The sequence below is a fragment of the Nelumbo lutea genome, chromosome 2 (genome assembly GCF_056320005.1).
Source record: "Nelumbo lutea isolate HS-2025 chromosome 2, American lotus-T2T, whole genome shotgun sequence".
Lineage (NCBI taxonomy): Eukaryota > Viridiplantae > Streptophyta > Magnoliopsida > Proteales > Nelumbonaceae > Nelumbo > Nelumbo lutea.
This window is the reverse complement of record NC_142685.1, coordinates 55,158,788-55,295,497: the sequence shown is the minus strand read 5'-3', so window position 1 is coordinate 55,295,497 and position 136,710 is coordinate 55,158,788. Positions and strand designations below refer to the sequence as shown.

At 38.6% G+C, this 136,710-nt stretch overlaps 3 protein-coding genes across 5 annotated transcripts; 2 read left to right on the top strand and 1 right to left on the bottom strand.

Annotated features, from left to right (window-relative positions):
* The first annotated feature begins 29,364 nt into the window (after nt 1–29,364).
* LOC148870824 (vacuolar cation/proton exchanger 3-like) lies at nt 29,365–34,124 on the top strand. Of its 2 annotated transcripts, XR_016107078.1 has the most exons (13): nt 29,412–29,828; nt 30,387–30,454; nt 30,562–30,590; nt 30,707–30,903; nt 31,038–31,250; nt 32,186–32,317; nt 32,423–32,539; nt 32,652–32,705; nt 32,796–32,912; nt 33,326–33,416; nt 33,521–33,573; nt 33,662–33,724; nt 33,823–34,124. XR_016107078.1 is itself a non-coding variant. In XM_088968960.1 (12 exons), the coding sequence occupies exons 1-11, from the start codon at nt 29,547–29,549 to the stop codon at nt 33,568–33,570; spliced, it is 1,350 nt and encodes a 449-aa protein (XP_088825086.1). In that variant the 5' UTR covers nt 29,365–29,546; the 3' UTR covers nt 33,571–33,573; nt 33,662–34,124. The 2 variants fall into 2 exon arrangements, 1 of the variants encoding a protein (XP_088825086.1); XM_088968960.1 differs by having other exon boundaries at nt 29,365–29,828; nt 33,662–34,124.
* Nucleotides 34,125–59,974: 25,850 nt separating this feature from the next.
* Nucleotides 59,975–103,461, top strand: MOS7 (nuclear pore complex protein-like protein). Of its 2 annotated transcripts, XM_088971308.1 has the most exons (11): nt 59,977–60,477; nt 61,508–61,532; nt 61,692–61,785; nt 62,278–62,429; nt 67,476–67,598; nt 78,195–78,339; nt 88,584–88,645; nt 88,766–88,982; nt 100,391–101,314; nt 102,556–102,805; nt 102,906–103,461. In XM_088971308.1, the coding sequence occupies exons 4-11, from the start codon at nt 62,380–62,382 to the stop codon at nt 103,178–103,180; spliced, it is 2,046 nt and encodes a 681-aa protein (XP_088827434.1). In that variant the 5' UTR covers nt 59,977–60,477; nt 61,508–61,532; nt 61,692–61,785; nt 62,278–62,379; the 3' UTR covers nt 103,181–103,461. The 2 variants fall into 2 exon arrangements, with proteins under 2 accessions (XP_088827433.1, XP_088827434.1); XM_088971307.1 differs by lacking the exons at nt 61,508–61,532; nt 61,692–61,785 and having other exon boundaries at nt 59,975–60,477.
* Nucleotides 103,462–104,831: 1,370 nt separating this feature from the next.
* Nucleotides 104,832–120,648, bottom strand: LOC148870822 (ABC transporter G family member 31-like). Its single transcript, XM_088971306.1, has 24 exons — nt 120,220–120,648; nt 119,754–119,874; nt 119,586–119,674; nt 116,731–116,815; nt 115,398–115,560; nt 115,055–115,131; nt 114,828–114,972; nt 114,114–114,415; nt 113,709–113,990; nt 112,682–112,998; nt 112,447–112,607; nt 112,261–112,364; nt 111,962–112,118; nt 111,807–111,872; nt 111,524–111,651; nt 111,109–111,441; nt 110,734–111,024; nt 110,567–110,650; nt 108,711–108,844; nt 108,340–108,567; nt 107,208–107,379; nt 107,027–107,114; nt 105,595–105,761; nt 104,832–105,455 (listed from the first exon to the last, which is right to left on the bottom strand). Exons 1-24 carry the CDS (start codon nt 120,540–120,542, stop codon nt 105,189–105,191), a joined length of 4,284 nt encoding a protein of 1,427 aa, XP_088827432.1. The 5' UTR covers nt 120,543–120,648; the 3' UTR covers nt 104,832–105,188.
* Nucleotides 120,649–136,710: the final 16,062 nt, after the last annotated feature.

The following is a 136,710-nucleotide window of genomic DNA, read 5'->3' as shown; positions in this document are numbered from 1 at the left end:
CTTGACCTAGAGCACCGTTTTTTATAGAAAAACGGTTCCAAACAAACGCCTATTTCCTGAAGCACCATTTTTTTTCCGATCTGGTGCTGATGTGGCATCGTTTTCTAGAGCACCGGTAGTGATGCCAAACAGACGCTATGTATATGTTTGGTACCAATTTTTCATATCTGTTTTCAACATTGGTACCCATTATAGGAAGTTCATGTCACTACCACATCATGTCCTCATTGGCAGCAACAAACTACAATATGAGAAAACGTCAAATTCGGCGTTGCTCCAAACCACGCCTTCTCGATTTCCAAGGCGTGGCTTGGAGAACTGTTTTGTTTTTTTTTTGGAAAAATGATTCCAAACATATTGGCGTTTCCTAGAGCACCGTTTTTTCTGACATGGCGCTGATGTGTCACCATTTTTTGGAGCAACGACATTGATGCCAAACATACGCTATAAAAACTAGCAAAGGGGCCCTTTGCAAGGGTAAAACATGATGGTAAGTGGCCAAGTTAAATTATTATATAGGAAAAAATGCAAAAGGTAAAATTTTTAATTAAAAGTTTATTAGAAAAAACCTATTTAAAATAAATAATAAATAGTTAAATAATAATTGTATGCCATTGGGCGATAGAGTGGAAGAGGGAGAGATGACTTTTGTCATTGTATTTTTGTTTTATATAGTGGGATAATTATAAATAGTTAAATAATAATTAATTTAATAAGTAAATAAATTTATAAAATAAATGAGATAAATAGAGAATCAAGTAAGAGAGTAAATATATATAAATATATACACGATTCTATGTCTTACTTTGCTAGCAATAATAAAACTTTATGTATTATCAACACAATATTGGTAAAGACTATCTCAAATTATTTAATTAATTAATTTAGCATTGTTAATTAGTTGGGCTGAACTACTAGGCTATCGAGCCCATGAACAGGCTTAGCCTAGTTCGTAGTCTGGCTTGGCCTAAGACTTGGCCTGCAGACCAGCCTAGTCATGGCCCGACACGGGCCCATGCAAGCTCAGGCTGTATATTATATACAATAATTATATAATATATTAATATATATAATTTTATTATATTATTTCATATCTAAACAATTGTATACATCAAAATTCATATAAAATAAAATTTTAAGATCTTTTTAATTTTTTGTCTATTTATTTTAATTTATGTTAAAATTTGCATTGTTTTTTTTTCAAAAATTAAAAAAAAAACATGGCTTAGCCCAGTTCGTAGCCCAGCCTAGTCTAAGACTTGGCCCGCGGCATGGCATGAGACTACACGAGCTCAGACCGTATATTATATACAATAATTATATGGTATATAATTTTATTTTTAATTTTATTATATTATTTCATTTTATTATTGCATATATAGACAATTGTACACATCAAAATTCATATAAAATAAAATTTTAAGATATTTTTTTATTTTTCTATCTATTTTTTAATTTATGTAATCTTTTTCATTATATTTTTCAAAATTTTTAAAAAACATGGATTAACCCGATTCGTGGCCCAGCTTGGCCTAAGACGGCCTACGGACCAACACGACACAGGCTTACGCGAGCTCAAGCTGAGGGCTATGTTGGGTCAATCCCCTAAAGTATCCTAGGGGAGGGAAGTATGGTTCAACACAGCCCGATTGTAAATAAAATGAGAGATAAGACAAATTTTTAACAAATATTAGAAAGGTAGAGATTTAGTGGCACCATTGTAAATAATTAGAAGTGGCAGCATTATAAATAATTACATGTTTAGTATTAAAAATGAAAGATGAAAAGGAGAAAGGACAAGTTATGATTGTTTTTTTGTTTTATTCAATGGCATCATTATAATTAATTAAATTTGTAATGGTAATGGTTAAAAGCATGAAAATGAAAAGATTATAAGATTTCATTCAGGTTATATAAAAAAAGATTCCATTTGGCAAATGCACAGTATAACTTTTTGCTTTTAGGTTATATATAAAATAACAATTTAAAATTTTATTGTTAATAATATAATCTTAATAAAAATGATTTTATTGATAAAATAAGTATTATTAATCAAAATTGTCTTATATGAAATTTATAAAACTTACCATTTTTTATACAAAATATAAAAATTACAACCTTTACATATTATTAATTAAATAATTGGTTCAAAATAATAAGAAACAATCTGATCCAATTATTAATTGGGACAAAAACACAAAATGAAAACCAATATAATCGGTTTGGTGATTAAGTTGTATTAAATAGACCTGACCCATTGATAGCTCTAAAGGTCAGTTTCCTATAGTGAAAGATTATCTTTCAAAATAAAATTATAAAAAGTGGAAGCATTTTAAGATGCAAGACCAACCTTGAAAAGTTGGAACACTTTGGGAAGTTTAGGTTTGAAGTTATTTTTTAGTTTGGGTAAATTTTTTAAACTATTCTTACGCTTATTGTTTATATATTATCTTAAAAGTACTCTTACTGTATTTCAGCGACAAACTATGTATGCTTCTCTTCTTCGATCCGTTTGATTCTTCTTACACTTTATTAATTTCTCTTTCCCGCTCTCTCATATTTTATTGGGGTGTTTCACTTTTTCTTTCGGTTTTTGACGTTGGTCGGACGTTATTGCTGTTCTTTTGTTTTTTACTAAATCATGGCTGCTTGTGTGTTGACTGGAACTCTGAATGTGATACCTTTTTTCCCCAAGGCGCATGTCTGGGCCAGGCTTGTAGATTCTTATATTGGTTTTATCATGAGTTTGGTTATCAAGTGCTTGATTTGATTCAATTTCTAGGTTTTCCATGTGTAAAAGGACCGATTTAATCATTTGATGTTCAGTTGTATTTTCTCCGTTTTCTTTTGTATAGTGTTGTGTGAATCCGCTGATTCAGTATGCTTCTTTGTGTGGGATTTAACTTTTAGGGTTTAATTTGGATTGGGTAGACAGTAGCGGGACTTTGCACATAGTAGCCGTGACTTGGCCGAAAGTCGTGAGAGGTCTGTCAACACAGATGAAGATGGGCATACACGGGCAAGGGACAGAGATGGGAGGGATGTGAGGTACTCCAAAAGGTCCCGAAGTCCTGAGAAGAATAGCAGGCGCCACCAGGAATCAAATGATTCTGGTTCAGAAAGTGAAAGAAGAATCAACTTGAAGGGAAAGGAAAGAGAAAAGGAGGATTACAGGGATGAAAGATCAAAAGCAAGAGAAAGTAGCTGGAGTGATAGGAACAGGGATTGGGAAGGTTCAAGGGATATTTGGAAGAAAATGGTATTTTAAACGGTCAGGGTATTTTAGAAATTTTAAAATAATTACCATTTATGTGATGTTACATGTGACAGAAAATTAATGGCAATGAAGGTACTTTAAGACAATAGTTAAATAGTACAAGTGGAGTTAGTCAAATAACTAAACAGTAGGAATAGTTTAAAAATTTATCTTTTATTTTTTAATAAAATATAAATTAATAAAAATTAGAATAAAAGAGCCAATGTTGAATGATAGTTGGGACGAATTGTGGAAAAAATAATTCTAAAGGATTAAAATATTGATACTCATTGATGCTTATATTGGGTGTCAGTGTGTATTGAAAAGGCCAATACTCTTTTTTTTTTTTTTTTTTTTTTTTTTTTATAATAAGGAAAGGGTCCCAAAAGAGGTTTGAAACCTTTTAAAGTTTTTAAAATATTTGTATATTAGTGTATTCAAGCATATCTAAATACATCAATATCATGTAATACCCCCAATATTTTAATCAACAGACCAATGACTAACTAGCATATACAAAGTAATTTGTTTGGAGTGGAGATGAGATCCTTTGATTGAATTTTGACACTAGTTTTCTAATAGTGGGAGAAAGGTTTTAATGTCAAAGATATTGGAGTTCATAGCAAGACTTTATGTAAGTTGAGCTATCTCAACCAAAGTTTACAGAACTACCATTTGATATTATAATGAAGACTTCGTGCTTATAGAAGATTCTCCCATCAATTACTCTTCTTAGGAGTATAGAGAATGCCCATCTACAAGTTTTGATTTTAGGCTGTGTTTGGTTTGAAGGAAAAAGTAAGGAAAGGAAGGAAAAGGTAGAGAAACCTTTATAAATCTTGTATAGATTTCCTGCCTTTCCCTACCTTTTCCTTCAAATCAAACATAGCCTTAGTGGATGGAAGTTCAAATAACAATTATTTTATGTGGCTATATTTTAACTAATAATGGCATTTCTGATATATGCAGCGCATTGGAGTTGAAGGCAACAAGTATGATGACAAAGATCTTTGAGCCCTAATCGGCGAAAAGACTACTAAATAAACATCGCTAGAGTTGAGGAAGAGGGGGTATCCAATTCGTTCATTACTTTGATTAAATAAAAAGTGCTTTTGCTTTTATAATTTTATTTTAAAAAGTAATATTTTAACAAAAAGAGAGAGGGAAATGACTGTTGATCATGTCAATTGGTTCCGGATGCTGAGCAATCCGACCGGTCCTATCTATTAACGACCTTGCCTCTGACTGGAGCAACAGGGGCCTGAAACGGAGAAGAAGGTGAAGAATCTCCGGGGAGGAACCCAGTGAGATTGCTCTGAAGCCCAAGTTAGTATTTCTTCAAAGGCAAGGTAAAACCAGATGGCGCAAAGTTCACATACCTTGTTCTTGGGGGGTAGGGAGCCTTTTATAACCACTTCGCGCACTCACTCCTAAGCTTCTGTCAGGTCAGGTATGATTATCTCTGCGCTCCTACTAGTTCGGGTGTCATTACCTCTGCTGGGGCAGAACCGCCACTACTCTCTTTGTCAGAGCCGTCTCTGCAATTGGAGATGGCGGTGGCAGGTGGCCGTTGTAGTGCGGCTGTCAAGCGTCAGATCCCAAGTCAGTCAGGTGTGCCGCCCCTGGATACGGACTTCCTCGGTGTCAGGCATGGTACGGTTGTTCAGTTCGGCGTCCTGGAGGCGAAGTGCTGGAGTGGTGAGCGAGTGGTCTGTGTCCCGAACTGCCATGGGGCAGGCCAGTTCGGTTTGTTGCCCTTTGTGTTTGTAAGGCTCGGGGCCTAAGGGAGAGCTCAGGCTCTTTGCGGGGAGTTCGGGCTCCTTGTAGGGAGTTCGGACTGTTGGTTCCTCCTTTCGGAGATCGCGCCTTGGGCGTACTATTGTGCCAAGTTGTTGCCTTTGCCATGTGTTGAGTGATTACGAGGTCGGGCCAAATCTTCCTTCATCAATTGCCTCCCACCCCTCGCACTAAGGGACTTGCCCCGGGCGCGGGGAGTTCGCAAGGTGGCAGGTGGATTTGTCTCGTACTTCGAACTGGTTGACTGGTAGCACGAAGTGCGGGTTCGTCAGGATTTTTCCGGGTTTCTCGAGCGCTAAAAAGACGGGAAACGCGCCAATCTGTCTAATAACGCTGATAGACGTGACAACGTGCGCTTATTTCAACATTAAAAAAGCACGCCGTTGGGGGACGCGACAGTCAGTCTCTTCAAATTTGAAAAAATGCGCCGCTGCCGCCTTTAATGCGAGGAGACGTGCGCTGGCGTTCTTTCAGTTTCAAAAAGACGTGCGGCCAATCACGTCTCGATCTCAGGAGACGTGCGACCAATCACGTCTTGGTCTCTGAGACGGGCGGTCAGCGCAATTGCGGGCCATTGGATTGTCTTTGATCTGAGCCGTTGATTCTCGGTTACTGTGGGTATAAATAGTGGGGGACCTCAGTCGCTATCATTATCCTGCGTTTTGCTTCTTGAGCTCGCATCCCAGTTTTAGCTCGCGTCCAAGCCTTTAGTTCGCGTTCACGTTCACATTCCCGTAGTCTGTTTGCTTTCTTTTCTGGGTGATTACTTTCCTGTAATCCTTATTCTCCTTCCAATGTCTAGCTCAGATAGCTCAGACAATTCAAGGGGGTTGGATGCAGGTTTTACGAACCGAGCTGCATCCCCCAACAGTCCTAGTGAACCTGAAGTAGAACTCGAGGAAGAGTTCGAACCCGTAGGTCGAATCGCCTCAGGTAGTTTGGCATCCTCCTCTCGTCGAGGTCGGACGTTGGACAAGTTTGGGCCTTCAACCATGACGCTTGAGGGGCTTCATTCCATTATCACCCAGTTCAACTTGCTTAGGGAGTACACCTACTTCATACCTTCGGGCATTTTCCCTTGGGAACACGGTCCTGATGAGATCGTGATATTCCGAGAGCAGCTCGTTACTGGGTTGCGCCTTCATTTCCACCCCCTCATTGTTGAGGTAATGAACCACTTCGGTGTTACAATCGACCAACTTCACCCGAACTCTATTCGTAACCTGGTGGGGACAATCTCCTTATTTTGCGAACAAGTCTTGCCTTTAGACTTGGAGATCTTCTCCTCCATTTTAATGCTTAAGAAGCAAGTGGGTCCCTTTCCCGGGCGTAGGCGAGCATACTACCTGTCTCCTCGCCCGGGTTTTAAGCTTCTACACGAACTTCCCAACAAGGTCCTGGCGTGGAAACATGACTACTTTGGGGTGCGAAGTGCATTGGGGTGGCCGTTCCAAACCAGGTGAGGGATGGCTGCCCCTGACGCTGGTGTTACGCTTGATAAGGAGACGGCGAAGGGCCTCCAGCAATTGGCACGACTTGGGCTAAAATGCCATCATTATCTAACGGAGGCCAAGCTTATTGCGGCCGGTCTGAGTTCGGGTAGGTTCCTTACTTAGAGGTTTTTTGTTTTGCTCCGTTCTTTCGTTTTTTTTTTCCTGATGCCGAGCTCTTTTTGTAGGTGTGATGGACTCAGAGAGGACTCGTGGTAGGCACCTGTTTCACAGCATGAAGAGGAGGAAGCGAGTCAACAAACGAACTCGTGCTGAGCTGCCTCAAGAAGAGGAGCCCGAGGTACTAGACTACTCGTCAGTGGATCCGTCTAGGGAGCCCGAGATGGCCCCTCTAGTACATGAAGCGGCAGGGGCCCCTTATGCCAAGGCTACTTACACGGGGGCTCCCGCCTACTCTGAGCCTGCTTATACGCGAGCTGGGCCCTCAGGCTCGGGAGCCCAAGGCGAATTTAGGAGCGTGTTGTCTCCGAACCACGCTCTTCAGAAGAATAGAGAGGCCATCTATCCTGAGGAGGTCACGGCATGGACCGAGCTTCCTTTGAACCAAGTAGGTTGTCGTGTTGCCACTCATGCCATGGTGGTAAGTCGGATTTCTTGTCAGGCTCTTTGCTTTTATCTTTCTTGCTGTCGTTCTTTTGATCATTTGTTCTTTCCTTTTGGTAGGTGAATTCTTCTATTCATGCCTTGGCGGCCCAAGTGGAAAGGAGCTCGAGGCAGGTGCGAGCTGCCGAAGAGGCTTTCCATGCTGCCAAGGCGGCTTCTCGAGCTGCTGAGGCGGCTTCTCGAGTTGCTAAGGTGGTTGCTCGTGCTGCACAGGCTAGGCAGGCGAGGTCTCAGAGAGATGCTGAGGCCATGGGAGTTGTAGTGAAGCACATAGCGGACCTGAGGCTGGATTTGCAACATTAGGTTGAACACCTTCAGGAGGATATTAGGGAGAGGACACATATATATTGTCAAGGCATTGAGGATGCCAAGAAGAAAGTCGTCGATGAATACATCGCCTCGTCGCACTTTGATGACCTGATGGTGGACTCGTATAGAAGGGGCTTTAAACTAAGCCGGTGGATGATCCGGAATACGTACCCTGAGCTCGATATTAGTGCCATATCCACTTCGCGCATTACTCAGGAGATGGCCAATGCCGCTGATGGTGAACCGGATTTCGAGGGTGCGGCAGGACCTTCGGGTATCGTTGAAGTGCCTTCTGATGATGAAGAAGTAGCTCCGGGCATGTGATTTTTTTTTGAAATGTACACAAAGTATTTTGCAATGGAATGATTTTCTTTTGATTAAGTGTTGGTTGCTCTTTCCTCCGAACTGACCATATGCCAATGCCCCTATTAGCTCGTTGTTGGCACCGTGCCTGAGCTTTTAGTTTGCATCTTTTGCTTTTGCTTGTCCATGCCGAGGTCCTTGTTAGTTCGGCGTCCTAGCCCTTTAGCTCTGGTAGTGACTTAATCCACTTCGCTTGGTGATCTATAGGTAGTATCGTCTCAAGTTAGCGACGTTCCAAGCTCGGGGTACTTGTTTGCCCTCTAAAGTTTCGATCTCGTATGCCCCCCTGAGCGTTCTCTTTATTAGGTAGGGCCCTTCCCAATTCGGTCCAAGTTTGCCCACGCCGGGCTCGGGTGCCATGATCTTACAGAGAACCAGGTCACCGACGTGGAAGTTCCGCTTTTTTACTCTGGTGTTGTAGTACCGAGCTACCTTTTGATGGTAAGCTGCGGTTCGGATGTATGCGAGGTCTCTTACCTCGTCCAGTAGGTCGAGGTTGGTACGCAACTCATCTCCGTTTGTTTGATCGTCGTATGCTTCTAGTCGTAGTGTAGGTATTTCGATATTCGCTTGGATTACCACTTCAGTGCCGTAGGTGAGGTTAAAGGGGGTTTCTCCTATGGCAGTTTTTTCCATGGTTCAGTGAGCCAATAGAACCCTTGGTAGCTCGTCCGCCCAGAACCCTTTAGCTCGGTCTAGTCACGTTTTCAGTCCGCGGAGGATAACTCTGTTCACTTCTGTTTGACCGTTTTCCTGCGGGTGCGCGACCGATGTGAAGTTCTACCGAATCCCCATATCTTGGCACCATTCCTGAAACTTGATATCCTTGAATTTCTTGCCATTGTCAGAGATCAGTACCCGAGGTAACCCGAAGCGACATATTATGTTCTTCCAAAAGAAGTTCTATACGTTTCGGGTTGTAACTGTTGCCTGAGGTTCAGCTTCTATCCACTTTGTGAAATAATCTACCGCTACCACTAGGAACTTCCTCCCACCTGTTGCTGGCAGGAATGGCCCCGGGAGGTCGATGCCCAATTGCGCAAAGGGCCATGGACTGGTGAGGTACTTGAGGTTGGCGGCAGGCTGATGGTGGATATTGGCATGCTTCCGACATTTGTCACATTTTCTAACGAGCTCGATGGCCTCTGCCTTCATCGTTGGCCAGTAGTACCCTTGTCGAAGTTCCTTTTGGGCGAGGGCTCTGCCCCCCAAGTGTCCGCTGCACAGACCTTCATGAGTGTCGCAGAGTACGAGCTCGACTTCGGCAGGTCGCAAGCAAGTAGGGGAGCGTGTAGGACCGCTGGTATAGTCATTCGTCTATTATGACATATTTGGTTGCCTGGCGCTACACCCTCCTAGCTGCATTGCAGTTCGCAGGAAGGGTTCCATCTAGCAAGAAGCTCGCGAGTTGAGGTAGGGGAGCGTGTAGGACCGCTGGTATAGTCATTCGTCTATTATGACATATTTGGTTGCCTGGCGCTACACCCTCCTAGCTGCATTGCAGTTCGCAGGAAGGGTTCCATCTAGCAAGAAGCTCGCGAGTTGAAGCCCACCAGAGGAGTGTTCGCGGGCTTCAACTAACTTCTCTGCAACTGAAGCTGGTCAAATGCCGACTTGAAGAGGATGTCTGCCCTGCTACCTGAATCCACAAGTACGCGCCTGACTTCGAAGTCACTGATCCTTAGTTTTATGACAAGCGCATCATCGTGGGGATAGTGGACACCTCGTTCATTGTCTTCCATGAATAAGATTGGTTCTTCTGTCTTTGGCCTCTTTGGAGGGTTCTGTTCTTCTTGGGCCACTACGTGAACTAACTTTCAGGCCGTTGCCAAAGTACAACCTGCCACCCTCGAACCCCCCACTATCACGTGGATGGTCCCCCGAACTGGCTTCTCTTCCGGAGGCTGCCTTTGCGACGATTCAGCTGGCCTGCTGTTGGATTTGGGGGCATCTCTTCCGTGCTCCCCTTGCCAACTTGTCTTATTATTATTATTATCATGCTGTACAAAATTTCTCAAGTTCCCGCGATGGATGAGTCCCTCTATCTCGTTCCGGAGATTATTACACTGTTCGGTACTATGACCGTGATCTCTATGGAAACTACAGTACAAGTTTTTATTTCTCTCGTTTGGGTTTCCTTTCAGGCGAGGTGGCCATTTGACGTATGGGGCGTCTTTGATCGTCATCAAGATCTCAGTTTGCCTTGTGTTTAAGGGTGTGTAGTCCATCCGAGTTGCTATGGGAGCTCGGAACGGTTGGCTCGACTTCACCTCCTGGGCCGGGTTTTTTCTGTCAACTGGGTTGGAGGGCTCGCCTTCCCTCTTTCTTTTCTCGATCCCGCTTTTGGTCCTTTGGTTGATCTCTTCCTCCGTTCGCATGAACTTATCCGCGAGCTTGAGGAATTCGGCCACGGTCGTGGGCTGGTTAGCTACCATGTGCCATTTGAACTCCTTGTGCGTTACTTCTCTCTTGGCCGCCGTGAGCTGTACCGCGGGGTCCAATCGCGGTATCTGCAAACACACGTCATTGAACCACTTGATGTAGCCTCGGATGGGCTCTCCTTCCCTTTGAACCACTCCGAAGATGCTTTCCTCGGTTCTAGGGCATTGCTTGCTGGTAACAAAGTGTGCGGTGAAGACCTGCACGAACTGAATCCAACTTCTTATTGACCCGGGGGCCAGGTTCCTGTACCAGGTGCGGGCCACCCTTGAAAGTGGTGGTGAAGGCCACGCACATGCACGACTCATTGGCCCTTGTCAGGTGCATTTGGGATTGGAAGGCATCGACGTGGTCGCTAGAGTCGAAGGACCCATCATACTTGTCTAAAGGGGGGAGTTTGAAGTCTCTGGGCATGGGGATTGCAAGGAGTTCGGATGAGAGGGGGGAAGGAACTGAGAGAATAGGGGCGGCTTTTACATTGTCCGAGCTTGTCTCTTCTTTACCTCTGAGCTCGGGCAGGACATGGGTGGCAGTTCGGCGACTTCGCCGACGCCTTCGTTGCTGAGTGGGCCTAGTACTGGCGCTGCTGGCCTCTGTGTTGCAGAGCTCGATGGGCCCGGACTGTTGGTAGTCTGCTGCTAGGGCGCTGAATCGATTCTCTATCAGCGGGAGCTCAGACTTGGAGTGCCGAGATACTGACTTGGCGGACGAGGTTCTTGATCCACCGGCGAGCTGCGAGGCAGGTGTGATTTTTCTTTCCCCTCGGCCCGGGGATGAGGCTTGGCTCTTGTGGGGGTTTTGAAGTTGGGAGGCTTCTCCTCGGTGATGGCGTCCACCCTGAGGGGAGGGCTTAACCGGCTTTGGAGCAGGGTGCTGGGGTGGAAGCAGTGGTTGGTTCAGGGGCAGTTGGGGGAACTGCTGCTGATAGTGATGTTGGGAGATGTGGTGCAGTACTTGGTGCTGTTGGAGCTTATGCTGCTGGAATTGTTGCATTTGGGCTTGCATTGCCAGCATGCATTGCATCAGGTCGTCAAACTGGTTCTGACTGGTCGCCAGGGGGACAACAATTGGTTCAGTAAATGTTGTCTTGACAGGGAGAGGAAAGGGGACATTCATGGCGGGGAGGTTTATGGGCGCCACTGTTCGTGGCGCGTTCAGGCTGGGGATCCCATCCACCGGAAGGGGGATAGTGAACTGTCCGATGCACACCACGAGGACTTGAAGTTGCTCCCCGGTGGTGTTCATCTCCGTGCCAAGTTTGGCATTGCTGGAATAAGCCATGAGTGTTGGGTTTTTTTTTTTTGGAAAAGAGAGGTTGAGAGTTTGAGAGGGAGGCTTTTAGAAGCTTTCCCATAGACGACGCCAATTGATGGTGCGCAATCCGGCCGGTCCTAGCTGTCAACGACCTTGCCTCTGACTGGAGCAACATGGGCCTGAAACAGAGAAGAAGGTGAAGAATCTCCGGGGAGGAACCCATTGAGATTGCTCTGAAGCCCAAGTTAGTATTTCTTCAAAGGCAAGATAAAGCCAGATGGCGCAAAGTTTACATACCTTGTTCTTGGGGGGTAGGGAGCCTTTTATAACCACTTCGCGCACTCACTTCTAAGCTTCTGTCAGGTCGGGTATGATTATCTCTGCGCTCCTGCCAGTTCGGGTGTCATTACATCTACTGGGGCAGAACCGCCACTGCTCTTTTTGTCGGAGCCGTCTCTGCAACTGGAGATGGCGGTGGCAGGTGGCCGTTGCAGTGCGGCTGTCAAGCGTCAGATCCCAAGTCAGTAAGGTGCGCCGCCCCTGGATACGGACTTCCTCGGTGTCAGGCATGGTACGGTTGTTCAGTTCAGCATCCTGGAGGCGAAGTGCTGGAGTGGTGAGTGAGGTGGTCTTGAGTTCGGATAGAGGTATGTCCCGAACTGCCATGGGCAAGCCAATTCGGGTTGTTGCCCTTTGTGTTTGTAAGGCTCGAGGCCTAAGGGAGAGCTCAGGCTCTTTGTAGGGAGTTCGGGCTCCTTGTAGGGAGTTCAGACTGCTGGTTCCTCCTTTCGGAGCTTGCACCTTAGGCATGTTGTTGTGCCGAGCTGTTGCCTTTGCCACGTGTTGAGTGATTGCGAGGTCAGGCCAAATCTTCCTTCATCAGTTCCCTTTCTCTTGCTTTTTGATGTGTCATGAATTTAAGAGAAAATCACTTGGGGTCCAAACACATTGGATCCGGAGATTAAAGTGAGGAGTTTGGTACCATTGTGTCTAGAGTTCAAATAAGTGAGGAGTTTAAGCAAGAGAAAATTGCCTTTTGACCTTAGAATACAACTCTACAACAAAAGATTTTGATCAGTGTTTGGAGTCTAGCCACAAATAATCAATTTTTTTTTCTCTAAAAATTATGGTTGGGTTTGATACCTTTGTTACTTCTACTTGAAACAATCTAGGTTGATCAATACAAAATGGTGAGAGATGTATGAGATCTGCTGGGTTTAGATTGTGGGACTCAAAAGAAAAGAGAAAGAGAGAGATGGTTGAATCAAATCAAGGTAGCCTTTATTTATAGATGTACACTATAACAACTCAAGAATCTGCTTGTAATCCAAATGTAATAAATAGTTCAAGAATTCAAGAATCTGCTTGTTTTGTTCTTGGTTTCACACAGTTCTTTCCTCCTTAAAACAGCCTCGTCCTCGAGGGTGGGGTGAGGAAATTGTTGTTTAAGTAAAGAGTAGGCCTCCCATGCCGCATCCTCTGAAGTCAGTCCTTGCCATTCAACTGAATCTTCCCCAACCAACTACTTGTTCTATTTTATCCAGCAATACCCTTGTATATGTTTTAGCTATAGTAATGGTTGGCCATTCTCATCAAACTTGGGTAGGATTGGGGAAATGAGAGCTGAAGGTCCCACATGCTTTTGAAATTTTTATACATGAAAAATATGATGGAATTGGCAATGTTAGGGTGGGTTCACTTGATATGCAATTGTTTGAGTGAAAGTGAATAGCATGTAGTAGTATATTGGGGAGAGTTTCTGCTAAGCTTTTCGAGCCAATGTAGCTTGCCGGTAGTGAAAGAGCTTTAGATAGACCAAATCGCCTATCTTGTATTCAACTTGATTGTGGTGTTTATCATACTAGGCTTTCATCTGCTGTTAGGCCTATTTCAAATTTATTTTGAACTCCTTAAGAATGTGGAATTGTACCATAGTTTGGCCCATAACAACCATTGGACCCACTGGCATGGATTATCCATGTAAAGGTGGTAACTTGTAGAGTGAAGCCTTGAAACTTGAAATATTCACGCCAGAAATTACTTAAGAGGGTAAGATCACAATCCCAGAGAATGGATTTAGATGTGCCATGTAAGCGTGTGATTTCTCTTATGAACGAAGCTGCTAATGTTGTGCACTATATGGGTGAGACAGTGGCACGAAACGAGCACACTTAGATAGGCGATCAACCACCGTTAAGATAATATAGTATCCCTTTGATTTGGGTAGAACCACAATGAAACCAAGAGAGATTTCTTCCCACACTAATTTTGGCGTTGACATGTTGGCGCTTGAGCATGTCCAATAGCGGGTACTGTGGTTGTGAGACTTAGAGAGAGGAGAAATCATGTATGCAAGATAAGGCATCTGCCACTTTATTGGAAGTACCTGACTTATACTCGATTTCGATTACATAATCAATCCCCATGAGTTTGTAAGTTTTGAGCACTGTTTTCAAAATCGGATCGAGTCGGACAGTTGGATCGGAAAAGCGGAATCTGACCAGTTTCATTTTCCTCCAAAACCGCTTTTTCCTTTAAAATCGTTGATTTTGGTTAGCAAATCGTTGAATCGGCCGGTTAATTGTTTGAACCGTTCGAACGATTTTGACCATTTTTCAAATTTTTATTTTTTTTGTCAAAACGAATCAGCCATTCAGATCAAATAGTCAAATCGTTCAAATTGATAACCAGACCCCTGACCGATTCAATCACTGGTTCATTTTTAAAAATCATGGTTTTGAGAGGTGAGCATCTATATATGGACTTGTTCAAGCAATGTTTTAGACTTTGTTGGTCCGTACGTATAATGAACTTATGGCCCATTTCTGGACGACAAGACAAGAGCAATTGTCATTAATTTCCTTTCATATATGAATTTGCATAAGAATTGCCCATTGAGGGCCTTGCTGAAATACGCTATTGGTTGGCCTGCTTGCATAAGAACAACACCTACGTTTTATTAAAATTTGGTAAGGCAAGTGTCGGTGGGCTGGAGAGAGATTGATTTAATTGATCAAATCCAGATTAAGTCATGTCAATTTAGCGTCTGTTTGGCATTGATGTCGTTTCTCTAGAAAACAGTGAAACATTAGTGCCACGTTGGGAAAAACAGTGTTCTAAGAAACACTTGTTTGCTTGGAATCATTTTTTCATAAAAAACGGTACTCTAAGCCACACCTTGGAAATCGAAAAAGTATGGTTTGGAGCAATGCCTAATTTGGTGTTTTCTCAAATTGCAGCTTTTTACTGCTTACAAGGACATGATGTGGCAGTGATGTTGACTTCCTATAATGAGTATCAGTGCTGAAAACAGACATGAAGCACTGATACCAAACATAAAGTGTTGTTGTTGCTCTAGGAAATGTCCACCTGACAATGTTTCTAAACAGAAAAAATATACAATTTTCTCATAAAACAGTACTTCCAGCCCACACATCAGCAGTTGTATATGCAGCAACGATGCCAAACATATACCTAAATAAAAGAATCCCTTACACAAGAGTTGGGCTAATCGCCTATAATATCCAATAAGCAAACCCACAAATGCTCTTAGGCTTTTAATAGATGCATGTTGAGGCCAAGACTTGATGACAACCGCTTTTTCTAGGTCGGATGAGACCATGCCATTTTTCCAAAATCACATTTTGATTGTTTAACAAATAACCGGTAATGTCATAATGTATCGAATGTGATTCTAAGATGGTCTAGGCTCCATTTGGGCTATAGACAAGAATATCATCAAAAGACACAAGTATGGGCGAAATATACTTGTTCATGAGTGACTAAAAATTTGATGGCATATTTGTTAATCCAAATGTCATCACTAAGAGCTCGTAGTGCAACTGAGTGGACCCTTACTTGATAATAGTTGGGTCTTAAATCTAATTTAGATAAGATAGTGGTTGACCTGAGTTCATCCAAGATCTCTTCAGTAAGTGGAATTAGAAACCTATCCTTCACGGTGATCTTGTTTAAGGCTATGTAATTAATGTGCAAAATGCCAAGTTCTGTTTTTTTATTAGAAGAATTGGTTAGGAATAGGGACTGGAATTAGGTTGTATATGTTGCTTTACCAGTAACAAACCTTGAGGTTCCTTGAATACTTACTCAAAAGTTGAAGAGCCATATGAAGCCTCTTGTTGTGGCTTATCAACATTGGGCTATTTATACTTGGGCTAGTTTTGGGTTGCTAACGGTCTAACACCTTGGAGATGGCATCTTACCCATTTATAGAGAAGTCCATTGTCATGTGGCTTCAATCACATACCACTAGGCCTAGTTGGGTGAGGCAATGGACTCCCAGTACAATAGAAACTCCTAAGAATCACAGAGGGTGCAGATTGGTTTGAAAGAAGTACCCTTGTATCTTCATGATTACATCCTTGCATAATCTCAAACACGGAATGATATGGTTGTTGGCTATCCAAACATTGAAGGTCTGAGTCTAGTACACAATTAGGCCTTGCTGGCCGCTGCTTGGATAAAGTTTCAGAGATGAAGTTCAAGGTGTTGTCGTTGTCTATCAACACACTAAACCTATTCATGGGCCGGAAAGCCCGATAGGTCAGCCCGGCCTGGCCCATTCTAAGTTGGGCTTAGATATAATTTTAAGCCCACGGGCTCGGGCTCTCAAAAAGCCCAGTCCAAGCCCAAGCCCGACTTGTTAATATATATTAGATAATAAAAAGCATATTTTATTTAGTAATATATATATATATATATATATATATATATAATATTTTCTTTGTTTTTCTTCTTTTTTTTTTTCAAATAATAGTGAGATTTTTATTATTTTCAAGTTTTAAGGGTTTCTAATATAAATAAAAAACTTTTATTGAATAAGAAAAAAAAAAAATTATTTTCAAATTTCTGATCGGACTCAGGCTCAGGCTCTAAGCCTGAATGTATTCTATTGATATGTAAACAAAGCTTGGCCCATGAATATATTCTGTTGAACCTAAAATTTAGGTTTAGCTAACACATGTAAAATGTCATGGAAACAGTTAATTCAAGATTTGTTCTTGTCAATGGTAACATTAATATCTGCTTTTATGCTAGTCTTGGAATACTGCCTCATCTATGCAAATAAAACATTGGTCAAAACTCAAAACTATCTAGTTTTTGAAGAATTATGAATTATGGATATGTTGGCATTGAGCCACAGAATGTTTTTGGTATCAATGTGGAGAAGCTTCGCAGAAAACCCTGTGCAACCGCATGGATGTCTATGTTTGAAGGGTTTATTTAGGCCTTGTAGAGTAGATGGTAAATTGTCATGGTTTAAATACTTGTGGCCTTGCAAAGAGTACTTTGTCATGGCTTAAATGCTACCAAGAGAGGAACTCAACAAGGTTTTATTTCATTTGGAATGAAGATAGGTCTTCTGGATGCAAGTGTATGACAAATATGTATGTTGTTGAGGAGGAAACTTCTAACAAACTTCACAAAAGGGTACAGCTTATGTCTTTCTTCTTAATTATGACAATCTATTCTTATTGTAGGGGTATTGATTTATATAAGATATTTGGAATGATTGTTTCATTTTGTTTGGTTCATAACTTTGTGACTGTTGTTGGTGCCTAAGTTGATAAGTTGGTTATTGTTCGATGGGAACTTAATATTGGATTTAACATATCAACACAAAATAAAGAAAAATCATATAACATCATCATCGAAGGAGTTGAAGTCAGTCGCCCGCAACATCCCACAGTACATTCTTGCTGTGTATTGGGAACATTTCCCAGTGATGCCTCATCATTTTTGGATCTTTATCATCGAGAGATGTTTTCAATACACGGCAGGGATGTGCTGTGAGACATCATGGGAAACTTTCTTGTGGGGGGCTGATTTCAACTCTCAACCAAGCCTCATCTCAATTATATCGGGTTGGTTACATGAATCCTGTTTCACCATTCCTTTCTGTTTAATCTCGTATATATTATTAAATTATGAAGACTTGAATGAAATGAACATGGGTTGGGTTGTGCTAGGCTTTTTTTAGGGTATCAATGACATTAAAGTCTGCTTGGGGCCTGGGCCCGGCCTGGCCCACACCTCAGGCTTGATATTACATGTCCAGGCCAGACCGGGGGTCAGTCATCCAGGCTGACCCATATGAATTAAAATTAAATGGTGCTTCTCTCAAATGAAGGACCATTCTATCTGAGTTTGGATTAACTAGACTTGGTGGTTGTGTTAGAGGGTGTTTAACCAATAATAACATCCTATGTCAGCAATCAGGTGTATATGCCCTAGGACCATTCCAATCTCTCACTTCAAGTGCATAGGTAATGTGGGCATTATCATTTGATTGCAGTACAAATGAAGTAAATTAAGACATAAAGCAGAATAAAGTAAAACTCAAAACAAAATTAACCAAGAATTTGCATTTTTTTTACATTTACTCTTACATTTATATTAATACAAATAAAATTGCACTACAACCAAACAGCCTAAAAGTTATTTGCATCTCTCTCCCCATTTTCACTTTTTTAGAATACAAATACATAGGCCACGCATTATCAAACTACTTGAAGCTGGTTTCTATTTGGTACCATTATTGTTTCTATGAAACTGTCATTTGAGGTTGTTTATAATTGAAACAGGCCATACCTTTAATATGTACACATGGGAGGTTGTTTGTAAAAATATCAAATTCTAATCATTTCTAGCTAAATTGAATCCATATGTGGTGTGACAATATATTTATCACCAATTTATATTGATCAACCCAAAATGTTTCAAAATAAAATAGAAACGTTTATGATTTTCACAATATTGATCAAGTCCCACTTGAATGACAGAATGACAGAAAAAAAAAATCAACTTGGTATAATAGATAAAGAAATCACACACATAGATAGATAGAGAGAGAGAGAGACCTGATTGATGAGATAGGTAGGTGTACTTACTTGTTTACTAACACTAGGACTACCCACAAGGACAACCATGAGAGTGTTATTCCCAAAAAGTAGGATTTTGTCCACATACTTGACTAGTAACTATTATCCTTGCCCTTGTTTTCTTGGACTGATAAAGCAATCTATTTCTTAGGAGATGGAAAGAAAGCCCATGTAATGCATATAAAACAATAATACGAAGTTCCCTGTAAAACAAAACAATGAAAAGTAAATTCTGTCTGCTGCTAAACCCTAGCTCCACATAAATTCAGACCTGAAAGCTATTGATGCGGACTGTTGGCTGAGAGATGCATGTTTGGATATACATATGTATAGATAATTGAGTTCATGGCCTCTCCTATAATCAGCATAAATTCAATGAATAGAAACCTGGGAAATTTCTTGGAAAATGTCAGCTTAGAATCTTTAGATATGGCCTGATTCATGCTAGCTATATGGCGAGTAAAAATAAATAAGGATATATTTGGATAGGCTCAATTTTGAAAGAATATAAATACAAATATGTACAATATAAATACATACAAAATAATATAAAATACATAACTTGCACTCTACTTATTTGTGTTTATACTCTTTCCAAACTGAGCCATAAATTTTAAATTTGTACTTTGGAAGCCCATAATCACAAAGCCCCAGTTGCAGGCTTTGTGCTTTGAGACTTGAAACTTGAAAGCACTTTGGCTTTAGATTATTTAATTTTTAAACCAACTATTACCAAATGTACAAAATCCTTTCTGATTCATTTTGGTTTCTTCAAGCCCAAAGCTCAGAAGCAACAACATCCAAATGGAGCCTAAGTCGTGTTATAATAATTTGACCTCAAAATTATTTTGACTAGCTAACAATTTGTTATGAATAAATTAAGAGTCTCCTACTACTTCCACATACTGCATTATCTTGCCAGTTACAGTCTTAATTATCCTTGCGTGTAACACTACCATTATATAAAGTGGATTGGTAAGCTGTCCATAAGACATAAAAATTAGAGGCTGAGATTTTCTCTTTACCATAAAGTGACCACAGCATATTGGAACCCCTTTCATTTTTTGCTATGACTGTGGTAGTTTAAGGCTAAAACCAAAAATCATGGCCTTAGATGTATTGCAGTGGCCCATCAAGAAGTCACCTCATCTAAAACCACAGCATATTGGAAGGTATTTGTTATGGCAGTATATCAAAGATTTTGATTTAGCTGTTTTAGCTCTGAACTACAACACTATCGTAGCAAATGTGGTTTGATTCCAAATTGATCACATTAGAAAAAAAAGGTAAAATTCTAAAACTGCTCTCATTCGATTAGCATCACTCTTGCGATTTTTGAGCCTTTTTTCAGAACAAAAGAATAGAGTTTAAACCCTAACACCACTAAATACTTTAATGGCACCATCATTCAAAATATTCCATTCACCTAAGAATATTTCCCATTTTCTCGAAACCGTTTTTCACCAGCCACTGTTCTTCATTGTCTGCAATATCTAGTTCCCCCCTCGAGCAATTTCTCACTAGAGCTTTTATTTTTTCATTTCTCTTGCTATGAGGATTACATTTCACAAATAGAAAACTGAAACTCTGGGTAGCAGAGTCTCTGGCATTTCACCAAGGCTCTCAAGGACAAGAAATCAATTCCTCTTCTGTGCGTTAATTTGTTAACGTTTTCTTTTGAAGGTGTTACTAACATCATTGGTGGCTTGTAAGTTGAGTAACCAACAACCAACGGATAAGAAATTGGGGACCAAATAGAGTTATGCTTCACTGAATCCAAAAGCAAAATAATAAAAGCACAAATTCATTCATTGAAGTCCACAAAAACCAAATCAGAGATTCAATAAATGACATTTTGTATGACCCAAAATGAGAAAAAAATATGCATTCAGAAGTGTCCATAAATACATAAAACCCAAAAGCAAAACAAGGGGAAAAGTTAAACAGTATAACAATTATTTTTATTTCTGATATGCAATCAAACCCAATATTTCATCATTTGACATTTTTGCTAGAAAACCAGTATCGTAAATCCAAGGTGTGATTAAAAGATTAGGCGGCCTTTAAGTTGATTAACACACTTGTCAACCAACCTTCCGATGAAGAAAATCACCTATAACAGTTCACCTTCTAATCTATAGCTAAAGTCCAATTTTTATCTATGTTTTCCTGTGCATAAACCAGAAACGTTGCCTCACTTCTTCACCAGACAATCTTTGGTGGTCAAATGATGTTTCCCTCCTTGAATCGAGTAAGTTTCAAGGCTGAAAGAATCAACGGTGGTTGCTACCTTTTCTTGAGTCGATGGAGTTTTAAGAATGGGAGATTGAAAGAGGAGAAAATGATAAATATTCTTCCAGGGTTCCTCTCTTCTTGGGTTCGATGGAGTTTTAAACAAGGTTCTTAGTTAGTGGAGTTCAAGAATGGAAGATTGTAAGAGTAAGAGATCGACAAGAGGGTAGAATGGGTATTTGAAAAAAAAACTGATGTATTGGTCTAACATTTTTCGTTTGGACTAGTGATAAAAGGGAGGTTTTTGTTGTTTTTTTTTAAGTTTAGGAGAGGTATTTATTAAATTTAAACTACAGAGAAGGTTTTATGATTGTCAAAAACTTCTGGGGAAGTTTTTGTATTTTATCCAAAAAAACTCCATTTGAATAAAGTACATTCATTTAAATACAAAAAAAAAGAAGAAGAATAAAGTATTTTCATTCATCTCATTGATGAGTTTTCAATGAAGAGTGAAAGCGCACATCCTTTTGACTGTTGGAGTACTGGCATGGCAGGATTTTCTCCTCATAAAATTCACCTCACAGCTAATCGCAACCGTGCATTGGGAACATCAGATGTTCCTAGGAATAGGGATTGGAGAGGCACGTATGTCCTTGACTTTGAGGGTTTGTTCGGTTCACCGAAATAGGGGTCTAGAATTGGACCATTCTGATTTCAAGTTCCAACTGTTTGGTTATTTAAAATCGGAATCCCACTCTCATTCCTAATGGTCCCTCCCCCTCCCATGGGATTGAGAATCTGTTTCAATTATATCAATTCTAATTCTGGTTCCTATTTAAACCAAATAGGTGGGAGGAATAAGCCATTCTGATTCAAAATTTGATTCCAATTAAGAACCAAATAAACCCCTGAATCCTTTAAGGAATGAGCAAAGTGTTTTTTTGGGGGAACAACGATTCAGCCCAATGTTAAAATTCATAGGCACAAAATAAGTTGGGATAGGTGCGAGCTCAGAATTGATGTCAATTCACAGTTGAATATAAATGCATAAAGTATGATTTTTTTACCTTAGAGTGTTTATAAATTTGCAGTGAAAATAAAAAATCTACATTATGCCTGTCCTTACTTTTCCGCATTTTTTTTTACCTCAAATGGGCCATAAATTTAAATCCATAAAAATAAAACCCTCTCATAAATTAAACATCTAAAGGTAAATATGATGGTATTAGACCTGACAAAAAATTGATCTGACGTATAAATCCGACCTAACCCACCTGAAGAACTAGTATTAGGGTCCTCTATCTAGTCACCCGATATATGTATGTATTTAATGTTTTAATATTTTAATATTTTAAAATATTTTATATTCTTTAATTCAATGTAGTTGATGGATGACAATGAAACCAAAGAAATGACGGGTTGGAGGCACATTTTTCCAAGTCAAGCATAAAGACCATCATGGGAACCCTCTTGGAGTAAGAGGAATAGATTTAGAAATCATAAATGTGTTTGAACTAAAGTCGGTTTAAGTTTCTTTAATTTGTATTAGAGCATTTGCATACATGTTTGGAACTTCTAATTATCTATTGTTGCATATTTATTCATATCTATCGGGAGCATTTATGTTAAAATTTTCACTCTTTAGACTTTAGTATTTACTCTTCGAATTTTTAAAATTTCAAGTTTTTTGTTTTTAAGTCTGGAATTTTTAGGTTAATTTCTGTAATTTTGGTATTTTTCAGGTTTTTCTTCTCGTTTTTTATTTTTTAGTTATTTTTTGGGTTCACCAAAACATTTAGGGTTAGAGTCCTTATCAACCTGAGTTTTATTTCTCTCCTTTATTTTGGGTTCATACCGATTGTAAGGTGTAGATGGGTACACCTTGAAGGTATTTATACACTAGAATTTTCTGTTGACAATGCCAATGTTAAAAATCCATGATTTTCAAAACTGGACTAAAAACGGAATCATTTTGATCATTAATTTCTCAAGTCAAATGGTTCAATGGTCTGGTCCAAAGCTATATTGGATGGTTTTGGAGTCCAAAACTAAACCTGGACCCATGAAGCTGGTTCCTAAATCAACCAATCTGATCGTCTGATTCAGTCTGGTTTTCAAAACTATGCAAAATCAGCTCATTTTTTATTAGGATGCGGTTTTTATCTTGGGCTAAATTCATAAAATCACAGCCTTCAATGTATTGTTGCACTCCAAGCCTTAAGCATCTGATTGAGTCGATCGGGAATTGTTTGCAAAGCCGTCTTTTAAGTTCGAAAGAAACTTTTATCGACTGTCCACTACATTAGTAAGTCTGAGTCACATTCTATGGAGTCTGGATCTCTTGTCCACGAGAACTCTATCCACGTTTATCACAGTCACATATGGAAAATATCTCATCCCCTGCATAATACTCTGCAGGGGGAGATGTTCCTAACTCACAGGTGTAGTGTATTGTGATTAGGTGCGGGCAGAGTTCTCGTGGACAGGAGATCTGGACTCCATTGTATGATCAAAACTACCAAAGTACAAAGTTATACACATTAGCCCATTCGCGTGGAATTCATACTTCATAAGGCTGTGTTTGGTTACAGTGCAAATTTATTTGCTTTAGTACAAATGTATGAGAGTGCAAATATAAAAAATGCAAATTATTGTTTAATTTTGTTTTGGATTTTATTTTATTCTACTTCATGTCTTAATTTACTTTATTTGCACTGCAATCAAATAAAATAAACTAAATTTTAAAACAAAAATAGGCCAGAATTTACACTCAAATCATTTGCACTGTCATGATTTTGCATCAGTGCAAATTTATTTGCATTGCAACCAAAAGGGTCAAAGTATCAATACATCCATGTGTTTCGATTGGCCAATACATTAGGATTAAAGAAAAAAGTCAGGAATTGGACCAATAGATTTCTAAGAAGGCAATTTTCTATAAAATTGTCGAAATCTAAGAATAGGAGAATACAAATACAAATATGTACAGTCCAACCTTTGTATATGATATTTCTGAATCTTATATTTGTATTGTATATATTTATATTTGCAATCTTTTCCAACTGAGCCTAATTTTAATGTATTTAAGATTCAATAATGGCTTATAATATGATATAATATGCCTAATATAAGGTGTATCATATTAATATTTTGATTTTAATCAAGCGGAGATTTGGTCTGCCTGATTTCTTAGGCAATATTAGCTTACAATTTTGCTTTAAAATTTGTTATTGGAAGAATGAATTTTGATCTAAAAAGGGTTCTTTTTATAAATTCAAACTCACAATTCATCGGTTGATTCTTGGAGAGATAATGTCGGTAAGCTCAACAAGATTTTTTATGGAAAAAAAAAACAATCTACACTTGGTGTAGAAGTAGGGAATGCAAATGAGCTAAGACTTAAGAGTCCAAACAAAATGTGGCTTACCTCTGTTATATGTTTCACTTTGCTTTATTTGTTTGCGAAATAAGATGAAAACTAAAGCAAACTAAAGTAAAACCCGGAATGCAAACAAGCCAAATTTTGCAAATTTCTTATTTGCACTCCCGTCCATTTGTACTAATACAAATGAAATTGAAATGCAACCAACAACAAATAGAGCTTAAGCAATCAGAAGCTTCACGTATAGAAATGTATGTCTAGAGTCTAGTGGGACACTTCATGGTCGGCACGAGTCGTGAGATGGAGAACCTGCCCATCCAAGTGTTGATCATGCACCTATTGAATTCAGTGATCTACATCTACTTGGGAATCGAATCGAAGTAGCTAGAGAGCAAATTAGTTACATGATTTGCTCTACGTTGCCAAGGGAGGGAAGCTTCTTGCAACCTTCCTTGGTGTAATTATTTATTCTTTCATGCCACCCTTTTGTTGTTCTTCTATACTCTCTTCTGCTGATTGAATCACCTAATATTGCATCAGTTACAAAACAGGGGACAAAGTTAACCGTTTTCTTTTTGTCTTCAAATGCCGAAGCTTCTACGAAAGACTTTCCCCTTGCTACAGTCCAAGCTGCCAACCTGCCAGTTCACCATATGATGCAGCCCCCATGCTACAGCTTCCAATAAAAATGGGCCACGTTGTCTTATTTGCATAAGCTGTTGAGTCTGAAATTTAAAACCCTTTTGAAATAATGATAGAAACCGAGAAATTAAGGTTTAGGATTTTTTTTTTAAATATGGGAATTTGTGCAAAAAAGCATAAATAGCCTTTTTTTAAATTTCTATTTTATGTCTTTGTTTTTTTCCTTTTTATTTGGTTTTTGTGGGGCAAAAATCGAAAATTTTAACGTGACGGTGACTGTACAGTTCTTTAGCTAGCCTCCGTTGCGTTCTCCATGCAACGACTAAAAATACTATCGGACCGTTATATTGCTTCTAGCCACATCTGAAACGGACTATCCTGTCAGAGGAAACATGCTGACAAGAAATAAGCATACCAGAAGAGGTTTTGAGCTGTATCTATGATGATAATGCAGTGTTTGGTTTGATAGGAAATGAGTCCATAACATGGAAAGTTAGAATATATGTTACTATAGTTTTTACTATATAATTCTCTACCTACTTACAGGAAAATGCTTATTTTCTACTGCCATACATTTTAGGCCCATCTGGAATTGGAATCAGGCTATTTGGATTCAAATTATTTGGTTGGATGGAATTAGAATCCCATTTCTATTCCTGGTGAAAAGGCATTTTCCCATTTGAGGGAATGGTCATTCCCCCATTCTCTCCCTCTCCTTTAAAGAATGAATCTTATTCCTGCTGATTCTAATTTTTATTTTTATTTCTGTTTGAATCAAATAAACTATAGGAATAAATCATTTTAATTCCAATATTAAAAGATTTTGATTCTAATTCTGACTGTGAATCAAATGGACCCTTAATATTTTACATCTAATAATTAATATCAATCTTGTGGAATTGATAATGTTACTCACAACCTGAAAATTAGAAACAGAAATTTAATTAGTCTCAATGTCAAAATGGTTGTACATGAGGCTCCCTGTCAATATGCAGTCTTATCCCTGCAAATTGATAGAGGGACTGTTTCCAAAATTTGAACCACACACTCTCTCTCTCTCTAAATGAAAAAGCAATCGATATTGAAGACGAAACACGAATTTTATTTCTATATTTTGGTATTTCACATTACATACTGAGGGTGGATATTGACTCAACAGTTGGGGTCGCTCATTATGATCTCAGTGACCAGAATTCAAAGTATTGAAAACAGACTCTCTGTATGTATAAGGCTGCGTGTATCTGTCTCTCTCAGATTCGGCATTGGCAGGAGACTCGTACATTTGACTGCCCTTTTTTTATATTACACATTAGAGGGGATTAATAGGTAGAGACAGGCAAGCAGCAAAATGCATGTGAAGTCCACTGACCTTAGTAGCAGTTCTGTGGATTTTATCCCATTCTTCCATCAGAAGGATTGACATGCAATTTCATTCAAACGCAAAAACCACCCATCCTTTCTTAGAAATATTTGTCTTTCTTGTTTTTTTTTTTTTTTTTTTTTTTAATGCATGCCATCCCCAAGTCATATAGATATGAATTACGTGGAAATCAGAAGTCAGAACTGGTAGTGTGTGAGAGCCGGTTTGGGCTTGGGTCAGCGTAAGCCCATGTTCACACCATTTCAATAGTTTTTTGCAATCTTGCATTAAAAATTAATATCTTTCCATAAAATAAATCACATAAATATGAAGATATTTCCAGTGTTCAAACGGAACCTGATTGGGCAAGAGGAGAAATTAGAAGACTGTTGAACAATTGTATAGAAACGTGAATCCTAACATTATGATTTATGAACCTGCATTAAAAAAAGGACTAACACAGTACATCATCTTTAATGATATTCATTACGTGCATTAACTAAAAATTTATGTTGAATAAGCAAGGAAATAGAAAAGAAAAAGAAGTGTCATCCAAAAATCCATAAATTGTCTGTGTTGGATGACATGCATCCGAATGTCTGTTGTGCACATGCTTCATCCATTTAAGAGATCAGTCCATGCAACACTGCGTTGATGGCTCATATTGGATCTAAAATGAGTCATAGCTAGGGTTCGACTGTTAATATCTATGTGGTCTGCGTAAATGTTGGGTGATTCGAAATTGATTAAGGTTGTGTTGGTACCATTGCTGTTTCCATCTAAAACGTTTATAAATTGGTGAGAGAAATGTTCTTTTATTAAATGAAACATTTTGGGTTGATTGATACAAATTTATGTTTTTATTTGAAAAATTGACATTTTAATTATAAACGGAAATGATCAATTAGTATCTCAATTGATAAGATTTATAACTCATGTAGTAGAGACTTGAGATCAAATTCCATTACCACTAGGGTTCGGGGTTAAGGGAATGGAGATGGGTAACTCCGTTATATATGTATTCCCTATGAAACCAAAATTAAAAAATCTATAAATGGCAATTTATGATCATACACATGTATTTTTAATTTCTAGCTGAATTAACTGTTACATCTGTTACATGTGATGTGATAATATATATTTTATCAATTTGTATTATTAATATAATAACCTAACAATTCATCTCTGGCCTATCTGCACTGAACGAATAACTACTGTTATAGGATATATATATATATATATATATATATATTTTGAGCTTATAGCCATACTTATATAAACATACATAGCCAACAAATATGCACCTAATAAATGTATAGACAGATAAATAAGCAAATAAATGGACATACTGGCATCTCTTTCTCTCTTTCAAATCTGCTGCACATCGTATGCAGTAAATGATGCTGTACATGCAAATTTGTGTCTGTGTGTGATTATGAGTTTTTTTTTTTCGCTGGGCAAATGGGATTATAAAAGCAGGGGGAGCCCATCTTAGCTTACAGACTCCATAACTTCTCAACCTTGGTGAATGTAGGAATCAATCCAAAGCCTTTGCTGTACAAGTACAACCAACCAGGAAGCTTACCATTTGAGCCAATTGGCATTTCACAGAAACTCTTGTTAGTTAAATTTCAGCTTGTCATCCCATTATTATCTGATAAAGGCGCTGCGCATATTCGCTGCGTAGCTACGAGATTTGCTTGATTAGGAGTATGCTGTGTTTCAAATTTGCCTTCATGGTTTTTTTTCTGCTTCTCCACTCAGTGCTGATAACATATTTAGGCTGAATTTGGCTGCATGTGAAATAAAGAAACAAATGTAAGATTTCTTTGAAATACGAATATATGATATTCAATTGAATCATATTCCTAATTTTCTTGGTTATTCTTTGAAATACGAATATATGATATTCCTAATTTTCTTCTGTTAAACAAATGTAAGATTTTTTTGATGATTCATTTGGGGTGTCCTCTTGTACTTGAAAAAGTTGGTTATACGAGGGAATTTCCACCCAAATCCCATTCGAAATTCTAATTAATGATGTTTGCACTTTGGACATTGTTGCTGCCACCTGCCAATTAATCCAACGAGTCTCTCTCTATCCAGAAGCAGATAAGGTGGCAGGCATGACCTCCTACGTTACCATCGCCTCAGACTGCTCAGTACTTAGTAGCCTAGGGAGACCTTTGCCACGTGGCAAAAAAACTTTTTTTTTTATTCCTTTTTTATTTAACGTAAAAAGTTCAGAGAGATTTCAGGCACTGAAACTTCTTTATATGACCGAACTCCTTGTAATTACTATGTCATCCCTCCCAATTTTAGGTTAATTGTATTTCTACCTTTAAATATATTGTAGTTGATCAACACAGATGGGTGAAAAATATGTATTGTCGCGTCATATAAGAGAATCATTTCAATCAACTAAAAAATAAATGTGAAACTGATCATTGCTTCAACGTCAAATTTGAAATTTTAGATGTCATTAATTTGTATTGATCAAAAACTAAAATATTTTTGGTAAAAAAATCTATCTCATAAATGCATAAGCGTATAATTTCAAACAATTTATGCATGCTAATAAGAATCCGTGTTTAGAGTATAATTTCATTTGTACTAATATTATAAATGCATAAGAGTACAAATTAATTAAAAGAATGCAAATTCCGATTTACTTTTTTATTGGGTTTCACTTTGCTTTAGGCCGTTTTATTTCAATTCATTTGCAGTACAAACAAGCAAAATAGGGCAAAAACTGAAACAAAAATCAATCATTATCTACACACAAATCATTTGCAGTTTCATACTTTCATACTTAATTTTGCATCAGTGCAAATAAAATTGCACTGCAAACAAGCTAGAACAACATTTCCACATTTCTAGCTGTTCATTAATTCGGCCAGATTACCTGACCTAGTTTATCACTTTATCAAAATAAAAGAAAAACGACATTTTCTTGTCTGTCTGCGACCTGGCATAGATGTTTCAGAGCTCTCCAACCAAAAAAAAAAAGATCTCAGAACTCAAATTCCCAGGTTTGTCTTTATCCTTCTTAAGCTGAAACCGTGGGCAGATTTTGGAATGTACTTAAAATATTGAAAGATGATCCACATTCGTAAATAGTAAATACAGTGGGTTTCTACACTGTAGGCTTCGAACACTAATTCCTATCTGAAGACCAGATTGACTGTCCATCTCAGTAACCGACGGTTGAAGTACTTTGCTAGTTAAATAGATTTACAGTTACCAATGCAAGTACGTATTTCTGTTTGTATATAATACGTATCATAGGAAACAGGAAGCTTCCAGGAAAATGCCTCCTAGACGCTTTCAGTTTCAGTTTACAGAAACTCACATTTGGACTACACACTTCTCTCTATATTTATGGCATTCTTTATCCTCTTCCTCCCCTGAAAAGAACGTTACAACAGCGGTTCCTTTATATTTATTGATTATATTCTTCGTAGTCAGTTCGTATAGCTACCAGAGGTTACAAAGCATGGCTTCAGAGGAGCTCTTGGCCTTGGAGAATGGCCAGCAGGCCAACGGCAACCTGAAGGCGGGCTCCGGCAAGGAGATCCGGCACGGGAGGACGGCACACAATATGTCATCCTCGTCGCTGCGCAAGAAGTCGGACCTTAAGCTTGTTTCCAAGGTGCCCTGCGGACGACTCAGACAGCTCTTGGCAAACCTCCAGGAGGTCATCCTGGGGACCAAGCTTTCCGTTCTTTTCCCAGCCATTCCGCTGGCGATCGTCGCCGAGTATTGTAATTTTGGAAGAGTGAGTCTATATACCCATCTGGGTTTTCATATAAAAGAAACGATTTCTGATTCCGCGTCAATTCTGAGATTTGGAAAGACCCACTGCTGTTCAGACATGAATTCAGGGGTGTCAATTGGACTGGATTTGGTCCAATCCGATCCAGTCCAATGTGAGTCTATTTATAAGTCCAATCCAATCCAATGAATGTTGTGGACAAATTTGGATCGGCCCAATTCAATGTCTGAACAGTTCAATCTGTTTAAATTTATTTTGGTTTAGATTGGTTTCAACCCAAACTATTCTTTATCTTATATCAATGGACTAAAAATGGGCTTAATCCAACCTAATCCAATCTAATAAATATTTTGGACCGCATTAATCCAATCCAATATGTCTTGTTGTTCCGTCCAATCCGTTCAAATTGATTTTGAAATGGATGGGGTCCAATCCAAAACCGGTCCATTGACACCCTTAGACACGATCACTGCAAGCAATATTACTTCTTTTTCTTCTGTTCTCCTGCTTATTTACGTGTTTGATTTTATTAAACCCATTTGTTCATTTGTTGGTTTACAGTCATGGATTTTTGCCTTGAGTTTACTTGGGCTCACCCCACTTGCAGAACGTGTCAGCTTTCTAACTGAGTAAGTTCGGAATCTTATTCGTTATTTGCATTTCGAAGAGTTTCTATCTATCTGTGCTGATTAATTTTTTTCCCTTCTTCCATATTCTTATTGAAAAAAAAATGCAGACAAATTGCCCTCTACACAGGTCCAACAGGTAATAATGTCTTCTGTTCTTTTGAAAATATTTACATATAATTCAATGTTTATTCGTTTTTTATCAACTGGAAATCGAAATAATTCGTCGCCTTCATATCTGCTATTGATTTTCAGTTGGTGGGCTTCTGAATGCGACCTGCGGGAATGCAACAGAACTCATTATAGCATTATTCGCTCTCTATAAAAGGAAAATACATGTAGTGAAGAGCTCCCTGTTGGGTTCCATTCTATCCAACCTTCTCCTTGTCCTTGGGACGTCTCTCTTCTGTGGAGGCTTAGCCAATCTGAAGAAGGAACAGAAATTTGACAGGGTACGTAAGATATATATATTGATCACCGCTTAATCACGATCAGGGCTTATTCTTCCTTCTGATTTCACCCATTTCACCACCTGCTCCTGGGTTTGTATCATCCGACTGAACTTTCATCAATGATTGTTTAACAGAAGCAAGCCGACGTGAATTCTCTCCTTCTGTTGCTGGGGCTGTTGTGCCACATGCTGCCGCTGGTATTCAGATACGCCTCCGGCCCGGAGATACTCACGGCAGACCCAACGCTTCAACTGTCGAGAGCGAGCAGCATCATCATGCTTCTTGCCTACATTGCCTACCTCTTCTTCCAACTCAAGACCCACAGACAGTTGTTCGAAGCCCAAGAGGTGAGAGCATGCACGTCTCCTCCTGCCTTTATGTCAGCCCTCGTACAAGGGTTTTTGACGTTTACTTTTTAGGGGCCGAGTGGGCCCTGGGGACACTTGATCCTAGATGGGCCCCCAACTTACCAGCATCTACCGTAAGTTGATCCATTTCCCGGAACTAGAGTCTAGAGAAGCTTCTTTGCCTGTCCATATCTTTGAAACATGGGCCAGTTTACAAGTTTATACGGAACAAAATCCATCTTCTTGTCCTGCGTCCGCGTAACTGAAACCATGATTCAACCGTACTTTTATGGGTTTTCCCTCTCTACTCTAGTCGTTACTCCCACCTTCCCAGACTCGGGCTACGATCCTGTTGCATTTCTGTCCTTGTACGTTCCAAGGGATGCATTGGTCCTTGAACTCGACCAATAGGAACTGAGAAAAAAAACGCCAAAATTAATAACTATGGCTCCAAAATTAATTTAAAATCTGTTTGCTTTATTGGAATAAGGGTTTGAAATCGGAATCAGAATGATTTAATTGCTTGATTGGGCGGAACCGGAATCCCATTCCCATTCCCTTCCCTCCCTTGGTACGAAATTCCATTAAGACCCCATTTGGGAGGCCTTTTGCATTGCCTGAGCTCATGTAAGCCTATTTTTGGCTTTTGGGTTTTTAGTTCATGTCAGATGTAGCAAAAGCTGCTGTGTTAAATCCCTTCCAAACGGGCACTAATTCTAATATTCATAATTCCTTCTAATGACTTTTTTTTTTTTTAATTGGAACTCGTTCTAATAATAATAATTGATTTTTTGGAGAAAGAAAATTTAGTTTCAAAAAGAATCATTTTTGGTTTGAAAATCATTGTTCAAACAGTAGCAGAATTTTTACCAATAAACATAGCCTGAGTGGATTGTGAGAACTAACTCGTTCAGTTGAAACTTGAAATTAAGCAGGAGGACGACAACGGTGATGATGTGGGGTCCGATGAAACGGCTGTAATAGGATTCTGGAGTGCATTTACTTGGTTGGCCGGAATGACTGCCGTCATTGCTTTGCTCTCTGAGTATGTTGTGGGTACAATCGAGGTAATTTAACTTGTTTATTCTCTTCTCTTACTCATGAGTAGAGCAGCTTCAGTATTTCATTGATGAAGCCTAATTCTGAACAATTAATTAACCAACAATAACCAGGCTGCATCAGATTCTTGGGGAATTTCTGTCAACTTCATTAGCATAATTTTGCTGCCAATCGTCGGAAATGCAGCAGAACATGCCGGTGCAATAATATTTGCTTTCAAGAACAAGTTGGTAAGCAAGCCATGATCAGTACTTCTCTTTCGCTGCAGTTCAAATTCAGACCTCTGTTCTTCATTGCTTCCAAACTTGTTAACAGAAATAAATATATTCTGGGTTTTTGCAGGATATATCTTTAGGCGTTGCTTTAGGGTCTGCAACTCAAATTGCAATGTTTGTGGTAAGATACTGACTGAAGTAAATTCAGTATGAAATGGCTATATATATTGATCCTTGTCTCTGAAATTGGGAATATGCTGCTATGGTTCAGGTTCCCTTAAATGTTATAGTTGCATGGATAATGGGCGTCAATATGGATCTTGATTTCAAGCTCCTCGAGACTGGTACTCTTGTCTTGACAATAATCGTCACAGCCTTCGCTCTACAGGTATCGTCATCCATCCAATTTTCATCTGCATTATACACCGAAAAATTAGTGTGAGTTCAACCACGGCGCCTTCACTAATATCCACTGTATATTGAATCTAGATCTCAATCAATCACATTAGCAAGATGTATTCACTATTGCATTCAACGAACGTCAGCAGATGCATGTGCCATAAGGCCATGGAAATAATAGTTCTTTGAAAAATAAAATAGTCACTTGTTTTTGTTTCTTTTCAGTTTAACTAGATAAATCCCATTTAAACTTTTATAAGCTTGTTTATGAGCAATTTTTTACTAAACTCCAAGGAAAAATAACCATATCCATTCATCTTAATTAATTACATGAAACAAATTTCATGCTTCAATATGCTCTCCATTGAATGGACATTACATATTATACATTGTGATTTGCAGGATGGGACTTCGCATTACATGAAAGGATTTGTTCTTTTGCTTTGCTATGCTGCCATTGGGGCTTGCTTTTTCGTTATCAAAACTCCACTTAGTAAGTAAAAAAGAAAAAAAAAATTATAATTTAGGTGTTTTGAAAATCTCAAATGTACCCAGTATTCCATTCGCCGTTCATTTCTTCTTTAATCGTAATTGCAGACCAAACAAATGTACTTGAATCATCACTTGGAGGAGCGTTGGCAGCTTAACAGGCAAGCAATTGTTCATGCATTTCATAGATTATGAGAGACAAATTATGAACTTAATCACTAACTTATACAAGCATCTTGATTAATGCAGGCTGTGGGCTTTAATTTGGGGTTAATTATTCCCCAGATGGAGATAAGTGCATTATGTGCAATGGTGAATGTTTCTGAAGGACAAATTTTGGTCATTCTTTGATTTGAATTCTTGTTGCTGATTCTGAAGCGTTGTGCAATTTACATTTTTATTGTCCATAGAGGATTTTGTGGTGAATCAAAAAAGCTCAAAGTGGAGGAGCCATCAAAATTGAGGTGGACGGTGAAGACAAATAATAATAATAACACATTTCAAACTTGAAGATATATGCAGAGTACCCCATAGACTGTTATGTATAGCAGCCTCTATTTTAGTAGCATGGATTTTCCCTACAGCTATTATCCTCTTCTTTCTTTGTTAATTCTAAGGAATACTAAACAGTATGGTTTCTTTGTCCAAGATTGCTGGGGAAATTTTCATGTGGGCATAAATTGAATGGAGCAATTACTTTGTTTCGTTTAAATAATTACTATTTAAGTGAATGAGAAAATGTAGATGATAAACAAAGTGAGGAGAGAATTAGTTGGTATTTATTAGATGATGTTTCATCTCGGCCACACCTTATAACAATACTATAACATTTTCTTGTTTAATATTACCATGACCCTATCAAATTGATCGATGTTGATCAAAGTTGAGGAGAAAAGGGTAAATTAAAGTTTATAGACATCCACCCCCAGATCTTCTCACATCCCCATCCAGAGGGCATTATTGGGAATTCTTCCTTGTCATTCATGGGAAATGTTTACAATACACAGCACTAGTGTCTTCTGGGTAGGGATGTGGAAAAAGTTTGTGGGTATAGGAGATCCAAAATAGTGGTACTTGGGGGTCTTGAGTCTTGACAATTAGACCCCGGGATTTTGTTTTACAACAAAGACCTCTTGTACGTTTGATTTCAGCACTTTGCCCTGGTTAATTAATCATTGAAGATTCTATGGGCTTAATAGCAACAATGACAAAAATTATCATATGTCGGAAAGACATGGTATTTGAAAATTTTGTAACCAATCTGATGAGGGTAGATTTGGCCCTCTAATGGAATTGTGACACATGGCACCTTGTGACAACTAGGCAAATACCCAACCAACAAACTTACGAAGTTGGTGACCCATCCGAACACCGGTCTGGCCTGCCTAGCGCGGCCTGTGCGACCTGGCCGACTTGGATCAGCCTAGCACATGATCCGGCCAAGCCACCCATAAGATGCCCACCAATAAACTCGACAGCATACATACCCCACGAGCTCGGTAGCTCACCAGGGAGCTTGCCAAAGAACTAGGCAGCTCGACAGAGCTCGCCACAAGCAGCTTGCCATAGGCAGCTCGCCACAGGCAGCTCGCCACAGGGAGTTCGCCACCAGACAGCTCGCTATAGGCAGCTCGCCACTTGTAGAGAAGTTTGGTACAAGAGTAGTTTGGCGTATCGCAGGAAGATCTCCTGCTTGACGACCTGGCCTAGACATTGACCCGCCGACTAACACAGGCACCGACCTGATGACCTGGCCTAGACACTGACCCGACGGCTGACACAGGCGCCGCCCCGACAACCCGACCCAGGCACCGACCTGGCCGCCTGACACAAGCACCAGTCTGACGACCTCGAGGAGTTCACCACCGTACCCCGGTTCTGACAGGATGTGACAAGTCTTACCGTTTGGAGGCTTTTCACCCACCTAACCCACGAGGACTTCGGTATATAAAGACCTCACCCCCCAAAGGGGAGGGGGATGAAGAAAGGGAAGTAGTCCCTGCTCTCTAACTCTCTCGTTTCTCCTATATTATCTTCAAAGCACTCTACAATCAGAGTGCTAACTTAAGCGTCGGAGAGCCCTCGCCGGGAAAATACCCCCGGGACCTCTGATTCAGTTCTCGCAGGTCCCTCAGCTCCCACCACCTACAAAAAGGAGGAAAAGATAGAATTCTTGCAGGTCCCTTAGCTTCCGCCACCTACAAAGAGGAGGAAAATATGGAGTTCTCGTAGGTCCCTCAGCTCCCACTGCCTACAAAGGAAAGAAGACCACCTCATGCTGAGGGCAGTCGGATTGCGTCGCACTAGGGAGCTCCACCATTCTCTAAGTCACCGGTCGCCTAGTAGGGAGTTCGCTACCAGGTAGCTCTCCGCCAAGCAGTTCGCCACCGAGCAGCTCGCCACCAGGCAGTTCACCACCAGGGAATTCGCCACCAGGGAGCTCGCCACCAAGCAGTTCGCCACCAGGCAGTTCACCACCAAGGAGATCACCACCAGGCAGTTCGCCACCAGGGAGCTCGTCACCAAGCAGTTCGCCACCAGGCAGTTCGCCACCAGGGAGCTCGCCACCAGGCAGTTCACCACCAGATAGTTCACCACCGGGCAGTTCGCCGTCAGGCAGTTCGCCCCCTAGGCAGTTCTCCACCAAGCAGTTCGCCAGTAGGCAGCTCACTACCAAGTAGCTCATCACTAAGGCACGCCACCACCGGGTCAAATGACGAGGTACTTAGCCAAAAAATTTTACATCACAAAACATTAATACGTGGCCGAAAACAGTTACATCACAATCAATCCATATGATACATGTGTTAAAGAATCATGTGGAATTTATCAAAATTAATAAGTGGACTTTGATTGGTCAAAACTCTTCTGATACTATGTCTTTTTAATATTAGTGATTCTGTTTGGAAAGAGTACAAATACAAATGTGTACTGTACAAAACCTTGTATATTGTATTTCTAAACTTTGTATTGTAACATGGGTATTTGCATTTGTACTCTTCCCACTCGAAGCCTTGGTATCTTCAAAAAACTGAGTTAAAAGGACAAAATGGTCCTAAAGATTAATATCGTGGTAGTTTGGAGTTTTAACAATACATAAACCTATACACAACAGTTTAGTGAAGGGATGATAACAGCAAGAGACAAAGTGCTGGCTTCTGCAATCCAAGTTACAGCCTTTTTGGTAAAACAAAGTTCAAGGAGCTACGTGTCATCATCCCTAAGCACCCAATGGGTATCTGAAATTTACCAAAAAAATGATGTTGATAAAAGAGACTCTTGATTTTATTGCTGATTGATAACCCGAAAAGCACTTCGCATCGTAACTGATTCTGATTTTATGGATTTTAAAGTTGGATTTACCTCAAAAGTAAAAACACAGATTTTTTGCCTTGCTAGTTGCTACATTCTTTTGTTTTTATGTTTTGAAAAATGAGGCGTTGTAAATATCAACTCTTCAAATCCTTGGCTAGTGGCAGACAACCATTGTTTTTGATCATGCCTTTTCAGCTTTTTTTATTTTTACTAGAATAACCTTCTTTTTAAATTGGTCTCTGTCTATCGTGAGGGTAGAAATTGTAATTTGAATGTTAGTATTTAGTGCAATATATTCCCTTTCATTAAGTTTCATGTCTAAGATATTAACTTTCATTTTCTCACATTAAATCTCACTTTTTTCTTGATGAAATGCACCCTCCTCTTCAATTTGCTCTCTCTCTCTCTCTCTCTCTCTCTCTCTCTGCCTCTCCTTCACTTGATGGAGATTTTAGTCTGGAAAAAAATTGAAACTGTTTTTATCGTTTTGATGATTTTTATAATTTTTCGGTTTATTCATTTTTTTTCTAAAATATATAATTGGCTTCTTATTTTTCTGAAAAACATCTTTTTCTATAATTTTTGTTTTTATTTGCCTCGAATATATATATATATATATATATATATATATATATATAATCAATTTCTATTGTTTTATATATTTTCTTCAAAATTTACTTCTATTTTATGCTTACTGAATAACTGAAATATAATCAATTTCTAGCCCATCCCCTTTCCCTTAACCCTTCCCCCCCTCCCCAGCCCTGGTGGCAGCTGGATTTGATCCTAGGTCTCTACTCCGACGAGTCAGAGAACCTACCAACTAAGCCACCATCAGTTGGTATTTTATGTTTTTTAGTTGAAATATATAGTTCTATGTTTTTATGCAATTAGAATAGAGAAAAAAAAAAGAGAAAAGAATGTAATTTAAAATAGTGTCAAATGGGTGGGTTAGGGTCAGACTGAGTTGTGACCGACTCTGACCCCCGAACATGGGTGGGAAATGGGTTAGTGGGTCAATTATGTGTAAGTTCGCTTTGCTTAGTTTGATTGAAACCAAACTAGCCATTTGATGCTCACTGAATGGTGGCTCAGTTGGTTTGTAAATGGATTTGTCCCAAAAGAGATGTGGATTCGAGTCATGCTATCACTCCCACCGACTTTGGAGAAGAGTATTTAGATTGTTCGAAAAAAAGAAAAAAATGTGCTGTACTATGCCCATGGAAAATGAATTACGGCCTCTATGGGGGTCCAAGGTGTGTGATTCAATACCAAAAAAACTAGCCATTTGATGAAAACTTTTAAGAGAGTATGGTGAAGTTCTTTGTTTCCATGGTGGTCATTATAGCATAGTTATCTTGCTTTGATACCGCTATAAAGTTTTAGGCCCTGTTTGGATAGACTTTTATAAAAAAACGCAATATAGTGTTTGTTTCATATACTTTTTACTTTTGCTTTCATACTTTTTGAAAGTATGAAAAACACCAAAATCATGAATTTGGCTTTTCATACTTCGTGCTTTTGGTGAAATAGTGCTTTCGTTTTGTGCGAATGGTGGGTCACATGTAACCACCTTCGTTAAAGTTCTTAACCCTACCTCTACTCGTCACTGCTAGAGTTGGACCGCCATTGCCGGTCTCAAACTGCATAACCACTGGAAACTGTCACCAGAAGTACGAATGGGGTGTGCTTGTGAGGAACAGAAAATGGTACTTCTGTTTTGGAAAGCATGCTTCTTAAAATTTTTTACCCAAACGCTTCAAAGCAAATATACCAAAGTAAAGTATTTTATGTACAAAAGTACTGTAGAAGTCTATCCAAATAGGTTTAGTTGAGAGAGAGATAGAGAGGGGGGGGGGGGTGAGGGAGGGAGGGAGGGAAGGAAGAGTACAAATGAAAAAATGATTGGGTCAATGTCTGGTTCAGAAAACTGCAAACTTGGCAATAGTACAACATGTACATGAATCCTGAGACTGGAACCATCTTTTTTACATTGGTCAACTTGAGTGCAGATGCAAACTTTATCTCTGATTTGAATGCAAACATGTCTCGGAATCCATGTTTTCTGTCATTATGAATACACATACATTTTTACCTAACACCTGCAAAACTGAACCAGTGCATATATGCGCTGAGAATACAAGATAAATAAAAAAGCATACTAGAATCCATGTCCACTCAAAGTCATAAGGTGCCCTCGAATGTGTATATTGTTTCTGTGACTATTTTGTACCAAATGTGAAATGCATGCTTTAATCTTCATTATCTCTTGTAGATCTTGGTTGAACTGAAGTTTGCTAGAAAGCTTGATGTAATGTAATGTCTCCTGCTTTTTACAGGATGCTTGCTGAGAAGTTGAATTTAAACTATGACGAGGCTGAGAGATGGATTGTGAATCTTATTCGTAATGCAAAGCTTGATGCTAAGATTAATTCCAAGTCAGGAACTGTTGTTATGGAACCCAACCATTTAAATGTGTAAGTTGAAATTTGTTAGATGTGAGAATTCCACCAATATTGTACTTCAAAAAACCACTTTCTTGCCACTCATTGTCTTTCAGGTATGAACAAATCATAGAGAACACGAAGGCACTCTCCATGCGTACATACAAATTGGCAAATCAGGTTCTTGAAGCTACACACAGTCAAGCTGCTCGATGAGGGGTAAGAAGTTGGACTATGGTGGTTTTGCAGTTGCTTGGATGTTATCCTTTCCTGTTTTGAGCAAACCTAGAAGTTTCATTATCTTTTCTAGGCTGGTTTTTAAAAGATTTTGGTTGTTCTGAGTTGAGGATATTGAGAGGGCATACTGGTGAAATCTTTTTGTTCTCACCAGTCCGGAGAAAAGAAAAATTTTGCAAGGCGATGCTTCTAAAAATATTGTCAAAAGAAAAAAATTACCATTGTGAACGGGATTAAAGGATAAGCCATGCATTGTGGACTAGGTTAGATTTGAGTATCCCTACTTATTGTTATGTTTTGAAAATTTAACCTTGAATATAATGTTTGAAACTTTGAATTTATAATTTACCATATAATAATTTTCTGGCTGTAATTAATATAATTTTCAGAGTTCAAATAATTTGGCTTATGTGGTACTCGAAACTAGAAGGCCATACATAACCTAATTTACTATTAAGAAGCACTTAGGCTTCTTTTACTTTTCAATAAGTTACGTATCCGAGTAAACACATTTACCTGGATAAGCGTTTTCTGGGAAATATTTATTCCAGTAAGTGCATTTAGCCACATTTTTTTTTTTATTTTCTAAGTAAATAAGAAAATGACTGCTTTAGTTATATAAAAAAAAAAACATTATTAAAAGGGGCAATTTTGTTTCATTCTAAGTGTTAGAAACTTTTCCCCAATGTGGGAAAGTTATTTATCCACCTAGGAGATGGGTATCACTTATTCCGATAAGTGAAAGGAGATGGATATCACTTACTCAAATAAGTGAAAGCACATGGGTATCTTGGTCAATGGGAACGGGCCCTTAAGGGAAGGGAAAAGAAAGTTATTCATTGAAGCCTTCAACTTGTTTTTACTCACATTACTATTATAAAGAAGATATTCGCCTTGGTTCTGTTGTAGATTATAAAAGTTAAATTGAATGTTTAGAGAACTAGGTCGGGCATAGAATTGGAGAAGGGAGAGGTTCATGGGTCAGAGGTTCTACCCATGATGATGTGGCATATACATATATATACTATGGGTATCTTGGTCAATGGGAACGGGCCCTTAAGGGAAGGGAAAAGAAAGTTATTCATTGAAGCCTTCAACTTGTTTTTACTCACATTACTATTATAAAGAAGATATTCGCCTTGGTTCTGTTGTAGATTATAAAAGTTAAATTGAATGTTTAGAGAACTAGGTCGAGCATAGAATTGGAGAAGGGAGAGGTTCATGGGTCAGAGGTTCTACCCGTGATGATGTGGCATATACATATATATACTATGGGTCATACAAATACTACATGTAATATGTTTTACAACTTTTAATGTATTTAAATATGGTGGATGCGTTGTATGCTTTTTAATTTTTAAAACAAATGACTAGAGTTCAAGCCTTTTAACTTACATTTTCTTTAAAATACATGCATAATAATGTATTATGTACAATAAATAGTCATTTATTAACATAAATAAAGAAATGGATTAGTGGTAATTAAGTAATATGTGAAAATAAGAGGTCTTGAGTTTAAATATTGTTAACACCATTTTAATATGTGAAAATAAGAGTTCATGGGTTTAAATCGGGACCAGTTCACTAATTTTTCGGTTAAACTAGTTAGTTAACCAACTTTCAATAAGTTTTGAGCATGTCTGGTTATTGAGATGTGACCAAACTGTTTATGGCCTTGGGTCGCAGTTCGATCGGTTGTTTGGTCTGATTTTCTAAACACTTGTTAAATTTGATTATAAATGTCAATTTATTTCTTTATCCTTTACATGCACATGCACCCTTACATTAATTGACACTAGACATGTTCATAGGCCATGCTTGGGCTTGGCTTTTGCCAAAATTTAAATGGGTCCGACCTAATGCCTGTGAGCCTGAAATAGTGTAAAGATGGGCCCAAAGCCCAATACATGAACAGTTCTAGTTGACATATAATTCTCCTTTGCTACCATTATAGGTGCAACTTGGACGGGCCTAGCCTGAGCCCAAACTAGCCTAGCTCAAAATTTTACATGGGCTGCCATGAAGGAAGATTTGGCCCGACCTCGTAATCACTCAACACGTGGCAAAGGCAACAGATCGGCACAACAGCACGCCCGAGGCGCGAGCTCCGAAAGGAGGAACCAGTGGTCTGAACTCCCTGCAAGGAGCCCGAGCTCTCCCTTAGGCCCCGAGCCTTACAAACACAAAGGGCAATAACCCGAACTGGCCAGCCCCATGGCAGTTTGGGATACACCTCTATCCGAACTCAAGACTTCACCTCGCTCACCACTCCAGCACTTCGCCTCTAGGACGCCAAACTGAACGACCGTACCATGCCTGACACTGAGGAAGTTCCTATCCAGGGGCGGCGCACCTGACTGACTTGGGATTTGACCCTTGACAGCCACACTTCAACGGCCACCTGCCACTGCCACCTGCCACCGCCATCTCCAGTTATAGAGATGACTCTGACAAAGAGAGCAGTGGCGGTTCTACCCCAGCAGAGGTGATGAGACCCGAGCTGGCAGGAGTGCAGAGATAATCATGCCTGACCTAACAGAAGCTTAGGAGTGAGTGCGCGAAGTGGTTATAAAAGGCTCCCTACCCCCCAAGAACAAAGTATGTGAACTTTGTGCCATCTGGTTTTATCTTGCCTTTGAGAGAATACTAACTTGAGCTCGGAGAAATCTCACTAGGTTCCTCCCCGGAAATTCCCCACTTTCTTCTCCGTTTCAGGCCCCTGTTGCTCCAGTCAGAGGCAAGGTCGTTGACAGCTAGGATTGGCCGAATTGCGCACCATTGATTGGCGTCGTCTGTGGGATCTGCTTCTAAAAGCCTCCCTCTTAAACTCTCATAACCACCTTTTTTCCAGAAAACCCCAACACCCATGGCTTCTTCCAGCAATGCTGGATGTAGCACGGAGATGAACACCCCCGGGGAGCAACTTCAAGTCCCCGTGGTGTGTATCGAATAGTTCACCATCTCCCTTCCGGTGGATGGGATCCCCAGCCTGAATGCGCCATGAGTAGTGGCGCCAGTGAACCTTTCCGCCGTGAACGTCCCCCTTCCTCTCCATGTCGAGACAACTTTTACCGAACCAATTGCTATCTCCCTGGTGACTAGCCAGAGCCAGTTTAACGACCTAATGCAGTGCATGCGAGCAATGCAAGCCCAAATGCAGCAGTTCCACCAGCATCTGCTCCAGCAGCACCAAGTACTACACCACATCTCTCAATATCACTATCAGTAGTAGTTCCCCCAATTGCCTATAAACCAACCGCAGCTTCCACCTCGACACCCTGCTACAAAGCCGGTTAAGGCTTCCCCTCAGGGTAGATGCCATCACCGAGGAGAAGCCTCCCAACTTTAGGAACCTCATCCGCAAAGTCAACACCTCGGTTTTCCAAGCCTGAGCTCTCACTCATAGAGAACCGATTCAACGCCCTAGCAGCGGAGTACCAACGTTCCGGGCCCATCGAGCTTGGCAACACAAAGACCAGCAGCGCCAATACCAGGCCCACTCAGCAACGAAGGCACCAGCGAAGTCACCGAACTGCCACCCGTGTCCTACCTGAGCTCAGAGGTAAAGAAGAGACAAGCTCGGATGAGGTAAAAGCTGCCCTTATTCTCTCAGTTCCTTCCCCCCTCTCATCAGAACTCCTTGCAGTCCCCATGCCCAGAGACTTCAAACTCCCCCCTTTAGACAAGTATGATGGGTCATTCGACCCCAGCGACCACATCGATGCCTTCCAATCCCAAATGCACCTGGCAAGGGCTAGTGAGTCATGCATGTGCGTGGCCTTCACCACCACTTTCAGGGGGTGGCCTACACCTGGTACAGGAACCTGGCCCCTAGGTCAATAAGAAGCTGGACGCAATTCGTGCAGGTCTTCACCGCACACTTCGTTACCAGCAAGCGATGCCTCAGAACCGAGGAAAGCATCTTCGGAGTGGTTGAAAGGGAAGGAGAGTCCATCTAGGGCTACATCAAGTGGTTCAATGACGCATGTTTGCAGATACCGCGACTAGACCCCGCGGTACAGCTCACGGCGGCCAAGAGAGGAGTAACACACAAGGAGTTCAAATGGCACATGGTAGCCAGCCAGCCCGCGACCGTGGCCGAACCTCAAGCTCACGGACAAGTTCATGAGAACAGAGGAAGAGATCAACCAAAGGACCGAAGGCGGGGTCGAGAAAAGGAAAAGAAAAGGCGAGCCCTCCAACCTAGGTGACAGAAAAAACCTGGCCTGGGAGGCGAAGCCAAGCCAGCCGTCCCAAGCTCCCTTAGCAGCTCGGATGGACTACACACCCTTAAACACGAGGCGGACTAAGATCTTGAAGATGACCAAAGACGCCCCATACGTAAAATGGCCACCTCGCCTAAAGGGGAACCCAAACGAGAGAAATAAAAATTTGTACTGTAGTTTCCATAGAGATCACGGTCATAGTACCAAACAGTGTAATAATCTTCGGGACGAGATAAAGGGACTCATCCGTCGCGGGTATTTGAGAAATTTTGTATAGCATAATAATAATAATACAGGCCGGCAAGGGGAGCACAGTAAGGATGCTCCCGAATCCAGTAGTAGGCCAGCCGAACCATCGCAAAGACAGCCTCCGGAAGAGAGACCAGTTTGGGGAACCATCCACGTAATAGTGGGAGGTTCGGTGGTAGCAGGTTGTACTTCGGTGGCGGCCCGGACGTCAGTTCGCGAAGCAGTCCGAGAAGAACAGAACCCTCCAAAGAGGCCGAAGACGGAAGAACCAATCTTCTTTACGAAAGACGATGTGCGAGGTGTCCACTATCCCCACGATGACGCACTTGTCATAAAACTAAGGATCAACGACTTCGAAGTCAGGCGCGTACTTGTGGATTCAGGTAGTTCGGCGGACATACTCTTCAAGTTGGCATTTGACCAGCTTCAGTTGCAGAGAAGTGAGTTGAAGCCCATGAACACTCCTCTGGTGGGCTTCAGCGGAGAGGAAGTCAGGCCCCTTGGGAAAATAACAATACCTGTGGAAGTCGGCACATGGCCTTGTGCGGTGAGAATCAACCACGATTTCCTGGTGGTCGCGACCCCCTCCCCTTACAATGCCATAATAGGGCGACCAATTACGCATGTCCTACGGGCTGTGGTCCCCACCTACTATTTAGCAATGAAGTTCCCTATAGACTTTGGTGTGGGGGTAGCGCGGGGCGACCATCTTGAGTCTCGCAAGTGTTATGTTGCCGCCCTGAAGGGAAAAACCAAGGCGGCCGACGACCTCGAGCTGGAGTGGCCTACGGAGCAGGACGAGGAACGAGCTTCACCCACAGAGGAAACGATCGCAATCCCGACTTCAGCTACGGACTCGGCTCAAACGCTACAGATCGGTGCTTCCGTCAAGAAGCCTCTACGAACCGAATTGGTGAGTTTCTTACTTCAAAATGTAGATATTTTTGCATGGTCTGCGGCCGATATGCCTAGTATTGACCCTAACCTTATAACTCACAAACTTAATACTGACCCTGTAATCAGACCCATTAGACAGAAAAACGCAACTTAGCCCAGGAGCGCTGGAGGGCGGTCGACGAGGAGGTCGAAAAGCTCCTCGCAGCAGACTTCATAAAGGAAGTTCATTATCCAAGCTGGGTAGCCAACCCAATGCTGGTGAAAAAGGCAAACGGCAAGTGGCACATGTGCATCGATTACACCAACTTGAACTGAGCTTGCCCAAAAGACTGCTTCCCCCTCCCTAGAATTGACCGCCTAGTGGACGCGACCTCGGGACATGAGTTGCTAAGCTTCTTGGATGCCTACTCGGGCTACAACCAAATCAGGATGGACCAGTCCGATGAGGAAAAAACCAGCTTCATAACCGAGTGCAACTACAAGGTTAATGCCCTTCGGGCTGAACAATGCTAAGACAACCTTCCAAAGACTTGTGAATAAGTTGTTTCGGCCCTTAATTGGCACGGAAATAAAGTGTTATGTAGACGACATGGTCGTCAAGATGTAGTTTTCACAGAAATTAATACAAGACTTAGATTCTGTCTTCCAAATTCTGCGTCAATTTAGCATGAAACTGAACCCAAACAAATGTGTCTTCGGTGTCACCTCGGGTAAGTTCCTAAGGTACATTGTCAACCGGTGTGGTATTGAGGCCAACCCGGACAAGATAAAGGCCATCCTAGATATGAGACCACCTCGAAAGGTAAAAGAGGTCCAGAGGCTAAACGGCCGCATAGCCACTCTAAGCCGCTTCATGTCCAAATCGGCAGACCGCCGTCTGCCTTTCTTTAAGGCAATGAAAGGCAAAGGGTTCGAATGGACCCAAGACTGCCAGCTCACGTTTGATGAGCTAAAAGGCTACTTCGCTAGTGTGCCAGTCTTAGCCAGGCCCGAGGAGGGCGAGGTCTTAGAACTGTACCTCTCGGCAAGCGATGAGGTGGTCAGTTCGGTACTAGTAAAAGAAGTAGATTGGGTCTAGCGGCCCATCTATTATGTTAGTAAAATTCTGCAAGGAGCAGAGATGAGATACCCGCAGATAGAAAAGCTAGCATACGCACTGGTAATTGCAGCTCGGAAACTCCACCCATATTTCCTGGCCCACACTGTCGTCTTCTTGACTAACAAAACTCTGAGGCAAGTCTTACTTAAGCCCGAGGTTTCCGGTCGATTGACGAAGTGGGCCATCGAGCTCAGGGAGTACGACCTCTAGTATAAGCCACAATTAAGGCCCAAGCCTTAGCAGATTTTATCACCGAGTGTACGTTCAGCCTCGAAGTCCCTAGGCCGGTTGAGCCCAAGATCCCCAGTTCGGGTGAGACCGAAGCTCCCAAGCCAATAGAGTCTGAACCCCGTGAAGTAGCAGCCAGTGTGGCATCTCTCCTAGTTAGGCCAAATGCGAACTGGGATAAGGAGCCATGGATCCTTCAAGTAGATGGATCCTCGAACTAGCAGGGCAGCGGGGCTAGAATAGTGTTGTGCGGCCCGGGTGGCACGAAATTGGAATACACACTATGTTTTGAGTTCACGGCATCCAACAACGAGGCGGAGTATGAGGCACTAATAGCCGGGATGAACCTAGCGCAAAAGGTAAAAGCAAAACACAATTATCTGCAGCGATTCCCAGCTCGTGGTCAACCGGGTTACCAGCGAATACTAAGCACGCGAGCTCACTATGATCGCATACTTGGCAAAACTAAAGGAGGCTCTACTCAACTTCTAGTCACACTTCATCAGGAAAATCCTGAGGTCAGAGAACACTGAGGTTGACGCCCTGTCCCGGTTAGACAGCACGAGTCACAACACCATGAGAATCGTGTATATTGAGGACTTACAGCGACCTAGCATTCTCAGTGGGGTAGAGGAGGTCGCTCCCGTCCTTGAAGCAGAGTCAAGCTGGATCGACCCACTTGCGAGCTTCTTGCTAGATGGAACCCTCCTTGCGGACCGTAATGCAGCTAGGAGGGTGCAGCGCCAGGCAGCCAAATACGTCATAATAGACGAACGGCTGTACCGACGGTCCTACATGCTCCCCTACCTGCATTGCTTGTGACCTACCGAAGCCGAGCTCGTACTCCGCGACACTCATGAAGGTTTGTGTGGCGGACACTTGGGGGGCAGAGCCCTCGCCCAAAAGGCACTTCGACATGGATACTACTGGCCAACGATGAAGGCAGCGGCTGTCAAGCTCGTCAGAAAATGCGACAAGTCAGAAGCATGCCAATATCCACCATTATCCTGCCGCCGACCTCAAGTACCTCACCAGTCCATGGCCCTTTGCGCAAATGGGGCATCGACCTCCTAGGGCCATTCCCGTTAGCAACAGTGTTAGACAATTTTGTATGCCCTTAGCTTCAATCAAAATGATGTACTTTATGAGTTTATTGTAAATGAATAAAAGTGCATATTTGATTTATGTTCCCTTGGTATGTTTCTGTGTAATACCCTTAAACTGGACACTTCATGAGAGTCATGTTAGTTTAGAATGTTCACAGCTAGTGGGTCGGTCTGGGGAGACCTATCCTGACAAGGCTGACACTGTGGTGCCACCAAGTCGGTTGGGGTGGCTTGTCTCAACTACCAGGGTGAGACCCTAGGCACATACAGTGTGAGATTAATTGAATCTTTGAACTGAACCAGATTTCTAGTATTTCCCTGGACCTTGGAGATTGATGGGCAAAACTAGAAAGTTACACCCGACCCCTAAACTCAATTATGATACTGCAATAGGTGTCGGATTGGGTTGTCTTTGATGTACCAATCAGTGTGATCCTTAGCGGGGGTCAAAACCTGGGTATGTTGGGACAGTCTGAGAATTCATCTGAGTGGGTGATCATAGTGACAAGATCAGCCCCTTTGTCGGACAAAGGTAATGATCGGAGATGCACTCTCACTGATGGAAACCAAGACTGCCGGCAGCCGATTTCAATCGTTAAGATTTGTTTTGCAAAATATATTTTATATGAGATATAAAAGTATATAAATTATGGTTTCGAAATTATTTGCAAAATGTTTTAATTCCCGGGGTCCATACTTGAGAGAGTGCAACACTGTTCCTTACAGCCGAGGGAGAGGTCCTCTCTTGTCGGGCAGTGTATGATCATTATGGGCTGAGAGGTTATGTGTAAGACCATTGAGGATAATACCTGATGGGCTAATCTTGCATCTGCCCACAGTCCCTGGGTGTTACAAGGTGGCTTGGCCCAGAGACCACTTAGGGTAAGTGTTGGACCCATAGAGCCCATCTGATGGGTTTTAGGGGGTGCACTGTCTATAACAGTGTATTCGGCCAGGCCTTGTAACAAAGGTTGGGCTGAACCCACGTAGTTAATGTGTAGATCAATGTTTGGGTTCCACGCCATACAAGGAAGCCCAACTAGGCAGTAGTTTGGAAGGCTAAATGAATACATAACCCTAAATGGGCCTTAAGCCCATTTTGAACTGGGTTAATTTGATTAGTCTTTAAGGGGCGAATTCTGAGATAAGATCAATTGATAGGATTGGGCCCACACCCTATCCACTCATAGAGTCCAAGATCTAAATGAGATTTAGATTTGGAAACTTCCTAATTAGATTAGGAGCTGGCTGATCTAATCTACAGATAAGATAAGGATTATCCCTTATCTTAAAGGGACTTCTAATCCAGATATGATTTGGGTTAGCAACTCCTAATGGGATTAGGAGCTAATCCTTTTAAGTCTATAAAAGGAAGAGGGGGTGGTAACCTTTAGACACACAATCACCAGCAACAATTTTGTCTTCAGAGCTGAGATCACAGAAGAGAGAATTCTGCACCCTGCAAATACTCTCTAGCCGCCTCCTTTTGCAGCCGCCGCCTATAGCAGTTCGATCTCCATTGCTTGGGAGAAATCAAGATTGGATCTTAATTCCAATCTTTTGGAGAAAAGATTGGTAGGAGTTGTATTCATAAGTCGTCCAGGTGATTCTTGAGAAGGATCAAGTTCTTCTGGAAGAACACTGTTGATTCTGCTCCACCCTGCACTGCGCCATCTTCAGTGGGAGCAGATTTTGGATCCTACCTTGGGCGTGAACACCTCAATTGAGAGATATTATTTCTCTGTATCAAGTATTATCTCTCTCTCCTCATTTTGAAATTCGCCCCCTTTATTCCACAATCTTGGGCATCCATGTGATGAATTTCCTATCCCTTTAGTGGTATCAGAGCCATGGTTCAAATCTTGAACCATTCTGTTACAGATCTGAACCTGCGCAAATAGGGAGAAGGTGTTCTACCCAATTTGCGCAGATATGGGTTTTGGGAAATTTGTTCCCAAAACAGATGGGCAAATAGTCTGAAATTAATTTTAAATAAATCTGATTATTATTTAGAATAGTTCTTTATAATTTTCTTGATTTATGGACTGCTCGTACAAGAGGAGATCAAAATCTTGGTTTGCATAGGGAGAACTGCAAGATTTGCAGTTTATTGAATTTATTTATTACATTTGGTCTATAAATAATTTTTTTTTTATTTTTTAGACTCAATGTATAGGCATTCGATCTGATGTAATAATTAATAGAAATAGGATTTCTATTTATTTTTAGTTTTGGATCGAAGATGGCGGCGCATAGAATGCGATTTCGTAGATGGGAGATTCGATATCTACGATTTGCAGTTTGAGAAACTGTAATCTGTGATCTAACCTCTATTTTGCAGGATGGAGTGTGCGAACAACCCTGATTAACTGATTTTTGTTTTTCTTTTATCAATTATTTAATTTCATATTATTTTCTTGAATTAATGATTTAATTAAAAATGAAACCCTAGACCCATTCGAACCAAGATTGGTTCAAACTGTTTGGACCAAATCTAGGGTTTAATCAAGGCTGAAAGTCAGCCCTAATTTTCCCACTAATGGGCCTGAGGATTGATATTTAATTAAATGGTTAATTCGGCCCAACCTGTAAAGGCCCAGTTTTAAATAGTTAAAACTGCAAAAAGCCATTTTAAAGGATAAAGCTATATGGGCCGAACTGGGTAACCCTAATTCAGCCCATATACCTAGATAATATTAATGGTTAATATTATTGAATTTTAACAGGTTTCCAATGGGCCTTACAGATAATTAATTGATTGGATAAATCTATTCCTGCATGAGATGTATGAATGTGTGATGTGCTGCGTACATGGGCCATAAGTACTTGGCCCATGTTCATTTGACAGTGGCTCTTGCGCACACTATGGCTGAATGCACATCATTGCCATGGTGTCCCTTTTGGTCATTAGATGACCTCCCTCAGTGGTGGGCCCCACACCTCATCAAGAGGTTACGTGCGGAACCCTAGCTGATTAAAGGCCCACCGAAATCTAACTTTATGAAAGTCAATGGGAGCCACTATGGTTTGACCTAAATCAAACTAGGGCGAAATTATTTGTTCCCTCTAGTTAATATGAGTGCAAGTGATAGGGAGATTCATATGATGAACTCTTTAAAGGCCTTCCATCATTAGCATGAGGATGGGTCCTTCAGTAATGAGGAAACGCACCAAAAAATGGGCTATTCATTTGCTGTTGGGCTTGTATGAGTGTTTCATAAAATGATAGGGGCGTCATAGACCGATGTGGGAGGGGCTTTACCAGAAAATGGGAACTCTCTCACGGTACCTTGGCGTTCACGAATATGATGGGTAAACACTCACTAGACAGAAAGGTTTACCTGAAAATGACTCTGAACCTTGTCTAATAGAAGCCAAAGGAAAAACTCATATGATGAGTGGATATGATCTTTCACAGAAAGGTGGTGGGGTTATGCAGCTAAAACAGTTGGCTCCATGCACCTTATGTGATTTTCCACATTTCCAGAGACAACTCGTAGTCTCCGTCATTGAGAAAGAAGGGAAATCTCAGAGATGAATAAATGGAAATGGATCGTAGATTAAAAGCCATATCTATGAAATGAACATGAATCAAATTAGGTTGTGGACTGATGTTTGTTCTTTTATCAGAAAATGGCAAACGGATCTTTTGCAAAGCTTCTTGATGACAACAAGCTTAAGGGCCCAAACTACGCCGACTGCAAATCCAGCCTCAGGTCTGCCATGTGCTTCACCACAACTCCCATGGCCTCGGCGTCTCTCTGAGACCTCGCCTGCTGGCCTGTGCAGCGCGAGCAGCTGCCTCAGCAGCTCGAGAAGTCACATCGGTAGCACGGAAAGCCTCTTCGGTAGCTCGTGCTTGCCTCAAGCTCCTTTCCACTTGGGCCGCCAAGGCATGGATAGAAGAATTCACCTACCAAAAGGAAAGAACAAATGATCAAAAGAATAACAGCAAGAAAGATAAAAGCAAAGAGCCCGAAAAGAAATCTGACTTACCACCATGACATGAGTGGCAGCATGACAAGCCACCTAGTTCAAAGGAAAATCGGTCCATGCCGCGACCTCCTCGGGGTAAATGGCCTCCCTTCTCTTCTAAAGAGCGTGGTTCGGCGACAACACGCTTCTGAACTCGCCTTGGGCTCCCGAGCCTGAGGGCTCAGCTCGCATATAAGCAGACCCAGAGTAAGCAGGAGCCCCCGTCTAAGTAGCCTTGGCATAAGGGCCCCTGTCGCTTCTTGCATTGGAGGGGCCATCTCGGGCTCCCTTGGTGGATCCACTAACGGGTAGTCTGGTACCTCGGGCTCCGCATCTTGGGGCAGTTCAGCACGAGTTCGTTTGGCGACTTGCTTCCTCCTCTTCATGCCGTGGAATAGGTTCCCACCACAAGTCTTCATTGAGTCCATCACACCTGCAAAAAGAGCTCGACATAAAAAAAAAAAAAAACAGAGCAAAACAAAAAACCTCTGAGTAAGGAACCTACTTGAATTCAGACCAGTCGCAATGAGCTTGGCCTCCGTTAGATAATGATGGCATTTTAGCCCAAGCCCATTGTCGGAGGCCCTTCGCCGTCTCCTTATCAAGCGTAACACTGGCGTCAGGGGCAGCCATCCCCCACCCGGTTTGGAACGGCCACCCCATTGCACTTCGCACCCCGAAGTAGTCCCGTTTCCACGCCAGGACCTTGTTGAGAAGTTCGTGTAGAAGCTTAAAACCCGGGTGAGGAGATAGGTAGTACGTTCGCCTACGCCCGGGAAGGGGACCCGCTTGCTTCTTAAGCATTAAAATGGAGGAGAAGATCTCCAGATCTAAAGGCAAGACCTATTCGCAAAATAGGGAGATTGTCCCCACCAAGTTACAAATAGAGTTCGGGTGAAGCTAGCCGACTGTAACACTGAAGTGGTTCATTACCTCGATAATGAGGGGGTGGAAAGGAAGGTGCAACCCAGAAATGAGCTGTTCCCAGAATATCACGATTTCATCAGGACCATGTTCCCAAGGGAAACTGCCCGAAGGTATGAAGTAGGTGTACTCCCTAGGCAAGTTGAACTGGGTAATAAGGGAATGAAGCCCCTCAAGCATCATGGTCGAAGGCCCAAACTTGTCCAACGTCCGACCTCGACGAGAGGAGGATGCCAAACTACCCGAGGCGACTTGGCCTACGGGTTTGAACTCTTCCTCGAGTTCTACCTCAGGTTCACTAGGACTGTCGGGGGATGCAACTCGGTTCGTAGAACCTGCATCTGACTCCCTTGAAGAACTGAACACGAACTCAAGACTTCACCTTGCTCCCCACTCCAGCACTTCACCTCTACGACGCCAAACTGAACGACCGTACCATGTCTGACACCGAGGAAGTTTGTATCCACGGGCGGTGCACCTGACTGACTTAGGATCTGACGCTTGACAGCCGCACTTCAACGGCCACCTGCCACCGCCACCTGCCACCGCCATCTTCAGTTACAAAGATGGCTCCGACAAAGAGAGCAGTGGTGGTTCTACCCCAGCAGAGGCGATGACACCCGAACTAGCAGGAGCGCAGAGATAATCATGCCCAACCTGACAAAAGCTTAGGAGTGAGTGTGCGAAGTGGTTATAAAAGGCTCCTTACCCCCTAGAACAAGGTATGTGAACTTTGTGCCATCTGGTTTTATATTGCCTTTAAGAGAATACTAACTTGAGCTTCAGAGCAATCTCACCGGGTTCCTCCCTGGAGTGGGTTCATTTGCCAACCCGAACCCAACCCGAGTGCATCAAATTACATTGCGAGCTAGGCTCAGATTGGGAAAATTGGGCTTGACTTCAGGCTCAGACCCTAAGCTCAAATTTTAGGGCTGGGACCGAGTTGACCATAAACCTGGCCCAACCTGCCCAACTTGCACCCCTACCTACCATAGACTATTAGATATGTGAAAGTTGCTTCCTTGGTAGACTTAAGGCTATAGTTTGGTAGTTTATAGGGGTTGAATGGGGTGAGAATCAAAGAAATTCCAATATTTGAAGATATGGCTTGTCAACAAAGGGTTAGGATGAAACTCTAGATGATTAAGTTTGGGGTTTTCAAAGGCTCAAAAGAGTTTTTGAAAGAACCAAAATTGGAGTATGGATCACAATGAAGGGATTAAGGATCAAATTTTCATTACCTATCATGTATTGGCAGGTATGTATCGTACCGTATGGTCATCAATATGAGAAATACTATGTTTTTGGGGTTTTGACTATTTTTCAGGAGGAGACAGCTTTATCAAAGTGGTTTACCCCCAAAATGAGTGAAAATGTTTAGTTCGATTTTTTTTAAAGCTCAGTTTCAAATGAATACAAATACGAATATGTAGATTGCAAAATCTTGTATTTCTATTTGTTCTCCTTCGAAATAGAGCATATATGAATATTTGATCTCATTGTAGACCGACCATATGAAATAGAAGAGCTATTTGTCATCTTCATTGACCAACGAGCTACTTCATGCCTGTCTTCAAGTATTCCATATGCAACCCCATAATGATCTTTCTCTCCTTTCCCCCTCTTCTTCTTTTTCTTCTTCTTCTTCTTGTTCTTCTTCTTCTATGTTTTCTGCAACCAAAAAAAGAGCACCCAACCTATCCACTCCTCTATTTCTGCATTCATTGCTATCTCTGCATTTTTCATTGCCAAATGAGATGAGAACATTCTATACATGTAAAACCAAACCCATTTGCATTTCCACTCACTACACTACAAATATGCATTTTTATCGCAAACTAACACAACCTAATGTTATAAAGATGGGTGTTTGGAATAGTTGTGTTTATGGACCATGACCCACTACCTTTGAATTATCTATCCACATTAATGATTTACCATAAACGGTTATTCTCATCTACAATACGTTTGGTTGTTGAGAAATGATGAGACAATAAAGGATGGGATGAGAAAATATATATTTTTTTGTAAGTTTTTCATCTTGTGTTTGTTTCCCGAGAAACAATATGTTAAAGATTCATTTTCTTGCATTAATTTACTAAGAAAATTGACCAATTTTGCAATGTGATGTTTTCAATTGCTTGTTCACACCAACACATGCAATAATATGATATGTTTGCTAACATGGACATGTGTTTTGCCACGTGGCATGCATATAATATGGTACACATTTCATCCATTTCCATGTGGCAATCAAAATTGACGAAACGATAGTTTTTGGGAAATGGGTTAACTATTGGTTTGTGTATGGTTTGTATTCATCCAAAAATCAGCACAAAAAATTGGTTTGTATTCATCCAAAAAATTAAATCAACAAAAAATTTGGTTTGTATTCATCCATTAGAGCAAAGCATCCATTACACGATGGCATTCATCCCAATAATGTGTTGAAGACACCCTGGTATTCATAAAAAAAAAAAAAAAAGAAGAAAATGAATACAAAGCAATGATCATGTGAACATTGTTATCCATCACACGATGTTATTCATTTCTCACCAAAAACCAGTCCATCTTCTCAAACCAAATGAATGATACGGATCTCAACCCAAAAATCCCAAAAAAATGATATAGATCTCATCTCAAATTGCATGCATTTAAAAAAAATGACCATGAAACTAGGGGTGATTATGGGTTGGGCCGGCCTAGGCCCGGGCCGAGCTTTGCACTTATGGTAAGGGCTATAGATTAGGCCCAGGCCGGGTTGGGCCTAATTCCGGGCCAGTGTCACTCATATATTAAATATTATATATCTATATATTAAATGACATAATATGCATATGAACTTCTTTTATACATTATATAATATAAAATATTACATATAATATAAATTATACATGTCATGTTATAATAATTATATATAAAATATATAATATAATGTAAAATAACATGTATACATATGCATATATTATACACAAAATGTGCAAGTTTAAATATATGTAGGCCGGGCCGGGCCTGAACACAAAACCCAGGCCCAAGCCCGGAATTTCTGAACTGGGCCGGGCCAGACTGAAATGATCACCCCTACATGAAACCAAAAAAAGTTATAGAACTTATGATAAATCTATAGCTTAACAGACATTCATCGTTTTTGGATTTGAAAATAGTTTAGGATATCCTACCTTTGCGCAATTACAAGTTAAAAATTTGACCACAAAATCGAAAAAAAGAGAGACAACTTATGATAGATCTATAGCTTAACATACATTCGTTGCTTTTGGATGGGAATTCACATTACAAGTTAAAAAATGCCAAAAAAAAAAAAAGAAAAAGTTAGATCTACAAGATACAAGTGTAGATCTGTAGGAAAAAAAACAAGCAACCTAACATGTTGGAAAAAATGGCTTTCGACCGGAGAGTGGCCATTTCTTCCCGTTGGCAAGAGGTACCCAACGAACACAAAAATGGTATAAAAAAATACTCGTTGATCGTTGGCGGTCATGTTCATGGTCGTACCTTAACCAAAGATCGACGAGAACGGCACTGGGAAAAAGATCGTTGTTGATGCAGGTATCGGTCAGGGTTGGCTGAGAGAGAATAAGAGGAAGAGCCTGGTGGTTTTTTCTCACAACTTTCTTTTTGCACCGGGGTTGCATCAAATCAATGTGACCCCGTTTCATTGCGTTTGGAAACCCGCATCCCATTATTTCTCTTCCCCTTAACACTGGAAAACAAGAATCGAATGGGAGTATTCCCAAACAGTATCATAAAGCAATCCCAATTGATAAATACATCAAAGTTATAACACCAAATAAATGCTTTTAATAGACAAAATTTACATTTTGAACATGCTTTATGAAAGAATAAAATGCACTTTATGGGCTTGGGCTTCGATGTATGATAAGATGGATTTAAACTTAAAACAAAGAAGAAAATGAAGCCCAAGATTGGAACTGCATTATTTCAGCTTGTTTAATTAACCCCTCAAGTAAAGCTTATTTACAAAGGGTTGGATGGGATGAATGAAAGAAGGGTGTGAAAGAAGATATCACATCTGTGCCCAGAAATGTCCCACATGCACATCTCAACTTGCATAGGGAAAATTTCCAAAATTGTCAATGGAAGATGTTTCCAATACGGGGCAGATATATTGTGGGGCACAGATGTGAATTTGTCAAAAAATGGTTGACTTAGTCAACTTTAATCTACTCTTGCCATCGTGCAAGGCTCCCTCCTATTCTCCTTATTTCCTTAGTATCTAACCCTTCTTCCTTTCACCTAGTCTTCTTCTCTCTCCACTTAATCTTCTTCTCCTTTCTTCCATCTCATTATTCCTATTTGTTGCTTCGACCAGACATATCAGAGATGATTTTGAAATCGTGGAAGTTAGAAAATTCCCAAATGCTAGATTTTGGTCCTTCTTCTTTCCTAGTTAGGTTTCCCATGAGTTTCAATCATGATTAAGTTTTCGAAAAAGGCCCCTAGCTTTTTGATGGCGATCATTTGGTTTTGTTGAAGGGAGAGCCAAATACTGCACCGGAGAACTACAGTCTTTCCTATGTCGATTTCTGGATCCATCTCATTGGTCTCCCTCTTGCTTACCTTAATCCCAACGTAAGGAGATTCAACATTGGAGTAAATACGCTCGCATCAAGGTGGAAGTGGACATCTCCAAGCCATTGCGACAAGAGATCCCATATATCTTACTCAACCGTGACTCCATCACAGTTCAAATTCAATACAAGCGATTGCCTCGTCACTGTTCGTTTTGTGGCCTTCTTGGTCATGAAGTAATAAGGTTGTCACACAAAACACAAACTCCTAGAGGCATGAGAACGTTGTTCCACTATAGAAGCTCAACAACAAATCTATTCCATGCTACAAGATACTATCACCATGGATATCCGTGCCTGGAATTTTGTTCGACCTTCAAAGAACATAAACAAAACCGGACCTCTGACCAACAATCATGTTAGACACACCGAGTAATTCACTGCTAATCCCAACTCGTTACAGTTACCGGTGTCCTTGAACCGAGAACTGAATTCTTCACACGATGCCTCACTTCATGGCGGGGATACAACTGAAAATTTCGTACACCCGCCACATCAGGTACCGTTATGAACTCCTCTAACGAACCATGTAATCTTGTTGATTGTTCATCCTCACGTGTTAACACTACCTCTTCATTATCTGCTGGAATGCCGCTTGTCCACGAACCCACCTCCTGCACTATCATCAAATCAGTTGCGGTGTCTCCACAAGACTACTCCAAGAATGGTAGCCATGATGAAATTTGCTGTCCTCCACATCTATCAACTCCACAACACTATTCTAAGAACTCACCTACGAACATCACTTTGCATATTTCCAACGTTCAATAGGAGGATGGTGGGATCACTATCCAATCGAATGGAAGTGTTCCCGCCAAATCAAGCAAGTCGAACCTTTCTTTGCCCATACTGCTTGCATCAAATGCTTATTCTTGTAGTACTAATTCCTCTATACAATCTACGTTGGTGGATAATTTGGGCACGCCGATGCTGGTGGGTAATGAACTCACCCACTATGACGTGCCTCTACTGTGGAAGAAACGAAGCTCAAAATCGATTGATGGTACTATTCGATTGGGGCAACCCCGTCTTAAAAAGCAAGCACAGAAGTTTATTTCTCCCATGGAATCAAGCTTGAAATATGAGGCTGTAGTGGCAGGGCCCAAACTGCCCCATCAGAATCCATGAAGCTACTTTGTTGGAACTGTCTCCCAGCAGTTCCATACCTGAAACGACTCCTCCAACAGCATCGACCAGAAATATTCTTTATCTCGGAGACAAAAAGCAATGTTGCTAAATCACAATACCTTCTTCATTCTCTTCATGACTGTTGTTGAAATAATTGCTACAGTGGGTAAATCAGGTGGAGTCTGGTTTGGTTGGGCCACTATAGTTTCTCTCACTCTACAGAAAATTACCGATCATGCTATCTATTGTACTATTCAAAATAGACCTCATTGTCTACAACGGGACTTAATCTGCTATTATGCCCATCCTTCGACACAGTCCCATTGGGCTTTTTTATCTGAACTAAAAGATTACAAAGATCATGCCACGAAGCCCTGGTGTGTTTGTGGTGGCCTCAATATGATTGTAAATGCTCATGAGAGACAAGGTGGCAAATTAGTTCAACTTTGTGACACAGATATTCTAAAGCAGCTCATGGATTATTTATTGTGGCCTCTTGGATATGGGTTTCTGTGGCCCAGCTTTTACTTGGACCATTAAACGATCAGCTAATCACCTAATCAGCCAGAGGCTTGATTTCCTAGTAATATCTGATTGGATAGAGGCTTTTCCAAAGGCCCATCTTCAACACCTTCTTGCTCTATGTAGTGATCACCATCCCATTCTACTAAATACAAAACGCAAATGGCGTAAATACTCTAAATTGCTGCGGAGTGAGGAGAGATGGGTGTATGAATTGCTGCTCTTGTTAGTGCTTGGTCTCAGTCTTATGGCCTTACCCCAAAGAAACTGAGCATGACTCTACATAATCTCTGTGAATGGGACCAACAAACTTGTGGTAGTTTCGGCTCTACTATCAAGGATCTGGAACAACAATTATTACTCCAATTAAATCTTTTTGATGATGCCTCTATCACTTAAGAACGTCTCCTAAGACAAGAATTAGAAAATTGGTTAGCCAAAGAGGAGCGTTATTGGAAACAGAGCCGGAACCAATAGGTCCATTAATGTCGATCAGTGTACTTGCTATTTTCGTATCTTGGCTTCTAATAGGAAAAGGTGTAATCAAGTTCATTGTCTTAAACGCCTAGTTGGCTATTGGACTACAAGCCACAAGGACATTTCTCACATGTTGCACGCTCATTTCCAGCAACTATTCCATTCTTGCTATCCGGACTAATCGGATTTTGACATGCCAGATTTTGCATCAACCATTTCTATGGATATTAATGCTTTGTTAACTCACTTACCAGATGAGTCAGAAGTTCGCCATGCCCTGTTTCAGATGGGACCTTGGAAGACCCCGGGACCAGACGGAATACACGCAGTGCTGCTTCAGCGTGGATGGCCATTTATGAATTCAGATATCACTCTTTGGGTGTAACAAGTGTTTCAAAATCCACAATCTATTCGTGAGGTAAATGCCACCAACATTTGTCTTATTCCTAAAGTTGACAATTGCCAACGATTTTCGGCCTATTGGGCTTTGTAATAATATCACTGATAATACAATCATTGTTCAAGAGGTGTTGCACTCTATGAAGAAACAAAAAAGACGACATGGGTCATCCCCCTACCTGTTTATCTTTGGGAGAGCATCAATTTTGCCATTTCTTTAGGCTTAAAATGCATAATTTTTGAAGTTGATGCGAAATCTGTTATTCACACTCTCATTATGAATTGTAAGAGATATCTTCTTCACCTTCGCTTTTATTCCTCAATCTTGTAATCTAGTTGCCAATTGTCTTGCCAAGCATGCTCTTTCCTATTTTTCCTTTTATAATTTGGTCTCTACCTCCTCGCTTCCTGATTCCTAACCTGGAATATGTGAGTAATTTGTTATTTTGTTGAATGAATTTACACATTGGAAGTGCATATTGCATAAATAAGTATTTATTAAGATAAATGGTTATCGTAATAAGCACTCAAAAAAGTACTTCTTCTAAATTGGAGTGGTATAGGTATTCTGAAAATTATGTGGCAGGCGTAGACGGGCCAGAAATGAGAAATGTAATAACCACTTCTTTCAAAAAGGGAAAAAAAAAAAAGAAATGAGAAATGTAATAAGCACTTTTTTTTTCAAAAAAGCGCTTAAAAATAAGTCCAAAGTGTTTTATTTTTTTCCTCTTCGAGACGGGCCAGAAATGAGAAATGTAATAAACACTTCGGAGTAAGCAAGCTTTTCGCAAGTTCCGCGCCTCGTTCCCTCTCCCCTCTGCGACAGTTGAAATTGATTGAGAATCAAGTCACCAACCATTGCGCAGTTAAGTAGTACTACTGTGTAGTAGCAGTGAATAAAGGTAGCGAAACGAAGAGAACATCCTCAGATGAGGTTCGATTTCTCTATACCCGAAGTGGATGCGGACGAGCGCCAAGCCCTTACACCTTCAACGACGCCAAAGGAGGAAGTCGAATGGGTGCCGCTTCAGAACCACCGCATCTTCACCACCGGCAGCTCTGGCGTCGCCCGTCTCTCCGCATCTCGAACGCCACCTGCCAACCTCATTGCCTGGGACGGAGCCTCCCGCCTTTACTTCTGGGACTCCGACAAGCAATGCCTCCATCGTCTCTCCATTCGTTTGGGCGATCCGGAGCCCACTTCCGTTGTTGCGTCTTCGTCCTCTAAGGTCAGTTCTATCTCCCTAATTATTCAAGGTTTTGTGGTCGGGTTGTATTGACAAGCTCAGCGCCTTAGGAGAGTCGCGTTTGTTGAAGCCTAAGCCCACCCTTGCCATCGGCATTTATTGCACAAACCCTAATTCCATTTCTTATTTTCTGAATTCAGGAACTGGGTCATGGAATTCTGTTTTGCGTACTGGAGCTTTGTATTAATATTACTTTGTCCCATGGTTCTGTTATTCTCTCATTAAGATTGAGTCCTCGAGAAAATCAAGTGAATCACTTTTCTTTTTTTTTTTTTGTATTATCTAATTTTTTTTATGTTCTATCCACTTTTTTCCTAATATTTCCAGGACATATTTCCTTTTCCATGGTATCCACACGAAATTTTACCAGAATTGAAATATTCCCTCGTAAACACTAACAGATATGGCATTATAACATAAGCTGGTGATAATATTGTAGATATGTGGAGAACAATGTTATTGCCCGCCTAACTTACATGATTACCATTTTGAGTCAGCTCAATATTCATTTCAAACATGTAAGTTAAATATTAGTTTTTCTTTGTGTAATAGATTATTTGGTTGATCTATTACAACCATTTACGTTGCCAACTGATGGTGGCTCAGTTGGTAGGTTCTCTGCTCGTCGTCGTAGAGACCTGGGATCAAACCCCGCTGCCACCAGGGGTTGGGGGGTTAAGGGAAAGGGGATGGACCACCCCCTATTGTGTAGCCTCATGAAGCAAAAAAAAAGTTACGTTTTCCATGAGTTGCAACTTCTACCTTTTTTTTTTTCTTATAACTTAATTTCTTACCTTCGTTTAATGGTTTGGAACAAGATAATAACTTGAAAAGGTGTTTCTATGCTTCTTTTATCATTTCATAACATATCATTTTATATTTTGCATATTTTGTAATGTTTCACCATGTCTATAATTTTTACAATATTTCTGACATTTACGGAATTTTCTTATATTTGTATGACTGGCATTTCCACCGGCACTGTCATTTTAAACCTTGGTTCTATCAAAAGAATCAGTTGTTTCATCAGCCTCTAGGTAAACTCAGTTTCTTTTATTTCCCTTTTCTTCATTTAAAAATTAAAATGGAAAACAGTGTGAGAATAGTGTTACAAGTTAACACTGATTGCAAATTAGCTTACATGACAAGATGGTCAATTCCCCTCGATTCATTAAATGTCAAATTGAATATGTCAGCGAGCAAAGAAAGGTGACTCGTAGAGGAGCCAAGCAATCCAGTGAGCTAAAGAACCATATACTATGCCCCGATTAGATTCAGGTTTATGCACCAGTAAGTTTCTTTCTTAGTTCTGGAATAAACAACTTGATTCTAATATTCAAAATGCACCTTATAAATGAAGTCAATGGTTTCACCATATGGATACAGTTATTCGTCTGAATTCGTGAATGGTTCTTCACACCAATTACGCTTATCACTTAGATGTATTTTAATTAGTTAATTCCTTTAATAAGTTGTGGGTTATACAGTTCTATATCATGTATCAGTGTTTATTAGATGATTTGGTGTGGTACTTGAGACTTCTTTCAAATCCTAGATACACATTTATGTTGCTCAAGTTTCAGAGCTTAAAGAAAAAACGGAAAAACATGAACTTGTAAAGGATGTTATTTGCTTATGAATATTCTGTTTCTTTAGTTTAGTTAATTTCATTTTTATGCATGTTCATTGTTATTTTTTTGATAAATGCATGTTCATTGTTGCATCATTAATTTTCTATCTGGAGTCAATCCTTTACTGTTGATAACACAAATAATTTGACAGGTTTTGCAACCTGATATTCAATTACACTTTGTGGTCAACAAGATCTCCATAAATGGAAATGGATCAGCATTACTTCTTGCAGGTTCAGATGGCCTATTCATAATGCATCTTTATGGAAGAACTTCTAGAAAAGATAATACCATTATTTGCAGGTACAGGCCTTAAATAAAATTATATATACACTCTAGCCAAGTTAGTAAGGGAGAGTGTGAAGGAGGCATCCATGCACACATACATTGAGGTGGAACCAAGTGTGATAGCTATAACTTTGACCTCCAAAATGAATATCACGTCCATGCATGTGGACAAGGTTCCGGACTTAACACTTGAGGGGACTCCTCTTGGCTGAGTTCATGAATGCTATCATAAGGTCTTTGACTATTAGGCTTAAATTTGAGAACAGAATGTAAATTTGCAATATTTGATTAAACTTTCCATTGTCAACTATGTATTGTTTTAATTGTTTAATGTCGTGTTCATGGATTTATACTTATATGGCTAATTTGTTCCCTTTTCACCACTGATTGCATTATTTCCATAAAGCATATGCTTATATATATTATAAAAAATAGGAGTTAAAGTAGGGAAGAAGGGGGCTTGGGGATAGGAAATAAATTGTGACTTTAGCATTTGTAGGGGATTAAGGGATCATGAATTGATCCCTACTAAATCTGATCAAAGAGTTTGGACCCCTCTTCCAAAAGGGACATTTACTTGTGCTTCTCTTCTAAAATCCTTCATTGCCAACCCTAAGCCCCAGGTGTTCCCTGTTAAAGAAGTTTCGATAAGATCTGTTCCCCCCAAAATTGTTGTCTTTTGTTGGGAAGTTTTTTGTGGGAAAATAACCACTTTGGAAACCTGCATAAGAAGAGACCTTGTCTTTGTCTTTCCCTTAACTAGTGCTTCTAGTGTAAGGCCCAAAATGAGAACTGTTACCATCTATTGATTTCTTGCTCCTTTGCTGCAGCCTTATGGAGTTAGAGCTTTAGTTTATTTGGATGTAGGTGGAACCCGTCGTTTTATGCAAGTATGCTGTTTAATCCATCTACTTTTGGGTGGCACATGGGAAGAGGTAAAAGAGCTAAACGTGGACAGATTGATAATTGAGGGGATTCCAAGCTACTAGGGGTGTTCAAATTTGGTTGATAAACCGAAAACTGAAAACCGAAAATCAAACCGAACCGAACCAAACCAACCCAAACCAAACTGAATAAGCTAATTCGGTTCGGTTAACTCGACTATTGGTTTGGTTTGGTTTTATTTTCTAAAAAAACCGGTTTTCGGTTTTGGTTCGGTTTGACTGAAATTTTCAACCAAACCGAACCAAAAACCTAATTGTTTGTTAGTCATTAATTGCTCATTAATCATTAATTATTTTTGAAAATGGACAATTCGCCAATTCCTCATATCTATAAAAAAAATCGCCAATTCCTCATTGGCATAGGGCTTTGGGCCTATTTTAGATTTTAATTAATAATAGCTAATTAATTAAAACCATTGGGCTTTGGGGTCATTTTAACTTTTAATTAATAATAGTTAATAGTTAATTAATTGAAACCATTGGGTTTTGGGGCCATTTTAACTTTTCATTGATAATACTTATTAAATGCTTGTCATTCATGTGGAACTAGGGTCCAACCAAACCGAAAACCGAACCAAATTTGGTTAGGGTCAGTTTGGTTCTAAAATATAATTCGGTTCAGTTTTGAACCGACCGATTGTGCACCCCCTACAAGCTACTAGTTGGGTGGCTAACAGATCCAGCCTCTATTATTTGGAACTATATGGAAGCTGTGAAGAAATTCAAAATGATGACTACTAATGTGATTTTAGGAACTCGGTGGCAAAGGCGGTCGGCTAATGGCTTAGCAGTCTTTTTAGATAAGCAAGGGGGAGGGGTTTTTAGGGATTCTATGTTTTGGGCTCAATTGCAAGCTGATTGTACCTGAGGCTGCATCTCGCGCTTTCTTTTGGGATGCCTGTCTGTACACTTTCTGTTTAATTTATTTCTTAATAAAAATCTCTTTGCCTATCCAAAAAAAAAAAAAAGATATGGAAGATTTTGCCCCAATTTCGAGACCCAAATAAGTGGGTTACTTCCCCACCAAACAACCCAAGGTAGCTGCACATTCTTCCAAAAGATACTTAGTATATTTTCAACCCCAATTATCACACATTTATTCAAGTTGATCTTTTTTTTGACTACGAAAATTCATTAAACAAAAAACAAATACAATCCAGATCCAATAGGTGCCAAAATGGCACCTAACAATACAAAGCAAAAAAGAAACTCCGGTCTAGATTACATTAACTGAACCAGAAACTGACAACTGATTACACATGTCGCATTCTCAATACACTCAAAAAATTCTCCCCCAAATCTGGTCTACTCACTTGATCAAAATCTGGGAGCACCCAAAGCCAATCCGCTACTAGCTTTCCCACCATATCCACTAGAGTATCAGAACTTTTAGCTTCTTCAAAGAGCCTTCTATTTCTTTCATTCCACAAGAGCCAACATACACCAAAGAGGATGCAGTTCCAAACTATCCTTGCTTTCCTGCTTCCTTCAAAACTTGGGCAGGAAGAAAATATTTCTGCTGTAGACCTTGGCTGAAACACTCTTTGCCTGAAAAGAGAGGAGTAGAACTTCCAAATGGTTTGTGCAGTCTTACAAGAGAAGAATAAATGGAAGACAGTCTCTTCATCCGAGTAGCTCAAAACGCAAACACTTGCTAAGGAGAAACCCCTACATTTTAGGTAGTCAACTGTTAGAAAACTATCCAAGGTCACCAACCAAGCAAAAGCTTCCACTCTAGGCGGAGCAGGGTTCCCCCAAATGTAGGACTTGTAGGAAAGAAACTCAGCTTTAGAAATTACAAGTCCTCCCTTTAGAAAGCTGACCCAAACCAAAGGCAAAAATTACGAATGAGCCCAGTGTTTTGAAAACGTAATCATATTGTCAATCATAGAGAAAGTTGAATCAAATCGAATTGTGAATCTTATTGTAAATCGTAGAGAAAGTTGAATCAAATTGAATTGTGAATTGTATCATAAATTGTAAGATTATTTCTATTTTTTACAAACTTGTCAAAAAAATTAAATATAGATATATTAAAAGGCTAAATATATATAGGTGAGTGACTTTACTCTATTTTTAATCCATATCTACCATATATGTACTTAAAACAATACAATTCAACACTTATACAATAGAAGCCTAAGATGATATAATCAAGTTGGACTTGAAAATCAAACAAATCTACATACAATGGCTCTTAACCTACATATGATGGAAAATAAACTCAATTTCTTTTCTTAAATAACGCAAATAAATAGTTTTCTAGTAAGGATTTTAAAAAAGTTTCCCTCTGGGAAAACTAAATATAAACAAAAAAAAGTAGATAACTAATTCTTAATTGAGTTTATTTGAATTGTAGTGAATCGTAGAAATCGAATAAATCGTAAGATTTATGAATCAAATCATAGGATTCAAACAAAAATCATAAGATTTTTGCAGAAAAGGATTCAGACATAAGATTTGATTTGAAATCCTTGGGATTCATGACTCGAATCTTGAATTGTATTGTAAATCGTAAGATTTTGTCAACATTCTTCTTTGGTCTCTTCAAGGTTAGTTGCATAGATCCTTGTTTGGCAGAGGAGATCTTTTCTAGGTGGCCAAGTGTGAGGGGAAATGTCAAGGCAAGTATTGCTTGGAGCTGCATTCCTTTTGCTGTTTGTTGTGAAGTTTGGAAAGAAAGAAATAGGAGAATCTTTGAAGAGAGTGCTCAATCAAGGGACCATGCCACTCTACTTTGCAATAAAAGTATAATGGACTGGGTTCTTATTCTCCTAGAGTTTGAAGGGGTCACAAAAGAAGATCTTGGTGCTGGATTTTGGAACAATCTTGAGCTGGCTTTAAAGCTTTTATGTTCTTAGCTTTTGTTATTTGTCTTTCTCTTTTTGAGTGTCTACTTTGGTTTTTCTTTGTATTTCTGGTGATATCTCAACACCATCAGATGTACTCTCTTTTTCTATCAATAAATTTTCTTAGAAACATTTGCAATTAGCAAATGGGATGGCGAATACCCTAGCAAAACATGGGGCAAATAGATCTACCTTGTACCAGACAGAACTGTAGCTGATTGTATGTGGTTGCAGATTGGGTTAATGCATTTCTGCAACCTATAACTATTGTAACTGATTGTAACTTTTTCTCTGTTATTAATTAAAAAACAAAATTTTTGCTGATAAAAAAAATTTGCCATTAGCTGTCTTCAGACCTTAGAATGTATGCTTATTTTCTTTTAAAGCAAAGGTATATGAAGAAGAAATCTACTTAGAAGTTTCTGTTAGTTGAATTTGTTATGAAAAAAAAATTGTTTGTCACTAATTAGTTTTATTTTCTTGTCTCGATAATAAGAAAACACTAATGTTTGATTCATATAGCCACTTTATCATCTGACAAGAGAAAACAACAAATAAAAGAAAAATATCTATGGCAGGTTTTAACTTGTCAAGCCTTAAACTCAAGCCTTCAGGTTTTATCACCTAAATCTATTTACCAATAAATAAGAAGATCTAGCAACTTATCAGGCCCTAAAAGTAAGCCTTGAAATGCAGGTTCATTGCCTAAATCTTGCATGGAACAATAGGGAGAATTGCAATGCTTTTCTGAGCCCAAAATAGAAAAAAGAAAAACTTAAAGAAAATAACCTTTTTGCATCACAAGTATAGGAAAAAGAAAAACGAAAGCAATCCAAATGAAAGTATTATTACCTCTTTTTAGTTAGGTCACTTGAAGGCCTGTACAGAGATGTACAACTACATTGAAAATTTGATACTTTATCAGTGGGAGGGAGTATGTTTTGGAGTACAAGAATATCAGGAGATGTATTTTTGAATGATTGATGGAGTTTAGGGTTTGGGAGATTTTGTTCATTGTTTTCACTGTTGGGAGAGTATAAAGTTATGCTTTTATTAACAATTTTCTTATTTTACGTATATGTACAGTTTCTTTGATTGGTAATATGACAGTGGATTCTTTTCTGTTACTTAGATTATATTGATGCGAAATTTATTGTTTACACATACAGCTTTTAGTTCTGATACATTTTTCTGTTAAGTAAAAGCAGCAGTTGACTGATCAGATTCATGATTTTGTATTGTTCTTTGTCATGTTGACCTATTTACAGGACTATTTCAATTGGTTCCAAGATCTATTTTGATAACAACAACTTCATACGTGCATCACAAGTTTCATGGCATCCATATAGTGATACCCATTTGGGAGTTCTTTCTTCTGATTCAGTTTTCAGGTATGGTTTATAATTTTTTTTTTCCTTTTCTTAGAAGTGTATATTTTATGGTGTTCATGGTTGGGAAGTTCTGGATAGAATTATTAAGGTTAGCTAAAACTTGAATTTATTTATTTTTATATATTTTCAGGAGAACCATTCTACGATTGCTATCATGTACTTAAAAGTTAAATCACCAAAGTTTTTTCTCGTTAAACCAAATATTAGATTTTAAATTATATGTTACTTTATAGAACTCGTTATTTTTGTCTCCATTGTTATTTAGATATTACTGAAGGTACTGAAAATGGTGCAGAGAGCATTTTCATCTCTTTCTTTTCTGTACCATAATAAACTTGAGAGGGACAGAAGTTGTTGAAAATAACATTTTCAGTTGGGGATAAAGAAATTCTTGTTGATGTGTTCATTAGTTTTTATAGTCTAGATTGATCTCAACAGTTGGTTGATTTGTTGGAAGTTAGTTTCACTTTATACCTTACCCCTGTGCTTGCAGCTACCCTGATCTTATAAATTTAAGATTGCTGTGAGATGGTTTGTTGAAACTTTCCAGGAGAAAGGGGGTGAGTGAGGGTATCCATATATATTTTTTTTTGCATCCCATACCCATACTGACATGTTACAAATGTTTCATAGAGGTAACAGAATGTTCAGAAGAAGAGACCATGTTGGTGTTTATCTCCTCATGCTTGCTTCCTTTGTTTGGCTCATGGGAATGGTGTATACATTTGCTAATCTCCTGTACTTCTGTAGTGAGAATTTGGGAGTGGTTCCTTGAGGTATTTGGTATTAGGTGGATACCTTTTATCATGAGTGGTCTTTTCCAACCCATCTTTGTCAGCCTTCACACAAGAAGAGCAAGAATTATTTGGAGGTGCATGAGAGCAGCCATTCTATTGACAATTTGGGAGGAAAGACATGCAAGGCATTTTGGCAATGAAGCAAGATCTTTTGAATTCATTAGTGAACTGATTATAGTAAGGGTAGCTCATTGGGTAAAGAATTTGACATTGTTCGACCTTTTTTTGGTGGAAGACATTGTAAGGAATTGGAAAATAGTAGCAGCATCTATTCACCCAAACTTTCAGTCTCAGCTCTCTGCACCTTGGTCACCCCAAGACAGCTTTGGCTGCAGCAGAGGTAACCCACAGGACCTGTGGGGGTTGGGGGAGCTTTCAGAGATTCACAGGGCAACATTGTGACATCATATTTAGGTCCCATTGTTTGAGGAAGTTCCATAGAGTCAGAGATAAATATGTTTGTGTTAAGGTCTTAGGGTGGGTAGAAGCTGTAATTTCCAAAACTTCATCATAGGAGACTCCATGGGTGGGTGGTACAGTGGTTGACAAATCACAAGTTGGTACCCTAGATGCACATGAATGCAACTAAAGAGATCAGAATGTTGATGAAAGACAGATTAGTAGATGCATGATGGGTTTATAAATCAGCAAATGAACTTGCTGATATGTTGGAAAAACAAAGGGTTGATAGGAATTATGGGCATGATAGGGCATAGCAATATAACTGTATGAAAATTAGTAATTCTACTCTCAAAAGAACAATTTACTGAATTGCATTCTCTGTCAACCTACAAAAAAGGAACCTGTATCTAAATTCTGGTCTATTTCCATGTTTTATTTGAATTGGCATTTTGGGTTTAGAAGAGGTCTTAGGTATATTGAATGCAACTCCCTAATTATCCTTTTGGCCAAACTTGACTTTTTTTTGACAGCCAAGTTGTTGATAATAGAATTTGGCCTGCCTCTCCACAGATCAGTTTTCTTGTGCATCTTTCTTCAACTCTCTAGTCCAATCAAATAACTTGAGGATGAACTTCCTTGTGAAAGAAATTTGGAGTATACCTGTCCCTCCTAAGATTCAAGCTTTCTGTTGGGAAGTGGTTCTGGGCAAGATCAATACCTGTGATATGTTGCATAAAAGAAGGCCTTTTAGGTGCCTTTCTCCTTGTATATGTTTTCTTTGGAAAGCAAGTAGTGAAACTATCCCTCATTGTTGAAGTCATTTTTTTTTATTCACATAATTTGTAATAAGTGGGCTAGCTAGTCTACTAGCCAAATCATTAAAATTATAAAAAAGTATCCCGTATGGGAGTCCTCCCTCTTAAGTGGGGAGTCCTCTCTCTTTAAGTGGGTAGTTTCCTCTCTTTAAGTGGGAGGGACAGGAGTCCTTCACCTAGGAGGAGGGGGTAGTTACATAACCACCCCACTCCCTATTTAAGCTCCTTGGGGAGAAGCTAGAAAAAAAGACACAGAGAGACTCTTCGGAGAAAAATTTCACAAGAGATTCTTAAGAAAAACAAAGATAAGGAGAGAGGAAAAGAGAAGTGCTCAAGGGAAGGCAAGGAAGGAAAAATCTCACTAATACAGGTAGAGAAAAGGAAAGCCCTCTCTGTGAATACTTCCTATTTATGTCTTCTGCTATGTATCCTTCTTTCTCTCCCTTTTGTTATTGCTTTTGAGAAAGGAAAAAGAAGGAAATAAACCATTTACAATCAGGTGCCTCTACTTGGTTGATTATGGTCCCTCTTTCAAGACAAAGTTAGGGATTAAACCATCTACAGTCTAATTCTCGAAGACTGATTATGGTTCCCTTCAAATGAAAATGAAGAGTAAGAGGGAATGAACCATCCACAATTAGAGACACAATAGGGGTTATCAAAGCTCTATATTCAGGCCCCATTGGAGTTTGTGATTCTGTTGAAGCGGAAATATTGGCAGTACTACAAGGGCTAAGGTTATCAAAGCTTTATATTCAGGCCCCATTGGAGTTTGGGATTCTATTAAAGTGGAAATATTGGCAGTATTACAAGGGATAAGGTTAGCCAAGAACTTGAGGTCCAACTATTGGAGGTTGGGGGGGGGGACTCCAAGGTGGTCATTTTCTTCATTAAGTACTTAATTAGCAATGTTCCAATCTTGGGAGTATAGATAGACAATAAAGGAAATTTGATGTTTAGCCAAGGAGGTGGGAGAAACGTTCATTTGGATTAGGAGAAGAGCAAATGAAATGACATATTGCTTGGCCAAACAAGGGGTAAATAGGGTGTTATTCTATCAGTTTGAAAGAGAAGAGATAAAGGATCAACAAGTTGGCCAATAGAAATCAGATTAGTAGTAAGGTTGGGAACAAAAAAGGTTTTGGTAAGGGGAAAGGAGGCAGTGGATGAAAGCTTAAGTGACAAATCATTACTACCAATGATATTTAATTTTTCACCATTGGCAGTAATATTATGTCTATGGTGGGTTTCAAAAAAAATTATTTGGGGGTTCAGGGTAAGCTCTTGCCATATGATTAGTTGCCCTGGAATCAATGATTCGAACATGGGACTGAGAGGAATAATAACCAAAAAGCTCACTAGATAAGCCGATACCAGAAAAGGCAAAGGAAATAACAAAGGATACTGGTTGTCGAATTTTTTCTTGATTTATAGATGTAGAAAGTCCCTTAACAGAGGAATCACCCTTGGTAGAGGAAATGCCAATGGTTTGTCCCTCAGTCACCTAATATGCACATGGTTGGTTCTTCTTTTGAGCACCCTTAGATGGTCTAACTGGACAATCTAGAATGATGTGACCAAGCCCCTTGCACTCATAATACTATGTTTTAGAGAAGTCCTTAGCACCCGACTTCTTACTTGAACAATAAAAGCAGTGTTAGCCCTAGAATCAATTAATTTCCCATCAATATTTGCAGCAGTTAGGAGTCTAGTATCCTCCCTCAATAGTTCACCCATCACTTAATCCTAATATGGAAGTGTTTATCTACTCAAAATATTAGACCTGATTATCTCATATTTTGGTCTAAGTCTCATAAGAAACTGGTTCACATTTCTCTTCTGAAAGTGTTATACTTTACACATTCTGTAGAGTCCGAAGGATCTATATGAACAAGTTCATATTCTGCCCACAATTTAAGAAAACCGACATGGTATTCTTGAATCTTTCCCTATCTCCCTAGCAATAAGCAAAAATCTTAGATTCAATCTGATATTGTCTTGACATATTGGATTGATGGTAACTTTCTTCAAGTATGCATACATATCATAGGTAGTTCACATTCTTTCTCATGAGTGTTACAATATGAGATACTATTGAACTAAGTATTTAAGAAACTATTTTCCCATTATCCAACATCCATTGTGAATAGGCCTTGGTATCGGTTTTATCCGGTTTAGTATCTTTTCGATTAAAAAAATCCTTCCAAAACTTTTCCTTCAACAACGAAATCAAATGGAGCTTCCACATGCTGTAGTTAGTTCTATCAAACTTCACGGGAATGATATCAACCTTATCAGCCATTCTAGATGATAACCATAGTCCAAAAAAGGAATAATGCTGCTGGAATTGATGCTAAAAATAAGAGGAACCAGTGATTAACCAGCCAACCTTGATCATAAACAGTCCAAACACAATACTGCAGTAACACCACTAAACATAATGGAATTACTCAGCAGAATCTAACAATGGCAGGTTTAGATTGATGACAGTCCAAAAAAGAAATATTCCAGGACTGTTGTTCACAAGTTAGGATCAGAGCCCCTCTAAAAACGAACCAAACTTCAGATCAGATCAAATGAACAATGAAAGGTGGCCATGGCGCACTAATTCCAGAATCTTAGGCTGATCGGATCAGCTGATTTGAATAAATAAAAAAAACACTAACATGCTGGGTGTATTTTCCAGGAAAACTCTTAACATTTTCGGTTGATCAAAATAACCTTCAAACAGATTTCAAACATGGCTTGGTGATTGTCAAAAAACTTCCCAAACAGTTGTTTAACATCCAAAAAATCAAACTGAATCAATAGCTGGTAGAATCAACCTGCTTTGATACCATGTTATTCTACCAGTTCAAAAGAGAAGAGGCAAAGCACTACTTTGGACTGTTTGGGAGGAAAGAAATGCAAGAATATTTGAAGAAAAGGAAAGAAGCATGGAAGCCTTGGTAGAAATGATAACTTTGAGAGTGGCACATTGGGCAAAGAGCATGAAGCTGTTTTCAAAATTCAAGCTGTTTTAGTGGTACTGAGTTGTTTTGAAGTTGTGTCGGGTTTGAGAGTAAATTGGACAAAGAGCAGAGTAATTCTGGTTGGAAGGATAGAGGATTTAGAAGCACTAGCAGAAGTACTTGCATTTAGCTCCCAAGGAGCTAAGTGCACTTACTCTTTAGTGTGGGGACCCGGTGGTGGAACGGTTAGAAAGGAAATTGGCAACATGGAAAACCAAATATCTGTCTTTGGGAGGTAGTGTGAATTTTTCGATTAACCCTAGCTCAGTTCTAGGTTTGATGTAAGTAAGAAGAAAAGAAGAAGAAGAGAAAGAAGAGAAGAGAAGGAGAAACCGAGAAAGTGTTTGGTCTGAGAAAAAAAGTCACTCTCTCAGCTGACCCACTTTATATTTATACTCTTTGTATTAGATTACAGAAGACAGATTTGTCCCTCATTAAGTATGAGGCACACAACTTAAACCCAGACATAATAGACAAGTCAACCCTAATCAGATAGACAAAAGACTACCCTTGTACTATCGATTCTAAAACTCCCCCTCAAGCTAGAAAATATATATCGTATAGTCCCAGCTTGTCACATATGTAATCCATTCTTTCCCGACTCAGCCGTTTTGTAAACTGATTTGCCCACTGGTTTTCTGAACTCACATGAACTATACTTATCACTCCACTGGTCATCTTTTCTCTTACAAAGTGGTAGTCAACTTCGATATGCTTTGTTCTCTCGTGAAAGACTGGATTAGAAGAAATGTGGACAATAGCTTGATTATCGCAATACAACCGCATATGTCTGTCAATTGAGAACCCCATTTATTGCAAAAGATTTTTCAGCCACACTGGTTCACATGTAGTATGAGTCATGGCCCTGTACTCGGCTTCAACATTGCTTCTTGCTGCCGCCGTTTGTTTCTTGCTCTTCCAAGTTACTAGATTGCCACCAACGAAGGTACAATACCCTGTAGTGGACCTCCTGTCAAACATAGATTTGGCCCAATCAGCATTTGTGTACCCTCTATTCTCAAGAGTTTCTCCACTCTTGTATAACAACCCACAACTTGGAGCTCCTTTCAAGTACCTAACAATTCTTAGGACCGCTTTGTGGAACTCTGGGATGTTGCATAAATTGACTTACCATGCTTACAACAAATGGTATATCTAGTTGAGTAATAGTCAGGTAGTTCAATTTACCCACCAACCTCCTGTACCTTCTAGGATCATCAAACTCTTCATCTACATTAATACTCAACTTGACATTTGGTTCCATTGGTGTTTCAGCTGGTTTGGCACCCAACAACCTTGTTTCTTCAAGTAAATGAAGGACATACTTTCTTTGGCACAAGTTAATGTCATGCCTTGACCTTGCAACTTCTATCCCCAAAAAATATTTCATTTTACCCAGATCTTTTGTGTGGAAGTAATCTTGTAGAAAAATTTTCAACTTGTCAATCCCATTGCTGTCACTACTAGTTATGATAATATCATCCACATACACCACTAACAAGATTTTCCTAGCTTCTGATTCATGGCTGAACACAGAATGGTCTACCTGGCACTGTTTCATGCCAAAGTCCTTCACTACTTCATTGAATTTGCCAAACCACGCACATGGTGATTGTTTTAGTCCATAAATCACCTTCTTAAGTCTGCAAACTTTACCATCCTCCCCCTGGGCAACAAACCCTAGTGGTTGCTCCATATATACCTCCTCAACAAGATCACCATGTAAGAAGGCATTTTTGATGTCAAGCTAAAAGAGGGGCCAATCATACATTGCTACTAAAGAAATCAACACCTGAACTGAACCAATTTTAGCTACATGAGAAAATGTCTCTATATAGTCAACACCATATAACTGAGAATAGCCTTTGGCCACTAACCTGGCTTTCAATTGTTCCACACTACCATCTGGAAGATATTTCAATGTGTAGACCCACTTGCATCCAGCAACATGCTTTCTAGGAGGGAAAGCGGTAAGTTCCCACGTGTGATTTTGTGCCAGTGTAGGCGATTCCTCTTCCATTGCTTGCCGCCACCCTGGAGAAGTGATGGCTTCTTGGACAGTCTTAGGAGTGGAAACAAATGATAGCAAGGATATAAACTGTCGATGGGAAGCAGAAAGGTGAGCAACAGAAACATAGTGAGAAATAGGATGAGATGTACAACTATGTTTACCTTTCCGTAATGCGATAGGAAGATCAAGGTTAGAAGGAGGAGGTGCAATTGCAAGATCCGTCGACGAAGGCTGAACTGGAGGAGGGGCTGGTGATCTTCTGTGAGTACACACTTGTGTGATTGGTGGCCTTTCAGTATTAACCTGCATTGGAGAAGACGACGGCTGAGATAGAATAGGAATAGTAGGAAGAGGGTCCTTAACTGGAACTGGAAGTGGAAACATAGGGGCAGGAGGAGGAACATCAACACTCGAGAAGAATGGAACAAACTCAAAGAAAGTGACATTAGAACACACAAATGACCAATAAGAGCTAGGGTTATAACACTTATACCCTTTTTGGGTTCTAGAATAGCCAAGAAAGATGCATTTTGTAGCACGTGCATCTAATTTGTCCAGTCTAGGCTCTAAATTCTGAACAAAACAAACATGACCAAAGACTTTGGGAGTATGAGGGAATGGAGAAAGAGCAGGGAACAAGACTAGGAAAGGAGATTGATTTCCAAGGGTAGACATGGGCATCTGATTGATGGGAAACCATGACGTAAGGACATCACTCCAAAAACACTTTGGAACATTCATATCAAGCATTTTCAAGTAAGTGTCGGTTCTTCCGTTCAGCCACGCCATTTTGTTGTGGGGTATATAAGAATAAGAAGTTTGGTGAATTACAAAGTACTAAATAATCATCAACAAAAATTACAAAATACTTGTAACCATTGTACGAAACTACTTTATTTGGACGCCAAACATTTGAATGAACTAAAGAGAAAGGATTCAAAACACGACTATCAACTCTAGGACTAAAAGAGACTCTATGGTGTTTCCCAAGCTGGCACGACTCACAATCCAATGATGGAAGATGGCTTAAAGACGAGATTAGTAACTTCAAGGCTTTGATCGACGGATGACCAAGTCTATAGTGCCACTAGAGAGGATTGGAGAGCTACTTTCGGACCACCACCATCAAGGTAATACAATCCACCTGCCTCATGCCGTCCACCAATCTTCATCCACGTCTTGAGATCTTAAAACACACAATAAGAGGGATAAAAGGTTATAGAGCAAATTATTGACTTGGTTAATCTATTAATAGACTTAAAATTAAAAGGGAACTTGGGTACATATAAGACAAAGGATAAAGGTAAGGAAGTAAGATCAACATCACCAACACCACAAATGAGCAGTGTTTTAAAAGCACAAGGCGCAGGGGCCATTTTGTGCCTGAGGCGCAAGGTGAGGCGTGTGCCTTTTTGAGGCAAGGTGCACAATTTAAATAAAAAAGATAAAAATTCAAAAAAAAATCAAAAGAAATGCAAAAAATGCAAAAAATTCAAAAAATTCAAAAAAAAAAAATAAAACATAATATTAATAAAAATATTAACTTAAAAAAACCTATTATCTAAAATTAAAATACATAAATATAATATGTAAAGCATATTCAAATGAGAATTTAAAAATGAAATCAAACATATAAAATATTTTCAAGCATATAAAACCCACAATCTCTTTTCTTTCTCAATTGCATCAAGTAGCTAATGTGACATCTTACATTCCTAATTCTACGAGCCGCCTTTGTGCCACGCCCCTCAAGAAACTCCTATTTGATAATCTTGTTCATTCATTCATCCTAATAAAATATCTTCTTCAAAGCAATTAAAACTATAAAGTTATTATTTTTTGTGTGAAATCTAAGAATTTAAGACCCTAACATGGACTTGTTTGGGCTGGCCTCAAGGGACGCGACACGAGGAAAATGGAAAAAGCGGCAAATTTTTCAAAAGGCGCATGCCTGGGCTAAGGCACGAGGCGCATTAGTGCACCTTTTGAAAGAGCTGCACCTAGGACCTGGGCCAGGCGCCTACCCTAAAATGCGCCTCACTTGTGCGCCTAGGCGCACCTGAGGCGCGCCTTTTAAATCACTACAAATGAGAGAGGTAGAACCATTAGCAAGGCTAGCTGTTTGGGATGTAGAAGACTGAGAAAGTGAAGAAAACACACTTGGAGTCCCAACCATATGATCAGAGGCTCTAGAGTCAATAATTCAGTGTGAGGGTTTGGATGCCAAGCAAGCCAAACCTGAATGTGCAAGAGTAGTTGTGTTCTGTTGAGAGGATGTTTGAAGAAACTTTTCATACTCTTCATGTGGGACACTCACCATTTCCTTCCTAGAAGCACCAGTAGATGTGGAGGGTGTCTGATCTACTTGTTGGTTCTCACTCAGTGTTTTAAAAGCGCAAGGGCCAATTTGTGCCTGAATCACAAGGCATAAGGTGAGGCGCGCACCTATTTAAGCAAGGCGCAAAATTACAAAAAAAAAGCTAAAAAATTAAAAAACGTCAGAAAATTCAAAAAATGCCAAAAATTTAAAAGAATAATAAACATAATGTTAATAAAAAATATAAACTTAAAATTTAAAATAAATGTTTTAAAAACCTATTATCTAAAATTAAAATGCATAAACATAACATGTAAAGTGTATTCAAATGAAAATTTAAAAATAAAAGCAAATACATAAAGCATTTTCAAGCATGTAAAACCCACAATCTCTTTTTTCACTTAATTGCATTGTTTCGAGCAGCTAATGTGATGTAAAACATATTGCATTCTTGATTCTATGAGTTGCCTTTGTACCATGCCCCTTGAGGCAAGCCCAAACAAGTCTATGTTAAGGTCTGAAATTTTTATTTCTCACATAAAAAATAATGATTTTATATCTTTCATTGCCTTTTAAGAAGATATTTTCTTGCAATGAATGAGTGAATAACATTAGCAGTGCTTAGGTAGTAGTGCATAAATTGGAAAGGCTTCAGAGGGATTTCCTATGGAAAGGTTGGGAGGAGAAAAAGAAAATCCATCTGGTCAGTTGGAAATAGGTTTGTACTCCAAGAGAAAAAATGTGGTTTGGGGGTGAGAAGTTTGATAACTTTTAACAGAGCTTTAATGGGGAAATGGATTTGGAGATTTGCAAGAGAAAAAGATAGTTGGTGGAGGAGTTTATTTGCAGCCAGATATGAAACAGATAGAGGGGACTGGTGATGGTGTGAATGTTAGAAAACAACTTGTTATTTCCCCCTTTTTCATTTCAGCAGTGCTTAGGTAGTGTTGTGACATTTGATTGTCACTTGGCTCATAATTGTATTTGCAATAATGCAAATTGTGCTGTACACTATCTTCTTACAGTACTTTGCTGGGAAAATGTTTTTATATCAATGTTTTGTCATGCTTAGTTCCATAGTTTACTTTCATGTCACTTTGATTGTTTTCTTATGCATGCAGTGTACCTTACTCTTATCATTGATATATAATGACTTCATTTCCTTTAGATCTTTAAAAATTACATGATGATGGTACAAAATGTAATCTTGATTGAAAATTGAATGATGCCACTTTATTTGTAGGCTTTTTGATTTATCTTCTGGTCTTGAGCAACCAGAGCAGGAATACTATTTACAGCCAGTGCAACCAGGAGAATGCCGCAGTGCTGCATCAACCTGCCCTGTCGCATTTTCGTTTGGTGGTGAACATTTATGGGACAGGTTTAGTGTGAGTTCAGTTATCACGATATTGGAATATCAACTATTGTTTATTATTTGGTTGAAGTATTTTAGCAATCTCTTTACCATTATTTGTTGGTGTTTAACTATGTTTATTAAACATGCAGAAACCTGGTTAAGAAGTAAAAGCATTGTAATTAGAGATTGCAGAAATAAGAAAGAAAAATTAATCTGTCAAAATCTCTGACTTGGTTTTTCTTATTTAATGAAATTTGCAGTTATTTGATAAAAAAATCTCAGACCTGGTGATGAAAACAGTTGATTAGAGTTGCTATAATTGGTGGAATAGCTTGAAGAGTGAAGTTTTAAGAACCCTTTGAATGTAAAGTTGCATATGAAAGGAGTAAAGAAAACAATTTACGAATGAATTACTATTTATAAAATAATACCCTTCTTACATTGAATGAATAATTTCCCTTACATAAGAACACAATTCAGGGGTTGGGGGAGCATAATAATCTACGGGTTATTCACTTGGAAGCATTCTCAGATCCCATTAGGGACTAGTAAAGCCTTCAAGTGATATGCTTGATGTACTTCAAAAGAGCAGTAATTGAAAGAGATTTCAAGTTGTTGAAAAAAGGAGATGTTTTCAAGAAAGATCACATTTTGAGAAATCCTTTATAATCTGGGCTATAACCAAGCACATGAAGCAGACTAAGCAAATAATTTAGTATGGTCATAAGGAGGAAGATGCCCAAAACAGCTTCATCTAAACACATGTAGCATAGAAAAAGTTAAGAGGAGATTTGAAAAGAGACTGATGTGGTAGTAGGACAAATTACCAAGAACAGATGATGGAAGAAGATTGATGAGATACACAACAGTGTTGGTTACCTCCACCAAAAAAGTTGTTGGAGCATGGGGATCCACAAGAATGGTCCTAACAACACTCAAAATATGGCCATTTTCGAGTTCAACAACTACATTTTGTTGAGGAGTGCTAGAGCAAGATCTCTGGGGTTGCATACCATGTCACTACAAATAGGTTTGACATTCCCCATCAATATACTCTTCCCCTAAGTATGAATGAAGGGTACAAATAATATCATTAAACTGTGTGGTGACCCTGTTTCTTTTACACTTGCAAATAGTCATCCCAGTCTACGCCCCTTCCCCTTTGAATTAAAGTAGATGATGGCAAACATCTAGATGAAAAAAGTGAATCAAGTTTTTTTTGCAAAAAGATGGCCTAAACAATGATGTCATAGGTTCCAATCTTTATTACAAGACAAAAACCGGATACTAGCAGTAGTAGAAAATAAGCAGTAAGAACTAGTAGCAGGAGAAGTTGGCTTATTCTGAAATCCCAGCGCAAATAGTTGTCCCAATCTACGCCCCTTCCCTTCACCTCCTAATGTGCTGGTTCTGTATCAAACATCCATCTTGTGAGATGTTAGAATGTTAGAGTGATGTTCGGCTGATAAGAGTTCTTATTAGCCCATTCTTATGTTTAACTTATCTTGTAATTGGGCTTGTGTTAATGGGCCTGGGCCTAATCCTGTTTAATGATTTAAGTCATCTGGGTGTCCCATCACTAATTAGAGGCATCCTAGTAATTTCTTGTACCTTGTACCATATTCATCTATAAATAAAGGACTGGTCGATTGGATAGAACAGTTCGACATTCTCTTCAGTTCTGTGGTTCTCTTCTCCTCCTTACTACTTCGAGTATAGCTCTTCAGATTACATGGTATCAGAGCATTAGCTCCTTCCTGGTTTCAGCAAGCGCACTCTTTTCTCTTGCTGTCTTTTCATCTTCTCTCTTCCTTTTCTGGGTTGCTGCAGTGAAGACCTAGGAGTGTAAGAGAGTAAAGCAAGTTCGAACCTAGGGTTTCTCTTGGTGTAGGACTCAAGGGAAGTAAGACCTAGAAGTAGATGTCCTACTAGATTATCTCCAGCAAATAGTAGCTATTGGGCTACTAAGAGAGGTCTGTATAGGACAGACCTAGTTGAGGACTGATTTTAGCAGTCCTAGCACTAGCCGAAAGGGGGAGAGCTTCCTCTACAGTTGCAGCGTCGTGCTCCAGCAAGACTTGCGCAGAACAAGTGGTAAAGACTTAGCCTTCTCTACAGTTGCAGCTTCGTGCCCCAGCAAGACTTGGGCAGAACTGTGGTAACTTCAGTTACAGATTCTCTTCAGGTCGGTTATTAGTCCTACTTGTAAACTTCAGTTACTGCACTGTACAATTACTTCAGGTTGCAGAACAAGCCCTAACTGAAGTAACTTCAGTTACTAGCACTGTGAACTGGTTCAATTACTTCGACCAGTCCTAAACAGCATTGCACAGTACCCGAACTGTGAACACTTCTACCAGCACTGTGAACACTGTGACCACTTCGGCCAGGCCTGAACAGAACCACCTACAGCACTGTGAACAACTCTTGGACTGAAGTCAGGATGTCCTCACTATCCGGTGAAGTTTCCTCTAGAGATAACAGACCTGTTACAAGGTCCTCAAACCTGGAGAACCCTAATCTGCACAGCTTGCAGATTACAAGTGTGCTGCTAGATGAGTATAACTTCAAAGAGTGGTCTGTCTCAGCAATGTTGTTCATTACCTCTCGTGACCTCACAGGCTATTTGGATGGAGACAAGAAACAACCAGAAATTGGCAGTCCTGAATACACCGTGTGGCGCAAGGAAAATGCCACAGTCATGTCTTGGTTGCTGGCCTCTATGACTCCTAGGGTGGCCAGAACCGTTCATCACTTCCCCACAACTGCTAAAATTTGGGAGAAAGTATCTAAGACATATGGCCAGAAAAAGAACAATGCTAGAATCTACAGGCTGAACCAAGACATTGCAGCCCTAAGGCAAGGAGACATGTCCGTGGCAACCTACTTTGCAACATTGGAAGGCCTCTGGGAAGAGCTTGACCACCATTTGATCTTGGATTGGGAAAATGCTAATGATAAGGGGAGGCATGATAAGCAGATTGAGGAGGGCAGAGCCTTCAAGTTTCTGGCGGGTCTTGACCCTGTATATGAAGGTATAAGGTCACAGATTCTAGGGAGAGATGAATTACCTGAGCTTCACCATGTCTACTACCTGGTGAGGAATGAAGAAGTAAGGAGAAAGGAGATGCAAGTTGACTTCCAGACACAGTCAACAAAACTACCTAGAGAACATTCAGCCTTAGTCTCCACTAAGGAGTAGATTTTCAGACAAGAAGTCCCTCAAGTGTACACATTGTGGTGGTGAGAAACACACAAAGGAGAAATGTTGGGTCTTGTACCCTCATCTGAAGCCAACTGCTCTGAGAAAGGACAAAAGGCAACATAAGGGCTACACAGCAAGTGAGAATCTTGCCACCAATAACAGTAGTGACAACTCACAGAGTATTCAGACAGTGTCATCTTCCACCGCAAGGCAGGCTGCCGACTCCTCTGGACTAAGTACTTTGGGCTTCACAGCTAGTGAGGTAGAGGTTCTCAGCCGGGCATTAGCCCGTCTGAAGAACAATTCTTTAGCTTCCACCTCTCTTGCCAAATTAGGTACAACCTCTGCATTTAGTGCATCTAGTTCCATTAATTCTACCTCTTGGGTGATTGATTCAGGAGCCACTGACCATATGACACATATGTCCTCCTTATTCTCCACATATCATCTGTTGTCTGGCTAGGATAAGATGAGAGTAGCTGATGGGTCCCTCTCCACCATCTCTAGAAAGGGGGTGGTTGACCTAAGCAAGGATCTCTCTCTTAAATCAGTCCTACATGTTCCTAGTCTTACCTCAAATCTGTTGTCTGTTTCAAAGCTTACAAAAAACTTGAACTGTAGTATAACTTTCTTTCCTTCTCATTGTGTCTTCCAGGATAGATTGACGAGGAGAACGATTGGGAGTGGTCATGAGTATGGGGGCCTCTACTATTTTGATGAAGATGTCAGCTCAGCCTTGCAAGCTTCTACTACTGGTCCGAAAAGTGTGGAGTCAATAGCAAGGCTGCACTTGTGGCATGCTAGGCTAGGTCATTTGTCTTTTTCTTCCTTAGCAAGGTTGTTTCCCGAATTATGTAAGGGCATTCTGAGTCAGAGTTTACTTTGTGATGTGTGTCAAATGTCAAAAAAATGTAGATCAATGTATCCAATTTCTAGTAATGAAATTCAAACCCCTTTTGATTTGGTTCATTCTGATGTTTGGGGTCCTTCACCCATTGTTTCCATTGATGGCTTCCGTTACTTTATCAGTTTTATTGACCATTATTCTCGGTGCACTTGGATTTATCTGTTGAAAGGACGTGAAGAAGTTCCCCGGATAACTATGATGTTTTGCAAGATGGTTGAAACACAATTTGATAAAAAGATCAAGCAATTCCGTTCAGACAATGCAGCTGAATACTTTGAAAGATCCCTGAACTCATTCATGGAAGATGCAGGCATGTTACATCAATCATCATGTGCTTACACCCCTCAGCAAAATGGGGTTGCTGAGCGCAAGAACAGGCATCTATTGGAGACAGCTCGAGCCCTTCTTTTCCAGCACAATGTGCCCAAGCAATATTGGTCTCAAGCTGTTCTTACTGCATCTTACCTGATAAATCGGATGCCATCTAAGGTACTGGGTATGAAGACCCCTTTCTCTGTTTTGTGTCCCACTCTTCTAGAATTTCCTCTTCCCCCGCGGGTTTTTGGTTGTACATGTTTCATACATGTGAAAGATCCAAAGAAGACCAAGCTGGATCCTAAGGCTACAAAGGGAATATTTTTGAGGTACTCTCCTACGCAGAAGGGGTATAAGTGTTATGATCCTGTCTCCAAGAAAAAATATGTCACTAGGGATGTAGTCTTTTTTGAGTCTCAACCCTATTTCCAGTCTTCTCAGAATCCTCTTCAGGGGGAGAGTAGTGGGTTGGAAGAGGATTCTCATTCTCCCTTCTTTTTTGTTCCCATTTCATCACCTTCCACTACTACTAGCTGTAACATTCCGGGTCAACCTAGTGAGACTTCCACTGTGCCAGTTGCTTCTCCAGATTCGGCTGATGCTCCTGAAGGTTCCAGTAAACAAGAAAAAGAGATACTTACATACAGTAGAAGGAAGAAGGCCCCTCAACCTCATGATTGCAACCAGTTGAACTCAGATCAATCTGTCTCTGCAATCCAAGGTAATTTTGATTCACTCAATTCAGATTTGGATCTTCCTATTGCTCTCCGTAAGCCTGTTCGTTCTTGTACCACTCGGCATCCCATAGCCGATTATGTTTCTTACTCACACTTATCCCCTGCCTATCATTCCTTTGTGTCTGCTCTTTCCTCTGTATGTGTCCCTTCCAGGTATTCAGAGGCGGCATCTGATCCAAGGTGGAAAGAAGCCATGAATGAGGAGATGAAAGCCCTAATGAAAGCAAGGACATGGGAATTGGTGGACCTGCTAGAAGGGAAAGGCACTGTTGGGTGCAAGTGGGTATTCACAGTAAAGCACAGGGAAGATGGGTCAATTGAGAGGTACAAGGCCAAACTTGTGGCAAAGGGATTTACACAAAAGGAAGGAATTGACTACAAGGAAACCTTTGCCCCAGTAGCAAAGCTCAACACAATCAGGGTTCTACTGTCACTAGTAGCAAAATTCTCTTGGGAACTTCATCAGTTGGATGTGAAGAATGCCTTCCTAAATGGTGATCTTCATGAAGAGGTATTCATGGAACCCCCACCTGGATATGATGTTGGAAAGAAGGTATGTAAACTAAGGAAAGCATTATATGGTTTGAAGCAATCTCCCCGGGCATGGTTTGAGAGACTTTGTTTGGCCATGAAGAAAGTAGGGTACACTCAGAGCAGTGCAGATCATATATTGTTTACAAGGAGACAGGATGACAAACTTACAACACTCATTGTGTATGTGGATGATATGGTGATTACTGGAAATGATGTGAAAGAGATGAAGAGGCTGAAGGAGTTCTTAGCTTCAGAATTTGAGATCAAAGACCTGGGAAATCTGAGATACTTTCTTGGAATTGAAGTTGCTAGATCAAGAGAAGGAATCTACATATGTCAAAGAAAGTATGTGCTAGATCTCCTAGAAGAAACAGGCATGATGGGGTGCAGGCCAGCAGACACTCCAATAGAACCAAGCCATGGATTACAAGAATCAATGGGTGAGGAATATTGCGATAAGGAAAGGTACCAAAAGTTGGTAGGAAAACTGATATACTTATCCCTTACTCGGCCAGATATTGCCTATGCAGTGCATGTTGTCAGTCAATTCATGCACTCATCAAAGGCCCCTCATATGAGAGCAGTGGAAAGAATCCTCAGATACTTGAAAACTTGCTCAGGGAAAGGAATTCTATTCAGAAAAAACAACAGACTTGAAATTGAAGCCTACACTGATGCTGATTGGGCTGGGTCCGTTGGAGACAGAAAATCAACCTCAGGTTACTGTACATTCTTGGGAGGAAACCTAGTCACATGGCGTAGTAAGAAGCAGAATGTTGTGGCTAGATCAAGTGCAGAAGCAGAATACCGGGCTATGGCACACGGGGTTGCTGAACTCTTATGGCTCAGGACTCTCCTTAATGAGCTTGGTATCAAGACTGAGGGTCCTCTCAAGCTGTATTGTGATAATAAAGCTGCTATCAACATTGTCAACAATCCTGTGCAGCATGACAGGACAAAACATATTGAAATTGATCGACACTTTGTCAGAGAGAGAATTATTTCAGGAGAACTTTGTGTGCCTTATACTCCATCAGAGATGCAGATTGCAGATGTATTAACTAAAGGGCTGGCATCAATGAAGTTCAGGGACATACTTGGCAAGCTAAACATGATTGATATTCATGCTTAGCTTGAGGGGGAGTGTTAGAATGTTAGAGTGATGTTCGGCTGATAAGAGTTCTTATTAGCCCATTCTTATGTTTAACTTATCTTGTAACTGGGCTTGTGTTAATGGGCCTGGGCCTAATCCTGTTTAATGATTTAAGTCATCTGGGTGTCCCATCACTAATCAGGGGCATCCCAGTAATTTCTTGTACCTTGTACCATATTCATCTATAAATAAAGGACTGGTCGACTGGATAGAACAGTTCGACATTCTCTTCAGTTCTGTGGTTCTTTTCTCCTCCTTACTACTTCGAGTATAGCTCTTCAGATTACATGAGAAAGTGACAGTATGACCATGCTCAACAAGTTAACCAATAGACATTATATTAGTGGTAAGTTTGGGAACAAACAAAGTTTGAGGCAATAAGAAGGGGGAGGAGTAAGAGTAGATCATTACAGCTAACTATACCAAGTTTCTCATTGTCGGCTGTAATTATATGCTTATTAGATGTGAAGGGGTAAGAAGACTGACCACAAGTGGCCCCCATCATATAATTGGAGGTGCCAGAATCTACGATATGCTGATACAAAGATGACTAGCAGATGAACAACAATTGGTAAACCCACCAGACATGCCAAAAGCGGAAAAAGCAGAGGAGATTGTTGATGACATGAGTTTCCAAATCTTCTCTCCAGTCATAACACTAGAAGCATCTCCCTTTATCAGAGCAGCAGATGATGATGTGGCATCTGATCCTTTAACCGAAGTCTGATAGGCCCTGTGTTGATTTTTCTTCTCTGATATCATGTCAGCGCAGTTCAAACAAGAGAAGACAAACAGATTTGTGGTGTGTCCAGTGAATCGATCACACCAAGAGAAAGGTATTTGTATTAAAAAGAAATAAAAGGACAATTCTGTCCTTATGTTACAAGAAGTAAAATTACACTAACACAAAAGAATAAAAGAATGTGTACAAGAACTAGTAAAATTACTACTTTAACTCTCACTGTCTCTACAGTTTAATTAAATGGCAAGGTCCACAAATGCACATTTAGGTAGCTGGCTAGAGTGGGTGTGGGAGAGAGTCTTTATTGAGGTACACCAATTCTGAGCTTCATTGTACAACAATTTCAGAATCTAGATCACTGAGATGTAATATCTGCTCTCTGTTGCTTGTCTCCCTATATATATTTTCTTTGCAGTTCTGAGAGTCTATTTATCACCTCTGTGTCTCTTGCTCTTTTTAAGATTTTGGAGCATTTTTTTCTCTCTATTTGGTTTTTAGTGGCATGTAGGGGTGATCACAGGCCAGGCTTAGCACCTTTGGCCAGGACTAGAAAATTGAATATATTATATTTAGTATATATATGATATACAATATATGCATATAATAAATGATGTGATATATAATATACACATATTATGTGCTCCAGGTTGGCCCCGGCCTAGACACAAAACTTGGGCCCAAGCTTAAACATTGTGGGCTGGTCTAGAAATGATCACCCCTAGTGGCAGGTTGCAGCTGACTTTGTGAACATTTTCTCTACTTTCTCCTCTCCAACTATCAAAAGAGGGAAGATCATGTGGAGGTGTACTGGATCTGCTATTCTATGGTCAATTTGGGAGGAGAGGAATGCTAGAGTTTTTGAAGACAAGAAGCGTTATCCAGAGACATTGACAAATATCATAAATTTCAGAATGGCCTATTTGACTCTTACTAAGGATGAGTTTACCGATTTTTTAGTTGATGATGTTACGAGGGTGGCAAGCCACTGCAGGATCTTCTAGTAGATGGCAGATTCATGTACAGAATTTGTCCCTTCCAAGGAGCTATGAAGTTGATGACTGTTCTTTGGGAAGTCCAGGGAATTCAGGGATTATTGGTGCGATTAGAGGCTCTAATGGAAAGATTCTTTGTGTCTACTCAGATCCATCTGGTGATGTGATTGCTTTTAGTGCAGAAATTGTACCTTTTTTGCAAGGGTTGAAACAAATGTATTCTTCAGATTTCTCAAGATTGGAAGCAGATGAAGATTTAGAGACTGTTATTAGTTGGATGAATGGTTCTGGCAGATGTGTTATTTTATAAGACAAGCTAGAGACCTTTCATCTAGGGTGATCATCTCATTCATCTATGTCAGGAGATTACTAATGAATTGGATGATAGTCTTGCTAGATCTAGAGTAGATAGAATAAAGATATATTTAGGAGCCTCAATTCCTTAGGGACTAGTTAAAATATATGTAATGGGACTGATTTATTGATGTTAGGGTATAAGAATAGGGTTCAGCCTGTTTTTTGAGCTCTATTTCTTTCTTCTCATCATTGTATTTCTCTATTCTTATGTCTTTATTAACAGAAATTTTGTTTTACTGAAAAAAGGTAAAAACAATTCCGGGTAGCCTGTACAATATATTGGGTATAACAGTTTATGGATGGTCAGCCTTGATTGGTTTGTTGGACCTGCAGCCCCTTCTGGCAGCAGGGCTGATGAGAGGCTTCAGTAGAGGAGCTATTCTAAGGAAGATTTGTCCCTTTGCTATCAGTTGGTGTCTGTGGCAAGACAGAAACAGCAGAATTTTCAGAGATACAACATGCAAATGTGTCATTTTTTGTTTTTGATCAGCCAGTGTATCATTAGAACATTTGAAAGGCAAGATTGAGCATCAGCTGGTCTTTTGGGCTTGAGCTTACAAGGAATTTTATAATTATAATTTCTCTCTCTCTCTCTCTCTCTCTCTCTCTCTCTCTCTTTCTAATCAGTGGTATAGTATTATATTTATTCTGATGTAAATCCCAGGCTGCTTTTGATGTAAAGGTATGCTTCCCGGTTGGTTTCAATAGCAGTCTTTCTTTTTGTATAGTTTTTTTGGAGGGTCCTTTCCCCTCCCTTTATTACAAATATCCATCTTTCAAAAAAAAAAAAAAATCTTTGCTTCTCCAGGGAAGAAACAAAGTGGGGAACTGTCTCTCACTTGTGACATTGAAGAGCATTTCCATCAATGTGACACCCATTTGCCTACCATTTCAATTTCTTGATTTGCATGAGTAAAATATCCAACCGTTCAACAATGAAGAAAAGCCTTGTCCCTTAATTCTCTTCAAGATCCAATGCCACCTATTTGTATCTACCATCCATGAGGACTGATGTGACATTGTTCCTCAGCCTCTTGAGACTACCTTTCTCACATAGCTAACTAATTGAACATCCAAATCACCAAAAGACACATGAAATGGCGAATCTGATGCACTGTGGATCTGTTGATTCTGTTGCAAGATAAATGCTACCAGGTCTGGACTTGGTTGCATGAAAATTAATATGGTGTTCTCAATTTCTACTAACATTTGTTATGACATCTTACTTTACTAATCATCTGTTCATTAATTATATGGTAGGTGTTATAATGGAAATATGCTTAGATTGCCATACCATATATTAATGATGAATTCTTTATGTGCCATTCTGCAGGTATTTATTTTATTTTCTGATGGTTCTATCTACATTCTTTGCCCAGTTGTTCCTTTTGGGAGGTATTCCAGCATCAATTGAATCATTTGCCACTATGCTGATCATCATAAAGGATACTTTAGACCCGTTTTGTATATGTTTTTTTTATATGCCAACTGAAGTTGAGTCTTTTATTCTGTCAGTATCTACAGATGGGAAGCTATTGGAGAAATATATAATGATGCTCAAGCATTCGGGCTGAAATCATCTAGCTCAAGAGCTGTTAGTAATTCTAGTCTGGCTATTGCATGGTTGGAAACAACATTTCCTGAATTATCTCACCAAGAAATGGAAGGATGTAGTTTTCCAGCACTCAAAGCTCATCCATATGCACCTTTTGATGCATCCCTTACATTGCAGGTGCTTTTCTCCTTGAATAGTGCAGTAGAACTTCTATGGTTACACATTTGGGAATTTGGTCCTATGTTAGTTTATGCATCTGTCTTTAGCTGCTATGAGCTATGCTAGATGAAATGCTAAATTTTTTTCCTACGTTATTCATTAATTTACATATTAATGGATGATCATGTTAAACTGTTTGCCGAGGAGCTGGCTAGGGTATTTATCATTGCTTAAGGGATATAATTAGCTCTTGTCTTATTCCTATGATGATGTGGCTGTAACCTCTGTTGTCATAGTTTGAATATTGACTGAATTAATTTAATGCCAATCACAAAAGCAATGTAATTATTGGCTTCGTGAGAATTCAACTTCTAAGATGGATTTTTCTTTAATATTACTAGATACTCTTTAGGCCAAATTCTTTGGCTTACCATGGGGTTAGACCAATCAAATAGATTGAACTGAATGACTCCCATTTCAGTATTTATCAATGTTTAGACAACTGGACCAAAGGTAGAACTATTTTCCCCTCTAGGTCACTGTTCATCGGTTCAACCGGCTAGGTGAGCCCAGTCAAACCATGACATCATCATATATGTAATTATTATATGTAACATGCATAATTATATGATATGTACATAATAATATTAATCATATACATGTATACAAAATGCAGTTTTTGTTGTAGTTTAGCATTTTTAATATAAAAAATTAGGAGTTCAGGCAAAAAATGCACTTTTTGGAAAAATAGAGGGGGCAAGGTGCCTTTGGTTCCTTGGAATGCCTAGATCGTAAAAAATACCCAAAATAAAAAAAAATGTCACCCTAATTGAACAATTGATCTCAAAAACCTCTAGAAGTTTGCATATTAGGTAAAATAAAATGATAATAAATTGGCTGGTTTTGTGAAACCAGGACCAGTCCACCAGTTCTTCAGTTGGATCAATTGGTTTGCCATTTTTTGCTGCTTTTTTATCACCTCCGGTTTTTGGGCTATGTGTATGACCGAACTACCTGGTGTTCATGGGTCTTGTTAAAGTGTGCCAATTAGGGGTAGTTTAGTCTTCTTATGTTTGTTAAGTAGCTTGCTTATGTAGCAGTGTTATTAGAGTTACTCTACCCCACACTTAAGTAAGGGCATTTTTGTCTTTGTAAAGATTATTAGAGTCTAATATAGATTAAGGGGGTCGACTGTATGGGTAATCCATCAAATTTTGACAGACCCTTCTTCTTCTTCTTCTTCTTCTTCTTCTTCTTCTTCTCTTCTTCTTCTTCTTCTTCTCTTTTTGGTTCGGACTACTGTAGCACTAGTCGAAACATGGTATCAGAGCCATGTTCCTGACCTACTTCAGTTGGTAAAGCGACTCAGCAGTGTTTGTGACTCTTCTCCTTCGTTTCTAGTCAGTCAATGGAGAGAACTGGTTCGCCCTAGGTCAAAAACATCACAGCTCGTCTCTCTCTGTTGCGCATAACCTTCTTCAGCAAGGAAAGTGATTTCAGCAGTGAATGGTTGGTTGATATTCTCAAAGGAAGGTCAGTTTTCTCTTCTTCTAGTGTTACTGATATTTCTGGGTAGAAACCCTACAAGAAGCTGTTAGTATTGATTGGAACCTAGAGAACTAGGTTCATTGTTGCCCTAGAAAGGGCTGTGTGTGCAGTAGCCGAATGGTGTAGGGCTGCTGTGAGTTGTTGAGTGGTGTTAGGGCTGCTGTAAGTGGCCGAGTGGTGTAAGGTGGAATGCAGTGACCTTGCCGAGCTCTTTGTGGTTGTATAATGCCCTCTTAAGTGTGTTAAACAAGTCTGAACTGGGTGTAGCAGTTTTGATTGTGTTATGGTGCTTGTGATGCACATTTTCTTTATTGAGTGGTTGTAAGAGGGACTATTGGTGATTAGTGAGTGGTAATTTGATGCTTATGTGGTCTTAGGTGTGAAGACAGCAGTAGTGTAAATAAGAACAAGTGTGTGCTCCCACTGTTTTGTTTAGGGGCTGCTATAGGTGTTGAAGTATCAAACTGTGAACAACATCAATCAGCTTGTAGCTGAGAAGTAAGGTTAGAGGCAACTATGAAAGAGTACAATGGCAGCAATAGGAGATGGGTACCATGATCAGAAACCTAGTGTGGTTATTTCCCCCAACTATCTAGGGGTACAAATGACCTCAATTAAGCTGCATTGTGAGAACTATGTTCCATGGGCTAAATCAGTAGAAGTTTTACTCAAGGCAAAGAAGAAAGTAAAGCATGTAAGAGATGAGAAGCCACCAGTTGACTCTCTAGGGTTTGATGATTGGGAACAAGAAGATGCTCAAATCATGACTTGGCTATGGAATAGTATGGAGCCCAAAATTAGTGCCAACTTCATGTTCCTTGATATGACTAAGGATATATGGGAGCATGCTAAGAAGCTATATTCTGGACAAGATAACACAACAAGAGTATATTAGCTTTATCAGGAGTACTTTGATTTACAATAAGGAACCAAAACACTAGAAGAGTACTATGCCTGCATGAAGAATATAAGGAATGAACTCAATGTCTATCATCCCCTCACTCCAGATATTAAAGTTCAACAACAGCAAAGGGAACAACTAGATGTTACAAGATTTTTAGTGGGGCTGAAGTTGGAATATGAACCAGTTAGAGCCCAAATATTGGGGGGTCTCTACTCTTCCTACACTTGAGGAAGTATTCTCAAGGCTTCGTAGAATTTCTTTGGGACAGACTGAGAACCTCACACAGTCTGATAGATCAACACTTGTGATAGCTAGAAGGGGTGGACATAGTACAAGAGGGGGTGGTCATGCTCCCAGAGGAGGCCGTGGCAATTCGATGATTGGTCGGGGTGGCCGTGACTCAGGGGGAGGCCATGGCAGAGGAAAAAATAACTCTACAAGGAAGTGCATTCATTGTGGTAGGGAAGGACACACAGTGAATTTCTGTTATGACCTACATGGCCCTCCCTCAAAATGGGCTAATCATGCTGTAGCAGGCGAGGTTGATATCAGTGACAGTAAACTGGCAGGTCGAATTCCTCCCACATCTACATCTACTTATGGGAGGGAGATGGTGAGTGTACCGCGTGATGAGTATGAACGGTTCCTTCAAACTACTTCACAGCATACCACTGCCACAGATGCCCAATCAGGTATTGCTTGCATGTCATCTAAATCTCCATCCTGGATTATTGACTCTGGAGCCTCAGATCATATGACCGGGACTCCAGGTGTGTTCTCTTCTCTTTCTGAAACCTCCACATCACAAACTATTAGACTTGCCAATGGGTTCTCATCTCTCATCTGTGGTGTTGGTAATGTTGACATGGCTTCTGTCCCCTTATCATTTGTTTTATATGTACCTAAGTTTCCATTCAATCTTATGTTTGTTAGTAAAATAACCAAGGCTCTTAATTGTTCTGTTACCTTCTTTCCTTCTACTTGTGTTTTTCAGGATCTCAAGACGGGGAAGAAGATTGGTGGGGGGCATGAAGCTAGTGGATTGTATTACCTTGACGGTGGTGGATCTTCAATTGCACTTTAGACTTCCCCTACTCCTCTACAATGGCATTGCCAACTGGGACATCCATCTCTCAAGGTTCTCAAGATGTTGGTTCCATCATTGAGTCAGTTGTCAGTTTTACAATGTAAGTCATGTCAGTTTGGTAAACACCGTCGTGTGTCCTTCAGTCCAAGGGTTGAGAGTCGTATGTTGAGTCCTTTTTCTTTGGTTCATTCAGATGTTTGGGGTCCAATCAAAATAGAGTCTTATAATGGGTACACGTATTTTGTCTCCTTTATTGATGACTGTTCAAGAATGACATGGATTTACTTAATGAAAGAAAGAAGTGAATTATTTTCCATTTTTCAAAAATTCCTTGCTGAAATACGCACACAATTTGGCGTTCCAATCAAAGTTCTCCGTTCAGATAATGGTCGTGAATACTTTCTTACTTCATTTCAACAGTATTTAAAACAACATGGCATTATTCATCAGACCTCATGTGCTTTCACCCCTCAACAAAATGGGGTGGCTGAACGGAAGAATCGTCAGCTTCTTGAAACTGCTCAGTCTATGCTTCACCACATGAATGTTCCTAAACGGTCTTGGACTGATTTTGTACTCATTGCATGTTTTCTCATTAATCGGATGCCCTCTTTTATTCTTCATGGTCAGTCCCCCTTCTCTATCTTGTTTCCCACTTTATCTCCGTTTCCATTAACTCGTGTCTTTGGTTGTGTGTGCTTTGTCCACAATCTGAGTCCTGGAATAAACAAGCTAGATGTGCGCTCAATTAAATGTGTCTTCCTTGGCTACTCTCGGATTAAAAAAGGGTACAAGTGTTATAATCCCATTGCCCGAAAGTGCTATGTCTGCCCTGATGTCACATTTTTTGAGTTTGTACCCTTCTTCTCCAGTCATGAAGCACCCTTGTCTTCACCCTTACCTCCTCTTCCTCTTCTTGTCAGTGATCCAGTTCCAGAGGCTGTTGTTGGAGTAGATTCATCACCTCATCCAGTGTAGGTCACCACTGAACGACCACTGATCCGACAAGTTTATACACGTCGAACGACACCGGCCCCTCCTCCGGCTTCTACCTCATATGTAGATCCTCTTATGGCTCCTATTGCTGAAACTTCAGACCTTGACCTACCCATTGCCTTACGGAAAGGTAAACGCAGTTCTACCCTCCATTCCATTTCCAATTTTGTTTCTTTATCTCGTCTTTCTACCTCACATCGCCAGTTTGTTTCACTTTTGTCCTCTATTTCCATACCTAACAATGTTCAAGAAGCTCTTAGTTCACCTGGATGGCGGCGGGCAATGGAGGAGGAACTTTCTGCTCTTCAACATACTCAAATGTGGGAACTTACTACTCTCCCACCCGGTAAGCATGCTGTGGGTTGTAAATGGGTGTATACTGTGAAATACTTGCCCGATGGTAGTCTGGAGCGTCTGAAGGCCAAACTTGTTGCTAAAGGTTACTCACAGTTGTATGGAGTGGACTACATGGAGACATTCTCTCCGGTGGCTAAAATTGGTTTTATTCGTGTACTCATTTCCTTGGCATGTATTTATGATTGGCTTCTCTTTCAATTTGACATAAAGAATGCCTTCCTCCATGGTGATCTGGTGGAGGAGGTATATATGGAGCAACCACTTCGGTTTGTTGCTCAGGGGGAGGTTGGTAAGGTATGCAAACTGAAGAAGGCAATTTATGGGTTGAAGCAATCTTCGCGTGCTTGGTTTGGCAAGTTCAGCGAAGTGGTGAAGAGTTTTGGAATGAAGCAATGCCAGGTTGATCACTCAGTGTTCAACTATGACTTAGAAGCTAGGAAGATTTTATTAGTGGTTTATGTGGATGATATTGTCATCACTGGTAGTGATAAATTGGGGATTGGCAAATTAAAGGTATTTTTGCAAAATCATTTTCAAACAAAAGACCTTGGAACATTAAAGTATTTCTTGGGAATAGAAGTTGCCAAGTCAAAACAAGGTGTAAATTTGTGCCAAAGGAAATATGTCCTTGATCTATTGGAAGAAACAGGACTGTTAGGTGCAAAGCCGGTTGAGACCCCTATGGAACCAAATGTTAAGTTGAGCAGTGATACAGGAGAGGTATTTGAAGATCCTGAAAGGTATAGACGACTAGTGGGAAAGCTGAACTATCTGACTATCACGAGACCCGACATCTCCTTTGCAATCAGTGTGGTGAGTCAATTCATGCAAAACCCTCGTATACCTCACTGAGATGCAATCCTTAGAATTGTGAGGTATCTGAAAGGAGCTCCAGTGAATCCTTTGAAGTAGTTGGGTATACAAATGCAAACTGCGAAGGCTCAGTGAATGACATAAGATCTACTACAGGCCATTGCACATTTCTTGGAGGAAATCTTGTGACATGGAATAGTAAAAAGCAGACGGTTGTGGCCAGAAGCAATGTTGAAGCCGAATATAGGGCCATGGCCCACACCACCTGTGAATTAGTGTGGTTGAGGAATCTCCTATAAGAAATTGGGTTTCACATGGATAAACCTATGAGATTGTATTGTGACAACCAAGCTACAATGCATATCTCTTCCAATCCTGTCTTTCATGAGAGAACAAAGCACATAGAGGTTGATTGCCACTTTGTGAGAGAGAAGGTTCTTCCTGGAGAGATGAATACAGAACATGTGGGCTCGAATGACCAGTGGGCAGATTTGTTTACAAAAGCTCTAAGCTCAGGGAAAGTGAACTATCTATGTAACAAGCTGGGATTATATGACATATATTCTCCAGCTTGAGGGGGAGTGTTAAAGTGTGCCGAATAGGGGTAGTTTAGTCTTCTTATGTTTGTTAAGTAGCTTGCTTATGTGGCAGTGTTATTAGAGTTACTCTGCCCCCCACTTAAGTAAGGGCATTTTTGTCTTTGTAAAGATTATTAGAGTATAATATAGATTAAGGGGGTCGACTGTATGGGTAATCCATCAGATTTCGATAGACCCTTCTTCTTCTTCTTCTTCTCTTTCTGGTTCGGACTACTGTAGCACCAGTCGAAACAGGTCTGGTCCCGATTCTCTAAACACTGGTATTTCTTGTATTTATTATAGTTTATAGAAAACATGATTCTTGATAGAGCACAATGGTGCGACAAGATTTACATTCCAACCTCAAATGGCTGGGATTAAGGCTAAGCTTAGTTGAGTTTGAGTTTGAGGTTTAATAACATCTAGAATTACATTTAGGATGGATGACAATAGAATTTAAAACCTTCTCCTTGTGGCCTTTTTTTCCTGCACATCCTTTTCTGATACCCTAGTCCTTTCAGTTTCAAAGGGGAACCTTTCCAGCAAAAGAGATTTGGAGCAATCCGATAGATACCTCCTAAGGTACAATCATTCTATTGGGAAGCTTTCCGTTGGATGCGGGTTGGCTCTCCACAAGATATTACCACACTATTTAGCCCAAACGTTTTCAGACAAACAAAAAAGAGGGGAAGACTATTATGGAAGTCAGCCACGGCAGCAACTATTTGGACAAATAAGGAAGAAAGAAATGAAAGAATTTTCAAGGAAAGGTGTAGGAGTTTAGAAGATATTATAGAGGTCATAAAGATAAAAATTGCTCACTAGGTAAAAAATTTGGAAGCATTCCAAGTGGTGACAGTAGGTGATATTCCTAAGAGCCTGGAATGAAGTAGCAAGCTCTGCCTTTATGAAAGACAATAATAATGGACTGGAAGCCTTCTCCAGTTCGCCATATGAATTTTGTTTCGCCAATCCGTTCTATTTAAATCCATATCTACTGTTAAATAATTAGTGCTTAAATCATTTGTTAATTGGAAGCTTCCTCCAATTAATAAAATAAAATTGAACTTGGATGGAAGCGCTTTGGGAAATCCAGGATTATCAGGAACTGGAGGTGTGTTCAGGGATGCGATGGGAAAAGTGGTGGCATTGTTCTCTGGGCCGATTGGAATAGGGGACTCTGCAAGAGCTGAAGTTTAAACTTACACCAAGGAATGAAGATAGCAAAGCAATGTGGGTTTCAGCATGTGAAGATTGAGGGTGACTCAAAATTGGTACTCTCTTGGATGAATGGCAGAAGCCCAGGTTAGTGGATATACAAACATGTTAAAGAAAATGGAAAATGGGATGGCTGATTTCTTTGCTAAGCAAGGGGTGCATAGGGAATTTTTTAGGCAGATTTTTGGGGTTTGAATACATTTGTAACAGAAACTCGCTGTAATTATTTCTTTTTGAACTGACTGAAATGAACTGAATACTGAAAAAATGATGCAAGTAGAGGTTCACCACCAAACAAAGTCAATGAGAAAAACAAAAGCAAGTAATGCAGCAGGTGAAGGAAGAATATAGTAGCAAGCTACAATTCAATTCATAATGTGCAAATTCAATCAAATAATCCCTGCCTTATCTTCATATACCAATATACCATTAAATCAGGTTTGGATTAATTCCTGTGGTACATTCAATGGTCCCTACTTTCAAAGGAAACACCCACAAAAGGGGTAGCCGCAGATGCAACTATAGGAGAATGGCAAGCTGTGGCTAGTCATATAAGACAGTAGGGATGTCACTAGGTAGGATTTAGTGGTAAACCCATTATTATAGGGCCTGGTCAGGCTTGACCAGGTTTTGGGTTGGGGGTGACCTGTTGATGTAGTAGCATTTAAACATTTGCAAATATAGCAGTGATTGAGTCTAGGTGTACTATTTATGGGACAACTCAGGACAGGCCTGGGTTAGAGTAATTTTTTGCCAAACCTGATCCATTGACATCCCTTACGGTAGGTAACAGCATAGTTGTCAAGGCGACGCCCTTTGAGGCTCGCCTTGCCTAATCGCCAAACAGTTTTGTACTATGTATTATAAAATTCTTTTTTATTCTTTATTTTTTGACATTATAGTTATAAATAAGCACTATTAAACTAAAATATTCATTTTTTGTCTTTATATACTGATTTCTTTTTATTATTTTCTTATTTGTTAAGGTTTAATCAATATAAACATTGCTAAATGCTGTATTGAACCCCCAAAGACTTTAAAACCTGAACCAATAAGTAAGGAAGAACTTAAATTTTTGTCTAATCAACACATTTTATTTTATTCTTTTCGTATAACAAAAGTAAGGGTTCAGCCCTTATATTTTTTGAATTTTCTTTTCTTTCTTTTTCTTCTTGTGAATATGTTGGTTTTCTATACTTTAACATGAACTCTATACTTTTCAAAAGAAAATTATGAATAATTATTAAGGAAATATGGTTATGGTACCTAGGGAACTACCCTAGGTTCTATGTTTTCTACATAAAAAATCCACCGCCTAGGCGACTAGGTGACAAGGTGCCCCCCTGTCGCCTAGCCTCACCTTGGTGCCTTGAAAACTATCGGTAGCAGAAGAATAGGAAGCACCCAAGAGTGGTTCCATCAAGCTTAATTTTGGTTGATGTTCTTTGAGTAACCCAGGCCAGTTGGGGGGAGGTGAATTTAGAGGGATGATGGCAAATTGTTCCCAATCTGTTCAGGAGCAATCAGTGTCGGAAATGCAATACAAGAAGAAACCTTGTCTCTTCTTCTTCAAGGTCTAAAACTTGGTTTTCTTTGGGCTTTGAATGATTGTGGAAGGAGACTCTCAAGTTGGGCACTGGGCACTTAGATACTTGATTAGAGAAGTGCAACTGGTAGCATCCCCATTGAATAGTGACTGTTCATAGGCACACTATAGGTACATAAATTACAGTTACAATACACCTGCACACACACACACACGCTCATCACCATCATCATCATCATCATCATTAAGCTTTATCCCAACTATATGGGTAGGCTACATGAATCCAGTTTCACCATTTCATTCTGTTCAGTGCCATATCCATTGGGACTAGACCTGTTCATGGGCTGGGCAACCCGACGTACTGGCCAGCCTGTTCTATATTGGACTTGGACAAATTTTTAAGCCTGTGGGCTTGGGCTTTCTCAAATAAACCTGGCCCAAGCCCGAGCTGGCTTGATAATACTATATATAACAAAAAATATAATATATTAATAATATTATTAGTAGCAAAAAAGCATTATGCAATATTCTATATATTATAATATATAGAATATTGTATAATATATTATTAATAAAATATAATTCATATATTATAAAATTTCTGTTCAGGTCGGGCTTTGGGATTTATATAGGGCCAGGCTTGGGCTTGGGCCTAGTCACCTTTTGTTTATAAAGAGGCAAAGCCTGGCTGTGAACAGGTCTGGTTTTGGGACTGGCTGTACACACTCTATAGTCTAGACCTGTTCACGGGCTGGGTTTCTGGCCAGGTCCATTCTAAGTTTGGCAAAAGCCCAGCCTGAGCTCTGACCATGACTTGCTCACTAAATAAACATAGAATGAAGCTTTACTGTGACGATAATTAAAATAATTACTAATATAGTAAGACTAAAGACCACAAAAGTAGTTATTTACTCTTACTGTAATCCCCCATCACCACAATAGTCGTAATCAGGTATTGCATTAAAATACTTAATTAGGCCCTCCTGCATAAAAAAAAAAATCAATTTATACTCTTTGCATGATAGCTAATAATAAGAGGAATAATTAATTTAAATGATCCGATCTTGTTCATCAACAATCAATGGTTGCCACCCATGAGAAGGGAAATTCCCTTCTTCCTCTCTACTATAATTGTGTTTTAATAAAAGATTTTATTAATTGAGAAGAGAGAGAAAGAAACAAAATCTTCTCTTGGGTAGCCTTGGCTACCCCCCCCCCCCATTACAACTTAACAAACTAAAATACTTAGAATTTTCAATTAAAATCTTCTCTTGTGTCCTGTTGACACCTTGCTTTGCTAACTGATTTGCTAGATATTAGACGACCTTGGGATCCAATGGAATAACAATTGCATGTTCCTTGACTGCCTTCTAAACTTTTTGGTTTCATTTCTGAAGTACCATGGACCCTTTTCATTTTGTTTCAACCAGCTTATGACTACTTTTGAGTTTCCTTCAACTATTAACTCTCTCACCCCTATATCTGATGCTTTTTGCATCCCAAACACCACTGCATTCATTTCAGCTGTTGTGGAATCTCCAGTGCCAAGAGGACCTGAATATATTATCAAGATTATTCCACTTCTGTTTCTTATCACCCCTCCTATAACAGAGGAACCTGGATTACCTTAGCTACTTTCATCAAAGTTTAATTTAATGAAGCCATTCTCAAGTGGATTCCATGACCTTAAAATTTTCTTCTTTGAAGAGGATGAAGCTGCAATTATCCCTCACTTTCTGATTACAACATCAAAGGTAAGTCTGAGAACAAACTCAAAGCGTTAACCCAATGTGCCACCTTTACCATAATCCCTTGTATAAAAGCTTACTTGCTTCTTTTCTTCTCATCAAAGATTCTTATATTTCTTTCCTCCGAAATTGTCCAAATCACTGCTGCCCTCATGCATCTCCATAATACTCTCCCCCTCCTTTTTGGCAATCTGAAAGTAGAAGGATCAAACAACCTATCCAAACTATTTGGGGTGTTCCACCTGCATCCAAAGAGAGAAAAAATCCAATCCTAGATACAGAAAGAAAAGGGGAAGGAAATAAGATGATAAGCAATTTCACCATTAGATTCCCACAAATAACACCAATACTAGTTCAATATATTCATTTTCCATCTACTGGCACAGAAAGAGAAACGGTTTATGTTTTATGTTGGAAACTGCCTTGTCTGGGAATGTTCAGCAAATGTCCTGTGTGTGAGTTTTTCCTCATGTTGCTGACAAGAATTTACCTTTTCTTTCTTTTGTTTTGATCCAATTCACATCAGTTTTCCTTGTTGGTAAAGGTTTTTTTCTGCATGCTAATCTCACACTGATGTCAGTAACTTTTTTGTTTACTGTTATAAGGGGACTAAGAAATCTTTTTCTTTCAGGGGCCTCTCCGTAAAGTATGCCATGGTGAGGAAGAGGAAGATTCTGGAGTTCGAGGTGCAGTATGTGAAGGTCATGCAGTGGGTTTTCTTTACAATTCAATCAGCAAGGATTCAGTTTTGTTAACTGCCTGGAGCAGTGGACAGTTGCAGATAGATGCCCTAGCTGATGAAATCCAACCAGTCTGGAATCTTGATAATCGGCCTCGAATTGCTGTTGATTCTCATGATCATATCATTGGACTTGCCATGATTTGTGAATCAAACCCAGAGGAGTTTTCTATTGTGAAGTTCGACCAGCCACTAGATCACACAGTTTGGTTAGGACATCCACCCCCTCTATTGAGACTGGCTGTTGTGGATTTGGCTTTACCTAGGAAGGTAGATTATGGATCTCTTCTTTCATTGTTTGCTGATCCCCTTATCCCAGAGAGAATATATTGTGTCCATGGTGGTGGAATAGACTCAATAGTGCTCCATTTTCTCCCATTTACTAGTCAGATAAATGGGAATGATGAATCCATGAGGGCTCCTTCTGTGCATCCTGTTCTTAATACTTGTCTGGAGGGAAGCTGCTCTCCATCTCCTCTTTGGGGTTTTGTAGCACTGGCAGATTCATTTGGGTATTCATGGATTGTTGCAGTCACCTTATCTCAAGAATGTATTGTGCTAGAAATGAAGAGTTGGAATGTGTTGCTTCCCCTTCATGTTGATGTGGGCAAGAATCAGATAGGTTCAGAAGAGATTCCAGAAGTAGACACTCCCGATATTATAAGCAAAGAGCTCCTTAGCATCCCTAAGGTGGATTTTGTTCCTCAGGCTTCACCTAACCTGCGCTCCATGACTGCTGATTCGATTGAAGGCCGATCAACGCTTCATAGATACTTCAAACTCTTCCATGAAAATTATGTGGAGTATGCACACAAGGTAAATAAACGACTCAATTCATGTCAAATGTTCTTTGTTATCCTAATGGTTCACTTCTAATGAGAAAGCCAATTTCATCTAATTAACCCTTATCGTTGTGATATGATTATCTTCAAATAAGGTTTCTAGTCTTAATGGTACTGAACTACTGATTCTGATATCAAGTCAATAATACAAGATGCTTAGGTGTTTTTTTCTTCTTTTGAATGGTAAAAAGATGCAACTTCATATTATAATGGAGGAAGAGATGCTGTCATGAAGGATTGCTGATACAACTGATGATCCTGATCAAAAAGCAATAATTACAAGTACTATATATTTACCAAAACTGAACTAATTCCTTCTCCGTGATAATTCTGTCACTGGTTACTGAAGTGATGACTTTGGAAACCTTCAAACTCCTTGTTAATGCTAGCCCAAAGGATAAGAAGCATCTTCACCTTCCCCATCATAGCTTTTTTTGTAATCATCTTTATCATAAAAATTCTGCTATTGTGTTCAGACCAAATTGACCAACAAAGGGCCGATTGAATACACTTCCAAAGTATGATACAACTCCTGCTAAAACCTTTTAAGGGCCAGAAAGAGTTAAGGGTAGATATATCCTTTGGAGCCCCCAATTAAACTCCAAACAACTGCAAGAAGTGAGCCCAAATGCTCTATAATAGATTGTAGTGATGCATAGGTTCTTTAGTCCTCACTCAAGCAACTCTTATTATCCAGCACCATACTCTTAGACAGTAGGTGATTAATTGTAAGAACTCTGTCCAAAATCACAGTCCATAAGATACTTTGAAGGAACACCGGCATTTCTTATCCACTTCTCTCGTTTGTCTGCATCCCACTGCTCTATTAACTTCTTGTAAAAAGACCAACAGAGAACAGATCTGAACTCTCAGTTGTCTGCCATCTCCGGTCTTGAGTATTATTTGTGGATTTCCCTGGTTCATCTCCCTGAGTACTTGGGTGTTGGTTACTTGGGGACATAGTCTGGACCTTGTTTGGAGTAGTCCTTGTTTTTTATAAATTTACAAATGACTGTTTCTCAAATAAAAATGATGCATAGGAGAGGCCTTCTTTGGTGTTGAGTGAGCCTTTTGCTCATTTTCTCATATATGCAGCCTTAGCCCTCCCGGCCCGGCAAACCCACATGAGAAAACTTGACCCCGTGCTGCCTAAGCTGCACCGCTTTTGGAGTGGATGTCTTGTTTTCTGAAGATCTCTCTTCTTAACATTTTTAGGTCTTCTTTGAACTCAAGCATCACAGCGCTCAGCTGAAGAGAATTATAGATGACCAGCATTCTCGTTTACGTGAAGCACAGCAGAGGCTTATGAATGTTGAGGAGAAACAGCCAAAGTTGGATGATCGGGTAAATCATGCAGTTCAGGTGCATAGACTTCTGGAAGAGCGTTTATTGCGCTTGAGAAACTTGCCTGGGCCCCATAAGAAGTCATTATCTAGAGCAGAACGCCAGTTCAAGACAGAACTTGGTACTTGAGTTATTTTATCTGATGCAATCCATTTCTGTTGCTTCACTAAAGATGAATTTTCATAAATTGATATTTCATTTTATGTCTATTGCTGCTACAGAAAACCTTCAAGATCTGGAGCTGGAAGCTTTGCGTTCTTCTATTAAAGCTCTAAATACAAGGTTGAAGAGGTATGCTCAATCTCCTCAAGGCAGTGCATCAATAATGCCTACGAGGAAGACCCATGTGCCTGATTCCCAGGTCTCCCACCTAAGATCATTGATTGAGAAGCTTTCACTCGTCAATACTGACAATTCAAAAAAGGTCAAGCTTGTTGAATCTGCATTGAGGAGTCAAGAGAGTGGCAAGAGATATGATATGCATCTGCAGCCATAGCTAAATTTTTTGAACTGCCTGGGTTGCAAAGTCTATTTGAGTCTGTTAAAGGGAGGCGGGCATGACTGGCAAGATTTGTGAGTTGCTGCAAATGCCAATATTGTAAATCATTTCTGTACTTACAGTTGAAAAGTGTGATAATGAATTCCGTTGTTGTAGGGCCTTTTGCCAATAAACCAAACCATACATATTAGCAAACAGCCCAGTAGTGTATCTTGAACTGTTTCTTCTCATTATTAGCAGCGAGCACCAAAAGGATGTACCACCGCCTCTTTGTATTATATGCGAATCTTGAACTGTTTATTCCCTTACTAAGCGAAGGGTGCTTGTTTTTTTTTATAAAAAACCTTGGCTACAAGAACCGGAGGGCAAGGTTCAAAATATAGATGTATCATATTGGGGGTTTCCCGATATGCCTCAACAGAGGGTGTATTGAGGTTTTGACCGATTCAGCGGGTGGATGGATCTAAAACCGGCCCCTCTGAACCAGATTTAAAAAAAAAAATCTAAAAAAAGCTATAAATACTGTCCAATATGCTTTTACTCGGGCGTATTGATATTTTGAACCTTGTCAGAGGGCTAATCAAGCAGCAGAGCCATAGGCAATATATGATTATGGCAAATGTTAAGATGGTTTCCACCTTCCAGGATAATGGTGAGCCTAAGCAGCTGAAATGCTTCCTACTGAATTCAACATTTGGAGGGAAGGGTGAAACTCTCTCAGTTTGGACTGCACTTGCACGTTTGATATCCAACTGGACCAACTCTTATTTTATTCTTATCCTGAGTTCTGACCACTAATGAAAAATAAAGAAGGAAAATTATCATCGGGAGCAGAGTTGTGGCCATTGTAACGTTCAAAGTATTGATACATATTGCATTGCATCATCGATACGTGAAATAGAAATACATAGAAATGATAGTTGACAAAGGCTTGCCATGCCAAGACCTACATGCTTGATAACCTCACCATCAAGAAGTATTTTGGTTTTGTAGCATTGGCATTGCTTGAGGAAAAATCCAGAGCAGGAGCAATCAGTTACTATGCAATTTGGGGCCTCATTTCACTCTAGATATAAATGAATTCAAAACTTCAAACGTAATACTTTCGGTAGTTCAAGGGCATGGTAAATCCAAAGTATAGATGCATCAAAACCAAAATATAGTTCAAATTTAACTTCTATGACCTGGCACCAAAACCAAAGTATAGATGCTAACAAGAATTGTGACATGATGCCTTTCATTGTTGGAACTTGGAAGTTGAGTACCCTTGGTGGTTTAATTATGACGTGCCCCACATTTCATCCCGATTGGAATAGTCCAATTGCAAAATTATAACCTTAGCTAATCACCGGATTTTGAGTTTTGACAACTATGATTATTGGGAGACTCATAAAGTCATAATCTGAAGTTCCCATGAATGTCGATTAAAATGATAATTCAGGCCCCATCAACATTGATCTGACATTTTGGCAAAATCCAGGTTTAGGACTTATGTGGGACATCCTGTGTCCTTCAGTCTAAAGTAGTGGTCTACCATGAATTTGGCTAAATGTTTAGTCTGGCAACCAACTTCACCACAATTACATTAAAATACATTTTTTTTTAAATTATTGTATTGCCTTTGTGTAGTTAGTACCATCTGAAAACATTTTCAGTTTGTTGCTTCATTTGTATTCCATTTTTGGATAAAATGCTGATCGTTTAAAATCTGATCAGAACTATAATTGTAAAACTTTATAGTAAACTTTGTACATTGTCAAGATGGTTGTCCTCAGCTGATGTGAATAAAATTAGAAAAACAAAATCAATAGTGAACTTTGGGTATTGGCAGAGTAGATCATGCCACTTCATTGGAAACTGTGGCCCTTAAAAACTTCAATGTATCAAGAAAGGTCCTACTTTGGCATTCAGACAGAAAGGTCCGACTGTCCCAGCATGCTGGAAATCTCAACTTTTGATAATTGCTCAATTGGAATCCCCCTTTCTACATCATTGAGCACTATTATCATCTTCTCTGGAAGTTGAGGAATTTGACAGAGCATGCATAGACAAGAAAGAAGAATATACAGAATCCTATGAGCACTGCTGCAGAAACACCAATCATCCCAGAACTGTATCCGAGACTAACCTCCAGATAATCCTTCACAGACCCCTCAAACCCAGATCCAACAATATAGGTCTCCACATCACCAAGCTGGGAGGATATGATACCTCGAAGAGTCCAAGCCACAGGGCAAATGTAGTGAAACCAGATCCACCATCCAGGAATATTCTGAAAATGCATAAAGCACATGAATGAGAAGTTACAAAATTCTTCCAATTATTTATTTCCTCATAGATAAAAAAATGCAGTGTCAACAGATAAAGCTTTGGGATGGACTTAGTTGTACCAACAAAAAATGAATACTCACTGGTTTTGGGATAAGAAAACCTGAGAGAAGATTCCATAGGGAGTAAAATGCAGAAGAAACAACAGCAGAGAATTGCTGAGAAGGTGTCAGGCCAACCGCCATCATCCCGTAGAATGTAAAGTAGGTGAACGTGAGGAACATGAACAGAAGGTATAACAGAAGCTTTCCTGCAAAACAGGACACATGCTTGATGCTTATATTGAACCATTATTTTCCATACAAGTTGGCTACATTACAAATTTAACCAAAATATGACTAAGAAAGTTTGAGGCAGTGACTTGACAGGTGAAAGATGGGAAAGAATTTCTGTTAAATTTGGGTGGATTCTATAGAAATCTTTCGATTTTTTTCCCTCTAGGTTGCCTATTGGAAAGCTATAAAAACATTATAATGGAAAACCAAAAGGATGGCTTCATAATCTTAGAGATATAAAAGGCTGAAGAATCAAAGGGTTGGATCGTTAACTATGATCCTCCATTACATAAAAGGAAAGAATACTACTTACATTTAGGTTGTACAGTACAAGTCATTAAAGTAACCAGTGCAAATTGATTATAGATTTTAAGTGTAAATAGGGAGGAAAGTGTATTAGTCAAAACTAAGGCCAACAAATTTGGTAAGTTCAAGGAGAGTTACTGGATACATATTTTGTGCTTTAAAATTTTGACAACATTACTTATTTATAGCAAGAAAACTTCTCACTGCACTGCTATGTTCATAAAATAAAGACATGTCTATACATATGTTTCAATTTACTTGATGATGTATATTGACATGTCTAAACCCATCTCTCTCAAACTCAACATTAAAAAAGATTTACCTCAAGTGTGTGAAAAACCCAATATATTTGTACTTCAATAAAATGGAAACAGATAGAACTTGCTTAAATGAACTTCCACCAAAATAATTAACCAAGCATAAGATTTTTACTTTTGGAGTAATGAAAGAAATTTAAATTTACAAAGAAAAAATCTTGAAACACATGAAAAAGGAAGGAGAAGAATTCTGTGGGAACATAACATCTCCAATGGGCAAAACAATGATCTTTCAAGAGTTTTGAAAAACAATTCTATGAAGTCCTCCATGGATAAATGTTTTCGGAACTCCTAGAAACTATTATTTGTTATTCATTCATCATTCATCTTCAAACAAGACTTGACTGGGTTCATTACTTCAGTTTTTACCCAAACTGGGCTTGCACATGAGTGGGGGTCGAAATGATTTTATTTTTACACTTGTATTTTTCGATGGGGGAACCAGATCTTAAAAAGTAAGGTGAGATATGTAAATAACTTATGAAGAGTTTGGCCTCTTCTTGACTCAAAATTTAAAATGATCCTTGAAAATAATATGACATGAAAGGAACATAAGATTTATAAAGAGATGGAAAGGCAAGCTTTAAATTTCATGGCATAAGGGTATCATGTATTACCTATTGTCCTTTCAAAATTGACCATGAAGTATGTTATAACACCAAATAATATTGTTTGCATGGCAATGTAAGGTAATTCAACAAGACCCTGTTGATGAAACATATATAAAAATCACGAATTATTTCAGAACTTGGGGAAGAAAATAGAAAACAAAACTTCATCCAATCTTAACACTCTTACTTGTGCTGCTGCATAAGGTAATGGTGAGTACATTCCAGCTGCTTTTTCTCTATAAAAAACCGTTCTCTCAATAGAAATTACTGGTTGTACTGAAGAAGCATTATTAACTCCAAGAAACAAGCAGGAGGCATAAAGAGCACCCATCACCATAAATAAGTCTTGTGTTGTGCCCCTGCAAAATATTTAGAAAATTCTGGTAAATAACTCTGGTGGTCTTTTTTAACACCACGAGCCATAGAACCAAGAAAAAGAATGAAAGCTATATTTATTTAATTCTCTCTACATGGCCAATTACACTATTCAGGCCAATCATTTGCCCACCTCTTGTGTTTGTTAAAGGTGAACATCTTGCTCTCCCTTTTCTGAACTCTACCAAATGAAGGGCTGTTACATTGCAAAGAAAATAGTCTGTAGATTGTGTCCTAATGTCATATTTACAATCTAGAGAGCATACCTAGCTCATATTGCTTCTTCTCTCTTCCTAAAGTTATTTGTTATAATTACAATTTTTTGTATATAATATAAAATTTATATTTTATTTTTTATATGATTATATAATATAATTTTATACATCAAATATGTGTTATGAAATAATAGGAATTGGATTTTAATCAAACCAGATGGGCTAACCAGATCCAAAATCCAATTATTAATTGGATGCAGATTATAAAGTCCAAATCCAATCTGATTATGTAAATGGGTCATCTGAATCCAAAATAATCAGAACAGATGTTGAATTAGGTTTCGGACTTCCAAAGTCCATTGGTGGCCCAAAAAAAGATATGTCATAGGAATCCTACCCTTTTAAAAGCCTAGAAGTTTAGGTACAATCCTACAACTAATGCAAAAATATGTGGGCAAGTGCTGGCCTCTAATGTAGACCTATATGAGTTCTCTTTATCTCACCCATATATGTCCAGTAAGAAATGTAAGTGATGATCTTTTTGAGCCAATACTTCAAAATAAGAAGCAGGAGTACTGATCCTTTGTCATTCCTTCTTGATAATTATAATAAGGCTAATCTAATATAAGAACTATGCCAGAGAGAAAGAAACAGTTAACATCTCATAACACAATAAGAATGCTTGAAAATTATCCATCAAAGATAAATGAAAGGGAAGTAAGGAATCACCTTCTTGAACCAATATTCCAAAAGACAGAACCAAATATCAATGCACACATTGTAGTGAAGAATAACCGCACAACATTATATTGGGGACTTCTCCAATATATAAGAAGTTGTTTCCAAAGGCACATCTGAAACTGTGTTATGCTATCTTGTGAATATGTGGAAGAAAACTTCAAGGGCTCAGAACCAGTGGGTGGAATACTCAAACGCTCAATCAATGCTTCTACTTCCCTAAAATAAAAATTCAAATCAGATTTTTAAATGAAGTATATCATTCCTCAATAAGAAAAGAAAAGTAAATGATGAATGATTTGGCAAACCTTTCTAAAAAAGTAAAAAAGAGGCAAATTATACAATATTGACCAATATTTTACCTGTACTGATCAGAATTTCTGTATATGTTTGCAAAGTCTTGCCCAATTTTTTGCTCAGAAGCTGGTGTAGTGATCTCAAGCATCCAAGTTGCAGGATTATAACCATCAGGAATGCGAGGGACTCCATGAATTCCCTGTGCAAGGACATGAAATGAGGCCTAACCACTCTTTCTTGTACAAAAAAACTGAATAAATTGTCACCTAGGTCATTGCCCTCAAAATTATAAAATATGATTTTTAACACTACGTCCATAGGCTAGCAATGAGAGAGAAATACAAGTTCAATAGAGCAAAACTTATATAGCAACTTATCAATATAACTTTTTTCTGTCAACCAATTGCTTAGCACTATATTGAACTTTGATAAAAAAAAAAAAGCAATCTAAAAATAATATCAACTACTTGAAGTTCGAAACAACAAAATATTTCTTATGTATATGAAAACACATCTGTTAACAAAAGTTTGGCAGAGCAATAACTGCTACTATGAGGATTAGATGGCAAGAGAAAATCAAACCGTCATTCATAGCCTCAAAGGGCTGTGTTTACTTTATTTTTATCTGATAACATGTCAGAAAAGCATAGTATAAATGAAACTCCGTCAAAAGAGAGGTTCTTGGGCAATGCACTCATCCACATAACAGATGAACAACAATCCAATAGTAGTCTAAGTTCATTTAGTGTTCAAGACAATTTCTGTGGATCTCTTCCAAAACCTTTACTCCATATGACTGCATATGGAGAACCCACTTCAATCAAGGGAAGTGAGGATCTTAATGCAGGAGTTCCCTGAATGACAAACAAAAGTGCCATCACATTTTTCTTAGGTGCAGATTAATAACAGTTGAATTAGCTGAAACTGAATAGCTTGTAATTGTCTTTTACACAAAAGGTCATTAAGGATAGGGCAAGCTCCTGAAAGGATGTTTCAGCCATTAAGAAGTTTTTCCCACTACTTAATGGTGCTCACTAAAAGACAAAGCAATGAGCTACTCAGTTCAGACAATTCAGCTGTTATAAAATAGACCATTACTGGACTTCACCTAATAAATGCAACTACAAAGCCCAAAAGATGCTTTCATCCATCAAAAACCAAAGGTTTACATTTTGGTTTTATGTCAACCCGGCTCAAAACCGAAATTTCAGAAAATTTTCAAAGCCTGCTCAGAATTTCAAAGAAAAACTAATAATATATATTTTTCAAATTTTTTTATTTTTTCCCTTTTTTATCCATCTTATTCTTTTCTATCTCTTATTAAACACATCTTATCCAAATAACCAATTAGACACCTATTTTTTTTGTTATTCTCCATATATTTCGCTCTTGACACTCCTGAAGCTAGAACAAAATCTCAATATTTAATGATTCCATAGAAAATTGAATCCTTGGTTGAAAGAAAATCTAAAACAAAGGGTTAACTAAATAATGCTTTCTCATATTCAAATACAAATTTGTCACAGATATATAGTGCCAAATCTGGTTTACATATTTTTGGTTCAAAAGGTATGACCTTGAGAGAGTGGAATGGCAAAACCAGATTTGTCTAGCCAACCTGATATAGTTGGAAACTTGGGATAAGGCTTGTTGAGCTGAGTTGACTAATATTGATTGCAAATACAAGTTCAGATAAATAAGCAGCTGTATTTGCAAAGGTTTTCTCTTGCAACTAAAGATAAAATTTTAAGGTCCAACTAGGATTATAAACTTATGCACTTTGCATAACTTCAAACCTAAATGGGATAGTTTATTTTCATTTATTCAGTTTGAAGTGAAATTCTTTATAGTTTTCCACAACATTTTGTTTGAATTAAGATGATAAATGGAACACAAAAGTAATCAATCAATTCAATGGTACCTGAAAGTAGTTGGTCATAATTTGTGAGTGCTTTCCAAGCTTCCCTCCATATATAACTTGACCCCCCCGTTTCATAAGAAGTAGCTGCACCACAATCACAAGAAATATATGTAAATTATAGTTTGAAGGAATACTTTGGATAGAAAACAAACAAACTTCTCAGTCACCTCATCAAATGCTTCAAATATATCTATACTTGGTTGATGTATGGTGCAAACCACTGTTCTTCCAGTATCAACAGTATTACGAACAGTACGCATCACAATAGCCGCTGCTCTTGCATCTAATCCAGATGTAGGTTCATCCATGAAAATAATGGATGGATTTGCAACAAGCTCCACTGCTATTGTTAGGCGCTTTCTTTGTTCAGTTGATAAGCCACTGGTCCCAGGCAAACCAACCAAAGCATGCCTTAGAGTATCAAGCTCTACCAATGTCATCACTTCTTCAACAAACTCCTACAATCGATAATAATAGATTGATTAAAAAAACTGAAAGAAGCATATACTTTATGGAAAAGTTTACTCTTTTTAGACACTAACACGTCTGCTTTCTTCACTGATTTCTTTTGGAAGGCGAAGAGATGAAGAGAACAACAGGGACTCTTCAACTGTAACTTGAGGAGAATGAATATCATTCTGCTCAACATATCCTACAATTCTGGCAAAAGTACTTTGCTCTTTTGGGTACCCTGATATCCTAATATCACCCTCTATATATCCACCGGTTTTTCTCCCAGCAAGCACATCCATCAGTGTGGTTTTCCCTGCTCCAGTTGCTCCAACTAATGCAGTAAGGATACCAGGGGAGAATACTCCACTGACATTTGACAACAGTTGCAACTTCTTTTCCGGGATATCTTTTGAACTCATTTCCTATGAAAAAAAGAAATAAATTTTAGTCAAATGTATTGCACTAGAAAGAAAAGAAATTAAAGTTACTACACATAATAATTACCTTTGGCATGTCAACAAAGTAATTGACATTATGAAACGTCATTGATAGTGGTTGAAATGGAAGGATCATTCCCCTCCTTGGAGTTCTTTCAGATGATAAGGACTCTGAATCAGCTTTCTGAGTCCTCACTGCAAATATCAGGTTTGTTCTTAATGTAAGAAAGATATACTAGACACATATCTGGCAAACCATATGTAGATGAAGGACCCAATGAGAAAACAGATACATCCACTGAAGTAAAATTGAAATATATTGGTGAAAGTTCTAAAGAATGCACACTGACCATGAACGTCATTGGAATTATCTACACTGGAATCCAACACAATCACAGCCTGGGCCTTTCTCAGAGCTGTAATAAAGAACCACATACCATTTATTGGAAGAAAAAATGAGTATTAAACAATGGAACCATAAAACATGAAGTCCTTGCAGACTTACGGTTAAGGTAAGCCAAGAAAAGGGTCACCAAAGTATTGAAGACCACTGCATAAGCCAACAAAATCCCAATACCAAGCCAATACCAGTAATGACCAGTGGGTAGACAATGTGAATGGAGAACATTATATCCAACTGTAGTGTATCCATATGCAGATCTCTGCCAACTAAGAATGTTAATAGCAATTCTAAAATCTTATTCAATAGTTGTCCAAATACAAATATAACTAATGATCAAGTACATGGGAGATATGCCAATATCTCTAACTAAATTACGAGTGTACTAGTCCTAAAGAGCATACTTCCATCCATCTTGTGGCTGAAAATTCATTAACTGAAATTGCACGTTGCCCATATGATAATGGTGACAACCAGAAAGCCCAAATCCACCATGGCTTGATCATTGCTGGAAAACAGAGCACTCAGTTGTTAAGGAAAACTTCAAAAAATTGTTGTTCAAGTTATGAAATCAGAATAATTAAACCAACCTTTTGGAAGGAGAAATCCTCCCAATAAGAATACAACTAGTAGGGAAGCACTTCCAAATGTATTAGCAATGATGATATCCCGTGAAATAGCAGCCATCATGCGAAAGAGGCCCAGTGCCATTTGATGTACTGAAAAGAGAGCGAGCATGAAGCGGAAAAACCTAACAACAATTGAGAGTTGATAAGTATCAAGAAAATGCAGCAACAAGAACACTAAGCTTGGAAAAAAAATTACCTTCCAGCACTAGGAGCAAAGCCAACAGTATAGTATACAACACAAGACCATATAACTGCTTCAAGGACTGAGTAGGGAACACGCAATATCCAACTAGGAATTGACCAAGCCCATGCAGGATGGAAGAAATTATCTCTTTGCTTATAGAAAACTGGCAACCGGGACATCGTAATTGGTAGCTCAGAAAATCCATTGAACATCATATGCACAAGACCAAAAAACAAGCAAGAAAGGTAAAGGTTCCCATTTGTTTCATCTGTGGGATGTAATCTTGTTCGTATAAAAATTGTACATGTAACAAATCCAACAAATGCAACCTGTAAAAATACGTAAATGCTGTTATAAAAACCCTGAGAAGAAATGAACGAGGAAAAACTAAAACAGTGTTCGGTGCACTTATTCCAGACAACAAAACAGAGTTTGAGAAAAAGATCTTGAATTCCCTACTGAAAAGTGGCCCAGAAGTGCATCTTGGAACTTGATATGCTAAATGTTATTGATATGCAAGCATTTAATACGAAAAGATAAAACAGTTACTAAAGAACAGAAAGGATTATCATTCTTGCTCTCAGCTGCACAAATGCTGTCCACTTTAATGAAACAAATATGATTAACTGGTTTTTTTTATGGAACCAAAGAGACAAATGGCAGTTGGATTGGAGAAGAGGTTGGCAAGTTATATCTTTCTCAGTTGGTTGAATTACTAAGACATCTATTGGCTACATTGCAGGAGAACTCTCTGCTATTAAATGGGTCGTGCTTGTATGATTTGGATTCTTTTTGTTTTTGCTATGGTTCCTTTCTCTAAAGGCAGGATTTTCTTGTCTAGGTCTTTCCACTCATGACCCCATTTGTCCTTATTTTCCTTCTTTAATTATTGCATTTATTTGATTGTTAGTGATCAAAAAAAGACAAAAAGGAAGATAACAATTCCTTGAAAGTACAGAGAAATAAATACATTTTACAAGTAGATTAAATTTCTTCTGTCTAAAATGTCAGACTCGTAGATATGAAGATTAAAGCATACTTGGCATGTTCTGAATATATACAGGAACCGGTGTCTGCTGATCAATAGATGTTCCCGTGTGAAGCATGCCTTAAAGAGTTCCCACTTTGGTACAGCATACTTTGTCTTGGCAAGAGCTGAAGGATGATTCTTCCTTTTATCATATGGAACTGAAAGATTGGACTCCACAGACCTTCCAAACTCAGAGTTTCTGAATGCATCTGCAATTTTTGAAACAGAGAGAAACACATATGGTTTCGAAGGATCGGCCCAATACTGTGCTTGATCCTTCGTGGAGGTAACCTGGATATAAGATAGATCCATTCGGAGAGAGAGGCCTTAGATCTTAGAAACAGGCTAAAATATTGACCATAAAGAATAATACCTCTTGAAGAAAAAAAAAAATGCTGATAAAAAAAAAAGTACCTCTTGAAGAAAATCAGCAACCCCCTTACGAGATGGCAATTTAAAACCTAATGATTGAAAGAAATCTAATGCTTGTGCTCGAGGACCTTGATAAACTATTTGTCCTTCAGATAATAGTATTAAGTCATCAAATAACTCAAACGTCTCAGGAGCAGGCTGAAGGAGGGCTATCAAAACAGTACCCTTCATTTGGTGAACAAAATTACGTATGCATTTTACAATTTGGTATGTCGTAGAACTATCAAGTCCAGTAGATATTTCATCCATGAACAGGGTTTTCCTTGGTCCAACAATCATTTCTCCTGAAATTAGAAAACATAATAATAATTTAACATAAATATTCATGAACAAAAATCACTACTAAGTTTCTATTTGTCTTTCTTTTGGGATAGGCAACAGAAATTTTTTTATTAATTAAAAATGGATAAAATACATCAAAATTATGAACAAAAGGCATGTTTTAGCGGGAAGTTTGGATATATTGATTATTGAGACATGAAGAATAGATATTTATGCTGAGGTTCTCAATGACTGTAAGATTTTGAAATTCTAATTTTCCTACCAAAGAAAAGAAAGGTTATGTATAATTGAGCATGCCTTTTTTCAGGTGATTGGTTCTATAGTCGACGATAAAGCAGAATTTATCGGCTTTCTGTAGAATGATGTATGATAGATGATAGTTTTATACAATAGACAGGAGGAATAATCTTTTACCAGTAGTAACTCTTTTTCTTTGACCACCTGAGACACCTCTGAGCATGTCATTACCGACTAGTGTTTCTGCACATATATCCAGACCAAGGACTTTCAAGATGTAATCCGTTGAAAGACTATGCTTCTTGCCCCCAACAGATGATGCCTGTACAATTAAATTTCAGAAAAATTGAGAATGATTTAAAAGGAATAGAGAAGATCTTCAAGAGCAGGGATTAGATAGGAACCTTCATAAATGCATCAATTTCAGGGCTTGGACGTATATTCTTTTCTTTCTCCAGTCTGGCCAGATCTTTCAAATATCCTACAGTTTTTAGCGAAACAACCAATAAGACTTAGCACTGAAAGTCATAGTTCTGACACAATTTAAAAGTACACATGGTCATTAGTTACAGACTTTAACTTTTAACCAACCACACATTAGCTTCCAAATTACAATTAATTTCAATTTGTAATTGGATGACTTCCTTACCTTGAACTCACTGCAGATACTCTTTTGCAACAAAATTACAATTTCAATTTGCAGAACAAATAATAATATCAATATGTGATGGGAAGTAGTAAGCAAACCTGCAAAGCCTTCGCTTGCACCTTGACATCTCGCAGCAAAATCTAAAGTTTCCCGGACAGTTAGCTCCGCAATATGGTTATCCGTTTGGCTTATGTATGCAGAAGTTCTTTCTACACAAAATTCACTAAGCGTATGTCCATTGTATGTAACGTTGCCACTTTTCTGGGGGGTGGGAAGAAGCTGAGTCAATAAAAACTTGTAGAAGACTGTTGCATTTTGCAGAGATTTTTATACAATAGCTAAGCTCTTTAATCTCGCAGGGAATCGCAAATGAAGATGAAAGATCAGCTAATATCTTTATGAATGGAGAAAAGTTAAAATACAACATTAATCTTCGTTTGTATTTATTCAATTTCACCAATTGAATAAGATTGTTTAGTAACTTCTTGCTTATCTCTTAAGATTGTTGATCATTTAATTGTTTTTAAAATGTTTAAGTGATTTATTCATTCATTAATTAATTTTTAATAAATAAATAAACAATATCTATTAATAACTAATTATTAAAGTATACTACTACTAATAATAATAATTAATTATAAGTTAGTTTATAATTAATTATCTTTTATTGGTTTTAAATTGATAATTATAATAAACACACATATATATATATATATATTTGTATAATAATCAAGTTTATTTATCAATAGGAGTAAAATTGTAAAATAGCTATTTCATATTTAAATATAAAAAATTTCAAATTTTCAAGTTAGAAAATAACATATTTCTAAAATACTTTTCTAGTTTCTTTTTTTTTTAAATATCAAATGTTAGCGTTACAAAATTAAGTCATGAACCGAGAGTAGAGTGGATTCCTTTATCGAAAAAGAACAGTCACATCAGTAATGGAGACCGTGTCAAGAGATCAACTTTTAGAGTGCGTACAGAGTTTTTGTTGGTAACAGATCAAGAGATCATACCGGATAGGCCCCTCTTGAATGGCTCCCCATAGAGTGTGCCCGACAGGCCACAGCACATTTCAGCATTGGAAACATTTTAACAAGGAAAAATTTATGATACCGAAAAGATATGATATCCAAAAGAGTTTTAACCAAACAAAGCTTATTCATGAATTTTGATAAATAAAATCATGTTCTCCACCACGTTTATAATTTTTATTTATTTGTCAATTATTTTTTCAATATCATATCTTTTCCAGTGAAAATAATAATTGTCATGGGGAGATGTTGGGACATGGGGAAAGCTAGGTGAAGAGCCTATGCAACCTAACATGTTAACAAGTTCAGCCAGCCAGGTTGAAAATGCAACCACCAATTCCCACGAATACAAATTCTATGCATGCAAATGTTAAAGACGGAAAAATGCATTAACCTCTAAGCCATCGTCGAGTTTCCCGGCAAGAGCTCGAAGGAAGGTAGATTTTCCCGAACCAGGAGGGCCCAGAAGTAGTGTCATCCTACAATAGAGATCGATGCATTAAAAACTTAAAAACCAAGACTGCCTTAGTAGAGAAAATGGTTGAGTATTTATGGGAATCAGCTTGGCTTTCTTGAGATACCAAAAAAAAAAAAAACTTGGCTTTATTGATTATCATTCAATACTATCTGGATTGAATGATTACAATATCTTAAGGTGAAAATTGTACTTATACCAACGTTTTGGTACGTAATATATGTTGATATCGAAATAAAAACAAAAAATATGATTTAGGACTGTTATTTTAATTTACAAATTACATGCCACCTTCTTAATATAATTAATTACGGGTCAATCACAAGCTACTATTTAGGACTTTCACAGTTTCACGTAATAAGCAATGTTTGGTGAAAATTAAATAGGAATTCCCCACCGAGCACGCCCCACACGCACATATCCCACGGTACATCTAACATGTGAATTGGGCACATCTAGATGCATGAATGAAAGGTGTAAAAGGCATGCTCGGTGGGGAGCCAATGCACTCGTAAAATATAGAATTATATTTTGGAACATCTTACTCAGCTGTCAGATTGACTCAGCAATCTTAATACATGCCCTACCATACATCCTAACATGCATTGGGATTATCCCTTTACTTGAGGAGCCAATGTGTTCTCTTCCCCACAAGCCTCTTTCGTCTCTTCTAACCAAAGAAAAGCCCTCACAGGTCCCAGGAGGGCCCATTTGACCACCTCTATGGCTCTATCTTAGGAATTAGGTCTGTTGCCTGATATGATAAATATACACATGCATCTTTGATTTGATATGAGCTTTCAAAACTTTTAATTTATTCTACCTACATGTTGCATTGACATTCTATTTCAACTCTCTGTTTTTCTCGCACGTGCAAATGCACAGGCCACCCAAGTACTAAAAATGGATATAATGGTTTCAATGCAGAGACTTCTTTCCCATATGGGAGAGAGGATTAGCTATATTTAATAGCCATTTTACTGGTGACATTGTGGGTCATATGCACTTAATTGGCTAATGTAGAATAAGATGATTGATCCCACAGCCAGTAGAACAAGAATTTAAATATCATTCTCACAGCCCTTGCAGCCTGTGCACTGAGAATATCTCCCAATCAATAAAAAAAAAAAACTATATACTTAAATGTTCCCAATGCATGGCTACCAGGGCTGTGCAGACAGTGTGTGGATGAAATCTAAACTCGTAAAACTATTTCTAATTCAGTTAATCCTAAGACAGTCCTCCACCAATCATGAAATGCCTATGCCCATAATTATATAATTATTATTATTATTATTTTTTTTTTGTTTCAGGCTCAATTTAGAAGGAATACAAATGCAAATTTGTAGAGTTTAAAATCTTGTATTTTATATTATTTTTTATGTATTTACATTGTACATATTTATAATTGTACTCCTTCTAAATTGAGCCTCAAGGGTTACACCAAGGGAGAATAGCCCATCCCCCCAAATCAAATCTCCACTACAATCAGTGGGAGACCTTACTAACTAGTCGATTGGAACCTTATAACAATCATACAATTACTTGGGAACATCGGTGTGGAGCACACTCCACGGGGAGACCATCTGAATTCATTACTTGCACTTGTGGCTGATGTGGATAAAATAATGGGCTCCACAGTCCATAAAGCAGTTTGAGTTCAGCTAATTGAAAATCGAACTCGGGTTCAACCTCACAAAACGGTATTCACATTGTACTCACAGTCCCTTGCAACAACCTTGTATTAAGAATATCTCAATATACTTTGTATGTTTTTATTCATGGAAAGATATTCCCAGTGCAAAGGTGCAAGTGGATGTGAATTTAGTTAAAACATTTTGTGAGGATTGAATCTGATATCTTAGAAATTGGGATTTGCTCCTCATTGAACCCACCTCACAGTACATCCTACTATCTATTGAAAACATTCCCATAAAGTAACAAACTAATACATCAGTTATGAGGTTATCACCAGGAGCACTTTTTTGATCAAATACAGACCTGCTAATCAGTTAGGACTTGATTAAAAAATAAATAAAATCATCAAAATTGGAGAAATTAAAAGCCTTTCTAATTCCATCAACTAAATAGTCTTTCACTGAGGCAGATTCAGTCCTCACAAAATTGTGCTCACGCTGTTTGTATTAGAAACATCTCCATGTTTGTGTCTTTTTTTATGGGAGATACCTCTAATACACAGCTGCAAGAAAGAAGGGGCTGTTATCAGCATGGTTTTTAAATCGTCATTGACTTGGATGGTTGAACCATTCGGCCCAAAAACCATTTAGCAATTGGTTCCGTTTTACCCCAAACTCGATTTCTGACAAAAAAACAATTAAGTCAGTCAACGATCCATTGATCTAAACGATCAAATCATTAACCCCTCGACCCGAACTTTTTGTCAAAACAGGCAAATCGTCAATCCAGAAACCAAAGCCAGTTTGAAGTGGAGAACGGTTTTGCAAGGAGCAAATCCAGTTTCCCATTTAACAAAGAAACCTGAATGGCCGTTGCATGTTTGGTATTTCCCATTTACCACATAAACGTGAAGGTTTTGTGGGCCACATGCTAAAAATTTGGATTGCGGTGCGCAGACATGAACAGTTCATATTTACCACGTGTATAATTGACATATGGTGACGTCAACCGTGACGAGCATAATGCAAGTCGTCCCGTGTAGAACTCTAGGGGAGATAGAGTTTTTACGGTACATAGGAGAAAATATAGGTATAATTTAACTGAAACTCCAAAATGTCATAGTTTAGGGTTTATACCTTCCAGGCTTCACATCACCACTGATGTTAGCTAAGATATTGAGTGTGTGCCTTTTGGGACGAAATATCCTCAAACAATTCAGTAATTGCTGCATTAATTTTACAATTACGAATGATTATAACAGAATTTTACCAAAAGAAGTAATAATAATTGCTGCATGTCTGTACCTCGACTGTATCACGGGTATAGTTCACCAATGTGGGCAATGCTCTTGTCCCGGTTTGCACTTGGGCCGAGATATGCAGGTTCTCGAATCTGACTTCTACCTTCGGGACCTCCATACCGACTCTGTTTTTCAGAATCATGTCAGTCCAGAATTATTAGACTTTTAGAAAGTCATGATTTAGAAAAGCAGTTTGATCGGTTCTCTCTCTCTCTAAAGATCGGACTTAAATATAGGATTGAAAACTTTTTTCAGCACACCTCGAATCAAAGGAATTGAAGAACGTTTGTGTTTTTGCAGTGATCTAATCTAAGCATTGAAGCATTAATTGAATTAAAGTTTTCATCACGAGAAACCAGAGAAAGGAGAACAGACTAATAGAGAAGTCATCAAATTACAGTAGAGATGGTTGAGAAAAGGAGTATGAGATTCACGATAAAGCGTACAGTTCTATCTGGATAACGATATACCTTTCGAGACGTTCTTTAACTGCGGACAACAGCTTGTAGTTATCTTGCTCTTCCGTCGCGAAAGCATTCCTGACGACGAGCTCACGACCGAAGCGATCGAGTTTCCTGACATCGATTGTCTCCGGCTTCCCCTCTCCTCCATCGGTATCCGGAGAAGTGTTCTTCAAGATTGCGAAGTTCGTTCTTTTTCGAGACGGCAACTTCTCGATTGCAGCCCAGAGAAGCTCTTCTTCGTCTTGCGCAACTGAATCAGCCCGCGAGAAGGACGCGCTTCTATTGTCGATTTCGATATAGAAATATTCACTTCCATTGGACACCGCCATGAACGATAGCAGAATCTCAACAGGCTCTCCAGCCCAGGTTAGGAGGTGACACCTTCTATCTATAAACCAGAGTCCAGAGATAAGTGTTGCGTAACTAAAAAGGCAAAATCCGAACAACTCAAGGAGTCGTGATTTGTTTTCACCGAAATAACAAACAAGTGATAGTCTTCCAGAAGACTTCGCATTCCCTGTTTACCTTAATTACCTCCCTCTTGTCATCCACGGATCCACCGTCGCGTCACTGCATATGTAGGTGGGGTAGGGGTGTCAATTGGACCGGATTAAGTCCAATTCGATCCGGTCCAATCTGAATCCATTATAGATGGATTAGGTTCAGTCATGGTTTTCAAAACCGGACCGGATGGTCGGACTGAAAAAATGAGGAACCGATCAGGCGACCGATTCCATTTTACCCTAAAACTGTTATTTTGCCAAGAAAAAATGTTGATTTGGTCAGTAAACCACTAACCTGGGCAGTCAAACCATTTGAACCGGTCAGCGGTTTTGACCATTTTTTATTTTTTTGTCAGAACGGGCCATCCATTTGGTTCGAATAGCCAGATCGTTTGACATGAAAACCGGACCCCTGACCAGTTCATTGTCCAGTTTGGTTTTAAAAACCTTGGCTTCAATCCAATCTAATGAATATTTTGGATCAATTTGGACCGAATCGAATTCAATGTATGGATTATTCAATTTGTTCAAATTGGTTTTATTTTAGATTGATTCCCACCCAAACCTGATCCTGAATTCAATCTGACTCAATCCAATATAAATTTATTATGGATGGTTTAGGTCCAATCTAATCTAATAAATATTTTGAACCATTAAGTCTGGATCGGTCGAATTAGGGTTATCAATGGACCAGTTTTGGGTTGGACTAGGGGTATCAATATGACATATTGGATTGGACCTGCTCCGTTTATAATAAATTTATATTGGACTGAACCAATATCTAGTCCATTGATAGAACATAAGAACATAGGTGTAAACAAACCAATTTTGAGTTAAAACCAATCTAAATTAAGAGAAATTTGAACAGATTAGACAGTCTCTAGACCGATCCAAAATAATCCAAAATGTTCATTGGACTGAATTGGACTACATACATTTGTAATGGAATCACGTTGGACTGAATCGGATTGGAACAAATCCAATCCAATTGACACCCCTAAGTCCAATTCAATATATGTTATTGATCAGTTAAATGTAACCAAATTAATTTTAATTTGCACAGGTCAACTATAGAGGGCAACAGAAATTGTTTTGCGACTACAGTAAATGGAGTTAATAAATTCATTTTAATAGGGTCAACTACAGTAAATGCAACAGAAAAGTAGAAGCTTTGCGACTTTTGATTTTACTTCTTTTACTTGGATTCGGTGTATGGCGGGTGTTTTATCACTTGGGACATGTGAGGAGACACTTGTCACGATATGAACGGAAGTGTAAGAAAAAAATAGGAAAAGAATTGTAGACGTAATTGAATATTGAACAATAGGGAGAATAGGGGTGGCGTCACCGCTTATGAAAAAAATTCAAACTACCAAGTATTTAAGATTTAGAAATAACAATTTGGGGAGATATTATTCCCTTTACTCCATGGAAAGTAGCGAATGGCAATAGATATGCTATTGAATATAACAGAATAGCAAAATTAATATGATTTATGTCAAGTATCTGTATTCGTCAACACGAATTTGTTTAAATGGTTTAATTTGTTTTTCTATTACCTGTTTTATAGGAGAATATGTAGTTTTAGGAGTAAATTGCATGTTTTTAAGAGTTCGTGGTTGCACTTCCTAGTTTCAAGCACTTATTTGTTTGGATTTATCTCTACAAATAGAATAGTTTCTTGTTGTGAAAACCATCAGATTTTGAAAAATAGCAAAGTTCAGTCATTGTTTCTATTATTTTGTCATTTTTCTTCCAAGATATTTATTTATCAATTTAGATAGACTATTCCATATAGTTGGTACTTGTCTACTTGGCTACTTGGTTTCAAGGTTCAATTGATGGCGGTAGTTTTTTGTTTTCCCATAGGACCAGATGCATGTGGTCTCTAAGGGCAAAAACTACTACAGCCTACCCCAAACTTTGGCATCATAAACCCTCCTAATTTCTGGTTCTTTTCCGGTAGAGGAGAGTGCAACTTTTTGCATCATCTAGGCAAAGTTTATGAGGATTCCTTTTTATTTTGATTGGGCTCAAGGCAAGGTTTAAAGTATTGATGGTCGATGCATATCATATCGGGGGCTTCTCGATATGCCCCTATAGGGGTGTTTCGGGTAACACAGTGGTTTAGGGGTAGACCGGCCCCTCTGAATCAGATTCATAAAAAGTAAAATATAGAGAAAAATGCATTGATCCGACATATCAGCTTGTATCAATACTTTAAATCTAGGTTCAAGGCTTATAGTATTATTATCGGGCACCATATCAAACAATTTGAATACGGATACGGATATGTTTGGAAATGCATGAATACACACAAAAAAATTGAAAATGGTTGGATACGATAGCGAAATGTATACAAATTCTATAAATATGTTATTAACAATAAGTTCAATGTCAAAATAACTACAAATAATGTATAAATGCATGGGAATTGTATATTCCAATCCTATATATGAAGAAATATATTATAATTAATATAGTAGAATGCATAGATATTATACAATTTTTTTTGATAATGCACTAATCAAGAGTTCAAGACACATATTATATGGACTTTTACAAAATAATGCATGTACAAAGCCATTATTATTTTATTATCTATTAAAGTCTAAGGCATAAAACATATGCAACTATTATATTTGATATCAAACTTTTCTATTTTCAGTTTTTAATATTAACAAGAAAATCAACTAAATGATTACTTTTCAAATGTCTGGTAAATAATATTTTCATTTTTTAAACAATAAATATGTTATTATAAAATGTAAATTAAAATATCAATTACTAATTCATAAAAATAAATAATCTTAACTTAAAATATATCAAATATATTAAACATGGCCTAAATGAGAGATACCTGATGTCAAATCATATGTTAGAGTCAATTTGAAATAATTAATATAATTGTTGTTTCAACCTAAAAATCAATTTAATATTTTTATTAATAGCTTTCAGACATGTATTTTTAAGATATCTCTATTTCAAAACATTTTCAATAGAAACAATAATAGAAAAAGAACTGTGACATCACACTTCATAGCCACGTTGTCTAATCACTCTAAGCTATAGCATTTTGGGTTAAGATTGAAAACTAGTTTTAGTAAGAGCAGTGGGAAAGAAGGGATATCATAAATTGGGCTAGGGTTACATATTGTATGGTCGAGTTGGGTTAGGGTTGAGGTCAACCAAACCCAACCCAATTTGAGTTGTACCCCTAAGATGATGATTGATTCAATTTAAAATTTAATCAAGTCTTTTGAGTAAAGGATATTTAAAGTTATAATCGATTTTTTGAGGAAAGAAAATTTTTTTATGGGAAATTTAAAATTTAATCGATTTTTGGTGCTTAATTCAAGAACACCACAATACGCATGTGATATATGTTATAGGAGAGGGAGACTATTAGGTGGCTTCTCTCTATTTTTTTTAGTAATTTATACAATTTAATTCATACCTTAGATTAGGCAAGTGTTCCCTCTATTCTTTTCTTTGGTCAATACAAATTGGTAAGATATTTTTCTACCTGAAATGTTTTTTTTTTATATATTTTTGTTATTGATTAATACAAATTGTTGTTTCTATTTGGCAACTATAAATGTTAATATATGCATTTTTTTTTTAGTAAAGTGACTCATATGTGATGTGACAATACATGCATGTTTCTCACCAACTTATATAGATCAACCCAAAAATTTTGAGGTACCTAACAAAACCTTTATTTTTGTTTTCTATTCCTCCTGTCCGTGCACTCATGCATGAAGATGAACAAGTTATATATATATAATCTTGTTTTTCCAAAATAAATGCAAATTCTATTCAAACATGAGATTAAGCCGTCTTCCTTCTTTTTCTTTATAGTTCTGCTTCTCTTTCTATTGAGTATGTCAATTTATGAAGAGAATCCACATCATGTGGTGCCAATTCTAATGAATCTAGATCAGATGCCCACTAGATACTACAGCTTGAGAACATCTCTCGTGAATTACAATATACAAGTACGAAAGATGTTGATGTGTGACTGAATGTCTTGTGGTAGCATCTTGTGAGTAGTTGTTCTGAGCTCAATTGTGATGGGATTGACTACATCCAAGTCCAACTCTCCTATTTTATTTTCCACTTGGATGATGTTGACATTGTTCTTGAGAACAAAGTTAAACCAATAGTCCAATATTTTTTAATAAAATAAAAAAGTTAATAAAATGAAAATGAGAACTATACAAGGACAGTGACTAGAGATTATCACCCAAGAGAAAATCCACCACAACCAGATGTCCTTATTGGAAAACAATTAAGCTAAAAAAACGTGGTTTTAAAAACAACCTAGAAATGGAATCGTTTTGGTCACTGGTTTCTGGGTCAATGGTTCGACTGTCTGATTTAAAATGGTGGCCCATTCTGATAAAAATAAAAAATAAAAAAATGGTCAAAATCGTTGAATGGATCAATGGTTTGACTGTCCAGGTCAATGGGTCGTTGAATGATTCAATGGTTTTTAGCTAGGGGTTGGGTTTGGGGTACAACAGAACCGATTGCTTGGACGATTCCTAAACCAAATGGTCTGACCATCCGGGTCAATGGCAGTTCGAAAACCATGAAAAAAAAAATAAAAGTTATGACTTCACAAGAGAATCTTTTTCTAAAAAATAAAAATTATACATATAAAAATAATTTCTTTATTTTACACACCAAAAATTAAGAATTATAAAAATTATTTACTATTATACAAAAAAAAGTAAAAATAATATATATATATATGTATGTATGTACAATAAAAAATATTTATTTATTATAGTAGGCTTGATTAGGTTCACGAAATGAGCTTCACTGGGCTTGAGCTTAGCTTGATTAGCAAGCGAGCCTACATATTGGGCTCGAGCTCATCTTGTGGCTACCCCTAGAAAAAAACGTCAAGGGCTCTGAACTAGTGGGTGGTAGAGGTGTCAATCGACTAATTTTGGTTTGGATCCAATCCAATCCAAACCTTATCAAATCGGATTTGGACGGTCCATTATAATTATTGGATTGGGCCAATCCAAAATAAATTGATCAATATTCTTATTGGTTTGAATTAGACCTAAACCAAATTTCCAATAATCCGATCACAAGGCCAAACCCTTGTCCAATTTGAAATCAATCAAAACTGAAAACAACATAAAATCACTTTTATGAAAGTACTTTTACAAAAGCATTCCTACGAAAATATTTTTATAAAAGCACTTTTATAAAAATACTTTTACAAAAGTACTTTTTATGAAAGCGCTTTTACAGTAGTTTATAAAGGTACTTTCACAAAATCATTTTAATAAAAGAACTTTTACAAAATTACTTTTATGAAAATACTTTTACATGAAAGCACTTTTATAAAATCACTTTTACAAAAATCTTTTATGGAAGCACTTTTTATGAAAACACTTTTATAGAAGTACTTTTACAAAAGCACTTTTATGGAAGCACTTTTAGAAAATCACTTTTATGAAGCAACTTTTATAGAAGCACTTTTATGAAAGTACTTTTACAAAAGCACTTCTACAAAAGTACTTTTATAAAAGTATATGGAAGTACATTTCGAAAAGTGTTTTTGCAAAAGTACTTTTATAAAGGTACTTTTACAAAAGTATTTTTCAAAAGTACTTTTCAAAATTACCTTTATAAAAGTACTTCTACGAAGGTAATTTTATAAGTCTATAGAAGTACTTTTCAATAAGTGCTTTTATAAAAGTACTTTTATAAAAATACTTTTACAAAAGTACTTTTCCAAAATACTTTCAATAAAGTGCTTTTGTTTATGAAAATATTTTTATCAAAATACTTTTACAAAAGTGCTTTTTCAATGTTAAAAGTGCTTTTATATAATTTTTGATATTTTTTTTGGTTTGAATTGGATCCAATCCAATCCATTTACATTTTAATGGATTGGATTGGATTTTATTTGTACTGGATTGGGTCCAGTCCATTTATAAGTGGACTCACATTGGACTGGATCGGGTTGGAGCAAATCCGTCTAATTGACACATTTGTGGAATACTCAAATTCTCAATCGATCAATGCTTCCACTTCCCTAAATAAAAATTCAAATAAGATTTTTAATTGAAGGATATTATTCTTATATAAGAAAAAGAAAATAAATGAAAGAACGATTTGGCAAACCTTTCTAAAACAAGAAAAAAGAGGCAAATGATACAATATTGACCAATATTTTACCTGTAATATTGGTAAGGCCAAGTCTTGCCCAATTTTTTGCTCAGCAGCTGGTGTAGTGATCTCAAGCATCGAAGTTGCAGGACTATAACCATCAGCAATGGGAGGGACTCCATGAATTCCCTGTGCAAAGACATGAAAATGAGGCCTACGCCTAACCACTCTTTCTTGTACAAAGCAACTGAAGAAGTTGTCACCTAGGTCATCGCTCTCAAAATTATAAAATATGATTTTTAACACTACATCCATAGGATAGAAACGAGAGAGAAATATAGCCTCAGTTTGAAAGTGTACAAATACAAATGTATAGAGTGCAAAACCTCATATTTTATATTATTTCGTATGTATTTATATTGTACATATTTGTATATTATGTACCCCTTCCAAACTAAACCATAACTTCAAAAGAACAAAACTTGTAGCAACTTGTCAATACAACTTTTTATTTCTTTTTCTGTTGATCAATTGCATAGCACCATATTGAACTTTGATAAAAAAAAAAAAAAAAGCAATCTAAAAATAATATCAACTACTTGAAATTCAAAACAATAAAAGTATTCCCTACTCATATGAAAACGCATTCATCTGTTAACAAAAGTTTGTCAAGGCAATAGCTTCTGCTATGAGGATGAGATGATGGCAAGAGAAAAATCAAACCATCATTCATAGCCTCAAAAGACTGTTTTTACTTTATTTTTATCTATAATAACATTTCAGAAAACATAGTATAAAAGAAACTCCATCAAAAGAGAGGTTCTTGGGCATTGGACTCACCCACATAACAGATGAACAACAATCCAATAGTAGTATTTGGCATTCAAGACAATTTCTGTGGATCTCTTCCAAAACCTTTACTCCATCTGACTGCGTTTGGAGAACCCACTTCAAATCAAGGGAAGTGAGGATCTTAATGCAGGAGTTCGCCAAGGACAAAGAGAAGTGCCATCATATTTCTGTTAGGTGCAATTTGATAACATTTGAATTAGCTGAAACTGAATAGCTTATAACTGTCTTTTACACAAAAAGTCATTAAGGATGGGGCAAGCTCCTGAAATGATGTTTCAGTCTTCAAGGATTCTTTCGGTTTTTCCCACTTCTTAATGGTGTGCACTAAAAGACAGAGCAAAAGAGCTACTCAGTTCAGACGATTCAGTTGTTATAAAATAGACCCTTACTTGACTTTACCTAATAAATGCAAATGCAAACCCCAAGAGATGCTTTCATGCATCAGAAACCAAAGGTTTACATTTTAGTTCTATGTCAACCTGTCTCAAAACCGAAATTTTAGAAAATTTTCAAAGTCCTCTCAGAATTTCAAAGAAAAACTAATAATATATTTCTTTTTCAATTATTTTTTTCTTTTTTATCCATCTTATTCAAAGAAAAACTAATTCAAGTATTTTGTTTGAATTAAGATGATAAGTGGAACACAAAGATAATAATATATATATCAACTCAATGCTAGTTGATCATAATTTGTGATCAGTGCTTTCCAAGCTTTTCTCCATATATAATTTGGCTCCCTCGTTTCATAACAATCACAAGAAAAGTATAGTTTGGAGGAGTATTCGAATAAAAAAAAAAACCTTCTCAATCACCTCATCAAATGCTTTAAATATATCAATGATGAATGGTGCAAAACACTGTTATTCCAGCGGTTTAATGCTATTAAAGGAAAGTAACACCTATTTATAAACCAGAGTGTCACCATAGGCGCCCATCTCTTTATCGTGGGTGTAACAACTAACAAACACCTAATTGACAATACTTTACATGTTTCTCACCAACTTTACCCACATCAGCAGTACTTCTCTCTTTCTTCCATTCCCCCCTTCTCTCATCTCTCTCCTTAACCTCTTTCCTTTATCTTTTACCCTTTACCCGTTCTCTCTCTCTCCTCCCTTTCCTTACCCAGTCCTCCTAATAGGCCACGTGGCAAGGTAGAGTTAAAAATCATATTATTCATGGAAACCCGAACAACAACGTATGTATATATGAAACTTAACAAAATAGCCTCCTCCTTCCCTTCTTTAATTTGTTACCTCAGGCTTTCACAGTCTTCTTCCTTCCAATATTCCGAATTACTAGATCATAGTTTTTACGTTCCAAATGAGCAACCGCTCCTATTTTGGAATCGCCACCTTTGTTTTTCACACAAATGGAGTTCACAGCTGAGGCACCACCGTTGCTGAATCAAATTGACACCTACGTCTAACGTCTCCACCACCTAAAGTTTGCCAGCCCTATCACCAACCAAGGCCTCATCACCCTAGCTTCATCTCCTGCTCTGATCACAATCGTAACCACCAGATCGGCCACTGCTTATTCCCCAAGCATCGTTCAGTCTCCACTGGCCTTCCATCTTGGCTCCTACCGCCACCGGAACCTCTCCAATTGCACCAATATCAACTCCCCACGTTGCAGAGGTCAATCACGTCCACACCAGGTATTTTCGAACCTATAAGGAGTTGGTTTTCATGTTGTTAATCGCCGGCGACGTCTACGGCCGACTTTGAGCACAGAGAGATTTTAGGAAATCTAGATTTAGCACGTTTTGTCTTTAGAAGCAATGGTGTTTCTTGATCGCAGACGTCGAATTCAACGATCAACATGCACATCAAATTTGGAGTGTGCGTAGGCCACACACCGCATGCGGAGACAACATTTAAGGTACATCAGACCAGATCAAATGGAATATCTCATTTAGGAATAGGATTAGGAAGATTATGACGTTTGGATCCACTGTATCAAAGTTCCATCCCATGACCATTTGGTTACGGTGAGGGTCCATCCAGATATCCTCACTCCATTATTGAAGATTACCAAAAAATTCGTAATTTTTGAAATTTACCATAATTTAACTTTCTGTATTGGTCAAACACCTGAGTCGACGTTTAAGTGTAACCAATTTTTTGTTTCTTGAAAATGACAATTGACAAGCTATTTTGTTTTAAGCTGGTTATGGTCTAACCATTTGTTCGGCATGCATGTGCACAGCTTATACTTTCATTATTCTTTTGGTAATTAAAAAAATTTCACTACACACGAAACCAACGAAGCAAGAGCACACAAGAAACATAAACGACATAAGAGACGAAATCAGGTTTTCTCTCATAGAGACACAAAGACAACCAGACCAAACTCAACCAACAGGAAAAGAAAAACAAAACAGATCTATAATAACTTGAAACGACCTAGCCATCACCATGACGACATTAACAGATTAATTCCGACCGAACCAGCTTGAGAAGCCAAGTACCATTTTAAGACCGGTCCAATTCAATGTTCGGACCATCCAATCTGTTCAAATTACTTTCAATTTAGATTTCTTCTAATCTAAACCTGGTCATTGATACCTGTATTCTTATCTTCTGTTAATGGATCAGATATTGATTCAAATTGACCCAATTTAATATAAATTCATCACAACTCGTTCAATCCAATCCAATAAATACTTTGGACCATAAGTCTGAACTGGTCCAATTTAATGTCTTATTGGTTGCTAATCCATCCAAAACCAATCCATTAACACTCCTAATAAGCCGCTTAATTATCAATTAATGTCTTACTGCTCTGCTCTGTTTGCAAGGCATAAGAATGTGAAAAAGAAAAGCAACTGTTATCGTGTAAAACTAGTAATCCAATCCAACAGTCGTGCATAAATATGTATGATCCTATTCTTAGCTAATAGGGCATTAGACCATATTTGGTTTGAAGGAAAAAGTAGGAAAAGAAGGGAAAGTGGGAAAAATATATACAAGATTTAAAAAGGTTTTTTCGCTTTTTCCTTCCTTATTTTTTCCTTTAAACCAAACAAAGCCTTAATGATTGCGAGGTGATTCTGTTTTTTTTTATTATTATTATTATTATTGTGAAAAATATTCCTTCTTGGGTTAATTTTATTCATAGCTTTGATGGTGTTAATTGTTCCGTTGTATCGGGACAGTTCGCTGGTTTGTTCTTGATTGCCTAAGCCAGTTTGTCTTCTTGTTGGTCGTTGGTTGTTTTATGTGGTCGATCTATTTGTACTTGCTTGTGTGCTGTTTCTGTCTTCTAATTAAAATAATTGGACATCAGAACAATTAAAAAGTCCAAACAAGACCTTTATTCAATTGCACGTAATCAGGTTGGTTGTACGTTGGCATGACAAAAGAATTCAAGCCTTAATTATTCAATATTAATGCTGAGTGCGTGTGTGATTGTGATTGGCATACGGTGGGCCCACGTGGCCAACTTAGCGCATTTATGGTGTGATTCTGATTCATGTGGTATGAGATCTTACAGTTACATGACATATGCCACGTGTATATCTGATAACGTCAACCGTGACGACCGTAGTGTGAGAAGTGAAAACTGGGCAAATGACAAGGAAAAATTAGACATTCAACGAGCAAAATATTTAATTCAACACGCCTCATCAAATTAAAGGTTTGATTTTGCAACTTGGACTAATGAAAAATATCAACTTTCCGATTTTATTTAATTCAACACACACCTTATCAAATAAAAGTCCACGAAGGAATTTTGGCAAATCGGACTTGGTGCTCACAAAATTGTGCCGGTAATGGTTTTTTCACAGCCCTGTCCGTACATTAGATTAGGAACATCTCCCCCCACGATAAAAATATACAACTCGAGAAACCAGAGTAATGGAGCATTGGAGTGTTTTCACGAGAAACCAGAGTAAGAAGGATATAAAAGATAGAGATGGTGACAAAAGAAACATAGTATTTAGGGTTGCAACCTGGATTGTTTTAACCCAATCCGAGTCTGAAAATTAGGGTTGGGTTGGGTGTGATTGAAGTTTGGGGTTAGAGAAAGGTTAAAAAGTATTAATCCAATTTAACTTTGTATTGGATTAGCATTCAAGCCTTGACCAACATAGCTTGTATCCGATTTAACTTCACATTTGCATGTGTATATATCATATAAATATGTATTTAATATTTATGTACACAAATATATATTGTTTGGGTTATGGTTGAGTTCACCCTAGGTGTTATGTGTTATCTTCACAGCCATCTTATCTCTTTGGCCACGTTGGCATCACGTAGGAAGGATAAACATGACCAAGAAAGAGGAAACTCGTACGGATAAGGAGGACAGTTCCATCAGGGATTATGACTTATCTCTAAGATCTCGATAGACAACTTTATCACAATAACCTCAGAAGCCTCATCTGAGTAAGACACGGATCCTCGATTATAAATAGGTAATCCCCATTCGAGGTAAGGGACTTTTGACTATTCAACCTCTATACTGTTATTTTGTTTATGCTCAAACCAACATCACTCTCACTTGCTCAGTCCAACCATCCAACATTTTCCATTATTGATTTGAACATTGGAATGCCTATTCGGAAAACAATTTCTCGGGCCTCTAATCACTTTCTTGTTTTAAATCTTATTGCACAGCTTCATCCTTTCACCTTAGCTTCGCCAATTGACAAGATTATCTTACTATGATCTTAATTTAAGACACGTTAGACCATAATTGAATTGCGATTGATCTCAACCAGACCTAACCCAGCCCGAGCTTGGGCTGCACCCCTAATGAGATTCACCCGAAACAATCAACCTCCCTAACATCGATGGTCTTCACATTCCATTCTCCTATTTCAGACTACGAATAAGTGTGATTCAAGAGTCAAGATAGGGAAGTTCATTCTTTGTTGAGACAAATCACAATGGGTATGGGTATGGCACTGTTGAAGCGTTGTACTGAAACAATAAAATCAAAACCTTTGATTTATTTATATGGCCCCACCTTGAATTAAATGGGCTGACATTTATATACAGTCACATCAGCCTTCATTTTTCTTTTAGCAGAAGTGAACTCTTTCATATATCCCAGATGGCAACCTGGCCATTGTGGCCCAAAGAGGAACCTTGAACATAGAAAATCAGCGAATACCAATCCATCCACCCAACCTAACCAAAGAAAGTGTTTATGGTAGAAATTACGAAAAACACAACAATGATAGAAATTACAAAAGAAAAAGCACAAGAAATGAAGATAATTGAAAAACATATATTTCAGCCAAAAATAGAAAAAATGTACAAAAACATAGAAATTTAAAGGAAATAATATAACGTATATTTCATCCAAAACAAGCTGAAATTGCAAAAAACAGGTAAATTGATTGAAAATCCAAAGATACATATATTTTATTTAAAAAATTGGCATTACAAAAAGACACAAATCAATAGAAAATCCAAAAAATCATATCGCAAATAGAAAAATTTACAGTAAAAATATAGAAATTCATGGGAAATCCAGGAAAACATACGTTTCAGATAAAAATAGCAAAATTTGCATAGAACATAGAAATTCATAGTAACCCACAAGGCCATAAAAAAACCTTGTGCACACGGGGTATTTATTAAGGATCTCCTCACCAAACATTCAAAATTTTTCGTAAAAACGAGAAGGCATGACGATATGTAAACGGATCAATATCACATATATAATAAATATTACAAGGGGTTTAAGGGGTGACGACTAGTGGTAAGCATGGGTCTGTTTGGTTCGATTCTATGACACAACTCTGCAGGAATTTACCTTGTAGGTGGTAGTTTTAGGTTTTTGTAACCAGAACTTACCTTGTGAAGGTCGGTTCTGACCTTGGCAGTTCCAGGGTCTACCCGTGGAACCTATTCTTTTTTTACTCTCTTTAAGAAAAAAAAAAATTGAAACATGTCCTTTAAAAACTTGATTTTCAATAACGATAATACGTAGTTTAAAATTTATATTATCATTATTGATTAAATTGAGTAATTTAATATGTAGATTATCATAATATATTAATATATTATTGAAAATTTGTCATTATGATTTAAATTTTATAAATATTACTTTTTACATTATTTATTATACACATAAATATTAAAATGAAAACAAATGATCAAATCACTTATGCAACTCAATGGTCAAGTGAGACAATGGCTTTTGTAATCATGAGTGCTTTGGCTCAAATCTTTAAATCCTTAAAAATATTTTGGGGTTTATTTAAAGGCAAGTTTGATTTAAAGGTTGATTCCCCCAAGGCCAACCAAGGTTGATTCATCGGTCGGTTCAGGTAGGGTAAACCCCTAGACCCTTGGAACCAACTTGGGTGGGGGTAGGTTCCAAGAATTTAGAACCAGACCCTACCTTGTAATAGATCAGGTAGGGCCAGTTCAAGGCCAGCTTGCAATCATGTGGATTTGATCCCACATTCACATGCCTCCATTTTAAGAGGGACACTGAGTAACCATCTCAGATGTTTGATTTTGTGGGCGTTTATTGAAAAAACATCACCACAGGGTTGATGTTTATTATGTATGAAACCGCATGGACATTTGGTTTGTTTGTGCATCCCAAGCTTATAGCAATTCATTTCTCGAATATAATATGCGAATCAATTGCCCCAAATGGTTGGAAAAATACCCAAATTCTCATGTGCAACAATGGACATCAGCCAGAAGTAGAGGTGTCAATCAATCGGTTTTGGTTTGGATCCAATCTGATCCAAACCTTACCAAATTGGATTTGGATGGTCCATTATAATTATTGGATTGGGCCAATCCAAAATAAAATTGGTCCATATTCTTATTGGTTTGAATTGGACCTAAACCAAATTTTCAATAATCCGATAATGAGGCCAAACCCTTGTCCAATTTGAAATCAATCAAAATTGAAGTCAACATAAAATCACTTTTATGAAAGTATTTTTACGAAAACACTTTTACAAAAGAACTTTTATAAAAGTAATTTTATGAAAGCATTTTTACAAAAGTACTTTTATGAAATCACTTTTACCAAAGTAGTTTTATAAAAGCACTTTAATAAAAGCACTTTTATTAAATCAATTTTACAAAAGAACTTTTACAGAAGTACTTTTATAAAGTACTTTTAAGAAAACACTTTTATAGTACTTTTATAAAAAAACACTTTTACGAAAGCACTTTCTTTGAAGTACTTTTATGAAAGAACTTTTACAAAAGTACTTTTGTGAAAGTAGTTTTATAAAAACACTTGTACAAAAGTACTTTTATGAAAGTATTTTTGCAAAAGCACTTTTATAAAAATACTTTTATAAAAGTACTTTTATAAAAGCACTTCTACAAAAGTACTTTTATCAAAGCACTTCTATTATAGTACTTTTCTAAAAGTGCTTTTACAAAATCACTTTTACAAAGTACTTTCAATAAAAGCACTTTTATGAAAGTACTCATTATCAAAGCACTTTTACAAAAGTGCTTTTTCAATGCCAAAAGTGCTTTTATATGATTTTTGATATTTCATTCGGTTTGGATTGGATCCAAACCAATCCATTTACATTTTAATGGATTGGATTGAATTGGATTTGGATTGACTTGGATCTAGTTCATTTGTAAGTGGACTCACATTGGACTGGATCGAATTGGACCAAATCCAGTCCAATTGACACCTCTACCCATAAGTGATCATTTGTCAATTGTTTTATACATAAGTGCAAATAGAACCAATTACGTGGGTAGCCCAAGGTTCAAAGCAATCTAGACTCGGGAACCCAGTTTTAATGGTGAAGTTGATTCAGCTTGGAAGAAAGCGAGGGGTTCCTTCTTACAAAAGTGCATGATTTGTAAACTCCACATAACACAATGGGAGAGGCAGATTCTAGGCAAAATTTGCCAATGAATGCATAACATTGAAGAGAAGTTACGGGAAATTCAAAATGGAAGTGTTGATGCTCCCACAAAGAAGTGAGAGTTGTCTTTGAGAGCTGAACTTAACCACTTGTTAGAAAGCAGAGGAATTGTATTGGAAGTAGAGATCCCCATGTTACTTGGCTCTAAGAAGGGAATAGAAATACTTTTTTTTTTACATCTTAGCCTCTAATGGAAGAAGAAGAAATAGCATTCAATGGCTACAAATCAGTGGTAGGTCATGGACAACAGATAGAGAGGAAATTTCTACCATTGTGAGGGAGTTGTATGAGCACCTCTACAAATCTTCCCACCCAATTCTCCTATAGATCCAAGATAATGTCATCCTTAGCTAGATAAGTAGCGAAGACAATGAATCTTTGTGCAAAGTACCCTCCTTTGAGGAAGTTAAGGATGCATTTTTTAAAATTGGACCTCTTAAGGCCTTGGGGCCAAATGGACTACCGACTATTTTCGTTCAAAAGATTTGGAATGAGATAGGTAGTGATTTTGTGTAGTATGTTCAACAAATTTTCATCACTCGATAGATTGTTATAGAAGTCAATGACACTCTTATTGTCCTAACCCCTGGTTTTGACAAATTTCTTTTGGGGTCTTGGTATTATGGTATGCCTAGAAAGCTCGCAATAAAATGATTTTTTAGGGTAAAAAGTTTAACCCCACTTTAGTCTTACAAGAGGCTATAGCGTACTATGAAGAAATTTGGAATTTACATTGCACAGACCAAGAAGATACCCCTTTTCTCCCTCCCCCCAATGTACTAAAACTGAATGTTGATGGAGCCATGGGTCCACATTACTTTGGAATCAGAGTAATCATTAGAGTCTTAGGAGGAAAGCTTTACATGCATGGCTAGAGCCATGAACACTGAATGTTGTATCACAGAACAAATCGAGGCACTAGCTTTCCTAGCTTGAGGGCATCAAACTAGCCATTGAATTACAGATCCTTACCATTGTTTTAGAAGGAATGCACAAAAGATAGTCTCTCTTGTTGAAACCCTCCTTAGTGGTTTCCTAGCGCATTCACCACTTTATAATCGAGTGCAAGAGTCTTTTGCGACTATTCTCTCTTTTTCTATATCATTTATCTATTGTACGGGT

Excerpts from the sequence above, each read along its gene's own strand:
- LOC148870824 (XM_088968960.1), top strand. The coding sequence starts at position 29,547 with ATGGCTTCAGAGGAGCTCTTGGCCTTGGAGAATGGCCAGCAGGCCAAC. Across the intron at positions 32,540-32,651 it reads TTGCTTTCAAGAACAAGTTG|GATATATCTTTAGGCGTTGC; the intron begins GTAAGCAAGCCA and ends GGGTTTTTGCAG. Across the intron at positions 32,706-32,795 it reads CTCAAATTGCAATGTTTGTG|GTTCCCTTAAATGTTATAGT; the intron begins GTAAGATACTGA and ends GCTATGGTTCAG.
- MOS7 (XM_088971307.1), top strand. The coding sequence starts at position 60,178 with ATGAGGTTCGATTTCTCTATACCCGAAGTGGATGCGGACGAGCGCCAA. Across the intron at positions 67,599-78,194 it reads TCTTCTGATTCAGTTTTCAG|GCTTTTTGATTTATCTTCTG; the intron begins GTATGGTTTATA and ends CTTTATTTGTAG. Across the intron at positions 88,983-100,390 it reads ATGCATCCCTTACATTGCAG|GGGCCTCTCCGTAAAGTATG; the intron begins GTGCTTTTCTCC and ends TTTTTCTTTCAG.
- LOC148870822 (XM_088971306.1), bottom strand. The coding sequence starts at position 120,542 with ATGGCGGTGTCCAATGGAAGTGAATATTTCTATATCGAAATCGACAAT. Across the intron at positions 113,991-114,113 it reads TTGCTGATTTTCTTCAAGAG|GTTACCTCCACGAAGGATCA; the intron begins GTACTTTTTTTT and ends TCTTATATCCAG. Across the intron at positions 112,365-112,446 it reads AGGATTTCTCCTTCCAAAAG|CAATGATCAAGCCATGGTGG; the intron begins GTTGGTTTAATT and ends TCTGTTTTCCAG.